The following is a 121262-nucleotide window of genomic DNA, read 5'->3' as shown; positions in this document are numbered from 1 at the left end:
TTTGTTTTTTGGGTTTGTTTTTTTTTTTCAAGACAGAGTTTCTCTGTAGCTTTGGAGCCTGTCCTGGAACTAGCTCTTGTAGACCAGGCTGGTCTTGAACTCACAGAGATCCACCTGCCTCTGCCTCCCGAGTGCTGGGATTAATGGCGTGAGCCACCACCTCCCAGCTCTCAGTCTTTAATATATTAATAAAGCACTCACAAAGAGGCTTTATGCTCCAGAATCCCTCACTGGAAACACTCCCAGTGAGCCAGGACAAAGTGCCACTCCTTACAACCTAGCCTTCGAATTCCACAGCAACATTTTTTCTCATCTGCTGGCAGAGCCCCACGCCCACCTAGATTCAAAGATAGAGACACCCATCGGGAGGAGCATCACCAGAAGAGGAATATGAAAGAATATGGAGAAACCAAGGATGCCATATTTGAAGTTACAAGTTGCCACAGGCTGAGCTCTGCAGAAGCAAAGGCTGAAATTGGGAGTCATTTGTGAAGGGACAGGGAAGAGGGAGACTGTGTGACATGAAGAGACATCTTCCCAGCTCAGGTCGCCACTGGGAGCCCACTGAAGGAACTCTGGCCAGCTCAAGCATGACAAGCATAACTCTGGCAGGCCTTGCCCTCTGCCTTGCTATAAACTGTTAGGTTACATTCCCAAAGATGGCCACCAAGGTCTATTCCCTCATTTGGCCACTCTTTCCTCCTGAGGCTGACCACCAAGGCCCAGCTATCAAAAGTCCTCTTTGGCTCACCTAATGAACACGCCTGTTTAAAGTTAAACACCTCTTTGTAAGACAGAGCTTCCCATTTTACCTTGGTAAACTTTTGTCTATGGGCCTCTTCTGTCCCCCATCTATTCTGAGGTAGTCTTTCATCCCCTCAGGACAAAACTCCTGCCACTCTCCATTTCCCCTTCCCCCCTTTCCCTTGTCACTTACCTCCTTTACCACAGCATCACAGCCCATTCTAACACAGCCCCCCCCCTTTTCCTACTCTTGGTTATACCTGCAAGATCATTCGCCACTGCACAGGCAGACATCAGCCACTTTTTTCTTCCCTACTTACTAAAGAAGCTGTGAAGCAGGTGTTTGGGTGTAGTTTGTACCCAATTGGGGATCTGGGGGGGAGCTCCTGTTGTGTGAGACTCCCCTTTGACCTCACTATCTGGCCCTCCAGGAGCCAAAACATTGGCTTCCCTGGCCCATGTCAGTCAACTTCTAGCTAGGGAGCTGAAGGTACCTCACAGAGAGTTAAGTCCAGTTCCTTGAGAGCATTCATTACTCATGCAAGGTTTGTTGTGCAGGCCTTCGGCAGCAGTAGGGGAAAAAGACCCAGGGAAGAAGGCTAAGTGTGACCCAAGAGCCTCTACTACAGTAGGAAACAGGCCATATTCACGCGCTCTCGAGCAATGAGGAAAGACAAGGTCCATTACGAGCAAGGGAGGTCAGTCCTTAGGCTGTAAGATGTTGGAGACAGGAGCTGAACTCACATGACCGATGTGGTTAATTCATATAGATGTAGAAACTTTGTTAGTTTTTCACCACTGTGACAATATAAAGGGACAAAGTACTCATTCTGGCTCAGGGTTTCAAAGGTTGGGCAATGAATATTTTCATATAAAATCATGAGAGCAGAAGGACCTATCAGAGAAATTCTTCAGGCAGACAGGAAGCAGAGAGGAGGCGTCCCAGCTCCTTGTCTTGGAGTCCATCTAGCTTCTCAGCCCTTGGAATGGTGCCATCCATATTCAGGGTGGCTCTTCCTTGACTTCCTTCATAGACATACCAGTAGAGTTTCTCACGTGTTTCCTGGGTCATTCTGAGTGCAGGCAAGGTGACAAGGAGTAACTCTCATGAAATCCACGTAGAGGACACTGAGAGCCAGTTCTTCAGGCTTATGCCTGTGATCCTAGCCCTTGGGGGAATGTGGAGGATTGCTGCAACCCTGAGGGCTACACAGGGAATTCGAGGCCAGCTGAACTACATAGTAAGACTCTGTCAAGAACAAGAGGAGAAGAGAAAGAAATGAGCAAAAGAAAGAGGAGGGAGAGCAGAGGTGAGAGAGGAAGAGGAAGGAAAAGAGAAAGGACAGACACTGCAGGCGGGCAAGAGAATCCACAAAGTGAACATAAGCAAACACTAAATGCATTGGTCCATAAATGAGTTAAGAGAAGCTGCTGGGCTAAGCATTAGGCCGAGCTCCTGGAGTTTAGTTGAAGAGAGAGAGGAGGGGTTATGTGAGCAAAGGGTCAAGATCATGATGGGGAAACTCACAGAGACAGCTGACCGGAGCTAGTGGGGACTCATTGACACTGGACTGGCAGATAGTAAATCTGCATAGGACCAAACTAGGCCTTGTGAAAATGGGTGACAATTCTGTGAATTGGGCACTCAGTGGGGCCACCGACAGTAGGACCAAGATTTATCCCTATTGCAAGAACTGGGTTTTTCGAGCTCATTCCTTATGGAGGAATACCTTTCTCAGCCTTGATACAGGGGAGGGCCTTTGTCCAGCCTCAACTTGGTATGCCAAGCTTTTTTGACTTGCCCTGAAAGGTCTTTTTCTTTTTGAGAAGTGGATGGGGGTTGGTTGAAGAGAAGGCGGGGAGGGAGCCGAAGGAAAGGAGAGAGGAGGAACTCCGGTTGTTATGTAAAATGAAAAAAAACTTTTCAACAAAAAATTATTTAAATGAAAGTGAGATTGGAAAACAACTACAGCAAAATACTGTGGTTTTGTTCAGCCATGATAGGCCCAGTGCAAGTGACATCACCGGGACTCATTGTGAGGTCAGCTAGGGACCAGTCTATATGAGGCGCTACCTGAGGCTGGGTTTTGTCCTTGTACCCCAGAGGAGGAGTTGGTTGGTGGAGGAGGATTTGGACTCAGTTATTTCTAATATTGTGGACATTCCAGAGTAGGTGGATCCTGAAAAGGTGAGTTTCCCTGTTTTCTGTTTGTCTTTCGGTGTTTGACAGTTATTGATTGATTCTTTTTGACTATATAAAATTTTGTTTTAAAATGTAGCTGTTATTTCTATTCTTCTTTCACTGATGGAGATTTTCCTTTTAGAATGTTTTTTGATGAATTGGATTGTCTGTAATATAACTTTCACTGGTTCCATGATTTTCCTGGCAGTGGCATTTCATTCCTTTTCATGGGTGACTATGTTCACTTGATGTTGGCCCATGCTATGCTCTTTTGTCAAGTTTTATAGGTGAATTGATTCCCGTGTTTGCCCAAAGGCATCTTGATCATGAAGAATGATTATTTTAATGTGTCACCTACTAAGAAGTAAACAATCCAGTACTCTTCTTAAGAACAATCCCATGTTCCTAGTCAATGACCCTTTCACATTCTCGTCCCTTTTCAAGGTGTCTTTACTTGGCTAGACTAAGGCTTTATGAGAAGAGTTTGTTTTATAAGAATTTTTGAAAGTCTCCCTTCCCTCACTTTTATGGACTACTGGAATATTTGTGGATCTTTACAGTTATTTCTTTAGATTGCTGGATTCACCAGTGAGTTTTCCCGGTAACAATACAAGAGAGGGTCATCCCATCGGTTCTTTCCAACTGTGTTGCCAAGTTTTATATTTCAACTTTTAAGTTTGATCTTCTATCTTTCCTTGTTATACAAGTCTGTATCTTTAGTGGGGAGTGAGGAGAGATGAGAGCTACAGAGAGACAGTGATGCTAGGAGAGACCCTCCATCCGGGCACCAGGACTCCAGCAATGAAGGCCACACAGTGGGAGTCTGAAGCAGTTTCATTCCTGTCAGACAAAGCATGTCTCCATGGAATTGCAGGTTTCTGAGGGAAGGGGCGGTCCTGTACCAACAGGAAGCAGGTTTATTTAGTATGATGCCTGTGCTACAACTATAGAGGACGGGACCTGGAATTCAGGCAACTTGAAGGAGTCTTTGTTTGTCTGGTGGAGGTGGATGGAACAGATCAATGTGTGACTGTGTGACAGCAATGAGTCTGCTTGACTTCTGGACAGCACGGTAGGGTGGCGATGGGGATCGACCAGCTCTGCTAAGATCATGTTTATTAGCTACCATTCTGTCGTGGTTAAAGTTTACACACATGGCATCTTAAGGAAGAGTGAGCATACCTGTCTGTCTTAGTTTCGAGGGAAAAAAGCCTTTTGGGGTGGTTCAGAATCATGGAAGCTGTCTGGATTCCCGAAGCCAAATGCAGGAGATTGAGATGTGAACAACTGAAACTCCAGCAAGAAGTAGAAGAAGACATGAAGACTATGCTGATTCAACCAACATAGTCCCACTGATGGAGTTCTGCCACCAAGGTTCCATCATATAAAGGTCCCAAACTGGACCATCAACTGACTTTGTGTGTCCATGTGTTCAAATGTTGCACATGTATGAGACATTTCTAATTCAAAGTACCACAGTGGGATTGTTCAATGCATGTCAGACATGTTGAGAACTTGGCTTCTAGTTGGGAATTTGGAACACATAGACATGTGGCTAGCTGGAGGAACTGTGCCACTTGGGAATAGACAACTTCTAATTCAGGGTCACCAGCTACCTAACTATCAGTTCTATTGGGAACAAGATGCTCCACCACCATGGCGCAGTGTGTCTTGAAAGCACACACACACACACACACACACACACACACATACACAAATTCCTCCCTGGATTTGATTCTGGTCTGGGATTTTGTGCCAGCCACGAGAAAAATACTCAGTGCACTGGTTTTGGTACAGAACCTGGACTAACCACTGTCAGTTAGACAAACCATGATTGGGCAGTTCCTTGGGGTGACATCACAAGGAGACATTATGAAGTATGCTAACAACTCCTCTGTTTTAGGCACTGCCTGCATTGGGCTCCTGTCCTTGTATCTCGGAGAAGCTGTCGGTAGTCATCAGAACACGTGTTCTGAATATTGGCTGTGACAGACTACAAATCTCCAATCTACTGGACTTTTTTACAGTGAGTTCCTTTCCAGTTCATTGGTTTTGGTTCCAGGGTTAAGTTTTGCTATTTCGTGTTTCCATTTATGCTATTAGTTTGCATCCTAGGTTTGATTTGTGAATGTCTTATTTTTTTCTTCATTATTACCCAATTTCCTATTTGAAAAATCCATTTAGTCTTTACTTTTTCTACTGCGGTTTCTTGTACTTCTTGAGCCTTAAAGGCATCTTTAGGTTGTTTGGGATGTCTCAGATTTCAAGACAAAGAATTCATACCTGTAAACTTCCATCCTAAAACTATATCATTCTTTCCCCCTAGCATCATGTGTCCCTCAAATTTCCAACGAACTACAACGTAGTGAACATCATGGCCAGACCCCAGAAAGAGGCTATCCTCGAGAAGGATTTTAAAATCCTAACATCCCTAGGTTGTGGTTCGTTTGGGGAGGTGATGCTTGCCCACCACCTTCCCACAAATACAAAGGTGGCTATCAAGGCACTCCATAAAGCCCACAATAAAGTGGCATACATCAGATCTGAGATAGCCATCCATAAGTCCTTGCAACACTGTAACATCATCCAGTTCTTCCACGCTATCAACACGCAGTGGACCACGTATGTCATTATGGAATACAGTGAAGGAAAAGACTTGGCGATATTCATCAGCAAGATGGGCTGTTTAAAGGAAGAGGAGGCTCGGCCAATATTCAACCAATTGGCATCTGCTGTGCACTTCCTGCACCAAAGAAGGATCACGCACCGCGACATCAAATTAGAGAACATCCTGCTGGGTGAAGGCGGCAAGGTTAAGCTTTGCGATTTCGGGTTAGCCACTCAGCTTGTAGAGGGCCAGATGCTGCACGAACTCTGGGGCTCCTTGCCATATTGGGCCCCAGAGATCTTAGCCAGAAAACTATATGACTGTATGGCAGGGGATATGTGGAGCTTGGGCGTTGTTCTCTATGTCCTGGTCACCGGACACTTCCCCTATGAAGAATCCACCTTGGAAGAAATGTACCACCATATCATCGCCACCGTGTGCCCCATTCCCCGCCATCTTTCTACACGCTGTTACATCATCTTGGCGAGACTGCTCACAGTTCATATATGGTTTAGACTAACATCATCTCGGCTTGTCCAACAACCATGGCTGGGCCATATTGAGGAACACGTAACACCTCCTGCCAAGGAAATCCTCCCCAAGGTCGTGGAGACGATGTGTAACATTGGCTACACTCGCCAATAGGTTGTAGGAGCCCTAAAACACCCGAAGTTGGATAATATCACAGCCACCATCAACATCATCAGATTCAAACTGACCTCTGGAGATAGCATTCTACAAAATAACATCCCTGCAGTTGCTACTAGCCTCCCTGACCCCATGAAGAGGAGACATAGCAAACCAGCTCTGCTGATGAAATACAGAAGCAATGTTAGGCTGCACACATACAGCTGCCCAGAGGTGATGCTCTACTCAGATAACAGGATCCCAGGAGAGTCACTGCCTGACAGCACCATCAACCCTGCTACAGGGGACACTGCAGTCAACCTGAATTCAGCAGACGGGCTGTCGGACAAGAAAGACCCAGAAGATTCACTGCCTGCCAACACCATCAACCCCACTCTAGGGGACACTGCAGTCAACACAAATTCCGCTGATGGCCTGTCTGCAAATTTCTCTTCCCCTGAGCCACCTCTGAAGCGGAAATGCATAGGGGTTGTGAACATAGCCTTCACCGAAGAGGAACCATCCACAGAGCCAGACATGCCCAGTGACCAGCCCCAGGATGTACCCACAGCCTCTGGAACCAGGCCACTCCGGGGCTGGAAGCTGATCAAAAAGCGAATGTCCCAGGCACTCAGAGCACTGTGCTGCTGCTGCCTGCCCACCCCTGAAACTGAAGTGGCCTAGGAGAATTCCAGCCCTGATAAGGAGTGCCTGCTGCAGGAGGCAGCCAGGCCAGAAGCTCAGATTGCTGTGGCCCTGCAACCCAGGGCAACAGGCCCCTGCATCCATACTCCAGCTACAGGTTCTGAGCTACCGGTTCACTTCCCCTTTAGCTTACTGCTGCCCAGGCACTGCTTGCCAGATCCTGAACTGGACAGAAGGTACATCTGCCCACTGAGCCTCTACCTTCTCATCTTTCGTTGTGCTTTTAGGACCAGTACCCAGAGTGTTTAAAACACCTCCCTCTACAACCAGCAATGGCTTGGATGCCTACCTCATGCTGACCATCTTGGTCACATCTTCCTCTCCAACTTAACGTGGAACTGTCGCTCAGACCGAACTGCAAGAATGCTCTTAATTCATCCAGGGCTCCTGTGTTTCCCGACAATTTCAATCCAATCTCCTTGCATCATTTTGCAAATGGATTCCCGAATGACATTTGCCTGCATTTCACATTGTTCTGCTCCAGTGTTGCAAGGGCACCTTCCATATAGGGTGCAGCTCTCTTAGTCATCGATGTCTCCCTGCACACAAGGAAATCCAGGTGCTCCATCTGTGTTCACTCTGGACCTGCTAAGATCCTACTCACAATGTGTGGGGAGCACGCATCCCTTTGGACACTGCTGGAAGACACTAAGAACAGCGCTTCCTGTGCCACGCATCCTCATGGCAGAATGCAGAAATTCCTCCCGAGCCTTGGAAAGGAGATCCGGGTCCTTGAATCTGATTGAGAGGGAACAAAGGGCACAGAATCGGAGTTTAGGCTTTACTCTGAACCCCCAATGTTCCACTAGTTTTGATTTGAGTGTTTTGTGGGTTTTTTTTAAGTAACTTGGTTACTTGGTTTTGTTAGTTTTTATATATCTCTAAGAAAAATGTTTTCATTAGTATACCTTAGAAATACTCACGTAATCTCAATTTAAATAGAGAAAATAGTACATATATGATTTTTCCCTCTGTTGTTAATGTTTTATTTAAATATCTGGATACTCATTTGTAACTATGAAAGCCTTATGTAGACAATAAAATTTAATGAAGAGCCAAAAACAAGAGAAGCTGCTGGTCCAGACTTGTAGGAGAAACTTTGGTCAGCCTACTCAAGCCTCAGCCACCCTGCCAAAACCTGCCCACACGAGCATACGTGGCAGGAACTTCCTCCCTGAGCAACCTAAGGGCTGTTGCTTTACCCAGAGACTGCGGACAGAGAAACCGGACCAGAGATGCCAATGAAAGGACAACACAGCAGAGTTGGCCACCTGAGCCCGTGGGACCTTGGGATGGGATCTGAGAGGCCTGCCCATACCCTCAATAAAGGAGTTGGCTTTTGGGTGTCCCCTGACTTCCAGAGTCTGTGTGGTTGACTCCTCCATGCCTTTTCGCCCCTCCCACAAATGGTATCCCTGCAGGGTCACCCCCAACACAGGTTGATCTTGGCTCAATTTTCCTTCAAATTTCCTCCCTCCTCCTCCTCCCCTTCCTCTCTATATTTTCTTTTTGTGCTCTCTGTTCACAGGAGGCTCTCAGAAGCTCACCATCTCAGACTTGTCCTGGTTCCGTAGTAGGAGCATAGGCCGCAACAGCCCACTCTGTCCTCCCAGGCCACCTGAGAGAAGAGGATACTTAGTTCCAGTCAACCTTATCCTGTCACTCAGTGTCTTCAGCTTCAATTGCCCGGACTAGTCACATGGCTATTGTTGAGCCAATCACTGTGTCCGAGGTAGTGTGATGTTCTGATTGGCCAGGCCTGAGTCATATGACTACCCAGGCTGAAGATTAAATTAATTTCTTTTAGAACCACAGACATTGAGAGTTAAGGCAAAAGGAAGCAAGGGACAGGAAAAGAAGGGCAATTATCAGATGTAGGTGCAGGCCAGCTTCCTGCTAAAGAAGGGAGCAGTCGGCCGGGCGGTGGTGGTACACACCTTTAATCCCAGCACTCGGGAGGCAGAGGCAGGCGAATCTCTGTGAGTTTGAGGCCAGCCTGGTCTAGAAGAGCTAGTTCCAGGACAGGAACCAAAAAAGCTATGGAGAAACCCTGTCTCGAAAATCAGAAAAAAAAAAAAGGGAGCAGTCACAGGACACCAGTCACAGGGTCAGAAGGGCAGGTTAAATCGTCAGGCAGTTCACACCTACTCCATTGAGAGACTGACCCAAATTTCTCTGCTCAGAGAAAACTTAAAATTTCTTTCTTTTTTAAAATTTTAATTTCACATGTATGTTGGTCACAGAATAGCTAATAGTCAGTTCTCTCCTGCCATGTGTGTCCCAGGAATCAAACTCAGGCCTTCACTCTTGACAGCAATCGTATTTCCCCGGGGAGAACAGGGGCTCTGCCATGTGCTTGTAGCTCTGCCTCCAGCAGGGGGCTTTGAATTCAGGCCACAGCTATCACAGTTTTCCTCCCTAGCTAACCCAGAGGGGTCCCCAGTGACTACACAGGGTTTAAGACCTACCCTTACTTTTCATTTGGTAAAATCTCTGGTAAAGATTGAAAGTTTGTGAAATCAGATCTGTGAAGAAAATAAAAGGAATAGATGTTAATGGGCCAGGAAGAGTACACTAAAGCACACAACCTAAATGAAGATACACTTAATGAACTCATCTCCCAAGAAAAGGAAAAAAAATAGTAGCATTCATTCCTGATGTCAGTTGAGGATGAAATAAAAAGCAATCCAGATTAATCAAACCCTTAGGAAATCAAACATGATAAGAAATCTTTGTTCAACAATGGCCTAAATTTTAGTCTCTAATTGTGAGGTCCTCTGGGCAGCAGAATAATGTAGTCTTCATCTTTGGGTGGCAGAATGGATGGAGACCACAAAACTGCTGGGTCCAGGACTCTTAAGAAACAGGATCTACTGCCTTTAAGACTTTACCAACATTGGGTCAATTCCTCAAAGAAGGGGCTTGTACACCCAAGTCTTCCTGTTTCCTAATCTCCTCCCTGGGCTCCCAGCCCTTTAGAGGGTACCATTCACAATCAGGGTGGGTCTACAACAGTCACTGTCCCACATGCCAAGGCTCCCTGGAAACTCCCCTACAAATGCACAGGTGTGTGCTATCCAGCCCAGGTTGAGAACCAAGACTTCACAGTTCTGCCTGTTAGCTTGGAAAATGCTTACCCACAAAATCATGGTGGCACTGATTACCCCAGGGAAGATACAGCCACAGGACTGGACACATGACATAAAGTCCTAGTAATCTGAAGACCTGATCCTGGTGGGGATCCTCCAGAAAGACAGGTGGTCTGGGCAAGCCAATCAGCACCCCTCCACAAGGCTTTGACATAGAGAAAGAGACAGATCTCCCCTGCTTTTGGCAGTAGATGAAGAAGCAGGATCTGCTGGTAGGGAAACTGAATTCTTAGAAGGGAAAATTGAGGGTCAGATGTTAAAGAAATGCCTGCCGTAGACAGCAGCCCAAGACAGACCCAAGAAAGGCTCCCCCAGGCCAGATTGGTGAAGCAGGGAGTTTCCTGGGGTTTTTTATGGGAGTGAGGAGGATGCACAGGCAGCTACAGGAGGTTTCTGGGTGTCATGCAGGTTACACCACTGAAGATGCCCCACTCTGAAGCCCAGCAGCTGTTCGCCGTTTACAGGACCTCAGAGAAGCAGAGCTTCGTGGGTGTCTCCTCCCTCCTCAAGAGAAAGTGAAAAGGGCATGGTCTCGTGAGAATTTTCTTTTTCGGACAGAATAACTTCTGTGTCTCCAGATGGCAGCATTCATGATCAATCCAGAGGAAATAACCACACTACCACAGCTCTCAACATACAGACTCGAGAATCTAAGAGAACCATGGCAAAAGCACAAAGGACAACCTTGAATCTGATTGTGAATGGACCCTTACAGGCCCAAAGATCCCACTTTTGACCAGCTGGTATTAAACGTCTGCTCACGATTGTGTCAGAATTTGTGCAAACACTCTGTAAGGGCTACTGATGTGGGAATGAGGGGACAGGCTGTCTCAGGACAGCAGTGGGATGCAGTGATGTGGGAGTGTCAGATATCAATCTGTTGATTTCATTGGCTAAGCAATAAAGAAACTGCTAGGCCCATTTGATAGGCCCACCCTTAGGTGGGTGTTGTAAACAGAACAGAATGCCGGGAGGAAAAGGAAGTGAGGAAAAGGAAGTGAGCTCAGACTCGACAGCTCTCCTCTCAGGAGTAGACGCAGGAGAGACACCATGCTACCTGCTCCAGGGAAGACACACGCTATGAAGCTCCGACCCAGGATGGACTTAGGCTAGAATCTTCCCGGTAAGACCGGTGCTATACAGATGATAAGAAATGGGCTAGTCCAGGTGGGAGAGAGAAGAAGAGGCTAGATAGGAACGGGCCAAAGCAGTGTTTAAATGAATACAGTGTCTGTGTAATTATTTTGGGTAAAGCTAGCCGGGCAGGCGGCTTGGGGTGTTGGGGACGCAGCCCCGCCGCCCTTATTACTACAATGCAGGATGCATTTATGGTTCTCAGTGCAGTTGGTGCAGGGTCAATGGTGCTGCAGTATGCAGCTGCAGCCTTGGTTATGCTTTGGGAATTGTCCTGCCTTTCCCCAAGGTTGTTAAGGATCTCTGGGACAGCCTGCACCTGCCGGATGCCCCGCTGTAGTAATTGTGTACAGAGTGGACTACATTACAGTAAGGACTTCATACAACATCCTGGTCCAGTGCCTAGAAGCGAGCCAGGAAGTAGCTCCCACATGTGTGGTGTTCTGTGAGGGCTGTGTGGATGTGTTTGAGTTGCTGCCCCTCTGGGCTACAGCTCTTCATCTCCTCTTTTGGAGGCAGGGTTCCTAAGAGCACAAGGACCCTCACTCCTGTATGATTGACCACTTGGGCCTAACCATGACTTTTCCATGAGGCCAGGGGTCTTCTGAGGTAGGACAGTCTGGACACAGTCACCAGGAAACACCTCCTGACTGCTTTCTAGGTGCCTTTGTCTGCACCAGAAAGGGGTTGCTCTGCTAGATTTTGGGGACTTTCCAAGTGTGGTTGCTGAATCTGTTTCCCATCCCAAGAAGAATAAATCCAATCGCTACCCCAGTCCCTACACAGACCACTCTCCTGTACAATCACTACCCCAGTCCCTACACAGACCACTCTTCTGTACACAGAGCCAGTCAGGACACCCGGGGGCCAATTGCCGTCCCCCTGACCCAGAGGCACGAGAAGTGTGTATATATTCTGGGGATTCACTGGGAGGTAATGCTGAAAAAAATGTGATGTTCATGTCCAAGGTGCAGCAGGAAGAGACACATAAAATGCCCAAGCGAGAGGACGATCAGATAAGAGGTGACAGAGTCCTCTACCCCTCGCCAAACCATCAGTGTGGTGAGGAAGCCATGGAGCAGAGGTGAGTCTGGCTACTTCTTCCCCTCAGCCATGGCCACGGAGAAGCATTGTGCCCCAGTGGCCAACAGTAGCAGGCAGAGTTCTCAATGTTCCCACAAATTAAGGAATTTGGGGTGTCTCTAAAGATGGAACCTATAGACGTCCCTCACAAGGTTGTGCAGGTTTCTGAGAGCACGGGACTCTGGTTCAGTGTCAGGCTGCAGTTAAGTGAGACATTACCTGAAAAGAGACCGAGGTGTGAGCTAGAGCTGTGTAGTCCAGGATTCCATGGCTTCTGATCTTTTATCACTGTCGACCATGACCCCCAGAAAGAACTGTTTTCACTATACCGATTCAAACGCAGTCATATGGACAAGAGGAAAGCAGACATCGAGGACACAGATTTGACCCCGCTGTGCAGGAGGTAGTGAGATGCTAGCAGCCTGTGATATTCATCTCACCGGCTTTGTCTTGGAAGTCATAACCCAAGACATGAACCTTCTTGTGGTGAAAATGGGGAGGATGGATGCTTGTATTTTTGCCAAGTGAAAGTGACTAAGCCGAAAGTCTAGAAGGAAGACGAGGCTAAATCAGACTCCGTAGGCAGATGCCCTTAACCAATGCAGAATCTGGTGCTGTATCTCCAAGCTTGGTGTAAAACACCCTGTGGTTTCAGGGTGCTGTGGCCATTTCTTCCCCAGACTCTTGAACTCCTTTGGAACTCTGAAAGCCTGGAATGATGTTCAAATGCCTACAAGGCTAGAAAAGGATGTCAGATCCCGTGTCACTGTGGTTACAAACTGCTGTGATCTGTCACGTGGGAGCTGGGAACAGAAGCTGCATCCTCCTGAAGAGGAGCCAGTGTTCTTCCCTGCTAAGCCCTCTCTTCAGCGAAGCATGTATACTTTGCAGCACAATGTCTGCTTTCTGCTGAGACCCACAGGACAGCAGGGCTCCCAGCAGCAGCTCCGAGGCTGCTCATCCTTGTGCTAGGAAGCTCTGCAACCCCTTAGAACCTAGTCATGGGCTGTCACACAGGCTTGAGCGTGTTTGATTTATGGTGTATTGTCTAAGGGTATACAATCATTACAGATTCTGAGGCAGCCTGTGGCTTCTTGCTGGTGAGAAGTTCCATGCATGTGCAGGCATGTATGCACATGTGTGTATACATGTCAACGCCAGAGGACAACCTTGAGTGTTCTTCCTTAGGGATCATCATCTTGTTTTTTATTTCTTGATACAGTCACATTTTGCTCTATGGTTCACCTCTTGAGCTATTCCGGCTGGCTACTGAGCCCAAGGAATCCTCCTGCCCCTGCCTCTCCACTGCTGGAATTCCAAATGTTTGCTACCACACATGGCGTTTTCGTGTGGCTTCTGTGGATAGAACTGAGGTCCTTGTGCTTTCAGGGCAGGAAGTTTGTCAACACAGTCATCTCTAGCCCCATGAGAACCTTCTATACAAAACACCTACAGGATCCCTGGTACCATTCACATGGAGAAGTATCCCTGTCAGCTCTGCATCTACAGCGTTATAGAAGGTTCCTAGGATGATCTTGGCTCAACGTTTCCAACATTCTATGTGGCTCTTTTTCTGGATCAAATCACAGAACAGTCTGGTGCCAGCAAAGTGAAGAGCACATCTCCTCTGATATGACGCTGGTCCCCAGGACAACATCCCTGGTGTTGGTTAATAAAGTAGGACTTTTTCTTATTATGACAGTATTTTCCCTCCAGGAGATTTTCCCTCCAAGCAAGCTTGGTCACTCAGATATTTAACTTCTTCTATCCCCAGTAATAATTCATCAACACCCAAACCATTGGAGATAGTCTCCCTGGACTTCAAGGCTTGCTCTGAAGGTGCCCTTTCCAGATATAGCTTAGTAATCTAAGCAAGACCTGGCATGTGCCTTAAATTCTTCCTGAAGCAGGCTCCAGGTACAGGTAATCACATGATGACTTGACTTGACCAAGAACTACATACTTGCTAGAAGGATTCTTTAGTCAAGGAAGGGCTTAGACACCCTAGACTCTAGGACCTAGAGCATTCTGTAAGGGGTGGGGCTGGTAGGGTGTCGCAGAGTAATCCAGGATGGCTAGTCTAGTCTTTGTTGATAAGGATAATGAAGACTGAGGCAGCCCTTTGGCATCCAAAGATGGGTTGAAGCTGGGTTCTGGTGTCGAGGCCTTAGATAGGAAATTGCAGGTCTCAGTACCACAAGTTGGCAAAGTATTCAATGCTCCAGCCTTGCCTAAAGCCAGCAGAAAGGCTCTGGGAACTGTCAACAGGGTTATAGGAAAGCCGGTGGAGACTAATAGTCCCCTCAAACAAAAACTGCCAACTTTGACTGTCAAGAAGGTGAGTGCGGGACATGAAGAAGACACACGTGCACATGCTTCAGCACTACAGATCACCGAGAAGCCTGCTAAGACCAAATGCTCTGTTCTTGCTACTGATGACACCTACCCAGAAATAGAAAAGTTTTCCCCTTCAGTCCTCCAGATTTTTTTTAAAGATTTATTTACTATGCATACAACATTCTGCCTTCATGTATGCCCGCACGCCAGAAGAGGGAGCCAAATCTCATTACAGATGGTTGTGAACCACCATATGGTTGCTGGGAATTGAACTCAGGACCTTTGGAAGAGCAGCCAGTGCTCTTAACCGCTGAGCCATCTCTCCAGCCCCAGTCCTCCAGATTTTGAGAGTTCTGACCCGCCTGAGCACCAGATTGCACATCTCCCCTTGAATGGAGTGCCTCTCATGAGCCTGAGCGAGGAAGCCGTGTTTGAGAAGCTGCTGCACCCGGACCCCCTTTGCCTCTGAAGACACCCTTTCTACCATGGGAATCCGATCCACTGCCTTCTCTCCACCCTGGACGTTCAACTGCCACCTGCTTGTTACAATGCAGATCTTTTACCTTTTATTCCTTTATGGTTTGTGTATATTGCAGTAATAAATTATTTGTGTGTAGAAAAAAATATTTATTAGGATGCTCTAACAATAGATAAAGCTCTAAGCCAATGGCCAGGGCATCCGTTCAAAAGTGAGCGCTATGTGTAAGTAATTTCACAGCTTCTTCAGTTTCTCACCGCCAACAGCTACTCCCAGACCGGAGGACCATTTCTTTCTACAACCCACCCAACAAGCAGGCTTATCACAGAGGAGTTCCCAAATGCATCTCTCTTCTGACCGGAGGAACATCTCTTCCAAAAGTTCCCATAAGGAGTCTCACAGGGCCAGCAGCTTCACGCATCCACACACCAGATAGGGACAAACCAATCCCACTTCCGCTGAGAGCAATTCCTAGCCAGGCCCTGCACTCAAGACAAATCCCCACACCACGCTGGAGGAGGATGACTAGTCCAGAATGTAGGAGCATCTAAAAGAAATTGAACCGAAACTCTTCATCAGCAGAGTCCACAGTGGCCTTGGTTCTTCCCGCTGGACGAGGCCTGCAGACCCTTCCGCTCTTCTTTCTGGCCTCCTCGCCTACAAGCTGGACCCGGGCTGACTGGGTAGCTGCAGGAAGGGGAAGCAGAGAGTCAGAACCGAGTAACAGCCAACATTATCCATGCAGTTATGACTGCCCACATAACAGTCCTATAACATCAACATTGTCATTCCCTCATGAGATTCAACAATGCAATAACTTGCCAAAAATGTTAAGATCCAGGATTTGAATCCAGGTCACTTAGTTACAAAAACTACACTCAACTAGTATCTGTTTGTGGTTAGCGGAATGAACCAAGACCTAGACAGATGAACCAAAAGCAGAAGGAGGTGAGGACCTGGGTCCTCCTCCTTCCAGGGCCGCTGCCCCGGAGAGGTATGCTTAGGATTTTTCCCTGAGCGAGCTTCTCCCTACCCCCTGGAAGTAGATATATTTAATCAATCACTTCCCAGTTCCTCACCAGTCCTGAGGGCCTTCAGGGCTTCCCGCCATTCGGCATCCATTTGAGCCCTGTAGTCCCCAAACAAGGAGCGCATCAGCTGTCTCTTTCGGGGCAAGGGGGTTTTCTCACTGCGCAAGGTTCGGATTGCCCCAACAGCCTGCTCTTCTGCAGACAGAAATAAGGAGCTGGTAACTTCATACACACTCCCTACCGTCCAAGTACAAAAGCAACAGTTCCATCCCCTGGCAACGCCATCAGCCACAGCACTGTCACCGGTTACACTTCCCTAACTAGAAAGAAGGGGCTCTCACTCTGCTTTGGGGTGGGTCTCTGCGTCTTGAGACCCAGCTCCAGCTGTTCCACACACCAGGCCAGCTCCCTCGCCAGCTGCTCCGCCTGTGATAGAAAGAGGGGCGTGGCTGTGACAGGCATCAGGATCCCACAGACTCCCGTCCCATCCCTTCAGGGCCTTAATTTCGCCTACCTAGACCACACTCGCAGGCGGGCCAGCACCCAGAAAACTCACAGGGAATCCCAACCTTACCTGGGCCTCAGCACTGGGGGGAGCTTCCTCTGGAACAGGTTTCTCGGAGGTCTTTTCGTCTCCATTTGTCCCAGAGACCCTAGTCGGGATTTTCTTCTTCTTCTGCTTCATCGACACAGTGTTGCCTACGGGACGTGCTCTGGTGCCGGAGTCACAAGCAGGTTGCACTGAACTGAGAAGTGGAGGGTCTGAGGCACCGGAAGTCGGGCGGGGGAGCCGGGGTCTGCGCGGAGAGCGTTGAGTTCTCCGGCCTGAGGCTGCTGGTGTCTCCAGTGCAGGACGCCCTAACTCCTAAAAATGTGGGACAGGACGAAATTCACAAAGACCCCACACCCAGGGCCTCGCCACAACACGCCTTCTCCCGTAGCTCACCGCCAGGCGCCGTAGCGTTTACCGGAAGCTACGTAAGTCCTAACAACGCGGTGAACTCAATCCTCTGGAAACGCGTCTACCGCACAGAGTTCCGCAGCGGGCCAGCGAGCAGAAAGTACTGGGTGAACCGAACGCTCCAGGCTGGGAGTGCAACAACTCTGGGAGGATGTAGAGAGCGCAGGGACGAACGTGGAGGCCTCGGAGAACCCAGCAGAGTGCACCCACGAGAAACCATTCGGACACGCGGTGAGATAGGAATGGAACATCTCTCCCTTCCCTGTCCCCCCTCGGGGCGGGGCAAAACGCCCAGAGGCGGGGTGGGGCGGGGCTAATTCCAGTTCCAGGGGGTCCAAGGTGTGATTGACTTATACTGAAAGACCCCAGCTTAGCTGCTGTAATGCCATTTTGCAAGGCTTTCACACAAACAAATGCAAGTTCAAGGTAAAGTCGGTACTCCTAGGCGGCCAAAACAGGATATCTGTGGTCAGACACCAGGCCTAGGAGGGGAACGAACAGTTCTGGGAAAAACTACATGTACCCTAGATAGGGCCAAGTTTGCTATTATTATCAGACCTTCATGTCTCCGGGAAACTTGTCCCCTAAATTAACCCATTGCCTCATTCGAACTGACCAATGAGATCCCTGTAACCATGCATTGCTTCTATATGCCTGCTTTTGCCACCCTTTTCCTATAAAAAGACCTTCTCCCAGCCTGCAGGCGCACAAGTCCTCTGAAAGGACTTTGCCGCCCACAGGCACCTGTGCCCACCCAATAAACCTCTTGCTAATTGCAGCCAGTGGTCTCAACTGTTCCTTGGGCTAGGGGTCTCCTCCTGAGGGAAGGACCACTATGAGGGTCTTTCAATACAACTACAATAATATGGAGATATTGGAATGTTGAAGATCTAGTGGCTAATTACTTTATCTTGGACTAGTTCTAGAACAGCCATTTCTTGCCCATCTCTGTGTCAGAACTAACATCTTGCTGTGATTAATAGATTAAAAACCTTTTAGAGGGACTGGAGAGATGGTTCAGCGGTTAAGAGCACTACCTGTTCTTCCTAAAGGTCCTGAGTTCAATTCCCAGCAACCACATGCTGGCTCACAACCATCTGTAGTGAGATCTGGTGCCCTCTTCTGGTCTGCCGACATACATGCAAGCAGAACACTGGATATATAATAAATAAATTTTTTTTAAGAAAAAATAATTTTTAGAATCTGTTAAGTTAGCAGACCACTAATTTCCACCAATCCCAAAGTTCTGTTAACATTTTGGGCCTATAGAAATGCTTCCCCATCGCACTGTAACTGCCTCTCTGGTGTACCCACCAATGTATTCTAATTACCTTGATTTATGACCTTCTTTGTTCTGTAAAACTAAGATTTCATGAAACTCTTTCCACATTGGAACATGGATTTTAGGATTACCTAAATCTGTGTTCTTGGATCCTCAAAATGTCTCCAGAACAAATCATCTCTCATTCCCTTTTACTGCTTCGAGCTTTGCTTCTTCAAGGCCCTTGACAGTTGGTTCACTTCTCAAACCTTGAGGAACAGCCCGTGACTACTGTTGTGTGGTATTTCCCTCAGAATCCCAGACAGGATGGGGGAAAGGAGGCTTGTGAGGTTCTGGATGAAAACTAAAGGTCTGGGAAAACAGAAAGATTCTTGCCAGCTGTCTAAAAAGGGGTAACAACTGCTTGGGGAGGGAGTCTGACTGTCTGGACGTGGAGGGGGTTCTCAGACTCTCAAACTGCCTGTGGGCTGGGCCGAGAGCTCCAGGGCCGCACTTTCTCAAGCCATCACCCAAGCTGGGGGTGGGATTTAACATGGTGCAATGGTTTTTGGGTCATCCCTGCTCCTTGTAAGTAACCTTTCACTCATATTCCTGGTAGTAACCCCAATAAAAATGTACTGGCTTACCAAGTTGGACTTTCGTGAAGTGGTTACTTTGGTCCGTAATGGATTCCCTTTCTGGAGTGCGTGTGTGTGTGTGTGTGTGTGTGTGTGTGTGTGTGTGTGTGTGTGTAGGCCAGAGGTCATTCTCAGCTGTTCCTCAGAAGGAATTCACTTTGTTTTTGTTTTAATATGTAACTATGTCTTAAGAGTTCTTTTATTGCTGTGAAGAGACACCACAACCATGGCAACTCATAAATGAAAATATTGAGGTGTCTTCACCTACAGTTTCAGATGTTCGGTCCATTATGATCGTGATGAGGAGCATAGCTGCGTGCAGGCAGATGTGGTACTGGAGCTGAGAGTGTTACATCTTGCCGGCAACAGGAAGTCAACTTGACTATCACACTAAGTGAAGCTTGAGCAAAGAGACCTCAAAGCCTGCCCCCACAGTGACATACTACCCCCAACAAGGCTACACCTCCTAATAGTGCCACTCCCTTTGGGGACCATTTTCTTTCAAACCACCACAAACTACATTTTTACTCTTTTTAAAATGAATCTGTGAGTGTGTGTGTGGAATGTGTGTGTACACTCATATATACCGTGGCGCACAGGTAGAGGTCACAGGAAGATTTTAGGGAGTCAGTCCTTTCCACCGTGTGGATCCCAGGCCTCGAACTTGAGTCCTCTGACATGGCAGCAGGTGCCGTCACCCACTGAGCCATCTCACACCACCCACCTTGATTTTTGAGACAGGGTTTCTTACTGGGATGTAGGCTAACCAATTAGGCTAGGTCGGCTTGCCAGCAAGCCTCGGGTACACTAGTCTCTACCTCTTCTAACACTGAGATTACAAGCATGCACTAAACCCCATAGGTTCTGGGAGCCACTGCAGGGCCTCCTGTCTGCACCTTACCCATATAGAGTTAGTTCCCCAGCCTCTGACTGATTGATTTGAGACAGGGTCTCAGGTCCTGAGGGTAACCTTGAACTTCTGATGCTTTTTTGATCCTCCTGCCTCCACCTCTTTGATGCTAGGATTACATGCAGGTGAGTTTATGAATTCTGGAGATCTAACCAAGAGAAAGCTTTGTGCATCCTGGGCAAGCATTCTACCAACTGAGCTCCATCCAAACACAATATACATACATACGTGAACACATGTGCTGAGAGAGAATGCCTCTGTGTGTGTGTGTGTGTGTGTGTGTGTGTGTGTGTGTGGTGTTTGTTGTTGCTAGTCAAAAAATACTAGCTTAGGATAAATACGCTTGTCTTTATAAACAAAAATAATTATAGAGTACACTTTTGAGAATGAAGTATTTCCTCTTTTGTTGGTTTACTGAGACAGGGTTTCCCTGTGTCCTGGCTGTCCTGGAACTCACTCTGTAGACCGGGCTGGCCTCAAACTCACCGAGATCCTCCTGCCTCTGCCTCCTGAGTGCTAGTGCTGGGATTAAAGGTGTGCACCACTTGCCCGCCAGGCCTAAGTATGCATGTGTGTCTACTCAGGACTTGTGTGCCTGGTGCCCAGGGAGGCCAGCACTGTAGATCTGCTGGGACTGGATTTACAGACAATTGTGAACAGCCAAGTGGATGTTAGGAATCGAACCTCCAGTACCCTATAAGAGCAGCCAGTGCCCTTAAGTGCTCAGCAGCGTCTCCAGCCCCTTTTCTTCACTTTATAGTCTGTAATTTTCCAGGTAATTTTTATAAGATTATCTAGTCAATATTTCTGAAATCCCAACAGACCTTTTTGTATGATTTTTTTTTTTTTTTTTTTTTTGTATTTTGAGACAGGGTTTCTCTCTAGCTTTGGTTCCTGTCCTAGAACTAGCTCTTGTAGACCATGCTGGCCTCGAACTCACAAAGATCCACTTGCCTCTGCCTCCCGAGTGCTGGGATTAAAGGCGTGCGCCACCACCGCCCGGCTGTATGAACGTTTTATATAGTAACAATTTTTGTAAATGGTCTATGAACACTCCTACGAAACAATAAACTACTACCTGCTTACGGAATTTGGCATGTTTTTTCACTCACCTGTCAAATTGTTGGTTCCTTCTTATGTGTTTATGTTTCCTTTACCAGTGTGAGACATTGAAGCTGTGGCCTGGCACACACTAGGCAGTCTCTCTGCCACTGAGCTACACCCCAACCATGTGACTTTTTAAATCAAGCTACAATCCGTTCTAATTCTTGGAGCCTTTGAATTAAAATCTCCCGTTATTCCGTTATCTTTAGTTCTTGCCATGCTTCTGATAGTATCCTCTTACTAAGTTGAACTTCGTTGTGTGCTCGGGTCCTTTAGAACCGCTTATAGCAGTAAGGGACGCTGGACTTGTTCAAAGGGTATAGCTTTGAACCATCGAGTCGCCAGAGTCGCCAGACTTTCCTGGATCTAGAGCGGCCATACGGAGGGGCACGGGGCGGGGCCGCGGCCGGAAGTCGGGCGGGATTTGAAGGGTCGGTTGCGGTTGATTTGGGCAAGCACGGTGCCCAGCGCGACTCCCATGGTGAGTTAGTTCCCTAGGCGAAGCCTCAGCTTGGGAACTGTCACCTGCTGTCCCCAACGTGGCGGCAGCGGATGGCGGGGCTGGTTCGAGCTGGGGCAGAGGCGGCGTGGGTGGGTTTGTGAGGAGGTGTGTGAGGGATCGTGATGGGGTAGGGGCGGGGAGGGACTTGACAGGTGTGCGATGAAGATGGCCCGGACTTGGGAACTCAGTTAACGTTAGAGAACACAGCCCGGGGGTGCGTTGATTTAGCTCCAAGCCAGATTTTCTGTCCTTGGTGCCCAACGGTGGTGGATCGGTGGAGCCGGTTCCGAGAAGAAAGGATTTTGTAGCTGTTATGGGGCGGGGGGGGGGGGGGAAGGTAAGGAGGGAGGCCTGCTGAGATAGTGTGCTAGTGGGTCTTTCTTTCACTTAGCTCAGCTTTTCGCCAGGAAAATTTGCTTCCAAGTTTATTCAAGCCATTGGCAAGATCGATTGCTTTGTGGGTGCCACACAGAGGTTTATATTTCTTTGCTGCGTTGTGGCATGAGCAGCCCTGTAATTCCTGGAGGTTCCTAACGTGGCTGCACGTCTGGGAACTAACATTGATTTATCAGGCTTTTACATGTTGGTGTGATTAGATTGAATCCACAAGGGTCATCCTGTCCATAATCCTAACTCCTCCCGCCAAGTCTCATACCCTACTGTCTGGCCTCACTCCAGCAATGTCCAGCCCTTCTTCCTTCTCAGAGCATCCCACCGCTGCTCCTTCCACCATCCTCCCCCGACTCTTCTTCAGAGAAGCCCTTGCTTAGCTCCTCTCTAAACCGTCTTCACGACACGTCACTCCACAGGTGACGCTGTTGTTGCCTCCTGATAGCCATCAGCTTTCTTTTGTCCTGAAACCGAGCAGAGTATCCCCCCCTTTCCCGGGGAAGCAGAAAGAAGAGCCCATTGGCCAAAGACACTGCATTTGGACAGCTTGTTGTCCTGTACAGGGTGTGTGCAGGGTGTGTTGCCCTCTAAGCACCGTTAGCCCTGTAGATCTGTGCTGCAGAGCCTACTTTCAGGATGCAGGCCTGTGGGACCTAGTGGAGTGCCTCCAGGGTGTGCTCTACATCCTGGCTTTTCTGTCCACCCCGGTGTCTCAGCATTTCTAGGACCTGGCCTGCGTGCCTTTACACTCCCCACTTCCTTCGTTTCTACCACTGATTTCCTTCTTCATCTTTAGGTCGCCTGTTCAGTAAGACCTGCTTTACTAACTAGTTCTAATGCCCTTCTCCGACTCCTAGTTCAAATGCCCCTCTCCTACTCCTCGTTCTAATGCCCCTTTCCTACTCCTCGTTCTAATTCCCCTCTCCTACTCCTCGTTCTAATGCCCCTCTCCTACTCCTCGTTCTAATGCCCCTTTCCTACTCCTCGTTCTAATGCCCCTCTCCTACACCTCGTTCTAATGCCCCTCTCCTACTCCTCGTTCTAATGCCCCTCTCCTACTCCTCGTTCTAATGCCCCTTTCCTACTCCTCGTTCTAATGCCCCTCTCCTACTCCTCGTTCTAATGCCCCTTTCCTACTCCTCGTTCTAATGCCCCTCTCCTACTCCTCGTTCTAATGCCCCTCTCCACTCCCCAGCTGGCCAGTCTCACTGACGCATTTACTATGACCTTTTTTTTTTGTATTTATTTATTTATTATGTATACAATGTTCTGTCTGTGTATATGCCTGCAGGCCAGAAGAGGGCACCAGACCTCATTACAAATGGTTGTGAGCCACCATGTGGTTGCTGGGAATTGAACTCAGGACTTTTGGAAGTGCTCTTAACCACTGAGCCATCTCTCCAGCCCCTTACTATGATCTTTTATCCCAGTGAAAGGACAGTGTTCCCTTCTCTGTCACTCCGAGAAACAAGCAATATAGTTGATGTACAGAAAACAGTCTTTTATTTTATTTTATTTTATTTTCTTCTTTTCTTTCCAAGACAGGATTTCTCTGTGTATCTCTGGCTATCTTGCAACTTGCTCTGTAGAGCAGGCTGGCCTCAAACTTAGGAATTCACCTGTCTCTGCCTCCCAAGTGCTGGGATTAAAGACTTACACCACCATGCCCAGCTCAGGAAAGACTCTTTTTTAAAAAGGGTGGGGGTGTGGTTTCCCTACAGGAAAAGTTCATAGGCTGGTGGGTAGTATCTACCAGAGCAGTGGTTCTCAACCTGTAGGTTGGCCCCTTTGGGGTTGTGTATCAGGTAGTTCCATTGTGATTCATAACAAAAATCATAGCAAAATTGCAGTTATGAAGTAGCAATGCAATAATTTTATGGTTGGGGGTCACTACAACATGAGGAACTTTATTAAAGGGTCACAGCATTAGGAAGGTTTCCTGCCTTTTTTCTACCCTGGAGATGGAAATTTGGAATGCAGTGTTGGAAGGATCGAAAGAATATCAGTCCCCTCGTGCCCCCTGGGGCAAAGCCTGAGTTGAGAGTTAGGAGCAATTAGCAACTCATCTAGGTGGAGAGCTCAGGAGCCTCTATGTGGGAGTGTCCTGTCTGCCCAGAGAGGCAGATGACTCTCTCTGAGTTTAAGACCAGCCTCACTCTACACAGTGAGTTCTAGGACAGCCAAGGCTACACAGAGAAACCCTGTCTCAAAAAAAAAAAACAAAAAAAAAAAAAGGAGGATGGCCTGGAGAGATGGCTCAGCAGTTAAAGGCTAGGCTCACAACCAAAAATATAAGAGTTCGGTTCCCAGCACCCACAGCTGTCCCTCCAGGTAGAAAGAAAAAGAAGAAGAAGAAGAAGAAGAAGAAGAAGAGGAGGAGGAGGAGGAGGAGGAGGAGGAGGAGGAGGAGGAGGAGGAAGAGGAAGAGAAGAAGAAGAAGAAGAAGAAGAAGAAGAAGAAGAAGAAGAAGAAGAAGAAGAAGAAGAAGAAGAAGAAGAAGAAGAAGAAGAAGAAGAAGAAGAAAACAGGAGGGAAAAAAAAGAAAAGAAGGAAGAAAGACAACACCTCTCTGGAGTGGGGCTGGGGGCCTTTGCTGATAGGCACCCATATTTTGGTTTTGTTTCCGTTTTGCTTTGACTCATATTCACGTTGCAGCCAATGTTGCAGCCTGGGGAGGTGGCTCGACACTTAAGAACACTTGTTGTTCTTTTTTTTTTTTTTTTTTTTTTTTTTTTTGTTTTGTTTTTTTGTTTTTCGAGACAGGGTTTCTCTGTGGTTTTGGAGCCTGTCCTGGAACTAGCTCTTGTAGACCAGGCTGGCCTCGAACTCACAGAGATCCGCCTGCCTCTGCCTCCCGAGTGCTGGGATTAAAGGCGTGCGCCACCACCGCCCGGCTCGTGCGCCACCACCGCCCGGCCACTTGTTGTTCTTGCAGAGGACCCGACTTCGGTTCCCAGCACCCACACTGTGACTCACACCAACCATACCTCCAGTTCCAGGGCATCCAGAGCCCTCTTCTGACCTCTACAGACACTGCCGTACATGATGTACATACATACGTGCAGGCAAAACACCCACAAACATAAATAAAAGTCTAAGAAAAAGATTTTAAGCCACTGTGGAACAAATCATTAAGGTAGGCATCTCCAAGGACCTGGCCCACTACATAAACGTTGAAATAAATTAGAAACTGTCAAAGCCAACTTCATCAGAAATCTAGAAAACAGTCATGGGTCTGCAGCAACCAATGAAATATTAAATGGGGAGCGAGGCAACTACAGAATGGAAGGAGTGCTTTGTTATGTCCTTGCCTGCCTGTGTCCCGACCCTTTCTCTGCTCGTTATCCTAGAGCAGAAGACTGCATTCCCAGTGTTGGTCCTGGGTCCCTAGTTCCAGAGGGAACAGCAGATCTTTCTCAGAAGTTCCTGGCCCTAACCCTGTCTGGGCTTCCCGAAAGGACTAGTACAAGACACATAGCGCTGTTCTGCCTAAGTCGACTTCGGACGTGAAAATAGTCAGATCAGAAACACTGCATTGTGATTCTTTTTCTTTTTTTCTTTCTTTTGGTTTTTCTAGACAAGATTTCTCTGTGTAGCCCCAGTTGTCCTGGAACTCACTCTGTAGACCAGGCTGGCTTCCAATCAGAGATCCATTTGGCTCTGCCTCCCTAGTGTTGGGATTAAATGCTTATACCACTACCGCTCCCTAAAATATTGTAATTCTAAAGGAAACTACCTGGTTTATTGTTTATGGCTAATGTATAGTCAGCTGCCAACAACCATGGAAGATAGGCTGGAATATATTTTCTTGGGAGAAGTGAGAGAATAGAGAGACACAGTTGGGGAATTTAGAAAGCCACAGCCATGCCCAGCATGGGGCAGGAGCCCAGAAAAGACCTATGAAGACCATAAGTTTCAGCACCAGCACATCTGAGTTTACACAGAGACTGTGAAGTCATTGTTATGACATCACAGAGCTAGGTGGTGGTGAGGTGACAGTGCACGCCTTTAATCCCAGCACTCAGGAGGCAGAGGCAGGCGGATCTCTGTGAGTTCAAGGCCAGCCTGGTCTACAGAGCAAGTTCCAGGACTGCCAGGGCTACATAGAGAAACCCTGTATCTCTAAAAACAAAATAAAACCTACCAACCAAACAAGCAAACAAAAAATAATGTCCAAGAAGTGCTTCTGGGCAGAGCCGGTTTACAGACCAGGGAAGTTTTGTATTACTTTGGTTCTTGATATTTAAGGAAATCTTGGTTGAAACACTAGCTGAGAGCCGGTGATGAAGTTCAGTGGTAATGTTTGCCTAGTACTGAAGTTCAGTGGTAATGTTTGTTTGCCTAGTACTGAAGTTCTCAGTGGTAATGTTTGCCTAGTACTGAAGTTCTCAGTGGTAATGTTTGCCTAGTACTGAAGTTCAGTGGTAATGTTTGTTTGCCTAGTACTGAAGTTCTCAGTGGTAATGTTTGCCTAGTACTGAAGTTCTCAGTGCTAATGTTTGCCTAGTACTGAAGTTCTCAGTGCTAATGTTTGCCTAGTACTGAAGTTCTCAGTGGTAATGTTTGCCTAGTACTGAAGTTCAGTGCTAATGTTTGCCTAGTACATGTAAGGCTCTAGGTTCAGTGCCTAGCAAAGGCAAAAGAAAAGAGAAAAAAAATCTGCCCAGAGTCTGAGGATGACACTTGTGGTCACAATATACCTGATGAGGAATAGCCCTTGTGAAAATAGTTTGGGTAAATAGACTATGGTAATCTTCCACAATTGAGAACAGTAAAGTAAACCTTGCCAGGATTAATGTTGAACACCTTCAGTCCAAGTACTCAGGAGACAGAGGCAGGAAGGTCTCTATGAGTTCTAGTCTAAGCAGACAGCCTTTGGTAGAAGTAAGAAATCTCTAGTGGCTTTTGCTTTGCTTTTCTGGTTTTCGGGCTTCACCTCAATTTCTGTCTCTGGGTTTGTATTAATCGTGCTACACCATGCAAGCCTACCAAGCTGAGTTCTATTCTCCAAGCCGTGTGAGGGAGAAAAGGAACCAACCCCACTAACTTGTCCCCTGGCCTCCACCGGGAACTGTGCGTGCCCATGCACCACGCACGTCCACACACGGAACAACACATGATGGGGGGTTTGTTTGTTTGTTTGAAGCAGGGTTTCTCTGTGTGGCCCTAGCTGTCCTGGAACTAGCTCTGTAGACCAGGCTGGCCTCAAACTCACAAAGATCCGCCTGCCTCTGCCTCCCAGTGTTGGGATTAAAGGCGTGCGCCACCACCACCCATCAACAAAGGATGTTTTAAAAAAGAAGAAAGATATAGAGAAACTGCAAAACATGCAAGCAGAGATGGTAGCATACTAAGAATTAAAATCAACAAAAAGTTAATTATTAGAAAACTTAACTTTTATAGCAATAGAGAAATAAGAGACACAACTAAAATCAGAAATTAAAGTGAAAATATTTTCACCAAACTTATTTGTTTGTTTGTTTTGTCTTTTGAGACAGGGTCTCCCTACTTAGTTCTCAGTGTCTTGGAACTCACTGTCCTGAAACTAGCTCTGTAGACCAGACTGGCCTTGAACTCACAGAAATCTACCCAAGTTCTGGGATTAAAGGCATGAACCACCACGCCTGGCCAGCAGCCAAACATTTTTTTTTAAAGGCTATGGCTCAGTGGTAAATCTCATAACTAGTTTGCACAGGGCCTTTGATTCAATCCCCTGCACCATTCTTTAAAGGAAATAAAAATTTAGAAGCTAATGTTCCTAACAGTTAAAAATACAAAACTCAACAAAATAACGACAAGGCAAACTGAGTAGTGTATTCAAAGTATACTCCACGACCGTATAGATTTAGATCAGGAATGGAGGGATAGCTTAACAGGAAACCCACCAGTGTAACTTACAGATCAATACAAAGCGGGAAAGCTATGATCACCTCAGTCTATACAGACAAACCGTGTGACAAAACCTAGCTGCCCTGCAGATAACACTCGGAAAAAATACTCAGAAAGTGTAATTGATGCAGACCTCTTCAGTGTGGTGGACCCACCACAATGTACCTGACCTTTGGAGACACTGCTCACATGTCTAACTTAGTTAAGAAGCAATCTGAGTATTTATCTTCAGGCTTTTTTTTTTTTCTTTTCTTTTTCGAGACAGGGTTTCTCTGTGGTTTTTGGAGCCTGTCCTGGAACTAGCTCTTGTAGACCAGGCTGGTCTCGAACTCACAGATCACAGAGATCCGCCTGCCTCTAATCTGAGTATTTATCATGTGCCACAGTCTTAACAGCTTTGTCCTGTAGGGCTTGGGATGTATGCGAAGTTCACCTGGTAGACAAAATGCAATTATGGGGAAAGATGCCTTGACATGTCAGTAACGTAACCTCCTCATAGTCAGAGAATCTGTGTGTCCATCGTCACAGCATAGTGTCCGTAACCAAAGCTGCAAGCAGACCAGCTGATAGCAGTAGATGGAAGGATGGATGGAATACAGTTCAGCCATAAATAGGAGTGTAGTTCTCATATACACAATAAAGTGTATATATTTCTAAATCAGTATGCCACATGAAAGAACTCAAGATGTATATTGTATGATGACATTTTTAGAAAAAGTACAGAATAGGTAAATCCATAGAGACATAGATTGATAGTTGTCAGGGAGAGAGACATTGGTTGATCATTGTCAGGCCCTGGAGGCAGAAAGAAATGGGAATAAACTCCTTACTGGACCTAGTTTTGTGGGGAAGGAAAGAGGGGTTAACTCAGGGTTTTGCTACATGCCTGTCAATGATAACCTCAACTAACACCTAAACTCAAGTGTCTGCGTCAACTCCCCAAGTGACTGGGAATAGAGAAACATGCACCCTATTACCAGGGAAGGTTTTACTTTGGAGTGATGGGAATGTTCTAGAAATAACGTTGGCTGCGTGTAGTGATACACCTTTAATCCCAGCACTGGGGCAGAGGTGGAGGGCACAGGCAGAGAGATCTCTGAGTTTGAGGCCAGTGAGGTCTACATAGTGAGTTTCAGGCCAGCTAGGGCTACAAAGTGAGACCCTGTCTAAAAAGAGAGGGAGGGAGAAAGAGAGGAAGAGAAGAGATTTAGCCAGTTGTTGGTTGCACAACACCAAATGTTCAGTGCCACTGGAGTGTCTTCTGGTGGTGGTGCACACTGCACTCAGGAGGCAGAGGCAGGCAGATCTCTGAGTTCTAGGATAACCTGGTCTACAGCGCAAGTTCCAGAATATCCAGGGCTACACAGGAAAACCCCGTCTGGAAAAGAAAAAAAAAAGAAGGAAGGAAAAGAAAAGAAAAGAAAAGAGAGAAACATGTCATTATAGAAGGTGGAAAACCAATGAAGCCACCACTTGAATGTGAGATATTTCTTGGCTCTATACAGCAGGCTATCAAGGCACTGAGGTTTCTGCTAAGCAACATTCCAAGCTGGCACTAACCTTTGCTTGCTGTGTTGGCAGTGTTCTTGGCACATGGCACCCTTCCTGTCTGCCTGAGACATCACACTATGGGACTCATCACCCAGAGAGATTCCTCTAAGACATTTGCACACACCCACAAGGCTTTAATCATGTAGGTGTTTCCTCCCAAAGAAGCATGTTTGTCTTACAAGATATGAAAACAAAGAGTTTACAGGGTTAGGGAGATGGCTCAGTGGTTAAGAGCACTGACTACTCGTATGCCTGGCTTCAGTTCCCAGCACCCACATGACAGCTAAAATCCATCTGTAACTCCAGTTCGAAGGGATCCAGTATCCTCTTCTGACCTCTCAGGCATGTCACACATGTGATGCACAGATAGATACGCAGGCAAAATGCACACACACACACACACATTTTAAAAAATCATAAATACAGTTTGGATGGGTCAGGCAACTATTTCCTTTTAGATCTTTGAGCCCAAACTTTACTTTTAAAAAAAATGTTAGTTGGACATGGCGACACATACTTTAAAATCCCAGCATGCAGGAGGCAGAGGCAGGTGGATGTCCGAGTTTAAGGTCAGCTGGTCTTAGTGAGTTTGAAGCCAGTCAAAACCGCATAGTGAGACCCTGTCTAAATAAATGAATAAAATATACCATACTCTTGGTTGTTTTGCCTGTTTGTCTGTTTCCCTGGCTGACTTGGAATTCCCTATGTAGAAATCCCCCTGCCTCCACCTCCTGAATGCTGAGTTTAAAGGTGTGTGCCACCATGGCTAGTATTGTGGATTTACTTTTTGTTTGCTTGTTTTACTGTGTTTTGTTTTGAGACAGGGTCTCACTCTGTACCTCTGGCTGTCCTGAAATACTCTGTGGAAACCAGTTGTCCTTGCCTGTCTCTGCCTCCCAGTGCTAGTGTTGAAGGCATATCCTGCCTCTGCCTCCTGGATGCTGGGGTTAAAGAAGTGTGCCAGCCATATCTCTCTCTCTCTTTTTTTTTTTTTTTTTGGTTTTTCGAGACAGGGTTTCTCTGTGGTTTTGGAGCCTGTCCTGAAACTTGTTTGTTTGTTTGTTTGTTTGTTTGTTTTTTGTTTTTTTTTTCCGAGACAGGGTTTCTCTCTAGCTTTGAAGCCTGTCCTGGAACTAGCTCTTGTAGACCAGGCTGGTCTCGAACTCACAGAGATCCTCCTGCCTCTGCCTCCCGAATGCTGGGATTAAAGGCGTGCGCCACCACCGCCCGGCAGCCATATCTCTTGATCCCCTCCAGTGATACTTCATCTCACTCTAACAGAATTTTTAGGGCCTATAAACTGAGATTGGACTTGGATTTTTTTAAGGGTTGTGGGGAATTTGTGGGTTTATTTTTGGTTCTTTAAGACAGGGTCTCACTCTGTCACCCAGGCTTGCCTTTACTCACTGTATAGACCACTTGACCCTTGAATGTGCGACAGTTCCTGCCTCAGCCTCTCAAGTAGTAGGATTGGGCATGACACACACCATGCAGTTTTTTATTGCAATGCTTGAGATGGAAAGGGGCCCTGTGCTTGCTAAACAAGTGTCTCCCACTGAGCTGCATCCCTGGTGCTTAAAGGTTTTAAAAATAACATATATAGCCACGCGGTGGTGGTGCACGCCTTTAATCCCAGCACTCGGGAGGCAGGGGCAGACGGATCTCTTTAAGTTCGAGGCCAGCCTGGTCTACAAGAGCTAGTGCTAGGACAGGAACCAAAGCTACAGAGAAACCCTGTCTCAAAAAACTAAAAATAAATAAATAAATAAATAAATAAAATAACATATATAGAGACTGGAGAAATAGCTCAGTGGCAAGAACACCAGGGTCTGGTTTCCAGTACCCACAACAGGCAACTCCAGTTCCAGGGCATCCAATGCTCTCGTCTGGCCCCTGTGGGCAGCTGCACACACATGGTGCACACACATAAACTCAGGCACACACATACACATGAAGTAAATAAATATTTTTGAAAAAACATAAATTACCTGCACTGATATGCCAGACACAAACCTGTGATTAGCACTTAGGAAGCCGAAATAGGAAGATCGGGAGTTGAAGGTTCATCTCCAATACATGCTAAGTTTAAGGCCAGGCTGAGCTACATAAGTCTCTGTCTTTAAAAAAAAAAAACTAAGACCAGACATGGTGGCACGTGACTCCTATAGTTCAAGGGTGGCCTGGTCTACATAGCAAGTTCTAGGACAACTGGAGCAACATAGTGAGACCCTGTCCCAAAAATAAGAGGAGGAGGCAGAGCTTGTTAAAGTGGCATGTCCTTGTGATTCCAGCATCTGAGAGGTTGCAGTACAAGGATCACTGCCAGACATGGCTACATAGTAAGTTTCAAACTAGCCTAGGGCTATAAAATGAGCTGCTGTCTTCAAAACAAAACAAACACAGCAAAGACCAATTATGACAGATCATGCAGCCTGAACGTCTCAGATGGATACTATCTGACTTGCATTTTACAGGCTGCTATTGTCATTGTCTTGGCCTTCTTCCTTCCCTGGCTGGTATTTTCTCCACACAGCTCAAGGAAGGCAAGAGACTCTGAGTAGGCAAAGGCACAGCAAGCTGCAGGCCATCCCTGACGCCCTCACCCTTTCCTCGGTCCTTATTGAGGATTCAGGAGTGTGGGCAACCGTGTTTCCTAGACACCCCATGAGGCTGATGCTACAGCATCCATGTAAATTATATGTCATAGCATTCCCCAGGGCAAGAGGAAGGAGAGGAAAGGCTCTGCCATCTGTGCTAGCCCAGTGGCAGTGCCACAGGAGGGGAGTGCGTTGTAGCTAGAAGTGCCACCACAGTGAGACTGAGCCACAGGTGTCAGTGAACAGCACGACATGTTGCCAGAAAATAGGCCGGTGCTGCAAGCAGAGGCTGAACTCTGGAAGGCTGGGCTGAGGACAGGTACAAGGCAGAGGCTGAGGAGTGGCACATAGGAACCGACATACACAGACCAGACACAGATCCCGCTTGTCACAGAGAAGTGCTTGTGGAAGTGGCAAAGGGTGACGGAGGGGCGTCTTTCACCACTGAATGTCTCTGGGTGGAGCTCACCAGGGGTCCTTCCACCGTCATAGGAGACAATAGGAAAGTCCAGAGCTAATGTGTGTGTGCCTCAGTTAGGAAAGGACTCTCCAGCAAGACCAGTGGGGGAGCCAGATGGAGTGTTCCAGGTGGGCCAGTCCCACAGCTCAGAGCCAGTTACTGCGTTAAGATTAATGAGCGTCTCCACACCTGCAGCAAGTCTGAGACTAAGTCTACATTCTATTAGCCGACACGGACCACACAGAAGACTGCATTCTGGGCTGGAGAGATGGATCAGTGGTTAAGAGCACTTGACCGCTCTTCCAGAGATTCTAAGATCAATTCCCAGCTACCATATGGTGGCTCACAACCATCTGTAATGAGATCAGATTCCTTCTGGGGTACATGAAGAAGCAGCACTCATATACATAAAATACATGAATAAATGAATCTTCTTAAAAAGACCGTGTTCTGGGGAAGAAAACAGGAATAAGTCTGTGACAGTATAATACAAACTAGATGACTTGGTGGGTAAGGGTTTTTGCCAGCAAGCACAATGACCTGAATTTGATCCCTGAAGTCAACAAGGGGGAAGGAGGGGCTGGAGAGATGGCTCAGAGGTTAAGGGCATTGCCTGCTCTTCCAAAGGTCCTGAGTTCAATTCCCAGCAACCATATGGTGGCTCACAACCATCTGTAATGAGAGCTGGTGCCCTCTTCTGGCCTGCAGGCATACACGCAGACAGAATATTGTATACATAATAAATAAATAAATGTTAAAAAAAAAAAAACAAGGGGGAAGGAAAGAACCGACCTCAGTAAATTGTCCTCTACCCACCACACGTGCATCATGACGCGCGCGCACATGGCAAATGTTTTTTGTTTGTTTTTTGTTTGTTTGTTTGTTTGTGTTTTGCTTTTTTCGAGACAGGGTTTCTCTGTGGCTTTGGAGCCTGTCCTGGAACTAGCTCTGTAGACCAGGCTGGTCTCGAACTCATAGAGATCCACCTGCCTCTGCCTCCCGAGTGCTGGGATTAAAGGCGTGTGTGTGTGTGTAGGGGCTGGAAAGATGGCTCAGCGGTTAAGAGCATTGCCTGCTCTTCCAGAGGTCCTGAGTTCAATTCCCAGCAACCACATGGTGGCTCACAACCATCTGTAATGAGGTCTGGTGCCCTCTCCTGGCCTGCAGGGATACACACAGACAGACCATTGTATACATAATAAATAAATAAATAATTTTTTTTAAAAAATGTGTGTGTACCTGTGGTTTTTCCTTTTACGTGGGGGAAACATGAGGAGCACTTGGGTTTGGGTGCTTTTTAAAAATTTTTGTGTATTTGTTTTATTTATATAAATTCTATAATTTTTTCTATATTGTATATTAATATACTTATATTATTTGTGCGAATATTATATATTCATCTTAATATGGTGTTTTGAATATTATATACAATACATAATGTTATGTATAAATATATAGTAAATAATACTACATTTTACTTTATTTTTAGATAGAGCCAACAGTATTTGCTGGGTGTGAACAGACGGGGGAGCTGAGGGATGCTCAGAATCTTGTCCTGAGCCAATGGGCAAACTCTAAGTGCATCCTGATGTCTGGTGTCCTAGAGAGGACAGGTAGTTCTTGCTATACTTCAGTGCCTATGTAGCCATCACCTAGGAGCTCTCCTAGTCCATCCACAAGGTCTGGGTTCCCTGCTCCCGTTACTTCCTCCATAGAAGTGAGGCTAGTAGATCTGTCGCTCTGTTTGCTTGTTCAGTCAGTCTGCTCTGACTTGGTATTTCTTGTTTCAGATATTCCAGTACTGAGGAGACACTGTATTCCCAGGAGCATGTTTCTGACAAATCAGACAGCAGTGCCAGTGGCTGTGCAGGTGATGTTTCTCGGTCTCCAAAGCTCGAGGGTGCTGTGATGAAGTGTTAGGAAGAAACTGGAATGTCTCTGAAGGTGAGAGCCTAGTACAGCCCCTCTACTGGGAGGGAGACGGCACACCAGTGACCGTGTTCCTTAAGGGCCTCTTAGGAGAGAAAGGTCTGATTTGTAATGGTTTTGACAAAAATTTCAGTTTGAGCCCAAGTCCATTAGTATGTCAGGGAATCTCTGCAGAAGAGAGGCCACATCCACACTACACTCCAGAGAACTTACAGCACAATAGAGACCTGACTGGCCAGGAGGGGCTTCCTACGCTTGAGAGCCCTTTCATATGTACTGGATGTGGGAAAATGTTCAGAGGAAACCTTGGCCTTGTTCAGCATCAGAGAGCCAGCGTTGGAGAGAAATCTTTCATCTGTTCAGAATGTGGGAAATCTATTAGCCAGAACTCTGTTCTTTAAAACCACTGGCAACCTTACCTAAATATGAAAACCTTCAGCCAGAACTCAAGCCTTAAACGCCAAAAGTCTCCTGTGGTTGAGAAGCCTTATGAATGCAGCGAATGTGGGAAGGCTTTTAGGTGGCGCTCAAACCTCATCCAACATCAAAGAATCCATTCTGAAGAAAAGCCTTACACATGCAACCGGTGTGGGAAGGCCTTCAGGCGGAGCTCACACCTCACTAAACACCACAGGATTCACACTGCTGAGAAGCCTTGGGAGTGCGATAAGTGTGGTAAAGTCTTTAGCCAGAGTGCACACCTCCGGAAGCATCAGAGGGTTCACACCGGGGAGAAGTCCTATGAATGTAATGACTGTGGCAAGTCATTCAGCCGCCTCTCGAATCTCATCAAGCATCAGAGGGTCCACACCGGAGAGAAGCCTTACCCGTGCAGAGACTGTGGGAAGGCCTTCAGCCAGAGCTCCAGCCTCACCCAGCACCGGAGAATCCACACTGGAGAGAAGCCTCACGTGTGCAGTGAGTGCGGGAGAACCTTTAGTTACAGCTCGGTGCTCAGGAAGCACCAGCTCATTCACACCGGCGAGAAGCCGTACAGGTGCAGCGTCTGTGGGAAGGCCTTCCGGCACGGCTCAGCCCTCACCCAGCATCAAGGTGTACACACTGGAGACAAGCCCTACGAGTGCCACGAGTGTGGAAAGACCTTCAGCCGGAGTTCCAACCTCATCCTTCACCATCGAGTCCACACTGGAGAGAAACCTTATGAATGTACTGAGTGTGGGAAAACCTTCAGCCAGAGCTCCACCCTCCTTCAGCACCAGAGGACCCACAACGGGTTAAAACCGCACGAATGTAACCAGTGTGGCAAAGCCTTCAACCGGAGCTCCAATCTTATCCACCATCAGAAAGTCCACACTGGGGAGAAGCCCTACACGTGTGTTGAATGTGGGAAGGGCTTCAGCCAGAGCTCACATCTCATTCAGCACCGCATAATCCACACTGGAGATAGGCCCTATCAGTGCTGCAAGTGTGGAAAAGCCTTCAGCCAGCGGTCGGTCCTCACCCAGCACCTCAGCCTTCACACTGGCCTGAAGCCCTATGACTGCTCTGCTTGCGGGAAGACTTTCAGCCAGCGGTCCAAGCTGGTTAAACACCAGTTAATTCATACAAAGGAGTAGCCTGGAGGCTGGGAGGAGGAAAGCTGAGCCTCGGTTCCTCTCTGATTCTTCTGGCCCTTGTCATATTCAGCCTTCCCCTTCTTAGACTTGAAGCCAGGCTCACTGTTTTTTATGCCCAGCTGCCACAAAACCTGGAGCCCTCCTTTGAAACATCCTACAGGGGTCCGTTTTGCTGTTGCTGCCAACTTGGGGCCTCTCTCTGCATTCTGTTGTCTTTCTGGCTAGAAGGAAGACATGACAAGACATCCATGTTCACAGCTTATTCCTGTAATCTAAAGGTACAGAAATAGGTCATGTGACCTTTGGCTGGAAAGAACCTCAGTAATTCTTTCATCTAGCATTTAGTCGTAGGGGATGAGTTCTGATTTAGTATTTACTACTGATACTTTGTTTACAACTGAACATGAGGGTCCAGTTGCCATCTTCTCTGGTGGTGTTGCTCCGCGTCCTCTCCCTCCCATCCTGTACCTTAACCAGACCTACAGTCAGCTTAGCCGCCTCCTCCTCCTCCTCGTCCTTCTCTTCCTCCTCCTCCTCCCTGCTCTGCTGTGCCTTAGGCCTGGGCTCCGGCTTCAGGTCTCATGGAGCAGGACCCAGAAGCAGCTCCCTTCATAGCGCGTCTCCTCCCCCACAGGTTTCCAGGCCATCTTTCCACACATGTATCCACCATCGTTTTCGGAGTCCATTCTTTCTGTTCTGTCTCAGGAGCCCAGGTATCCAGAAATGAGCTCACTGGACTATAGGAGGACTTCTGGTGCTGAGAGAAAAGCTAGCTTCCTTGGGAACTTGTGAAACCCTTTCCCATCTGCCAAAAGGAGCACTTCCCTTACCTCTGGCAGAAGGGACATAGCCCTGAAAGACAAGTACCTGTGGCTGCAGATCAAAGGCCCGGCTCCCTCCGTCCCTACTCAGTCAGTGGTTGTTCTACACTTCAGAGACCAGCTCTCTTACACTCCCCCACTCCTGATGTTCTCACTATTCTCTCCTCCTATGCTCTGTCCTCTCTCTCTCTCTCTCTCTCTCTCTCTCTCTCTCTCTCTCTCCCTCGCTCTCCCTCGCTCCCTCACTCTCTCTCCATCTCCATTGTTCTCTCCCTCTGCCCTAACTCTGGTCGTGTCTCGGCTGCCGCATTCTCTTTCTTTCCACTCTGGACTCCTCCAGATGCTTATGGATATTTTCTCTCTCTCACGCACAATAAAATCCTTACCCTAATAATGGAGCTGTCACGTTGGCAGTTTCTTTTTTGTTTTTGTTTGTTTTTTGTTTTGTTTTGTTTGTTTTTTGTTTTTTGTTTTGTTTTGTTTGTTTTTTGTTTTGTTTTGTTTTTTTGTTTTTCTGTGGCTTTGGAGCCTGTCCTGGAACTAGCTCTGTAGACTGATGTGGGAGTGTCATATATCAATCTGTTCATTTCATTGGCTAAGCAATAAAGAAACTGCTAGGCCCATTGGATAGGCCCACCCTTAGGTGGGTGGAGTAAACAGAACAGAACGCTGGGAGGAAGAGGAAGTGAGGTCAGACTCCACAGCTCTCCTCTCGGGAGCAGAAGAGACGCCATGCTACCTGCTCCAGGGAAGACGCACGCTATGAAGCTCCGACCCAGGATGGACTTAGGCTAGAATCTTCCCGGTAAGCGCACCTAGGGGCGCTACACAGATGATAAGAAATGGGCTAGTCCAGGTGCGAGAGTTAGCCTAGAAGAGGCTAGATAGAGATGGGTCAAGCAGTGTTTAAAAGAATACAGTTTGTGTGTAATTATTTCGGGGCATAAGCTAGCCGAGCCGGGCAGGCGGCTGGGGTGTTTGGGGACGCAGCCCCGCCGCTGTCCTTATTACTACAGTAGACCAGGCTGGTCTCGAACTCACAGAGATCCGCCTGCCTCTGCCTCCCGAGTGCTGGGATTAAAGGCGTGCGCCACCATCGCCCGGCCTGGCAGTTTCTTTATTGTGCCCCCTTGCATACATCTGCTGCTGGAAACCCCACACCAACTAGTTGCTAGGATGATCCTGGATATTTGGTCTGCCCAAGACCCAGCACTTTCTGGGTACACACACACACAGGGTACGCGTCACTAACATCTTCATCCTCCCAGAGCTGTGCTTCTGTGCACTCACATCTGGCAGCTGTAATTGCAGCTGCAGGGGATCTGATGCCCTCATCCAGTGACAGTGAACTCAAATATGCAAACACACACACTTTAAAATAAAGCAAAAAGCACACACACACTTTAAATCAAAGTAACAATGGTTGCTCCATCACACAAATTCCAACCTGGTCCACAAGGTCTGGAGTTGAGAAGGCTGTTCTTGTTACTAATCTCCATTTCCAGACGTTAGCCCCAAACTGTTATCACTTGTTTATTTGGTTTTGTTTTTGTTACCCACACCCCCGAGACAGGGTTTCTCTGTTTAACAATTCTGGCTGTTCTGGAACTCACTTTGTAGACCAGGCTGGTCATGAACTCAGAGATCCTGCCTCTGCTGGGATTAGTGTGCAACACACTGGGCCAAACCACATTCTTTAAAGAATAAAAAACACATCTAGCAAGGTGTGGTGGCAGATCCCAGTGAGCTCAAATGAGTTCCAAGACAGCCAGGGCTGTTACACAGAGAAACCCTGTCTCGAAAAACCATAAAACAAAACAAAAACCCACATCTAATAACCAGTTAAAAATAATAAACCCTCCCTTTTGTTGGGTATTCTGTCACAACAGGAAGACAAGTAACTAATACAATTAGAGAGATAAAAATGAAACCATAATAGAGGGGTGGGATCCAGTGCAACTCAATGGGAGACCCTGTGTTTAAAGTACAAGGGTCCCTGAGTTGAATTTCCAGCAGAGAGTATGTGTGCATGTGAGGCTAGAGAGCCATCCGAGGAGCTATCCGCCTTGATGGTTTGTTTTTTTTGAAAAGGCTCAAGGCAGCCTGACCTAGTCTGGCTGGCCAGAGAAGCCTGGACATCTGCCTTGTGTCTGCGATCTGTCTTGGGATCTGGGATTACAACTTTTTTTTTCCACATGGGTAATAGTGATCAAACTCGGATCCTCGGGCGTGCGCAGCACGTTGACTGCTGTATCTCTCCAGCCCTAGAATAACTCATTTTTAAAGACCGCTTATACCAAGTGGGGCAAACACAAGCAGCAACTGGAATAGTCATACATTGCCGAGGCTAGAGGATGTGCTGCTGCTGAAGATGAAAGACTGACGGTTCCTTACGCAGCTAAACACATACTATACCATAAACCCGAGCAGCCCAAGCCGACCTGATGGGTTCCAGGACGAGTCCTCCTGGCTGCCTGACTACCAGGGCAATCGCTAGAAGACAAGCACGAGCTTGGCGGAAGTGACCGAAGCCCCCTCTAGCAGAGGGGCCGCAGGGAGGGGGTGAGGGGGGGAGGTACTCGGGTTTCTAGGGACAGTGGGAGCCGGCTTCCGCCGCCGCCGCCGCCGCCGCCGCCTCAAAGAGCTGGCGCGGTCTCTCTAGGCGCTGCGGAGGCCTCGGCTCTCAGTGGTCCGGGGGCGCCGGCCAGGAGTCCTTTGGCAAGAAAAGCCAGAGGCAAGGCGGACGATCCGACCCTCAGGCGCTGTGGTCCAGGACTGGGGGGTGGGGACGGGGGCGGGGTCCCCTGGGATTGACGACTGCGCAGACCGGGCGGGACGGCCCCTTTGTCTTAGGGAGCTGAGACAGCAGCCACAGGGCGAAAAGGTTGCAGCAGATGGTGAGTGGCGTTCTGTTGGATGCGCGGGACTCTCTCCTTCATCCGCACCCAAGCTCCGCGTCCTCACGTGCGCCAGCCCTTCCCCCGATGGATGCCTGCGGCCCGGCTGCTGCCCCCAGGCCGCACCCTCTGCCCCAGTCCCTCGGACCCTCCAGGCCCCTCTCCCCTGGACCCCACACAGTGGCTCCCACCAGCCTGGGTCGGGATGGATGGTTCTGATATGCATAAGCTTTCTTAGTGGCTAGTTAATTTGGTTTAGCTTGGGATTCGGATGAGGTTTTGTGAAATAACCGCGTCCCAGACTGCCCTGGAACTCCTGGGTTCGCACGATCCTCTCTGCCGTCAGGTCCACTCACTGTACAGGGTTTTAAAGTCACTTACACGGTCTTATCGACCGCGCAAACACCCTTGTGGCATCCTCAGCAGCTGAGGCTGTTTCCTGTCAAAGTGAAGGTGTCCTGCCCTCTTCCACATAGCACAGCTTCTTCTTGAATTTGTTCTTCTGCGGATGCTTTCTTGTTACTCTGAAATAGCCCCTTTTAATGGGTGGCAACAGCTTCTCTAAAATGGCATTTTTCTGTTTAATTTTTATTTTATGTGTATTTGTGTTTTGTCTGCCTGTGTATCTGTATAGTATGTGCATGGCTGTTGCCAACGGAAGCCAGAAGAGGGCATCGGGTCACCTGGAACGGACTGTGAGCCATTTCATAGGTGCTGGGAATCGAATATAGGCCCTCTGGAAGAACAAGCTGTGCTCTTAACCCTTGAGCCCTCTCTTCGGTCCCTGCATTTAAATATTAACAGAAGATGATATTGCCGGGAAAAGAGGATGGCTCAGTTGAACACCTGAGTCCAGATCACCAGAACCCACGTTTTAAAAACTGGATATGCTTGTTATGCCCAGATCCTCGAAGTATCCAAAAAAAAGTCCCGTATGTAAAAGCAAAGAGCCTTTTTCTACACAGTTTGCAAACTTGGACTCCTGGTGTCCAATGTGTTGGTGAGAGCCCCTAGCACAGGTAGGGCTGGGTTTTTATAGCAGCAAAGGTGGGGGGGGGCGGTGAGGGATTTCCAAGGTTCGGGACCCCAGATTGGCTGACATTTGTCTAGGGTGTCCTGGTGAAAAGCCAATGGGTGTGTGCTGACAGGTGATTCTATCTACAATTTTTGGAATGTTAAGAATTTCCTTTGGATGGTCTATTCCTGGGTGGTTCCTGGGTGGTCTCAGTTTGTGGTCTTTCTTGGAACCTGGCATTTCCTTAGGGAAAACTACTGAGACTCAGGCCTCTATTGAGCTTGTCATGGCTGAGGTTGTCCTCTGGTCTCCACATGCTTGCTGAGTTGTGGGTACAATAATTGCCTTGTATGAGGGAGGTGTAGTATTCCCTAAGGTCAGAGGACGTTAGTCAGAATGACCACTGAACCTTCTCCCCAGCCCACAAGGATTCTTTTACATGCCTGCCCAGTGTCCTGTCAGTGAGAACACAGTGACACTGGGAGGGATTTCTGATGTATCTTTCTAGAATAATTGGAAGCAAGTACTACTGCCGGTGCGTGTGCACACTCCTGTTATTAATATGGCAAGAAACCTCCTGTGGGCTCTACCACCTACTAGATAGATGCTTCTGTTTAAAGCTGTGTGAGCATCAGTTCTGCCACATTGCACACTGGGAATTTCCATGTGGGGGACACAGAGAAATGGCATGAGGTTAATAGGCTAGGGCTAGTAAGCCACCTGTGCCATCCTATGCAGAGGCCAGTCCCTGGGGCATTCTTGCCATCAAGATGTTTCCATTCTCGATTGTTATTGGTGAACGTGAAAACTCTGCATTTGTCTTTTAGCTGTTTGTATTCCCATTCAGATTAACCAGCGTGTGTTCTTTTTGTGTATATTAAAATACACACTTGCCTATATGTCTCCTTTGGGCTGTGGTGGTGCATGCCTTTAGTCCTAGCCCTCAGGAGGCAGAGGCAGGGGAATCTTTTCTTTGTGAGTTCAAGGCCAGAAGAGCTAGTGCCAGGACAGGCTCCAAAGCTACAGAGAAACCCTGTCTCAGAGATAGATAGATAGATAGATAGATAGATAGATAGATAGATAGATAGATAATGTCTTCTTTGGTTTTATTTGTTTGTTTGTTTTATATAATTTTTGTTTTCCAAGGGAAAGTTTGTAATGATCTGTTTTGTTTCTTTAAGAGGCAAGCCACGCCCACTCCCTTCCCCGTCTGCTGAGGCAGGCAGATCTTCCTTCCTGGTTGCAGCTGAGTCTCTTCCTTTTCAGGCTCTCTCCCAAAGAAACAGCCTCTGCCTCACCCCACTTCTTCCCTTCCCCCCCCCTCTCTCTCTCTCTCCCTCTCCCTCTCCCTTTCCCTCTCTCTCTCTGCCTCTCTGCTCTTCTCCCCTTCTCCCTTCCCCCTCCATAACCCACTAAATAAATATCCAATCTCACTCTGCATGGCATGCCTATCCATGTCTCTGTCTCTCACCCATCGCCTTTGGAGACCTGCGGCATGGTTTCATGGCATGCTCATCTGTGTGTCTCTCCTGCTGCACCCACTTGGGGAACTGCTCCATCTCTGCCTGGGACTGGCTGTCTTGGGACCCACTGCCCACTGCCACCGCTTGGGGACCTGCAGCAGTTCTGCCACTGCAGCTACTTGAGGATCCGCAGCATTTTTATTTAATCCATTTCAAGTGTGATAATTTCAAGTGTGTAATAGCCCTAGCTATCCTGGAACTCACTTTGTAGACTAGGCTGGCCTTGAACTCACAGTGATCCACCTGACTCTGCCTCCCCAGTGCTGGGTTTAAAGGTGTGCACCACCACTGCCCAGCTGGGCGTTTGTTTGTTTGTTTTATGGGCAAATCACTTCTATTAAAGTATTTTGGCTTTTTGCTATGCTTTAAAGGGCTTTCTTATTTCAAGATTATTTTCTAAATAGGCTGGTTTTGTCTGGCACTTTTTAAAGTAATCTATTTATTTTTACGTGCATTGATGTTTTGCCTGCATGTACGTGCATGTGAGGGTGTAGAGTTCCCTGGAATTGGAGATACAGACAGTTGTGAGCTACCATGTGGCTGCTAGGAATTGAACCCAGATCCTTCTACAAGGTGGGTAGTAGGATTGAACTCAGGTTGTCGGGCTTTGTGGGAAGCCAACCTTGCAGGTCATGATGCTCACCCTTCTTTTTTTTTTTGGCAAGATCTCACTATGTAACTCAACCTGGTCTTTTCTGAGGATCCTCTGCCTCCACCTTTCTGAATAGCTGGACCTACAGGGGAAAGGAGCCATGATCAGCTTCCATTTCACTATCAGAGAACCAGAGGCCTGAAAGGACAGATTATAACCCGAAAGGACAGATTATAGCCTGAAAGGATAGATTATAACCCCAAAGAACAGATTATAACCCCAAAGGACAGATTATAACCTGAAAGGACAGATTATAACCCGGAAGGACAGATTATAACCCGAAAGGACAGATTATAACCTGAAAGGATAGATTATAATCTTGCTCCCCATTTTTTCCAGTACCATCTGCCATTGGCTGCAACCTTGGCTCTGTCTCACTGTTGTAGATGCCCCCGCCCAACACTTGAGAAGACTGAACCCATCTGCTACAGGCTCGCTCTCAGACCCTCTCTGTCCCCAACCTCTTATCTGTATTAAACATCTGTCTATCAAGGTGTGTCCGCAGGAACCCCCACCGCCAAGTGGTGAGACAAGACATCCTTCAGGTCCCGGACCCTCTGGTACTCCAGACTCAGCTCACGCATAACCATGCTCAGACCTGTGTTGCCCGTCCATAGGCTGAGCCCTTCCCACATCAGAGCACAGAGGCTATCTAAGACTAAGCAAGGGCCCGAGCCTGTGGTTTTCCACAGAAGTAGATGACCCGCTTCCCACTTTGGAGGGAGTACTTCTTGGGAGATCGCATGGCTTAATGCCCCTAGGTTCATATGAGCCATATGAATGCCTTGAGTATAGAGCATGTAGGGCCCTGAGGAGCTACTGTCCTTGTGAGCAGGCAGGACCATAGGCCAGGCCAAGGTGAGCCAGCCAGCAACCAGTCTTCACTGGCTCTCCACATAGATATGATCAGTCACTCATGGGGACCCCAGTGGTCTAGGCTGTGAAAGACTGGAACTTTTAAGTCCTTAGAAAACAATAGGTAGATGCTTAGAGATCCTTATCATTCTAAAAATTATTTTATTTTCATATGTATATGTAACAGACCATAGATGCCAGAAATAAGTATTAGATCTCCTAGAACTGAAGTTGGGCACAAACCTGGGTCCTCTGCAAAAGTAACAAGTACTTTTTTTATTTTTTCGATTTATTTGTTTGTTTGTTAGTATGTATATTGTGTTCTGCCAGAAGCAGGTACCAGATCTCATTTCAGATGGTTGTGAACCACCATGTGCTTGCTGGGAATTGAACTTAGGACCTCTGGAAGAGCGGCCAGTATTCTTCATCTCTGAGTCATCTCTCTAACCCCCAATAGTAGCAAGCACTCTTAACGCTAAGCCCCTGAGCTATCTCTAGCCCTACTTATATTGAAAAAAGGGGAGGAGCAGGATGTGAAGCGTTGCCTGACATAGAACTTACCATGTAGGCCAGTCTGGCCTTGAACCCACAAAGATATCACAACCTCTGGCTCCCCTGTCATTTTTCAAGTGGGACTTTCCCTGACTAAGCCTACTAGATGGGAACAGCCCAGGAACCAAATGTTTGCTCAGGACTCTGCACTAGAGAATACCAATGTGAGCGTGGGCCTGGGGAGACAGAACAGAACTACAAGGGCTTGAGCTCCTGGAGTCTAACTTCAGCCTGCCCTTCTTTGCTTTGTTTTGTTTTGTTTTTCGAGAAAGGGTTTCTCCGTAGGTTTGGAGCCTGTCCTGGAACTTGATCTGTAGACCAGGCTGGCCTCAAACTCAAAGAAATCCACCTGTCTCTGCCTCCCAAAGTGCTGGGATTAAAGGCATGCGCCACCACCGCCCGGCTGTCAGCCTGCCTTTCACTGACTTTACCTGACAAGGGACACCCCCACACACAGATGTCAGGCTCTCTGGAACTGGACTCTCATGTGTTCTTGCTTTCTCAGCCCCACGGGATCCTGATTCCTCTTGTCCTTACACACCTAAGACGCCAAGATGGCAGCAGCTGGACTTCTGCCACTGCCAGCAGGACCTCAGGTGAGTGGTCCCAAAAGCTTATTCAGTGGCTTGACCAAAGCTCCTTCTGTGCCCAAGCAGTCCGTGTATCACTGCCTCTCCTGAGCTCAATCACTACTTCCTACTGAGCTCATGTGACTCTATGGGGGCCGCCACCAGTCCCCCACGGCAGGTGTACTACCTGTCAGGCACGAAGTTACTAAAAAACTGGCCATTCCAGGTCAAGGTGACCTTCGAGGACGTGGCTGTTCTGCTGTCCCAAGAGGAGTGGGCCCGCCTGGGCCCTGCTCAGCGGGGCCTCTATCGGAATGTGATGATGGAGACTTACGGCAATGTGGTCTCCCTAGGTAAGGCTCCTCCATGGGCTCCATTTGTCTTTGTGTGCTGGACTCAGGTCGGGGGTTTCCCAGAGATGGGGCAGCTGCTGGGAAGAGAGGGACTTGGAGCAGACTGGTCCTGAGGCTTGCTCACCTCAGGGATTCAGCTCCAACAGAAAGGAAGCTTTGTCCTTTTCCTGTGCCCACATGGAGCATGGATTAAGGGAGTATTTTAGCAAATATTGTATAATCCAGGGGCTTCCCTCCTCATGAGCAGGACTCCCAGGATCCAAGCCTGTTGTGATCTCCCAGCTGGAGCGAGGAGAAGATCCATGGGTCCTGGATGGGCAGGACACTGAGCCGAGCCAGGGCCTGGGAAGTGGCCACTCCGGTGAGTGAGGAGAATTAATCCTGCTTCCACTGCAGGTATAATCTAGTTCAGACGGAGCCGCTGATGGAAGAAGCTTCCATTGGTCAGGGGAGGGCTCTGTCACTCTTCCTCTGACAGAATGTCCCCAGACTGGGAGGACCTGGGCCAAGCAGTAGTCCATGAAGGAAGCGCAGGTGGGGTAGGAAACTACATGGGGAGGTGAGCCTAGGTACAGAGGAGGGAGGACAGGATCCTGAGCCCTGTAGAGGCTACGGAATATTTTATTTTTATGGTTTTTTGAGACAGTGTTTCTCTGTACCTTTGGAGCCTGTCCTGGAACTCTGTAGATCAGGCTGGCCTCGAACTCACAGAGATCTGCCTGTCTCTGCGTCCTGAGTGCTGGTTTAAAGGCATGCGCCACCACCGCCGGCCTGGGTTACTTGATTTAGAACAAGGCTCTTAGTATAAAAGGGGAATTTTTCAACCTGATACTCATGGTGAAGAGCTGGAAGTGTGATCTCGGGTATGAAAGAATCTACTATCCCTTGACCCGCGAAATATTGTACTAAGGTGCCATGTATTATATAAATCAAAATTAAAAAAAAAACAAAACTATAAGGATTGAAAAAGAAAAGTATTGTTTGAAGTTCATATGATTTTTAACTTGGAAAAAGAGATTTTCTAGAAATATTGTTAGATAATAAAAATCATTTATATTATCAGCAATAGACAAAGGTATAAATAAATATTAATATTATGACATATATAGTAGCATCAGATAGTTACTTGGGATGATGATGATGCTCTTAGCAGTTAAGAGCATTGCTGCTCTTTCAGAGGACCCGAGTTCAGTTCCCAGCACCCACATGGCAGCCCACAAGCCTTTGTAACTCCAGTTTCAGCGGATCTTACACTCTCTACTGGCTTCCACACATACCAGGCACACAAGTGGTACACAGACATACATGCAAGCAGAGAACACTCATACACATAGAGTAAATAAAAAGTATTTTTAGTTTTTTTTTTGTTTTGTTTTGTTTTTTTGTTTTTTTTTTTTTTTGGTTTTTCGAGACAGGGTTTCTCTGTGGTTTTGGAGCCTGTCCTGGAACTAGCTCTTGTAGACCAGGCTGGTCTCGAACTCACAGAGATCCGCCTGCCTCTGCCTCCCGAGTGCTGGGATTAAAGGCGTGCGCCACCACCGCCCGGCTAAAAAGTATTTTTAAATGAAAGCTCCCAGTTCAAAATGTCAGCATCCTCTTGGATCTGCAGTTGGGCTCAACACACTCAAGTCACAGTGTGGTCTTCTTTGTAGTTTTTTTTAATAGTTTATTTTTATTTTATGTGCATTGACATTTTACCTGCATGCATGTCTGTGTGAGGGTGTCAAATCTTGGAGTTACAGAGAGTCGTGAACTGCCGTGTGGGTACTGAGAATTGAACTCTGGTCCTCTGGAAGAGGAGTCAGTGCCCTTAACTGCTGAGCCATCTCTCCATCCCCCCTTCTTTATAGTTTTAGTCTTTTCGTGGAAAATAGGCTTAGTCTGCCCAGCATAGCCACTCTATTTCCTGCCCGCTTTCCCTGGGTGTATCAAGAACTTTTGTCCTTATACTCTGTTACCTTGTGGGCTTGGTGCTTACCACATTTCTTGCAGAATGTCCGGTGGGTCTTAGGAACATTCACCATGTTGGCATGGTGTTATTGGCACAGAAAGAGAAAGGAAAGACCAGTAACCATAAAAAAAAAAAATTTAAGTTACTTGGGAAAAATTGTAACAGGGACAATGATATGACGTGATCTTCTAGGTCCAACCTGGAAGTCTGTGTTTACAGTTGCATTAGATGAAGAGTCCCTGACTGCAGGTAACATCAGGGTCTCAGGAAAGCCACAGCCAACCTGTTCTTCCTGGATGCGCCCCTCAAAGTGGGAAGAGATAACGTAGCGACAACTATACTGGTTGACTGACTTCAGTGTTTCACTGTGGCCATTTTCCCCTTAAGAATTATCCTTCCGAGCCGGGCGATGGTGGCGCACGCCTTTAATCCCAGCACTCGGGAGGCAGAGGCAGGCGGATCTCTGTGAGTTCGAGACCAGCCTGGTCTACAGAGCTAGTTCCAGGACAGGCTCCAAAACCACAGAGAAACCCTGTCTCGAAAAACCAAAAAAAAAAAAAAAAAAAGATAATAAATAAATAAATCTTTAAAAAAAAAAAAAGAAAAAGAATTATCCTTCCGGCCGGGCGGTGGTGGCACACGCCTTTAATCCCAGCACTCGGGAGGCAGAGGCAGGCGGATCTCTGTGAGTTCGAGGCCAGCCTGGTCTACAAGAGCTAGTTCTAGGACAGGAACCAAAAGCTATGGAGAAATTCTGTCTCGAAAAATCCAAAAAAAAAAAAAAAATTATCCTTCCGGGGCTGGAGAGATGGCTCAGAGGGTAAGAGCACTGGCTGCTCTTCCAGAGGTCCCGAGTTCAATTCCCAGCAACCACATTTGGCTCACAACCATCTGTAATGAGACCTAGTGCTTTCCTTTCCAGCAGTACATTGTATGTTTAATAAATAAATAAATCTTTAAAAAAAGTACAAAAAAAAAGAAAAAAAGAATTATCCTCTCTTGCCGGGCAGTGGTGGCACACACCTTTAATCCCAGCAGAGGCAGGTGGATTTCTGTGAGTTCAAGGCCAGCCTGGTCTAAGAAGGCTAGTTCCAGGGCAGGATCCAAAGCTACAGAGAAACCCTGTCTCAAAATCAAAAAAACAAAACAAAACAAAAAATCTCATTATCCTGAAATCCACTCTCCTCTGAGAAATAGTCACGTGACAGCCGCAAGGACACAGCATTACGTCACAGAAATCTTGCAAAGAACTTTTTTTCCTTTTTCTTTCCCTCTCCAAGCTGAAGTGATCCTCCTGCCTAACCTTTCTGAGTAACCAGGACAAATATGACTGGCTTTGCAGAGCAAGCCACTGACTGTGACCATAGCAGACTGGGGGTGGAGGTGAGGAGAATTTTCAGATACTGCCGAAGCTGCCTATGGAGGTCGGCCATAGGGGATTGATAGATCCTCTTGAAGAGCCTTCAGGCTTCCTGGGGAGGGAAGAAACAAAACAGATTCTCTAGGAGAACAGAAGCATCTAGTGACTCCATAGCTCAGGCCACAACCGAGGGTGACATGCATGTGCTGGACTGGAGAGATGGCTGAGCAGTTAGAGGTCACACATGTCGTTAACTTTGGAGGCAGAGGCAGGCAGATCTCTGAGTTCCAGCCCAGCCTGGTCTACAGAGTGAGTTCTAGGACAGCCAGGGCTACACAGAGAAACTTTGTCTCAGAAAAACAAATAAAAAAGAGAACTGGCTGCTCTTGCAAAGGACCTGGGTTCAATTCCCAGAACCCACATGCCAGCTTATAGTTATCTAACTCCAGTTCTGGGGAGTCAACACCTTTATGCAGACATACATGCAAGCAAAACATCAGTGCATATAAGATAAAGTAAACCAAAAAGGACTGCCATGGCCTCCCTCATGTCGGGGGTCCAATACATGCATGGCCCACCAGTTCACTCCAAGGAGTAAGAACACCTAGTTCTTTGCTATCTTGACATAGAAGGGAATGGAAGAGGAAGAGCTGACACTGTACTTGCCTGTGGTCCTGGCCTCTGCAGCAAAGCTTACTAAATCTGTACTTTGCCCCAAAGTTGTTGATCCCACTGGTCCTTGCCAGAGACCCTTGTATGTCCTTCAAAAATGTGAGACTTTCGGAGTTGTAAGGTATCTCTGCAGATAAAGGTAAGCAATGCAAGCCTGGAAGCCTGAGTTCAATCCCCAGACCACACATAAGGGTTGGAGGGAGAGAACTAAGTCCGAAAAGTTGTCCTCTGATCTCCCTGTGCACACAGTCCATGTACTGCCCCCCCCCGCCCTCCGTGCATGCGCACACATTTTAAATTTACATCTTTCTGTGGGGCTTCCTATCCTAGGCTGTCCATCAAGTATGACAACCCACTCAGGGAAGTCTGCAGATGAGACAGTGGAGAAATGGTTAAGTGGTGTGGGACAATGGTCTGTATTCTGTCAATTATATTTTAAATAAATGCTGATTGGCCAGTAGCCAGGCAGGAAGTAGAGGTAGGGCAACAAGAACAGGAGAATTCTGGGAAGAGGAAAGCTTGGTTGGTAGTTCTGACCCAGCCACAGAAGAAGCAAGATATGACTGCCTCGCTGAATAAGGTACCCAGCCACATAGCTAACATATACTAGAATAATGGGCTAATATAAGTTGTAAGAGTTAATAAGAAGCCTGAGCTAATGGGCCAATCAGTTTATAGTTAATGTAGACCTCTGTATGATTTCTTTGGGACTTAATACTACAGGAACCGGGCAGGACAGAAAACTCAGTCAACAGAATGTTGCCCAATGTGTGGACAACTGCATCCACATAAAGCCTGAGAGAGCTTGGGAAGTAATTCTAGACATAAAATAATAGAGTTAAGCATGGTTTATTGATAGCAGCACTTTCTTGGGCTGTGGTGGGCTCTGCTTGCTAGAGGCAAGTGCTCTCACTTAAATACTGAATTCACAGTCCTCCTCCTGCCTCAGCCTCTCAAGTGCTGGGATTACAGGCATGTACCACCCATCCACTACCCCGGCGAGTGTTAACCTTTTCATTTTGTATTTGTTGTTTCAGAATGGAAAACCAAGGAAGAAAACCAAAACACAAACTTGAACTTACAGCCATTGATCTCAGACGAAAAAGCAGTGATTCTGGGGGAAACATCGTTGAAGGAGGCTAATGAAGAACATTGCAAAACAGAGCAGAACATCTGCCCAAATCCAGCCCCTGTTGGCCCCCATACTGCCCAGGTATCAAATCCTAATGTCCCACTTGCTAGACACCAGGTGGCTCCTAGCGGAGAGAGACCCTATATATGCATCGAGTGTGGAAAATGCTTTGGTCGGAGCTCTCACCTCCTCCAGCACCAGCGAATACACACTGGTGAGAAGCCTTATGTCTGCCATGTGTGTGGGAAGGCCTTCAGCCAGAGTTCTGTCCTCAGCAAGCACAGGCGGATCCACACCGGTGAAAAGCCCTACGAATGCAACGAATGTGGGAAAGCCTTTAGAGTGAGCTCGGACCTTGCCCAGCACCACAAGATCCACACGGGAGAGAAGCCTCACGAATGTCTAGAGTGTGGGAAGGCGTTCACTCAGCTCTCCCACCTCATCCAGCACCAGCGGATCCACACGGGGGAGAGGCCCTATGTGTGCCCCTTGTGCGGGAAAGCCTTCAACCACAGTACTGTCCTGCGGAGCCACCAGAGGGTGCACACTGGAGAGAAGCCTCATGGGTGCAGCGAGTGTGGGAAGACATTCAGCGTGAAGAGAACCCTGCTGCAGCACCAGCGGGTCCACACCGGCGAGAAACCCTACACGTGTAGTGAGTGTGGCAAGGCCTTCAGTGACCGCTCGGTGCTCATCCAGCATCACAACGTGCACACCGGGGAAAAGCCGTATGAGTGCAGTGAGTGCGGCAAGACCTTTAGCCACCGCTCCACCCTAATGAACCACGAGAGGATTCACACAGAGGAGAAGCCCTATGCGTGCTACGAGTGTGGGAAGGCCTTCGTTCAGCACTCGCACCTCATCCAGCACCTCCGGGTCCACACCGGGGAGAAACCCTATGTGTGCGGCGAATGCGGGCATGCTTTCAGTGCGCGCAGGTCTCTGATCCAGCACGAGAGAATCCACACCGGCGAGAAGCCCTTTCAGTGCACAGAGTGTGGCAAAGCCTTCAGCCTGAAAGCAACTCTCATCGTGCACCTGAGGACCCACACCGGTGAGAAGCCCTACGAGTGCAATCGCTGCGGCAAGGCATTCAGCCAGTACTCGGTGCTCATCCAACACCAGCGGATCCACACGGGAGAGAAACCCTATGAGTGTGGGGAGTGTGGGCGTGCCTTCAACCAGCACGGGCACCTGATCCAGCACCAGAAAGTACACAAGAAGCTGTGACCCATGGCGGTCAGAAGCCCAACTTAGAACCTGCACAATACATGAACAGCTTTCCTCCCAGTTCTGGTAAATCTGCAGGACCTTTCCTTGGTGGCTCAATGTCACAATTCCTTTTCCTTCTAGAGAAAAACATTCTACTGGTGTTACCTTTTTTCCCTAATCATCTTGAGGTTATAGTGGAGAATCCTATAATTGTGGATAATGGTAAAGTTAGCCATAATTCTGCCTTTGATTATTTGACATGAATCAGTTTATTGAAGCAACTGAAAAGACTATATTGACATTTCAAATGGAGTTGTCTTACAAGCTTCACGCCTTTCCTAAATACATCTGGTCATTCAAATGTTGTATTTAAATTTAGAATGTTGGACTATTTTCAGTTATCTTTTTTAGGGGGGGGGCTACTTTGAAAGGTCTTTGTGTAGCCATGGCAATCCTGGAACTCTGTAGACCAGACTGACCTCAAACTCAGATATCCACATGCCTCTGCCTCCCTACTGCTGGGGTTAAAGACGTGTGCCAGCACCACCCAGCTTATTTTTGGTATTTATTAAACACTTAAGTACTATGTGTATAAAGTATCATTTTAAAAAAATTCTTGAGCCAGAGGGATGATGGGTTCAATGGATAAAACTTGATAACCTGAGTTTGCTTTCCAGAACCCACAAGGTGGGAGGAGAGAACCATCTCCCACAGGCTTCCATGTGAGATCCAAGCAAGAGTGTGTGATATGCACACACATAGATAAAACTAATATTTTAAAATATTCTTATGAAATATTCTGAAATGGCAGCTCTAAGTGTTTGGAAAAGGAAAAATATACATTAGTGAGAATTTACGTAAACTGTTTGGTGTCTGTCTGTCTTATCTGTCCTGATAAAACACCATAACCAAAGCAACTTAGCAAAGAAAGGGTTATTTCACTTCCACATCACAGGAAGTCAAAGCAGAAACTCCTATACAGGCCATGGAGTAACACTGCTTACTAGCTTGCTCCTCATGGCTGCTTTCATAAAGTTCAGGTAGGATCCATTCACACACACCTGTTGGTCCTGTGGTAGTAGCATCTATTCAAGAGCTCTAACCCTGCCATATGGTGCCAGGCCTGGGTTTCTCTCCAGGAGCCCTTCAGCCCTAGGGCTTCTACAACTGAGGCAGCATCTTCATTGGCCTCTCAGTGCCAAGCCTCAGCTTGAACCCACACATGCCTTCAAAACCTGTACCACACATCATCAGTTCAGTTACCTGCCTCAGGACCACAGCTTCTCTCTGGATGCTAACCCTAAGTAGGCAAACACCTCCCAGGTTTCACCCTCATAGTGATTACCACGCCCTCCTCACACCCCCGCCACACACACAGGGTTTCTGTGTAACCAACCCTGGCTGTTCTGAACTCACATTGTTGACCAGGCCTGCCTCTGTTGGAATTAAAGGCATACACCAATCTCTTAATCACAACTGATTAAAGCCCAGCTGAGCCACAGATTATTCCAGCAACGATTGCCTTTAATGGTTTTAGTATCTTGGCTAAATTCCTCTCAGCTGAGCAGAACAGATTCTTAACCGAGTAATACCAGCATGGTGGTATATGCCTCTAGTCCTAGAAAAGGCAGCCACAGCTACATAGTGGAATTCTGTCTCAAAACAGAAGGCATGGTGATGCATGTCTTTTAGTCCCAGCACTCAAGAGGCAGCTGGTCTCTAGAGTTCATAGCCAGGGCCAGATAAACCCTTGTCGAAAAACCAAATATCTGCCTCTAGTCTTTTGTGTTTCTCAAAACTTCCTTCTGAAAACACCATCTGTACTACCATTTTCTGAGTTCCTGAAAACTCAGCCATCTTCTAGCCCACAATCCTCCCACCAAAATGGTCGATATTGGCACAAATTTGTTGCTATGGCTGTCGATAGAATACTGTGACCAGAAGCTGCTTGAGAAGGGTTAACTGGGTTCACATCCACATCACAGTCCACATGTAAGTGGTGCTAAGGGAGATGCTGCATGACTTGCTCAATGTTTTTCTTTTATAACCCACAGCCACCTGCCCAAGCGTGGCCCTCCCACATCAATCATTAATCAAGAAAAGGCCCAGTAGACTTCCTATAGGCCAAGCATGTAGAGGGGTTCTTTCAATTCAGAGTCCCTCTTCCCAAATGGCTCTAGCTTGTGTTGAGAAAATAGCGCCAGCCGGGCGGTGGTGGCGCACGCCTTTAATCCGAGCACTCGGGAGGCAGAGGCAGGCGGATCTCTGTGAGTTCGAGACCAGCCTGGCCTACAAGAGAAAATAGCGCCATAAATTTATTCATCAGATAGGATGTCCTAATACCCTTAGTGAAAATTCAACTCATTGAGCTAGCAAGATGGCTCAATGGGTAAAATGCTTTGCCACCAAGCTTGACAACCTGAGTTCAATCTCCAGAGAACACCTAGTCCTCTGACATCCAGTCAGGCTCTGCAATGTACCTGTACACTAATATACACAATAAAAATGAGGACCCACCCAAATTCCAGGCCCAGCACACCATGTTCACATGCCCTCTAGCATGTCATCTTCTGACCCACACTCAGGTCACTTCCTTGTACCAAGGGGCTACATGGCAGGGATTCCCCCCACCAAAAAAAAAAAAAAAAAAAAAAACTGAGGCTCACACACAGCCTATTAGCCAAAGGACATACTTTATTAGCTCCTGAGTTCTAGTTCTCCTTCTCCTGTACAGTTTTGGTTCCACGTAGTCGCCCAGTCCGGCGGGCAGCAATGAGACCCACTTTGCGTCCAGCAGGGGCATCTCTTCGGATAGTGGACGGTTTGCCAATGTGTTGATGGTTACCACCTCCGAAGGGATGCTCTACAGGCTATAGAGATAGAGAATGAGGTTAGAGTAAAGGTAATAATCTCACCTATCTGGAGAAGGCTGGCAGAACCCACTGCCTAGGACCTCCCTGCTGCAGATCCTCCCAGCACAGGAATACTATCCCACACCCACTTCTTGGTTACTTACATTCATGGCCACACCACGTACGCGTGGCCAGCAGTTCCTCTTGGCCTTGTACTTGTGGTAGGCACGGCCAGCCTTCAAGATAGGCTTGTCAATTCTGCCCCCACCAGCCACAACACCTGCAGAAATAAAGGACGCCTCTGAGATGTGCACCACAAAGCCCTCGGGTCTCAAATACCACCCCCATTAGTGCTGTGCCAGGAATCTACAACCCCAAGACCACTGTCAGTCTCAAGGAAATGCACCATCCAGGTGCCTGAGCATTTCAGCAAACCTCAGCTAGGGAACCCCTTACTCTGCAATCTGTCATTCAGGACTGGTCCTTCAGCCTCTGAAGACACCTCCCATACAAACTCCACTGAACAAAAACGCTCTCTGTGAACCTACCCTCGGAACCTACCCTGAGCAGCCATGAGTTTGGCCAGTTGTGAAACATTCCCAAGTAACCAAACATGAGAATCTGACTCATGTCCCACTTCATGGACATCTTTTAGAAGTCACCCAATACTGACTGGCCTCATCTTCTCTAAAAAGAACCACACACAAGCACAGGATTCAGGTCCTAGGTTAGGTCACAGTGCACCTAAATTGTTTGTATATGGATGCATGCATCGACCTGTGCACATTTGTGCAGACACCAGGAGAGCACCGGATTCCCTGGGACTCGAGTTACAGCTCTGAGCTAGAAAAGGAACCCGGTTGCTCTCTAGAGAACCATTGCTTCCATCCACTGAGCCATCTCTACAGCCCATGCTGGAAGAAACCCATAAAGTAGACATCGTACTATTCTACAATTCAACCCACACGAGTATCCTGTGTTCAAAGTTGGTGCCCCCAAGAACAAGGAAATAAGAAATCTGGTTCTAGGTCCCAGGTCTAGCAGCTGGCTGTTCACATGCTGACCACCCAGTCTGAAGGGTTCCACTCCTCTCTGGCACTCACCAACGACAGCTCTGTTGGCTGAGGAAATGACCTTCTTGGACCCTGAAGGCAGCTTCACTCGCGTTTTCTTGGTCTCCGGATTGTGGGAGATGACTGTGGCATAGTTCCCGGAGGCTCGTGCCAGCTTGCCCCTGTCCCCAGGCTTCTCCTCCAGACAACAGACGATAGTACCTTCAGGCATGGTGCCCACGGGCAGAACATTGCCGATATTCAGCTGGGCTGTGGAGAGAAGTGACCAAGCGGCCGGTAAAGCCAAAAGCAATGCGAAGCCACACGGCTCCCACACTATGAGGCACAGCATTCTAAGTCCTAGGCCCAGCCCGTCCTTCCCCGCCTTAAAGCTCACCCTTCTTGCCGCAGTACACAAACTGCCCGGTGTGGATTCCCTCTGCAGCGATGAACAGCTCCGTCCGCTTCTTAAACCGGTAGGGATCACGAAAAACCACTTTGGCGAGGGGAGCGCCGCGACCGGGGTCATGAATGATATCCTATGGGGCAGGTTGAGAAGGTGAGACGGTCTCCTCGAGGCACCCTGTTGCCCTGCTTGCCCCCGCCGGTGCCCTCATACCTTTACAATGCCCTTAATGTAACCGTGCCGCTCCGCGAAGTCCACAGCTCGCAGGCGCGCGGCGCCCTTACGGTGTTTCACGTGCGCGCGGAACACAGAACCGGCGCCTTTCCTCTGCCCTCGGATCACACGGCCCATGGCGGCGAGTCTGGAAAGGGTTCACATTCAGCGTGCAGAAAAGCAGGTCCCCGCCAGCTCCCAAGGCCGCAGACGCCGCCATCCCTCCCTCCCTGTCCTGGATGAGTGGGCCAGGCCGCACGACAGACCACCGGATAGGTGACGGTGGCAGATGGCGGTGGATCGTTTCAAGCCGGGAGCGACCCGAACACAACCTACCTGCCGGCAAGCACGGCCGAAAGAGGAAATACGCGGCGGCAAGCAGCCTTATCTTCCGGGGCGGGGCGCCGGAAGGGGCACTGCCTCTTCCGCGGCGCGATGCCTGTCGGAGCTTGTAGTCACGCGCGGATAGTCCTGGTCTCTACCTGCTAGTGGCTCTGAGGCTGACATGTAACCTACATAGGTGCCCTTGGGAGAAGCGGCCTCTGGGGAAACTGACTCAGGAGTTTTGTGGAGGGCAGGTGGGCGGCGGTGGAGGCTTCCAGAGGTGGAGGCTTCCAGAGGTGGAGGCTTCCAGAGGTGGAAGGATTTGTCCAGGGCCACACAGAACTGAGCTGCAGAACCCGAGATTCCGAGCTTGGCTCAAACAAGGGTTTCTATATAAATCGAGAGTCTCCCGATGTTGTAACTCCGAGGTAGACGTAGGAGATTGGACGTATAGACTCGGGAAGCCTAGTGCTTTGCACAACTAGAAGATTGGGATATGGAAGCCGAGCGGTGGTGGTGCACGCCTTTAATCCCAGCACTCCCAGAGGTAGAGGCACCTGGGCAGCCTTCCTGGTCTAGAGAGTCTGTTCAAGGACAGTCAGGGCTACACACACACACACACACACACACACACACACACACAAAAAAAAAAAAAAAAAAAAAAACCTGTCTTGGGGGAATAAGAAGGAAGAAGGGAAGGGGGAGGAGGGAGATTGGAATTTAGGAATCAGAAGGCCACCTGCCAAGTCCTCAACAGGTCTGGCAGAGAATCCAAAAGTCCATGACCTCAGCTTAGCGACTGGGACAAAGATGGGGACAAAGACCCTAGAGAGCAAAGGGGAGGAAGGAACGAGACAAAGGAGGGGCTGCTTGCCAAGAAAATGCCCTGGAGATGTCTCTGGTGGCACAGAGCCCCCAAAGAGAGGGTCTTCATTTGTGTGAACCCTATTAGTAGGCGATGCCATGGAGACAAAGGGGGAGATAAATGAGGGTTCAGGGTTCCAGTTGGTAATAGAGACTGGTACTCAAACTGGGAGACTGCACAGCAGAGGCTAAAAGTACCATTCTGAGGAGGAAGGGACACCCAGTTGTATGGCATATTGAGAAGAGGAAGGGGCACCCCATCATTAACTGCTCAAGTTCCACAGGATGCTGGTGCATGGGAGGCATTCCAGAAGGGCAGCGAAGCTGGGGGTGGCAGGGATCAAGAACCTGCAGAACTGGAGATCAAGTCACCCAAGGCAGGATAAGGCGTTCTGAGTCAGCCCAGAAGAGAACCAGAGTGAAGGGTGCTATAGAGGAAGAGTCCAACAGGGACCAAACACTTACACATACTTGTTAGACTCCTCCAAAACTGTCCTGTGGGCCAGTGGGGTAGGTGTGTGCTAGTGGTAGCAAGGCCTTGAATACAGCCAGAAAGCTATCTATGACCCTACAGGGTTCCCAACACAAAGCTCTAGCAGGTATCCTCCCACAGTCGTGAGGACTGTGGCCCACCCCTGGCCAGATATCAGCCTTCACCTACTTGTAAGGCCACCCAGCCTGGCTTGAAGCAGGGGTTCCATAGACATGCATCACCCATGGCTAATGTGGGTGAAGACGGCAAACACTGGGCATGGCCTTTTGAGGAGCTCAGGGTAGGGCTCACCTTTCTGCGGTTAGGCTCTGTCTCTGCTTGGGCTAAGCACGACCCCTCGTTTCAGCCATAGTCAGCTAATCCCTGCTTTTCAAATGTAATGTCAGAAACAAATGACTTGTGTATTTCCTTTTAGTATTACTTTTAAAAGAAGATTTATTTAACTAATGTGCACTGGTGTTTTATCTGTATATACTCTGTGTGAGGGTATTAGATCACCTGGAATTGGAGTTACAAACAGTTGCAAGCTGCCACGTGGGTGCTGGGAATTGAGACCAGGTCCTCTGAAGAGCACTCAGTGCTCTTAACCACTGAGCCATCATCTCTCCATCCCCTTAGTATTATTTTTAAGTATTTCTTGTCTCATGTAATTTGTCATAAATGCAAGTCCTCTCACTTTGGAGAGGAGGAAAACCTGGGATAACCTAAAATGCATAGGGTAATGTGAATTAAAATAATTGTTTAACTATGTAAAGTTATGTTGCCTTTGTTTGTATTGCAGAATAATTGTTTAACTATGCAAAGATGTGTTGCTGTTTCACTTTGCCTGCCTAAGGCACCTGATTGATCTAATAAAAAGCTGAATGACCAACAGCTTGGCACAGGAGGAATAGGTGGGACTGTGGAGGATAGGCAGGGCTGGCAGGTGGAAAGAAAGAGGGAACTGGGTGCCTGCCAGACACGGAGGAAGCAGGAAAACAGATGGACAGGACTTAGACGAGATAAACGAGCCTCAGGGCAACACATAGATAAATAGAAATGGGCTAATTTAAGTTTAAAAAAAAAAGCTAGTGCTTTTAATCCCAAAACTCAAGAGGCAGAGGCAGGTGCGTCTCTGAGTTTAAGGGCAGCCTGGTGTATAAGAACTAGTTCCAGGGCCGGGCGGTGGTGGCGCACGCCTTTAATCCCAGCACTCGGGAGGCAGAGGCAGGCGGATCTCTGTGAGTTCGAGACCAGCCTGGTCTACAGAGCTAGTTCCAGGACAGGCTCCAAAGCCACAGAGAAACCCTGTCTCAAAAAACCAAAAAAAAAAAAAAAAAAAAAAAAGAACTAGTTCCAGGACAGGCTCCAAAGCCACAGAGAAACCCTGTCTTGAAAAACAAATAAAACAAACAAACAAACAAAGGCTACCTAGAAACAAGCCTAATCTAAGGCTGAGCATTCATAATTAATAATAAGTGTGTGTCATGATTTGGGGACTGGCAGTCCCAGAAAGCCTGCTATAGGATAGGAGCTCACATTTACAAGACCTAAGGACCAGAGCCCTGGATTAGTTGGTGTTCCTGCTGCAGGCTTTCAAGGAGCAGAACTCTGCCTTAGGACAGACTAGACAGACGCCTCTAGTCAGCAGCAGTGGCCTCACTGTTGATCTACAGAGTGGCCACCACTATAAGTACAAGCATGCTTGTGGTCATTTGGGGCCCACATGAGGTGACAACCATGCTGGTGTCATGCACTCAACTCCTCTGTCCCTGTGACACTTTACTGTCTGGCCTGTCTGTATACTCAGGGCCTGTCCCAGATTTGGTGAGCCCGAGAGTCTCATGTTGAGATTTCATCTACTCTGTTTTTTAAAAAAACAACCAAACTCTTTTGAGATGGTCTCTTTTTGCTATGCTGTCCATGTTTGCTCTGTGCTGGGTAAATGCATCACAGATAACCCCAAAGTGGTGACACACGCCTTTTATCCCAGCACTCAGGAGGCAGAGGGAGGCAGGGAGATCTCTGAGTTCGAGGTCAGCCTGGTCCACAGAGCCAGTTCGAGGACAGCCAAGGCTACAACAGAGAAACCCCGTCTTGAGAGAAAACAAACTGAGCAGTAGGATTTGCTGAAGGAGGCGGAGGCAGGAGAATCACGAGTTCAAGGCCAGCCTGGGCTACACATTTAAAAAAAAAAAACAGACTGAGTACAGGACAGGATGTCCCGCTGTTTTAAGCGGCCTCCAAGTGTATTATTAACATGACTACGAGGTCCAGCTAAAGTTCCAACTCTTTAAACGTAAAAGATATTTTCACAAACTGGTATTGCTACAGATGCGAGTGACTGAGCTTCCGAGCAGCTCAGATCCTAAGAATGCACTCCTTGCCCTACGATGTTTGCTCCTGTCTTTCATGTCAGAGAAGTCCATGATTTGCTTTCACCTGTGTGAAGAGTGGGCTCCGAGGTGAAAACCATGGAGCTAGATGCAGAGCGGAGACTTGAGACAGTTCTAGGAAGAGTGTTAACTGACCACAGGTTCAGGCTTCAGGGACCCTGAGAAGATCTAGACCACACACTTCACGTACCCCAAAGTTTGCAACTAGTCAGAAGAATCAGAACAACAGCTCTCCCATGCCTGACCCTTCCTGCCTCAGCATACATTGATTTCCATAACCTGGCCATAGACTGTCCCTGCAGGAGGATGTGTTGGGTTTACGACTCTATAATGAATATTGAGATATTTTTTAAAAATTTTAAATTGCATGTCTTTAATTTGTTGGGGAAGGAGCATGCCACAGTGCTCATAAGGGGACCAGAGCCCAACTTCTGTGAGTTGGCATTTTCCTTCCATCATGTGGGTTGCTGGGATCTAACTCAGGTCCTCGGGCTTGGCAGCCAGCGTCTTTACTCAGGGAGCCACCATGCTGACCCCCTTTGCCCCCCTTTTTTATCCGAGGTAGGTTTACAAAGTAAAAAGGTTTATATTGCTCCAGTTTCAGTCCACAATTCCTCGAGCCTACATAGCAGCACATCATGGTGGAAGGCTGTGCCAGAGCAAAACTGCTCATCTCAGCACAAGAAAAAAGTCACCGCGGTGACTACCACCTCCCAGTGGTAGCACCCTATTGATCAAGATGTCAACACATGGGCTTTGGGGGGGGTGTTGTTGAATATCCGAACTGTAGCAGATTGCAACAGGAAAGGAGACCGTTGTCAGTCTCCTGTGGGTCCAGGATGAGGTTGTCAAACGAGGTTTCCTACTCAGGGCTAAGGGGAGAAGCCAGCTGGAACGGGTAGAGTAGTTGAAGGGGAATGAAGATTTCAGATGTTTAGGAGGGTCGCCTTAGAGATGTATTAAACTTTCTCTGAGGGGTCTGACTATAAATCCTAAATCACTGGTTCTCCACCTTCCTAATGCCATAGCCCCTTAATATAGTTCCTCATTTTGTGGAGACTCTCAATTATAAAATTATTTTTGTTGCTACTCCATAACTATAGTTTTGCTAGTTATGAATTGTTATATAAATATTTGTGTTTTCTGATGGTCTTAGTGATTCCTGTGAAAGAGTCGTTCAAACTAAGAGATTAGATTAGCTCTGTCTCTGCCAAGTGTGCATCACAGCAGAAATCTGGAATTGAGGGGCTGTCGAAATAGTTCAGGGGTTAGCAGCGCAGACTGCTCCAGCAGAGGACTCCCTTCAGTTCCAGCACCTACTTATGTCAGGTGGATAACAACTGTCTGTAACTGCAGCTCCAAGAAATTTGACACTTCTCACTTCTGCAGGCACCAGCACTCAGGACGGCTCGTGCAAAATCCTAGATTCTACACCAGTAGAGGGAAAATGTGACCTTGAAAGATAAGGAGCTCTGTTACTTGACTTTATGGGACCTTGAGAAAGACAAAAACATCAGTTTCTTCATTTTAATGTAGGGACAAAAGGATCTTTTTCATTGGTTACTGAAGAGGTCAAATGAGTACACAGAAATAACACAGAAGTGTACCAAACTAAAACCCCAGGGCTGTTAGACGTTAGAGTGAACATTCTCCAGAGGTGATCTGAAGGTAGTAACAGGGACACCAGTTCCCAAGAATGCTGCCTATTGAGCACCCCGGGTATGATAGTTCATCTTGCTATGCTATACGTAAAGCTCCTTGCAATTCTGTACTTTTTTTTTTGTTTTTTGTTTTTTGTTTTTCAAGACAGGGTTTCTTTGTGGTTTTGGAGCCTGTCCTGGAACTAGCTCTTGTAGACCAGGCTGGTCTCAAACTCACAGAGATCCGCCTGCCTCTGCCTCCCGAGTGCTGGGATTAAAGGCGTGCGCCACCACCGCCCGGCAATTCTGTACTTTTTGTTTTGTCTTTATGTACTCTGACTGTCCTAGACCTTGCTCTGTAGACCAGGCTAGCCTCAAACTCAAGAGATTCCCGTCTCTGGAGTGTTGGGATAACAGGTGTGCCACCTCCGCCTGACTGCTATTCTGTTATGTTACACTCCTACAAAAGGTATTTTCAGAATGTGTACTGATAAAAATTCCTGGGAGCCCTTCAAAAACTTTGGATTCTGAGTATTAATGGCACATGCCAATTAATTCCTACATGCAAGAGACTCAGTTGGGATTGAGTTCTTTGGGGGCAACCTGACCCACATAGTGAAACCCTGTCTCCAAAACAAAACCTTTCAATAAAATGGGGTGCAGAAAAGGGCCAACTTATTGGCTTATAAGTCTGTACTTGTCAGGTTTTTTTTTTTGAGAAAAATCAATGTTTGTCCATATTACAATCTCCTTACTCCACAGTAATATACGAAGCTATCCTTTTATCTTTTTCCGAGATGGTTTCTCTGTGTAGGGGTGGTGGTTGCCTGGAAATTACTCTATAGACCAGGATGGCTTTGAACTCAGAGATCCACCTGCTTCTGCCTCTCAAGTCGTGGGATTAAAGGCGTGCCATGCTTCTAAACTACCCATGGAGAGATGAGGGCAAAAGTACTAGGCTAGTCCAGTGGACACATTCAAAAGTCATAATACACTAAATGCACCGCTAACACCGAGTGGCTTTACCTCACCGTCAGCCGGTGCACCAGCTGATGGCCCTGCAGAGAACACATCTATATTTGCATAAACACCTACCTGTTCAAAGACCACCCTGTGACCAAGCTTGTCATATGGCCCACCTTCCAGCACTTCTGTCATCCTCTGACGGGACTCTTCATTGTCACAAGCTGCACTCATGGGCTTTTTGTTTTAGATTTATTATTTTATGAGTATGAACGAACGCTTTGCCCGCAAGTGTATGTGTGTACCACCTATGTGCCTGACGTCTTGGTGCTGGATCCCCTGCAACTGGAATTACAGAAGATTGTGAACCACCATGTGGGTTCTGAGATGAACTCACATGTAAGTGCTCTTAACCACTGAGCCAATCCTCCAGGCCCATACTAATGTTTTAATATTTAAAATCTGCATTTAATGTCATACATACTAAGCATTATGTACTACATATTTAGTATTTGTAATGTCTCCCCCTCTTGGCTCCCCACCAGGATGTCATCTTCAGGAAGGCAGGAATTTAAGGCAAAAAACTAAGACATGTACACACCAAAGCAAAAGAAGCAGGAGGGCTCAGGTCAGGCTGAGCAACCTTGTTGTATATTGTAATAGGTCCTTATCTGAACCCTACATCTCCACATGGCCTCGTCCAGTTGCACATAGCAATGGCTAGGGAAGGGGCAAGTATAAGGTTTAACACCCAAGTAGAAGAACATGTTTTATTATTTTTTTAAAGATATATTTATTATGTATAGTGTTCTGCCTGAATGTCTACCTGCAGGCCAATAGAGGGCACCAAATCTCACTAAAGATGGTTGTGAGCCACCATACGGTTGCCAGGAATTGAACTCAGGACCTCTGGAGGAGCAGCCAGTGCCCTTAACCGCTGTGCTATCTCTCCAGCCCATGTACATGTTTGTAATAGTTGCTTTACCTCTTTAGTCTAAACAGAATCTTGCTGTGTAACCCAGACTGCCCTTAAACTCAACCATTCTCCGGCCTCACCCTTCCAAGTGCTGAGATTATAAATTGTGACACTATGCCCATAGTTCACTCATAAAAACAAACCCCAAAAGTCCGAAAGTCACAGCTGTCTTGTCCCTTCAACAAAATACATCCTTACACGCAGTCCCTCAGATGAGGTGGGCCTCATGACCTGGGGGCTGTGAGCTCTGGTACCAGTTTCAGCACCCACTACAAGGGTTCAGTCTTGCAGTTTGCGCTCACACTTTTTCTCCAGTTCGGCCATCTCCTTAAGGACCAAGGCTACACTGTACCGCAGCTCCTGAAATTTGGCCACGGGTACCTCAAAGCGGTGTGCGGATCCATCCGTGAGCTTCAGCTGCATGAGAACACTCGGTTGCAGGGAGCGGGACTGAGCACTGGTGGAGATGGCCACATCCACCCGCCACCGGAAGTCAGACAGGTGGGGCAGCCAGGACCCCTGCTGTTGGACCACGGCGTCGAGAAGTGGGCGCTGACTCCCTAATGCCAAACTGGTCAAATCTTCAATCATATCTTGAGGAATGCCAAGCTCCTGGAGCTGGTCCTGGAAGGCTTCTGGCTTCAGACTGGCAGGGGGCCGCCGGAGAGCCTGCTGGAGCAGTGTGTGTGTGCCTGCCAACAGGACGGCCAGCCGCTCCTCCGACAGGTTAGCACTGGCACCAAGCTGTTGAACGGCTTCTCTGCAGTCTTTGCCATGCAGGGCCCCGACGACAAGCTTCAACAACTTTCTGAAGGTGCTCCTGTCCAAGTCCCTCATGAGCGGAGCCACTGCCGCCACTTCTGGAGAAGGCTGGGATCCCAGGAAACTGACTCGGCCACCATGGCTGTCAGCTGGATGGTGCAAGTATGGAGCTGCAGCCCCCAAAGCAGACATCCTTGCTTCCCCTTTCCTGATCAGTCCGGAGAGAAGGTGCTAACCACAACTGCCTGGAGAAGTGAAGAAGAGACAAGTGACTCACTGGCCAGGGGCTTCATGTATCAAAAAATGAGATTCGATGTGGTGCCCCCATCCGCCTGTCACTGGTCACATGAGCCACCAACGATAGACAGTAAACGGGACACGTGCTTGGAAGGTGGCACTGAGACCGGATGGCAAAGGAGTCCACCTGAGTCTAGGAGAAGAGAGGCCGTCAGAGATCAGCAGTTGGCAGGAAAAAGAACCAAGAAACAGAAGTGCACGCGTAAGTCCTACGTAAGCAGTATAAGTGAATTTGGACAATGCAGCTGAGACCTCTCCCCTACTCAAGCCCGAATCCTTATCATAGCTCTGGAAGACCTAATGGTCTCACATTACAAATATAAACCATTCCTTTAAAGCCCTCGGCACCTGGAGGAAGCTGTCCACTGGTAGCTTACCGCGGCTGGAGAAGCAGGAAGTTGACCGGACCTCGGGAAGGGTCCAGAGACACTTCCGGGCTACTCTAGGATAGCGTTGATAGGGCACCTCTATGGTTTCCGGAGCCGCGCACGCGCAGAGGGGCAGCAGGACTCTGGAGCTGTCTTCTGACCTGATTTTTGGGAGAGGAAGCCGAAGTCATTCAGTTTCCGGGATCCTACTCAAAGCTGTACCTGTCCTGCGCATAGGCGGTCCGGTATGAGGGCACACGCTAGAATTGTTGTAGTTGGTGCTACCGAATTACATATTTTAAAATAGTTAGATGGGCCAGGCGACAACTCACGTCTTTATAGCCAGCGCTCAGGCCAGGCATGGTGGCACCTAGGTTGGTGGGCGTCTGTGAGTTCAAGGCCAGCCTGGTCTACAAAGTTAGTTCCAGGACAGCCAGGACTGTTGCACGGAGGAATCCTGTTTTGAAAAACCAAAAGAAAAGAAAAAAATCCAAAAAACAAAAATAACAAAAACAGCACTCGTGAGGTACAGGTAGGCAGATCTGTATGAAGTGTAGGCCAGCCTGGCTTAGCTATTCAGTTTCTGGGCAGCCATCGGGACCATGCTGATGCCTGTGGCCTGCACTAAGTGAGACCCTGTTTTAAAAACAGAACCCCTAGAAATTCTAGCAAATTTTGACAAAATCTGACAGATTTTGCCTTATTTTCTTTTGAGTGACCTAAACAGACCCCTTTGCCTGTTTTACCTCTTTGCTATTTCCTAAGATTGATTTTTTATTTTATGTGTGTGGATGTTTTGCCTGTATGTACGTGTGTCTGTGTAACACTGTGCCTGGTGCCTATGAAGATCGAAAGAGGGCATTAGATGCCCTGGAACTAAGGTTGCAGACAGTTGTGAGCTGCCTTAGAGGTGCTGGGAATCAAACCCCTGGGTCTTCTGGAAGAGCAGCTAGTGCTCTGAGCCATCTCTCCAAGCCCTCATCCATCCATTCATTCATTTTAAATTTTATGTGTATGTAGTTTTCCCTGAATATTGTATGTGCTTGACATACACACCTGATCAGAGGCCAGAAAAGGGTATTGGACTGGAACCAGGGACAACTGTAAGCTGCCTCATTCCCTCTTGATTGCTTCAACACTTTACAAACCCGATTTACAAATCAAAGTGACTTCAATTTTCCAGAGGTTCTACCTCAAAGATTCTATCCATCATGGGGCTCGGCAAAGCCATTGAAGCCCACCTCATCCCAAGCCCCATATCAACCCTCTTTTTTTTTTCTTTTTTGAGATAGGGTCTCACTATGTAGTCCTAGCTAACCTAGGATATAAACCAGGTCTGCCTCAAACTCATAGAAAACCACCTCCCAAAGGCGTACACAAGCAACCCCCTCTTTTTTTTTTGTTTTTTTCGAGACAGGGTTTCTTTGTGGCTTTGGAGCTTGTCCTGGAACTAGCTCTGTAGACCAGGCTGGTCTCGAACTCACAGAGATCTGCCTGCCTCTGCCTCCCAAGTGCTGGGATTAAAGGCGTGCGCCACCACCACCTGGCAAGCAACCCCTTTTTAAACTCTACTGAGAGGCTGGAGAGATGGCTCAAAGGTTAAGAGCACTGACTGCTCTTCCAGAGGTCCTGAGTTCAATTCCCAGGAACCACATGGTGGCTCACAACCATCTGTAATGAGATCTAGTGCCCTTTTCTGGCATGCAAGCATACATGGAAGGAATGTTATATACATAATAAATAGATAAATCTTTAAAAAAATAAAAATAAACTCTACTGTGACATGTGATGTGAACGAGATGTCCCTGTATTCTCAGGCATTTAAATACTTGGTGATGCTGCTTAGGAGAGCTTAGGAGGTACGGCTTGCTGGAGAAAGTACATCAGTAGAGGTCAGCTCTGAGAGTCTAAAGACTCTTGCCAGCTGCGTGTGGCGGCCCATATTTCTAATCTTAGCTCTCGGGAGATAAAGAAGAAGTATCACTGAGTTTGTGGTCAACCTAGTCTACATAGTGAGTTCTATATATAAGGCAAGGCTATATAGAGAGACTGTCTCAAAACAAAAAAAAAATAATTGAATTAAAAATAAAGAGGCGGGACTGGAGAGATGGCTTAGTGGTTAAGAGCACTGACTGCTCTTCTAGAGGATCCAGGTTCAATTCCCAGCACCCACGTGGCAGCTCACGTGGTAATTCCAAGATCTGGAATACATTCAGACAAAACACTAATGCATATAAAATAAGAATAAAAGTTATAAAAAATATTTTGAAAAATATAAGGATGCTTGCCGTTTAGAGTTCACTCTCTCTGCTTCCTTTTGGGGTTTGAGACATAAGCCCTCAGACCTCAGCTTCCAGCTCCAGGTGCCACGCATGCCTGCTGCCCTGCTTCCCCACCTGATAATGACTTATCCCTTTGGAGCCATAAACCCTGCCTTTTATAAGCTGCCTTGGACGTGATGCTTTTTCACAGTAACAGGACGGTAACTGAGGCAGAAGATGGGACAAGGGAGTCGTCTATTACTGTGAAGGGCTGATCATGTATTTTTTAAACGAATTTGGAAGGCTTTGGGACTTTGAGCTAGAAAACTGGTTAAATTGTTGTGTAGAAAAATGAATATTTAAAAAAGATTTATTTATGTGTATGAGTGCGCCATCTGCATGTGTGTCTACGCATCAGAGGAGGGCATCAGATCCCATTAGAGATGGTTGTGAGCCGCTATGTGGTTGCTGGGATTTGAACTCAGGTCCTCTGGAAGAGCAGGCAGTGCTCTTGACTGTTCAGCCATCTCTCCAGCCCAAATGTTTTAATTGTCGTGCTGTCCAAATCCACTGAGAGAAACCAAGACTTAGTTTCAATTTAAATTTAAATTAAATGAATTCATCCTTTGTTTTTCACGGTTTTTCAGTGTAGTCCTGGTTGTCTTAGAACTCTCTCTGTAGATCAGGCTGGCATCGAACTTAACAGAGATTTATTTACCTCTGTCTCCCAAGTGCTGGGGTTAAAGGCATGTGCCACCACGGCCTGCTTCATCTTCTGTTTTTTATAGTTAGCCCTCCTTCAAACCCAATTTGAGCAGCCAAGGTACTTTACAAAACACAACCCCCGGGTAGAAGTGTGGCTCAATGGCAGGAATAAGGCAAGGCCCACGGTTCCAATCCAAGCTCAAGCTTTAGGAAGAAAACCTAAACGGCCCTGTAAGGTTCTTCTAGTGGCATCCCATATTCTAGAATAAAATGCCAAATCCTAACTGGGCTTACAAGCTGTGGCCCATGCGCCACTCTCCCATCTCATTCCATGTACCCCAATTCCAGCATCCTGGGTCATGGCACAGTGTTCCACAGCCTGAACCACCCCCCTCTTGACAGTGGCCTCAAAAGGTCTGTTAGGTAGACATTCAGGAGCAGAACTGAGGGACACACATCGGGAGAGCACAGATGGTTTGTGGTCCTTCCCTTGGTCCAGACTGTCCGTCCATTCTCTGGCCTCCCCTGGCTGGTGAAGAACTGGGTAGGTGCTAGTGTGGTGTGGCGCCTGCACCACAGGATGGTTTGTGAGTTGGGCAAGGGCTGGAAATTGAAACACACACACACACACACACACACACACACACGGGGGGGGTATCCTTGAAACAAGAATGCCCTTTTATTGGGTTCCAGGGCAGCTTATATAGGGCTCTCCTTGACTAATGGCCATGCCCTAACTGTTGGGATTTTTGAGCTGCAAGCCCACCAGAAACCACTCCCCTGCCATCAGGCACTCATGAGGGTCTTGTGCTCAGAGCAGCTGCAAACATAGAAAAACAAGTTGTTTACTCCGGCAGGTAAGGGGTCACAGGAAATTCAGGGTCTGCAGACCCCAACAGTGTAGGTCTGCTGTTTGTAATTGAGGGAGAGGATGTGCAGGGTGCTTTCTTATCAATCCTCTACCTGGGGTGTTGATGTACACATCTGCACATTAGTTCTTTTTTTTTTAATATTTATTTATTTATTATGTATACAATATTCTATTTGTGTGTATGCCTGCAGGCCTGAAGAGGGCACCAGACCCCATTACAGATGGTTGTGAGCCACCATATGGTTGCTGGGAATTGAACTCAGGACCCTTGGAAGAGCAGGCAATGCTCTTAACCTCTGAGCCATCTCTCCAGCCCTGCACATTAGTTCTTATGACTACCCTACGACAGAACATTTTCAGATAACTAGCTCGGATTTTAGAATGGGAGATATTCTGGGTCACATAAGCAAGCTCCTGAACCCCAACATGACTTCAAGCCCTCGTCAGGTGGTCATGGTACTTCTACATTGGTATCTACATTTCTGCATTGGTATTTTGCCTGCATGTCTGTGTGAGCGTGTCAGATCCCCTGGAGGTGGAGTTACCAGCAATTGTGAGCTTCCATGTGGGTGCTGAGAATTGAACCCAGGTTCTCTGTGAAAACAGCCTGTGCTCTTAACCACGGAGTCATCTCTCCAGCTCCTGGCCATGGTATTTCTTTTCTTTTTTTTTTTGTTTTTTCGAGACAGGGTTTCTCTGTGGTTTTGGAGCCTGTCCTGGAACTAGCTCTTGTAGATCAGGCTGGTCTCGAACTCATAGAGATCCGCCTGCCTCTGCCTCCCGAGTGCTGGGATTAAAGGCTTGTGCCACCACCGCCCGGCTGGCCATGGTATTTCTAAACCGAGCATTGGTGTATTCCTAATGCTGGTGTTCCATCCCCACATAAAAAGCATTCAGGAACCATACCTGCCTCTCAGAATAAGGGGGATGAGGTCCTGAGTGGCTGTGGTGGAGACAGATTTTCAGAGGCATCAACTGGGGGTAAGGCTATAAGTCAGGGGTAGAGCACTTGAATAGCACACTTCAGCCCTCGGTTAGTACCTCAGACAGGACACCGAGAAGGGATAAGGTGAAATGAATTCCAGCATCTTTGCTTTTGGCTCCCTTTTCAATGAGTTACAGGGTTATTCCCTTATGTTAAGGAACTGGTCCAGAGGGAAAACATTTGGAGTTACTACTTATGTAAACGCAGGGTCTCCGTGACTGCATCTTCCTGGGTGCTGGGATGGCAAGTATGTACCAGCAGACCCGGATTTGGTGGCTTCACTCAAGCTGCTTCTTACAAGAAATCCTGATATTGATTTCTCATCTGTAGGACAGAGATCTCCTCTGAGTTCAAAACACAGCTACACTTGGAGTGTGACACACACTTTATTTAATGGATGAATGCCAAACATCCCAGAAACAAAACATTATTTTCATAAGTAGAATATTTTTTTAGAACAAATCTGAATCTCCGCCAGCAGTCTCAAGTTTCTGTTAGCATAAATTACTCAAATAAAATAAGGCTTCAGGTTTATTCAGTTACATATTTATAGTGTGGCGGTCTGAATGAGAACGACCCCATAGGCTCATATGTGTGAACACTGGGCCCTCAGTTGGTGGAGCTGTTTGAGAATTATTAGGAGGTGTGGTCTTGAAGGAGATGTGTCACTGGGGGTGAGCTTTGAGTTTCAAAAGCCTCTCCATCCTTAGTTAGTCCTCTCTGCTTAGTAACTGTCTCAAGATGTGAGCTCTCAGCTACTGCTCCAACACCACGCCTACCTGCCTGTCTGCTGCCCTGCCCCCACCATGATAGCCATGATGCTCCCTGGAACTGTAAGCCCCAAATAAACTTTTTAAATTTACCTTGCCTGTAGTGTCATCACAGCAATAGAGAAGTGACCAACACACTTAGGTGAATGATTTATCCCATGTGAATCTTTTGGTGCTGAGTGAGCCTGGAGCTCCGATTAAAAGCTTTGCCACAAGTGTTACATGTGTAAGGCTTCTCTCCTGTGTGGATCCTCTGGTGTATGATCAGGTGTGAGCGCCACCTGAAAATCTTGTCACAGTCGTCACACTGGTGCAATTTCTTTACAGTGTTCACTTTTTTAGAATTCAAAAAAGTGTTACTTTCAACCGTGTTTCCAAATTCACAGTACCACTGGGCTCGAGTGTGGATCCTCTGGTGTTCAATGAGGTATGAGCTCCGGCTGAAGGCCTTTCCACACTCACTGCACTCATAGGGCTTCACTCCAGCATGGATTATCTGGTGTTGGAAAAGGGTTGAATTTTGACTGAAGGCTTTTCCACACTCATTACACTTGTAGGGCCTCTCCCCGGTGTGAACCCTCTGGTGGATGGTGAGCTGCGTGCTCATACTGAAGGCTTTCCCACACTGCGTGCATTCATACGGCTTCTCTCCCTTATGGATCCTCTGGTGATAAATGAGACTGGAGCTCTGGCTGAAGGCCTTCCCGCAGTCATCGCACACGTAAGGCTTCTCCCCGGTGTGGATTCGCTGGTGCTGAATAAGATGGGAGCCCTGGACAAAGCCCTTCCCGCAGTCGTCACATTTAAACGGTTTTTCTCCTGTGTGAGTTCTCTGGTGGCGAATGAGCCGGGAGCTACAACCGAAGGCTTTGGTGCACCTGTTGCACTTGTAAGGTTTCTCTCCGGTGTGGATCAGCCGGTGCTGGCTCAGGCGAGACACCCACCTGAAAGCTTTGCCACACTCCTCACACTTGAATGGCTTCTCTACAGTGTGATTTCCCTCATGGGCAACGAGGCTTGAGTTCCCTGAAGTTCTTGGCATTTGAGATTTCTCCCCACTATGCATCCTCTGATGCTGGGCTAGAGTTGAGCTCTGGCTGAAGGCCTTGCCACACTCCTGGCAGGGGTAGGGCCTCTCTCCAGTGTGAGTCCTTTGATGTCTGACCAGCTGTGATTGCTGGCTGAAGGCTTTCCCACACTCTTGACAACTATAGGGCCTCTCTCCTGTGTGAATTCTCTGATGATGGATAAGGCTTGAGCTCTGACCAAAGGTTTTCCCACACTCCTCACATCTGTAGGGCCTCTCTCCTGTGTGGATTCTTTGATGCTGAATCAGTTTTGAGCTCAAACGGAAAGCTTTCCCACAATCAACACATTTAAATGGTTTCTCTTCGGTGTGGATTCTTTGATGCTGGTTGAGTTGTGAGCACAGCCTGAAGACTTTCCCACATTCCTTGCATTCATAAGGCTTCTTCCCAAGGCAGTTACTTGTGTGCGTCTCCTCTAAGCAGTCAGCTAGGTTTCTTCGGCACTCTTGACATCTGTATGCTTTTCCCTGTCCACTCACTTCCACATATGGATCCAGGTTCAGAGTTGATTTAAAGACTCTACCACACTCTTCACAGTTTTCTGATGTCCCTTTCACACTATTTCTCTGTTTGTCAGGCTGAGAACCCAGAACAGTGGCCTGTAGCTCCTTGCATTCCTGGACAGTGTCCTGGGGAGCCATAGTCTCATTACTGAGATGATGTTGCTGGGAAAGGGAGCCACTCACTCCTAGGCCAAGGCTATTCGAGCAGTTCTCTGACAAGACTGTGGAATCCAAATGGTCTCCAAAGGCAGGAATCTGCTTTTCGGGAATGTTCATGTACTCACAGGTCTGCTTGTGATTGGTTCTAATAGTAGAATCTGAAATAAGCACAAAGTAGAAACATTCTTGACATCTGAGCTCGGGGAGAAGGCAAAGAGGAGCAGTGCCTTGTGGGAGTGTCGGCTCTACACCACCCCAGTGGAAAGATGAGCAGTGCCTTGTGGGAGTGTCGGCTCTACGCCACCCCAGTGGAAAGTTGAGCAGTGCCTTGTGGGAGTGTCGGCTCTACACCACCCCAGTGGAAAGATGAGCAGTGCCTTGTGGGAGTGTCGGCTCTACACCACCCCAGTGGAAAGGGTGGCAAGGAGATAGAAGGGGAAATGCTCACAATTTAGTTCACTGGACAGTGATGGCATACTCTGTCTACAAGGCAGAGGGCTGAGAGTTTCATGTCCTAAGAGGGTCTACAAGAAGTGTTTCACCCTATAGGGCACTGAGGAGGAAATATCTTAGAGTAAGCAAAAGAGACTGGACAGAACAAGCCTGAGGACAGAATTCATCAGAGCAGGTCAGCGACCTGCAAACATGCTAGCTGGCAAGTGAGGACAACGGGGGTGTCTGACCAAAAAACAGACAGGAATGTTGAGACCCTGGCTGAAGAAGAGGTGGTATCTTAGCAGGAAGATCCCAGAGCAGAACTGGGTGCTCAGCCTATCCATGGCTGGCCTCTAAGGTGGACTTCTCTGAAAAGAACTGAAATTGCAAACCCACATCTGGCAAGCCTTGCTATAGGTGTGATGGTTACTGTCATGTTGGTACAGTCGATTACCTGGAAAGAGGGAACCTCGACTAGAAACTGCCCAGGTCAGGTTGGCCTGTGGCCATCTGTGAGTTTGTCTTGATTGATGATTTATTATGGACAGACCTAGGCAGTTTTATCCAGACTGCACAAGGAAGTGGGCTGAACACAACCGGAGTATAAAATGGAAAGCGGTGTTCATCCACTGTGCTTCAGTTTCTGCCCTGACTTAGGGCCTGGAAATGTAAACCACAATGAACCCTTTCCTTCCGAAGCTGGTTTTAGTTAGAATGTTTGATCATGTGACAAAACAGATACAAACACTAAGCCATTGGCTGAGTGACCATACCCAGTAGTTAACACTGATTTTTCTCCCTGGGGCAAGGGTCAGGGTCTGAGCACCTAGACCAAGAGGCCTTTGTGATATCTACTTTCCTTCTAGACTCTCCAAATCCCACAGGCTGCCTTCCTGTCCTGACCCCACAGGCCAGATTTCTCTATGACCGTTAATTACAAGACACATAGTAGTTAAATGGACAAGTGTTTTGTGCCCCTGCCTTCCCAGAAGTGGCCACACACCTAGCTGTGGTTCTTTCTAGGGTTGGTCCTCTGCAGTGTTCTTTAGCAGCCCAGCCTGGTCACCAGGACTCACCCCAGTTCCTTCTTATTCAGACCTTCTGTAACAGGGCCTAGGCCTTACCTGTCTGGCAAATCCATGGTGCCTCTGTCCCCTCTGCTCCCTGTAGGTCAAGGACCCATGGCTCTTGTCCTTGCTCCAGTCGAGAGATCAGTTCAGGCTTAAAGACCAGGGATCCTGCTGTGTGAGGCAGAGAAGGAGAGGATGGAAACACGGCCAGGAGTCAGTCCTGCTCCTCGCTCCCAGCCATGAAGAACAGGAGCTGTTAGACTATGCAGAACCTATCGGGAGGGTGACGAGGGACGAGGCTGGATACATAGCAGCCCCTTCACTCTAGCTCCTTAGATTAGACAGGAAGGGGCACCCAGACTTCCACAGTCTTCAGGGAACACTGTCACTGAAGAAGAGGCCAGATCTAGTTGGGGTACAAGAGGCATAGGAAGCTTAAGCCCAAGACAGCATCACATTCTGCAAAGCCACGGCCGTTTCTTCCTCTAGTTCAAAAGACAAGGATACTCCAAGAGGTAGGGGTAGCCAAGAAAAAAAAAAGCTTAAAATTAGTAAGCAATTAAATAAATGAAGAAGATTTCAAATCACAAGTAGTGGATCCAGACTCCCTTTATGGCCAGTTCATAGAAGTGAGGAAGGTGTTGATCCAATCAGGGATCCACAAAGCGGGCCTAGACAGATGGCTAAACAGTGAAGAGCATTTGCTCCTCTTCCAGGCCATCTCCTAGCACCTACACAGCAGCTCCCAAACGTCTATAATTCCAGTTCTAGTGGTTCACAGACATACATGTAGGCAAAACACCCATACACGTTGAAAAAAAAAAGATAATAGAGTTTGGCTTCTCACAACATGGAAAAAGAGGCAAAGGCGTCTGCGAGATCCATCAGCCATGTCTAACCTGCAGCCCACTGTCACACACGACAAAGACAGTGATGAATGCGGCCCAAGAAAAAGTCATGAACTTGACTGAAATGTGAAATGTCTGTTTGTTTTGTTTTGGTAACTCAACTGAAAGGTTCGTGAATGTCAACCTTGTGAAGGATATCATGTCACTATATCAAAACGTTAAACAAATGGTACAGTAATAGGTTCAAGTTTAAGTAAAGGCAGGCCCCCACACTCATCAGAAAACTGACAGCATTTCTTAAAAAGAAAAGAAATCTGACCAAAGTTAACATGAGGAGAAAATATGCAAGTATTGTTAGGTATATATATATATTTTTTCTGAGACATGGTTTCTTTGTTTAGCCCCCACCTGCCTCTGCCTCCCGATGCTGGGATTAAAGGTGTGTGTCACCACCATTAGCCTCCTAGCAACCTGGTGGTAGAAAGGACAGGCTGCCAGTGTGCCCGTGTGGGTGTGGCTAGAATCTCAGTTAACCAGTGCTGCACCTGAACATTAGCATCATCACAGAGAGACATGCAAGTCATTTACCCTGCACTCTTCCAAACTCTCCTATGCTGGTGCCATGATACACATACACTTGTCATCTCTCAGCAACCACTCAGGTGGCGGAGGCAGAAGGACTGCTTACAAGCCCGGGAGTTCTAGGTCAGACTGGGTAGCAGAGTGAGGTGGCTATCTCAAAAAGAAAAAAAAAACATTCAGTAACTTGGCGCTGAAACGTGAAGCTACTGTCGAAGCAGAAACTACGGGGAAAGAGCAACGTTTACTTTGAAACTGGGTAGCTTGCCTAACGGAGCGCGGTTCCTCACAGGCACATTGTAGCTGTATGTGCAAAGGGTCTGAGACAAGACAACACGCAGATGAGGCTGCTGCTCACTGAGCAACTCACAAAAGAAAAGGCCAATATATACTAGGCAAGAAAGCTTAGAGACTGACCCCACAGAAGGCTAAACCCTAACAAAGAAAGAAAACCATCGTCATTCCTGGCAGGCCAGGACCCCAGGGAAAGTAGAGAGGGACAATCGAGCAAGCCCTGGCCACTGTACTCCGTGTGTTTTCCTCCTATCACAGCGACGTGTGATACGTCATATGTGAATCTAAGATAGCACTTGCAAAGTACTGAGTGTGTTTAAATTGTGGGTGGTATAAATCAGTAGTACATTTAATAATGCGCTTTTTAACATGTTGCCTTGGTTTTGGTGAAATCTAACACAAGATATACTGAACATCTAAACACCCACAAGTCAGTAAGGCACAACAATCCGTTTTGTTGTTATTTGTTTTTTATTTTTTATTTACTTTTTATTTTTTTTTTTTGGTTTTTCGAGACAGGGTTTCTCTGTGGCTTTGGAGCCTGTCCTGGAACTAGCTCTGTAGACCAGGCTGGTCTCGAACTCACAGAGATCCACCTACCTCTGCCTCCCGAGTGCTGGGATTAAAGGCGTGCGCCACCATCGCCCGGCTTTTTTTTTTTTATTTTTTCAAAAGCGCTACACAAGTACATGATTTCAGAACCTAACAGAGTAGTAAGCAAGGATATGACAGGATGCCTAAACTCTCAAAGACTAGACAAACACAAAACCAACACAATCTTAAGTTGTTTTACTTTCTTTTCCTTTGTCTTGTTTAGTTTAGTTTTGGTATTGTTTTCAAAACAGGGTTTCTGTGTAGCCCCGATTATCCTGAACTTGTTCTGTAGACCAGGTTGACCTCAAACTCAGGGATCACCTGCGTCTGCCTCCCAAGTGCTGGGATTAAAGACGTGCGCCACCACCGCCTGGCTTGATTTGTTTTTCTTTTTGCTCTCTGTGGTACAGGGATTGACCCCAGAACAACTTTGTGTGCGACAGAAGAATGCTCAACCACTGACCTGTATACACTCCAGCCCTTGCTGTATACTACTTAAGACATCAGAAAACTGGGTTTTGTCAGGTTGTATGGGATGAACAGTTATAGACCTGGTCTAACACAGACAGAAGTACCTGGTAAGCCAAATTCCTCCCATCCCCACCTACCCCACTCCTGGCCCACCAGCCCAGGCATCCTCTCAAGAACTCAGGATACTCCCATATTGGAGACGCCAACATGAGGATGGGGCCAGCCCTGAAGCGGGCTCAGCAACAGGTGAAACGCTTAGCAACCAGCAGGTAAGACATACATTTTACCACGAAGCTGAAACAAACTACAGAGTGGTACGTGCTGGAGCAGCCTGCAGAGAAGGTAGCAAGAACGGGAGCGATCTGACGGCAGGACCAAAGGAAAGATTGGACTCAAGGTATCACTGACACTCTGGTTCCAGAAAGTTTTCTCTGGAGACTCCTCGAGCTAACAAAAAGATTGTTTTTCTTTTTCTTTGTTGTTGTTGTGTGTGTGCGTTTTAAAGCTATTTCAAGTATGGGTTCTATTTCTCACATGGTAATTTATTTATTTATTTAATTTATTTTTTATTTTTTGGTTTTTTGAGACAGGGTTTCTCGGTGGGTTTGGAGCCTGTCCTGGAACTAGCTCTGTAGACCAGGCTGGTCTCGAACTCACAGAGATCCGCCTGCCTCTGCCTCCCAAGTGCTGGGATTAAAGGCGTGTGCCACCACCGCCTGGCCCTCACATGGTAATTTAATAAGCTTAGGAAAAACAGAGGTTTTACTAGTTCCCAGAAGTGTCCCTACCTAGTAAGGACTAAGCTGGGTGGGTGACATGTATGAAGCCTGGAACTGGGCTGGCACACTCAGATTCAAGGTTTAGCCCCTAAGGCGAGGCAGTTAGCATCCACATCCCCTGTCTCTGACAGGTGAGGGGTGGATGTATGGACTGGATCCCCAGGTGTAGCCTCACCTAGTCCAGCCACACTGCTGTGGTTCTCCAGCATCACCTCCCTGTAGAGGGCCCTCTGGCCAGAATCCAGACATTGCCACTCCTCCCGAGAGAAGTGCACAGCCACGTCGCCAAATGTCACCGCCTCCTGAAATCAGGACAAACACTAGCACCCCAGAAGTCCATAGGTGCCAGCTCCAATCTGGCACTACAACATATCTCACAGGCAGGTGACCCATAGGATCGGACTAGAGTCACAGGGGTCCTTTCAGCTCTTAAATCAAAGGTGGAGAGAAGGGACTTAGCCCATTTAGTGATCGTAATTCCTCTCCATCATAGTGGAGAGAAGGGACTTAGTCCACGGTAGTGATCGTAATTCCTCTCCATCATAGTGGAGAGAAGGGACTTAGTCCATGTAGTGATCGTAATTCCTCTCCACTGAACAGGCACAGCTAGGCTCTGGTCTGGGTAGACATTTACTCCCTGCCTCAGACACTGAGCCTGGCAAGAGCCACAGGGAGGGCCAAAGCTAGAACTGTGTTCAGGCCCAGTGGAAAGGCAGATCCCCAAAGTAGGAAGTGGAGGCTTGACAGAACCAGTGGGGGATGCAGGGAGCCAGGCTTCCTACCATCAGATTTGGAGGGTGGGGTCCACTTGCCTTGACTCAGACACCTGTGAGAAATTATGAAAAGACGAGAGGTCAGGGAGGAGGAGGCTCCCAATTCCCAGAGTAATTCAGGGGTTTCTGCATCCCCTGCTTCTTCACCACCAACCCCAGGCATACAGGGACACCAGACTTGGGCAAACACAGCCCTGACACTTGAGTATCAGCCACCGAGCCCCTTGCCTGTGTTGGGGAGCGGGGTTGAATCACTTCACAAACACATTAAGAATGGTTGCCACACATTCAACTAAACCACGGGAGAGGCAACCGTGAATTTGCAAGAAGTTTGCCTTCATGAGACACCTAGAAGAGACAAATAACCACACATAAAACCACAACTGTGATAGTGCTGAAGGAAGGGGACTAGGAACGTGGTTAAACGAGAAGTCCTGGTAAATTCCGAAATAGTCTTCCCCCAGGGGCTCGGGCCAAAGTGATGGTAGAACCAAAGAAAGCAACCGAAGCAGTTAACCGGAAGCAGGAGACAGGGCTTAGGAGAAAGGATTTCAGGGGAAAAACTGAACCCCTGTTCACAAGGATCTAAATTCCAGAATAGGCTATAGCTGCCCTAAGTCATAAGGATTCCAGAAGTCCACCTCAGCCAAAGCAAAGCAAAGCCCTTAGGCCCCTCCCTAGCCCCACCTCCCCCCCCCTCCGGGCGGGGTCAGAACGGGATGACGACGCTGGCTTCCTCGGTAGCTTTTGGACAGGTGTCAGGCCATTGGCTGGCCCAAGCAGCAGTGAACACTGGAAAAGCATTCCTCTCTCAGACCCCAGCATTTGGACAGCCAATGGGAAATCGGGGTCCCAGACAGAGGACAAACCCTGAGCTGCCATCTGAGTCCAAAACCCTGACAACACTTTCAGCCTCTGTCACTGACTCTAGGCTTTCAAGGTGCAGAACTGGGGGGGGGGGGGGGGGGGGGAATGGTCCCAGGAAGTGGTTATTCAGGAAACTAGGGAAGCGGCAGGCGGGTCCAGTCCTGGGGGGAAGCCGCCTAACTCAGGCCCAACACTGGAGCTCGGGAGCAGGCTGGAGGGGCTGTGGTGCTCGGCTATTCGACTCGCATCCGCGGGGACCAAGTCCCGGGCCAGGCACTGAAAACAGCCCCGAGCCGCCCACGCCTCTCATCTCTTCTGGGGGCCCCTTGCCCTGACGTCAAGGAATGCAATTGCGCCGACTCACCCAGCCTGGGCGCGTCTGGGACCCGCCAACAGAGCGAGCCGCCGGAAACAGCTTCGCACGCCCATCCCTCCGCGTCCCGCCCTGTATACTTCCGCCCGTTCAGATCCGCTCGCCGACCAGAGCATCTCGCTGGTTCCCCATCCCCGCCCCCGAGGTTACAGGAGTAGGGGCGGGTCCAGATGCGCGCGCTCGCTCCCTCCCTCTCTCCCTCTGCCCGTAAAGAGCTGGGCTAGCGTCTAGGGCAGGTCGATCCTGGTATTTCAGGCTAACCCTGACGAAGCGTAGCCCAGTTAGCTTTTGTTTAGCTTTAGAAAGAACTAATAAGCTCCAGAAACCTTTACCCTCCGGAGGCAGAGCGCACTGGCCCGGCTGTCCAGGGGGTGGCACAGGTAGGGGAATCAGGAGGCTCGATGGGGTCTACCGCAGCTGTGGGGCCAGATGCACGAGGACCTGAGAGGCTGTGGAGGGGGATCCTCAGTGGAGGTCTCTTGCCCACTGCCCTAGTCTGGATGTCGGGTGCGTTTAACACTGTACTTCAAACTCTCCTTAGCTGTTGCAAAAAGGAGTCGCGCAGTGTCTGAGCTCCCAGACCACACATCTGAGACTCAGAAAGAGAGCAGAGGTCACTAACAGGATCTGAAGATACACACAAATGCCAAGACGAAAATGTGAAAAAGTAAGGTAAAGTCTTACTTCAACCATACATCTTCAACCTCGGTGACATAGAGTGAGACCAAGCTGGGCCAGCCCACCAGAGATGTCTACCCCCAAAGCCTTCCTTGGAGCCAGACACCCCGGGTGTCTCATGCTTTTTGTAATATCCTTCCTTAGTCGATTTTTCTTCTCTGTCTCTGTCCCCGCCCCTTGACAGGATTCCAACATATAAACCAGGCTAGCCTAAAATTCACTTTGTAGTCCAAACTGGATTTAACCAGCAATCCTCCTGCCCCTGCCCCCAAGTGCTAGAATCCATGCCAGCGCCTTCTTTGGTTAGGTAGACATGGAGGTTAAAGCATAATATTCAGGCTGAAAAGGGAAAAGGGTACACTTCTGATGAAAGATCCTGCCTGGCCTCACTGCCCCCTCCAAAGCCTTTACCCAAATCCCTTAGAGTCCTTAAGCCCCAAAGTCAGAGTTTTGAGAAGAGAGTACCTCTTAACTTCTCAAGAATGCTGGCTCCTGAGTAAATCTGATTCCTTCTGCCAACTCTCCTTGCCCAAACAGTGTTCTTAAACTATAGGAGAGCCTGGACCTTATCTTCTAGTACCTAGGAGAAACTAGCCAAGGGGATTAGAGGTTGGCAAAACATAAAGGATAGCGTTATTGGTGATGAGGATATGAGTGTTTCAAGGAGGATAGGATAGAGGGGCCTGTTGTGTTAGTACTGCTGAGAGAGTGTGAGACGAAAGGAAGGGGAGGTTTTAACAATATCTGCGGGCTATTAGGAAGGAGAGAGAGGGTGTGTGTGTGTATGTGCTCGCATGCTCATGAGTGTCACCTCCTAACTGAAGGCTTTTGGAACCACCTGATCTTTATACTATGTCCAAAGACATAAGACTTCTGTTTCCTTGACATTTTATTATGTGTCTACTTTCTATTTTTTTATTTATATGTATATGCAGCTGTAAGAGTGAATGCTATAGAAGCCAAAAGAGGGTGTAGGAACCCCTGGATCAGGAGTCACAGACAGTTGTGAGTCACCTGATGTCAGTGTAGGAACCCCTGGACCAGGAGTCACAGACGGTTGTGAGTCACCTGATGTCAGTGTAGAAACCCCTGGACCAGGAGTTACAGACGGTTGTGAGTCACCTGATGTCAGTGCAGGAACCCCTGGATCAGGAGTCACAGACGGTTGTGAGTCACCTGATGTCAGTGTAGGAACCCCTGGATCAGGAGTTACAGACGGTTGTGAGTCACCTGATGTCAGTGTAGGAACCCCTGGACCAGGAGTCACAGATGGTTGTGAGTCACCTGATGTCAGTGTAGAAACCCCTGGATCAGGAGTTACAGACGGTTGTGAGTCACCTGATGTCAGTGTAGAAACCGCTGGATCAGGAGTTACAGATGGTTGTGAGTCACCTGATGTCAGTGCAGGAACCCCTGGATCAGGAGTCACAGACGGTTGTGAGTCACCTGATGTCAGTGTAGAAACCGCTGGATCAGGAGTTACAGATGGTTGTGAGTCACCTGATGTCAGTGTAGAAACCACTGGATCAGGAGTTACAGATGGTTGTGAGTCACCTGATGTCAGTGTAGAAACCGCTGGATCAGGAGTTACAGACGGTTGTGAGTCACCTGATGTCAATGTAGAAACCGCTGGATCAGGAGTCACAGACGGTTGTGAGTCACCTGATGTCAGTGCAGGAACCCCTGGATCAGGAGTCACAGACGGTTGTGAGTCACCTGATGTCAGTGTAGGAACCCCTGGATCAGGAGTCACAGACGGTTGTGAGTCACCTGATGTCAGTGCAGGAACCCCTGGATCAGGAGTCACAGACGGTTGTGAGTCACCTGATGTCAGTGCAGGAACCCCTGGATCAGGAGTCACAGACGGTTGTGAGTCACCTGACGTGAATGCTAGTGCCCTCAACAGATCTGCTCTCTTCTGATATGGGTTGTCCTTCTGTATATGTGTTACTCTTATTGGTTAATGAATAAAGCTGCGTTGACCTATGAAAGGGCAGAATATAGCCAGGGTGGCAGAGATAAATAGAGTAGACAGAGTCAGAGAGAAGCCATGTAGCTGCTGAAGTAGACAGATGCCCCAGAATTTTTATCAGTAGGCCACAGCCTTTGATTATACACAGATTAATAGAAATAGGGTAATCTAAAATATAAGAGTTAGTTAATAAGAAGCCTGAGCTAACAGACCAAGCAGGGCTATAATTAATATAGTTTCTGTGTGATTATTCAGGTCTAGATGGCCAGGAAATGAACTAGCAGTCTCTGCTTACATGTAGGACATGTTGTGTTGCCAGAAAAGGAGGCAGGAGCAGACCCCGGAGAAGATCTCAAGCTGCCAAAGATACTCCAAATATGAGGAGACCAGAACTTAACAACAGCCTGGAATTTCTCCTGAACACTGGTGCTGATACAGAGTGACAAGGAAACTCATTACGGAATTTTTTTTCTGGTCATGTGGTGTTTATTTTTGTTTTTCTTTTTTCTCATTGTGGAATTTGCCTTCAATGTGACAAGGCTAGCCATTTAGGCAAGAAATTGCTCTTGCCTGGACTGCTTGTTAGTATGCTGTATGAACTGGACATGCAGAAACAACAGAAAAAATAACTGCTGAACTCACCTAAAAAAGGTTCCTGCTTCATGAAAGAGTCTGCCAGACATTCTGCAGGACACAGAAGAAAGTGACTGACAAACTGCCAATATAAGCAAAATAGTATAAGCAAAATAGTCCTTCAAATTTTCTGTTTCATGGGAAAGTGTGCTGGATACTATGGGTCTATAGGTTGAAGCTGGATGCCCCAACATTACAAAAGAACTTTGGGTGACTGTCCAGGACAGGAAGTGAGATGTCTCTGTCAATTCTAGAGTTTTGGAAGCTGCTTACAGTGCACTTCCTGTTAACTTAGGTAATATTATATACTTCTGGAGTCTTTGATGGAGTTGAAGAATAGATAGTTATAATTATAGTTTTCCTTAGTTATGATAAAACATAAAATAGACATAAATATTGTAACTGTAATTCTTGCCTGATACCTATTTTGTTATATGTATTTTTACTATGTTAAAGTTAAAACCTTCATTTTTTTTTTTTTTTGGTTTTTCGAGACAGGGTTTCTCTGTGGCTTTGGAGCCTGTCCTGGAACTAGCTCTGTAGACCAGGCTGGTCTCGAACTCACAGAGATCCGCCTGCCTCTGCCTCCCGAGTGCTGGGATTAAAGGCGTGCGCCACCACCGCCCGGCAAAACCTTCATTTTTATTTATACAGAAAAGGGGAGATGATGTGGGATTCCCTTCTTTATGTTGTGAATATGTTTTATTACCATTGGTTAATAAAAAAGCTGCTTCGGCCTATGGCAGGGCAGAGTAAAGTCAGGTGGGAAATCCGAATAGAGATCTATAGAGAAAGTAGGTGGAGTCATACAGATGCCATGTAGCTGCTGAAGGAGACAGACATCTCTGGAACCTCACCAGTCTGGGCATCCGGAAAACGAACGCACAGTCTCTGCTTACATTCTTCCAACTGCAACAAATCTGTTTTCTCGTTCACTGATGGCTTTGCCTTCTACTCAGTACCAACAATTGAGTCTACTTTATCTGATCCTCTCTGAATTCCTGGGACACTAGGAATTGCAGACCTTGTGCCTCACTTCTCTGCCTGACTCATGGGAACTGTGTCATCGTCTATACTCCAAGCTCCCCACCGTATGCCTTTTGGAAAACCTCAGACTTTTGTGCTCAGTGCCCAATTTAAGGACTAGTAAACTCGTCTACCTTTGCAGTCAGAGCTGGCCCAAATACCCCTTAGATAATGCTTTCTGATCTGTTCTCTTCTGCCTGCAACAAATCTACTTTCTCATTCACTGATGGCTTTGCCTTCCATTCAGTACCAACAATTGGGTCTCTGGTGGGGCTACCCACCTCTGACCATTCCCCTGGATGTGCGGCTTCCTTTCTCAGGCACAGTCCTCTCCTTGCCTTCTGGCTTTTCTCAAAGTCCTGGTAGCAGGTCACCGTGTTTCTCTTGGGTTCACAGCCCTTAGCCCCTATTCTTGCATGACCACATGCTGAACAGCTTGTGCCTACTCAGTCTGATCCTCCCTGGATCCCTGGGACACCAGAATATTAAGGCCTGTGGATATTCTTTCTCTACCTCACTCATGTCCACTCAATCTTCCTCTGCTTCATCCTTGGGAATTTGAAGAACCACTGACCACCCGTTTCAGATCAAATCTGGCCTCAGTATTCCTTGGACCAGATAATTGGGGAACCGAGAAAAAAATTCTCCATTTCCTTTTTTAAATTTATTTATTATGTATACAGTATTCTGTCTGTGTATGCAGGCCAGAAGAGGGCACCAGACCCCATTACAGATGGCTGTGAGCCACCATGTGGTTGCTGGGAATTGAACTCAGGACCTTTGGAAGAGCAGGCAATGCTCTTAACCTCTGAGCCATCTCTCCAGCCCAAAAGTTCATAGTCTTAACATTAATCAATGGAATTTTGCTAAACTATTAATCTGGCAGAGTACTGCCCCTATGTGAGTATACTACTTTTTCTGTAATGTGATTTTGGTACAGATTACAAACAATGGGAATACTAATGTGTCTAAAACTTTATTTCATGAACTCCAGGGAGTTGACTTGGATCCACCTCAAACAGCATCTTACCCACAGAGCCTAGATAGCAAAGTGAAATAGCCAGATATTCCTGGAGTTGGCTAGCACCCCAGCTTTCTCGGGTCCCCCAAAGGTTGCAACACCCCCAGGTCACCAGAAAGCAGTCTTGAGAACACAGCATCCTCATCTCTGCCTCACCTACTACCCCTTTCTAACTCCTCACCTTTTTATAATAAGCAAAAGGGAGGAATGTTATTATTCAGGCACTGTACTGGCCTGCCCTTGGGGTCCTGACAAGATCTGTCCTCAGCTGTGCCACTAAGAGCGTACATTTACTATACTCCATTTTAAAAGGTGGGCCTTGCCCACTTTTCACCTCTCTCTCTTTCCTTCCCTTCCTCCCCACTCCCCGTCTCCCTCCATTTACTCTTGTCCTCAGGGTCCAGTCTCTGTCCCTCTCTCTACCCTTTATCTGCCTCCTTTTCTGCCCCTTCTCTCTCCTCTTCCAATAGGTCTCCCATGTGAGTCCTGTTGTATGGCATGACTTCTCTTCCCTCCAATTTTTTAAATAAACACCACTAAGGACCCTAGTTTGATCCCTAGAACCTACATAGTGCAAGGAGAGAACTAACTCCTAAAGTTTTCCTCAGGCCTCCACACATGCACTGTGGCATGTAAGCACACGTGTGCGAATACACACACACACACACACACACACACACACACACGTCAATCAGTCAGTGAACCAGTGATATGACTTGGTCGGTAAGGTATTTGCTGCCAAACTTGAGGATCCGAGTTTCATCCTCAGGCCTTTTCTTAAAATAGGAGAAAATAAACTCCTGCAATTGTCATCTTGTCTCTTCCCACAAACTGTGGCAAGAGAGCTGTGGTGTGCGCCCATCCCTCACCAGTAAATAAAAAATTAATTTCATTTAAAAATTAAAGATAGAGCCGGGCGGTGGTGGCGCACGCCTTTAATCCCAGCACTTGGGAGGCAGAGGCAGGCGGATCTCTGGGAGTTCGAGGCCAGCCTGATCTACAAGAGCTAGTTCTGGGATAGGCACCAAAGCTACAGAGAAACCCTGTCTCGAAAAACCAAAAAAAAAAAATAATAATAAAGATAGAAAAATGCGGGGGGGGGTTAGTGGCACACACCTTTAATCCCAGTACTGGGGAGGCAGAGATAGGTGGATATCTGCGTTTGAAGCCAGGTTGGTCTACAGAGGGAGTTCCAGGACATGCTCGAAAATCAAAATAAAACAAAAAACACAAAAAGAAAAAAAATTAAAGCTAGAGCTGTTATTTGCAGGAGAGGAGACTTCAGGGTGTGTCAACAGCAAGACCTCAGGGTGTGTCAATAGCAATCAAGTTGGAGTTTATTAAGAAAAGATTTCTGCTGCTAGAGAGATGGGTCAGTGGTTAAGAATACCAGCTGCTCTTCCAGAGGTCCTGGGTTCAATTCCAAGCACCCACATGGCAGCCTACAACTGTGTGTAGCTCCAGTTCCAGGGGATCAACACCCTTATACAGCTATACATGTAGGCAAAGCATCAATGTATGTAAAATTTTAAAAAATCATTAAATTTTTTTTTAAAAAAAAGATTTCAAGTTGGGTGGTGAAGACAGTTCCTCCCTTGGTGCCAGGTTTCGGCAGGCTATTCTCAGCCCTAGCATAGAAATTTAATAGGGGAGAGCTCAAATGCAGTCCTCGATTACCACAGTTCTGCATTTGGGGACTCGGCAGGGGGCAGCATCTGGAGGATAATGGATAAGCCATTGAGAAAAGATTCTCCCTTGCCAGGTAAGTATATAAGTTCTTTCTTTAATTTTTTTTTTCATTTTGCTTCCATGTATGTCTGGGCACCATGTGCATGAAGTACCTACAGAGACCAGAAGACGACATCAGAGACCCTGGAACTGGAGTCACAAATGGGCTTTTTTTAAAGTTAAATTTATTTTATTTTATTTTTTTAAATATTTAATTTTATTTATTTTGACTTTTGGATTTTTCGAGACAGGGTTTCTCTGTAGCTTTAGAGCCTGTTCTGGCTCTCACTCTATAAGCCAGGTTGCCTCGAAATCACAGAGATCCACCTGTCTCTGCCTCCCTGAATGCTGTGAATAAAGGCATGTGCCAATCCCCCCACCCCCTGTCCGGCATCACAAATAGCTGTGAGCTGCCAAGTGGGTTCTGGGACTTGAACCCTAGTCTTCTGGAAGAACAGTTAGTACTCTTAACTGCTGAGCCATCTTTTAGTCCCAGTTTCCATCAATTCTACCTGGAAAACGATGAAAAGGAAAGGGCACCTAGAAGGTGCATCAATATTATAGTTTTTCCCTAACGGTGCCTGCCATGCTTAGCAGTGAGCACAGACACAGCTGTAAGGCTGTGGCTCAGCAGTGCGACACTGTCACCAGCCTGGGTCCCAAAATTATAATGGATTTTCCTACCCATCTCGGCTTATGTCCAGATGCCGCTTGCTAGAAGTAGGTAAAGCTCTTTACCAGTACCCACATGCTTCCAGCTACCAACTACTCAGCCATCACAGATTCCCAGATGTGCAGGCACGCTGGGCCAGGAGGTGTCCGCCAGGCTCCATCTAGTCTGAGGCCATTTGGACCTTGGGGTCATTATTGTCTCATTATAATGATGAAAGCCACCCACCGGTTCCCTAGGAGAAATAGGAAACTAGGAAAAAATAAAGGTGGCACCTTGACCCCTGGAACTAGATCTCTTCACAAAGATATGACAGAGCTGGTAAGATGGCTCTGCTTGTGATCACAGAGCCAGGAGGCCGAGGGTGGAGCAGTCCACACCCAGTCTGGGCCACACAGCAAAACTGTCTCAAGACAAAACAAAACTCTCAAAATATCAACGATAGCATTCAGACCACAATTCCCATAACCCAGTCCTAGTTTTTAAAACCCAGGCTCCAAGGTCAGCCTTTCTGGCCCAGGCCTGTAATCTTAGCACTGGGCAAGGGACAGAAATAGATCACCACACATTCAAGACCAGCCTGAGCCAGTGAATTCTAGGAAAACATGGAGTAGAGAGTGAGAGCCTGTCTTTACAGAGCAGTCGCTGTTATGGGAATCCGTCTGGAATAACTGCTCTGCCACCAATGGGAGCAGAAGAGAAATGTCCCCTGTTGACCGGAGCCAGGACAGCTCATGAGAGGCTTTGGTCCTGGGGCCAGTGTGTACACTCATTTTATACTCTAAAACCACAAGGTGGCAGGCAGGTTTTATTTTATTTACTTATTTATTTATTTTAAGCAGCAGTGACCCATTACTTCAACTATTTCTCCAGGCCATCCTGTTTCAGGTAGCAAATGATGTCATGTTTGGCAAACCAGCAGCACAAACAGTGCTTTAAGTCAATCACTAAATAAATCACCAAATCAGTATCTAACAATTGGTCTTTTCTACTTCACCACTAACAGAGATTCAGACCTTAGATCTGCCCTGGGAGAAGAGGATCCACTCCACGTCTCTATTCATGACCATTAAATAAAACAGACTGTCAGCCTCAGGATCTGTTTGGTTACTTGCCAGTGGTACTACTGAATAAAAGAACCTGAAATTCAGAAACAGCATCAAAGGAAGCGTTGTAACCAGGGGGCTATTCAGAAGACCTAGGCAGGAGAATTGTACAAATTCAAGGCCAGCCAGGGCTTCATGACATCCGTTTGAAAAAATGCTTTGTTTCTATGTGGCTTAAATGCCCACAGGTACAATTAAGGACTGATTCTCCAACAATGTCCACATTAAAAAAAAATTATACTGTCACAATAAATTTGAGGGCTGGGGAGATGGCTCAGCAGCTAGAAATACTAGCTGTCTAATTTCCACCGGCTCAGTTTGAGTGTGGTGTGAAAATTACTTTGGGCAAAAGATAGTCTTTAGTTTGAAACAATCTTTCTTCGTCCCAGCGAACTCTGCCTCCTTTGTTTTACCAAGTTCTCTCCCCCTTCCCCTTCCCTCCCCCCTCCCCCATTCTCTGTCTGTGTCTCTCTTTGTATCTCTGTGTTTCATGTTTCTGTCTCTCTGTCCAGGGTCTCTCTCATAGTCCTGGCTGTCCTGGAACTCACTATGTAGACCAGGCTGGCCTCAAACTCACAGAGATCCTCCTGCCTCTGCCTCTCAAGTGCTGGGATTAAGCTCGGCTTGTGTGGCCTTGTGTGCAAGAAACAAGGTCTTGCAATATATTTCATGCTGGCCTGGAATTCGTAATCCTCTTGCCTCAATTTCCCAAGCCCTGGGATTACAGGCCGGCCACAAACACCCAGCCTAGGCGTTAGTTACTTAACCTGCGCTTTATTTGTGATTTAGTTTATGACAATAAGAAAAGCAGCATAGTGCAGATCCTACTAGTGGAGTGTAGAGAGCGTATTTGGCTAGCACTGGCAGGAGAGTGGTGAGCATCCCCACGGCTCCGCCCAGCCCCAGCGTAGGGGCGCCGCGCTCGAGACCCTAAAGAAGCACCGGAAGTGAGCGGCCGCCTTCGCCGCGCGCGCCTGCGCAGCTTGGCTGTTCCGCCCCCAGGCGGCAGCTTGCTTGCCCCTCAGCGCGGGCCGGGCCCGTTGTGGGTGGGTGGCTGGTCCAGAGCGCCCTGGCCGAGGTGAGGCTGCCGCGGTCCTGTCGCTTTGCAGGTGGGCACGGACAGCCAGCAGGCAGGTGTAAGGGCATCGGTCGAGTCGTGGAAAGACCTCGCCGAGCCGAGGGACTCGGCGGGTCTCCAGCTGGCTGCCTTAGCTTCTGGCCAAGGGCGCTGATGATGCTGCGACACCTGGGAGGAGGGATAGTGGAGGAGGCAGCGGTCCCAGCCAGACGGACCACCCAGCAACGGGAAGACCGGTGGGAGGGACAAGCCGCTGGGGGCGACGCGGCTTTGGGAGGCATGGATGTGAAGGACGATGGCCTTTAGGTTTTGCCAAGAGCTGGTCCTCGCCGCCTGTTTCGTGTCCTCTCACACCCGCAACCCTGGGGGGCCTGTCTCGGTGAGGTCCAGAGCCTTTTCTAGGCTGGCCCTCTAAGGCTGAGGCAGTGCTATGCGCCCATCCTTGGTGTCGTGGTGCATGGCTGGAGCTGCCAGCTTGCACCGTGCTTGGGGCAGTTCTCAGTTTGGATAGCAGCACGGGACAGGTCACACGCTGGCTCTCACGGCTTCAGTACACCCCAGAAGGCCGCTTCAGGAGCAAGGTCTGTCGTCTTCCTCTTGACCGTCTGTCCACTGCCCCAGCTGAATGGGGCCGAGTTTGTCTGTTTTCTCTTTCCGAGTGTAAATTGGAGAGGCCTCAGGCCGGGGCTGCCTCCTGCCTGCCACGGATTCCAAGGTGGTTCACGGGCCAGATGGCTGCCAAGTCCTGCTCGGGGGCTCCGGTGAGTTACTCTTTCTCCCTCCTGCCCTGGTCACAAGCGGTCTCCTCTAGAGCTGTGAGGCCAGCCGATAATGAAGCTGAGAAGGACTAGGATGCAGGGATAACCCTCTGTGACCTATCGGCCCTTGCCTGGTCCCCTGGTCGCAGCTCTACTACCCCATGAGAAATCAAGAAGCCACACCCCTGGTGCAGCATATTGTCATTCCAGGGAGAGATGCCTCTGACCTTCCAGGATGTGGCTGTGTACTTCTCCAGGGCAGAAGGGCAGCAGCTGGGCCCCCAGGAGCGGGCACTCTACCGGGATGTGATGTTGGAGAACTATGGGAACGTGGCCTCACTGGGTGAGAAGTGCCCTGGAGCCCTGGCTCACAGTGGGGAGTCTCTAAGGGACTTTGGGGCTGATTTGGCCCTTTGATTCCCAAAGGAAAGAGGATCCTGCTCTTGTCCCCAGGGACCAGTCTGCCTAGTTCTAGGGACGATTTTCCAATAACCTCAGAGTGTCATCCCTTTCCCTGTCTAACAATAGGCATTCTTAGGCATTTGAACTCTTTGTCCCTTGGTCTCCCCTGACCAGTGTGCCCATGCAGGCAGAATGTTCTCTATCTGGTGTGCAGGATCCAGCAGGCAGGGTCCTGCTCCAGCCCCCGAGGCTGCAGCAGCTCATCCAGGGTCCTTATCCTTAACAGGATTTCCAGTCCCTAAGCCAGAGCTGATCTCCCAGCTGGAGCAAGAGGAGGAGCTGTGGGTCCTGGATCTTCTGGGGCCTGAAGAAGCAGAAGTCTTAAGAAGTTGCCAGACAGGTGAGCTAAACTAGAGGCTGGTCTCAGGAATGGCCTCCCAGAGCCCTGGCTTTGGTAGCTGGAGGGAGGGCTAGAAGTGAAGGTAGATATGGTGATGGTATGCAGTCCACCCTCTCTAAGAGAAGACAGTGCTTGCATGCATGTGCTTGACAGGCTTTCCTTTGCCAGGCCATTTGCTTTGCCTAAAAAAAAGGGGCGGGAAGATGATGGTGGCACAAGCCTTTAATCTCAGCTTTTGGGAGGCAGAGGCAGGTGGATCGGATCTCTGTGAGTTTGGGGCCAGCTTGGTCTACAGAGCTAGTTACAGGGCTATTACACAGAGAAACCCTGTCTCAGAAAGAAAAAACCAAAACTAGTATTGTAGTTTTTGGTCCTAACGTGATTTGTTCTTTTACACACCTTCATGAACTTTTTTGTAGGATATACTTTCTCTTCTCGTACTTGCTCCAGGTTCTGTATCATGCTCCTTCCTCCTTCATCTCTTCCTCTTCAGCCCTCAGTGTTGCTCAGCAATACTTCCTTGTTCTTGAGACTAGGCCTTTTTGTGTTTCTCAAGCGTGTCTCAAACACTTGGATCAAGTCATCCCTTCTGGATCCTCGGCCTCCATAGTAGCTGGAACTAAAAGCATATACTGCCACACTTAGATCATTAACAGTTTTGTTTTGTTTTCTGTTTTAGTTTTTCGAGACAGGGTTTCTCTGTGTAGCTTTGGAGCCTGGACCTGGAGCCTGTCCTGGAATTTGTTCTTTAGACCCGGCTTGTGTACCACCACCACTCCTCCTCCCTTTAGCGCTCTTTAAAATGTCCCTTAGAGATCCCTTCCTCCCTTCCCCTTGCCTCAGCCTCCTCAGGTAGGAGGCTTTGAATTTGCTGTGTTCAAGAATGGCCTTGAAATCCTCATCCTCCTGCCTCTGCTTCTCAAATGCTAGGATTATATTATAGGCATGTGCAACCACACCTAGCCCTTTGAATCTTTATTTTATTGACTGTTTTCATTGTCAGCTCTAAGTATTTTGACTCTCAGCTACTGCTGGGGCTCATTCTGTTGTCTGCTCTTCTCCTTGTTCCTCTCTGTCCTGTTTTGTACATGCTCTGTTCCTCACTGTCAGAGTGGATTGTACTTCATCATGCGTGTCCTCACGTTTGCTGTTACTCTATTTCATAAAGTTAATCACATCAATTCTTTGCCCTTTATTAGTTGTTGGTCCTTTTCCCAAACATGAATGCATCATCATTTTTGAGTGATTCACTTAGGCTCTTTTATTTTATTTTTTTAAATATTTATTTATTTATTTATTTATTATGTATACAATATTCTGTCTGTATGCCTGAAGGCCAGAAGAGGGCACCAGACCTCTTTACAGATGGTTGTGAGCCACCATGTGGTTGCTGGGAATTGAACTCAGGACCTTTGGAAGAGCAGGCAATGCTCTTAACCTCTGAGTCATCTCTCCAGCCCCACTTAGGCTCTTTTAAACTATTTTTATTATCTCAAGTTTTTACAGATTTGAAATTGGCTGCATGAAGCCTATCTTTTCTAAAATTGGGAGCTTAGATCATTGATTTTTAATTTTCCTTTTTAAAGATGTCTAAAGCAAGGCTTTATGATAGTACAACCTTAAATATAGTTCATGTTTTACAAATACTACTGTTGTGTATGCATGTACGTCTATGTTGTGGTATGTGTATACTTTAGTTCAGGTGGCTGCAGGGGTCAGAGGCATCAGATCTCTAGGAGACAGAGGCATTGCAAGCTGCCAAATATGAGTACTGGGTACCAAACTCAGGTCCTCTGGAGATCAGTATGTGCTCTTAACTACTGATATATCTCTCTGGTCTGTCCTCGTGTGTGTGTACACGCATGTATGCATGCACACATGTGAGTGCTGGGTAATGAATGCATGCATGATAGGCAAGTGCCCTACCAATGAGCTATATCCTGAGCCCTTTTTTAAAAAATATTTATTTATTTATTATGTATACAATATTCTGTCTGTGTGCATGTCTGCAGGCCAGAAGAGGGAACCAGACCTCTTTATAGAGGGTTGTGAGCCACCATGTGGTTGCGAGCCACCATGTGGTTGCGAGCCACCATGTGGTTGCCGGGAATTGAACTCGGGACCCTTGGAAGAGCAGGCAATGCTCTTAACCACTGAGCCACCTCTCCAGCCCCCCCCCCCCGAGCCCTTTTTGTGTCTTATTTTGAGACAGGGTCTTAGATGCTCATGCTGGCTTTGAGCTCACTTTATAGTCTAGGCTGACTTTAAGTTTTAAGTTTGTGATCTAACCTCATTATAGACCTGCACCATCAGGCTTAGGTACATTTCAAGAATTTTCCATAGGCCATATTAGCTTTTTTTTTTTTTTTTTAACAATTCTGTAGCCCAATCACTATTTGGACAGGTAATTGTTCTTTTTTTTTTAATATTATTTATTTTAAAGATTTATTTATTTATTATGTATACAGTGTTCTGTCTGTCTGTATGCTTGCTGGCCAGAAGAGGGCACCAGATCTCATTACAGATGGCTGTGAGCCACCATGTGGTTGCTGGGAATTGAACTCAGGACCTCTAGAAGAGCAGCCAGTGCTCTTAACCTCTGAGCCATCTCTCCAGCCCTATCTTATTGTTCTTAGTTTATTGTGTAATTCCACTGTGGTCAAGGAGCATAACTCTCTGTATGGTTTCATTCTTATATTTGCTAGATGTCTTAGGACTTCCAGGCCTCTTGGTAAGCATACTCTGTGTAGTAGTAACTCTTCCGTACCTATGATCACCTGGCAAAAAGCTACTTAGAAGAGAAAGGGATTTGTTTAGTTTGGCTTGGAGTTCAGAGGTGCGGGGAGAGTCATGGCAGCAGCAGGAGGTGAGGCCAGCCTGGCAGTCAGGACACAACCTGATCATATTTCATCTGCAAAAGGAGGTGGTAAAAAGAACCATGGATGGGGACGGAAGTCTTTCAGCAAGGCACCATAGCCTCCAAACGCCCAAAGAGTACCACCATCTAGGGACCAAGTATTCAGATACATCAGCCTGTGGGAGACATTTCTCATTGAAACCATGATATCCATGTAAAAGGAGATGGGAATTGTTGGTGTTCTGTAGTTACAGGATTGTGCGATGTCATTTAAGTTGACGAGGCTAATGCTGTGACTCATGTTTTCCCCAGGGTGTCTTGTTTTGTTGTTGTTGTTGTTTACTTGTTTATTTTTTTCAGTTGCTAAGAATATCTAAGGATGTAAAGTTTACTTTCCCTCGGATTTATTCGGTGTCTGTTACTGATGTGTTCTCATTTATGAGATAAGAGATACATTTTAGGTGCTACGAGCATAGTAGCTACCCCTTCTTTCTGTTTCTGTTAGCATGGAGTATCTTTTCCATCTAGTTAATTTCACTTTATATTTAAAGTATCTGTCTTCCAGATAGCACACAGTTGGGTCCCATTTTCTATCCATTTTATCTTTTAATTTTTGTGTTCATCTTTAATTTAACTCTTTTCTTGCTTCCATCCCTTCCTCTCCTCTTATGCTCCAGTGTTGGGGATAGAACCTAGAGACTCTTTCATGCTAGGCAAGCACTCTACCACTGAGCTGCACCCCTCGCCATAGTGCGGTATTTAGTAGATAATAACGTTGTTGTTGTTACTTTCTTGGGGTTTTGTTCTGTTTTTTAGCTTGTTTTCTATTTTGACTTGAGTCAGGGTCTCTCTATGTAGCCCTAGCTGTCCTAGAACTCACCATGTGGACCAAACTGGCCTTGAACTCACAGAGATCCACCTGTGTCTGCTTCCCAAGTGCACCACGACACCTGACTTCTTGTTTTTGTTTTGACACAGGCTCTCATGCAGCCCAGGAGGGCTTCAGACTTACTGTGCATTTGAATCTGGCCTTAACCTCTTGATCCTTCTACCTACAGCTCCCAAGTTCTGGACTTAACCACCATGCCTCTAGGTTTTGCATTTATTTCCTTTTTGAATACTTCTTATTTCTCCATTCCCTTTTCTTTTATCGCATCCTACCATCCTTTATTTTAGCCATAAAGAATATATATGTGGGTGCGTGTGTATACATACACAACTTTAAATTTCATCATACAGTATTATAAAGGACCCAACACTACTACCCTCCAGAGAAACAATTTGCCCACTGCCTAGCTGACCCAAGGAAGGAGAATCCCAGTGCCCTCTAGTCAGTCTGTCTGTGGCGCACAGCTCACAGAAAGTGAGGCCTGCCTGTGCTGTGGTCCTCTCCCCTCCCCTGGTCCTGAGCATATTGCTGGGACCTGCTCACTGCTGCTCTTTCACTCACATCCGATTGCCTTGCAACAGAAACTGGAAGGCAGGAAAATATTCTTCCTTTTGAGACACTCGTATACAGGTCAGCTTGGCCTCTCTCATAGTTCCTGCTTCAGACTCCTGGGATCACAGGTGGGCACCACTCCACGTGACTCAACAATAGATGGTCCAAAGGCAATCTCAGAAATTTTAAAATACTTTGCACTAAGTTAAAATTCCACTTGCCAACATGTGTGGAATGCGATGAGAGCAGTGCTTTCTATAGAAATTGATGTAGTAAACGTGTAGTTCCTTGTATAAAAAAGATGAGAGTTTTATGTGGCTTAACAAGCTGAAGTAGAACTGAGTAGACTTGGGGGAAGAGGTGATAAACAATTTAAGACAAAAACAGGTGTATTCCAGAAAGATCTCGTGGCCATGTCTCTCTGATCCATAGTTTGCTTTTCTATACAGTTTCTCTTTGGAGGGGACCTGGGGGCAGTCAGTGGGCGTTGCATTGGCGAGGCTGAGTCCTTCACTGTTTTGGGGTAGGCAGATGCATACTCCCAGGTGGTTTTACCTCTGTAGGGGCTTTCTTCCATTGTTCTTCCATCCTTTTGTTCCCTGCTCAGTTAACTGATCCCTTTTCTAGAAACCATATTAACTTGAACTCCACTCATTCTTGTGTTGGAGTTTAAAAGGTCCCAAATGGATTTCTGTGAGATTTGATCTTCTCACGTGCTTTATTCAGCCTTTCCCATCTGTGGGAGACCGTGTGATCTCGAGTAATAGCAAAGGCACTACTGACCTTCCTTCAGTTACAGGGTGGGTTCCCCTCAGATTTGAAGCACTTTTCTGTTTTGCATTAAGCTCTTCGTTCACTAATCCGGGATATAGTTAGCAAAGATGATTATGTTACCAAGGCTTTGCCTGGAATGTTGTGTCTTCAGATATGACCAGCCTACTTTAAAAAACTTTATGAAGCAAAGAATAAATGCTCTTTGGTGAACTTTGTATTAGGTAATATTGGTAGTATTGTCTTAGGTAGATATGGTTATATCCAGAGCCAAGACTCTAGCAGCTTCCTCTACCTATAAACAGGGACCAGAGATTTCCCTCATCTGGAAAATATGGGAGGGGGTTGGAAACCTCAAAAGGCATAACCTGGGCAGCCATTACTCTTGGAGCCTGAGGAGAGCGGCCCCTCTGATTGGGCACCTCCCAGTGGGCTATAGTTAATTCTATAGCTGTTAGCGACCCGCCCTCTCGTGAGTACTACAAGCTACAGAAATTCCCTTAGCCTCCCCAGACCCTAGAATAACAAAGGCTTGTAGGGGTGGGACGACAGAAGCTAGTGATCCTTCTTTATTTCCTGGACAGTGTACTGGGTTAGGAAAATCATGGCTGTCCGTCTGGGCTGACATCTCTGACTCCGTGTGTAAAGCCCAGGGTTGTAAAATATTAGGAACAGGCATTAAAAGGGTTTATGTGGAAATCCCAGCTTATTTTGAAATCTGAAATAAGAAATCCCGTAGGTATCAAACTCCCCTCCTAAAAGAAAAATAATTTATCATTAGAATTACCTCCAATCCTCAAGGACCATAAGGCTTGCGGTGGTGGGTTGAATGAATATTTTCAGCCTAAACTTTAGCTATTAAAATGTTAAAAACAAAACAAAAACTCTGTGCTAGCCAGATGGTGGTGGAGACAAAGGAGGCGGATTAAAGGTTCACTGGCTGCTCTTTCAGAGTTCAAATCCCAGTACCCATATGGCAGCTCACAACTGTATAACTGTAACCCCATGGGATCCAATGCCTTTTTTGTTTCATTTTGTTTTTTTTTTTTTCAAGACAGGGTTTCTCTGTAGCTTTGGAGCCTGTCCTGGAACTCACTTGGTAGACCAGGCTGGCCTCGAACTCACAGGGAACCCTCCTGCCTCTGCCTCCCGAGTGCTGAGATTAAAGGCGTGCGTGCGCCACCACTGCTCGGCCCAAAGCCCTTTTCTAGTGTGCAGATACACATACAAAGTACCCATATACGTAAAGATACATAAATACATCTTTAAAAGACTGAAAGAGATCATCATTACAGCTACATCTCACGAACATTTAAAGAATAATAAACAGATGGTATGAACAGTTCTTCACTCAAAGATTTGATAATATGAAATGAACCAATTCCTTGAAAGACAATTTCCCAAAACTCCACAGATGTTTTGAAAAGAACATCTGAGGAGACATGTATTTTAATAATGTGCCTGTTTCAAGAGAGTTCCATTGTGATCTGATAAACAAGAAATGATAGCAATTCTCTACACTCTTTAAGGAGAGAAAAGTAAAAGCAGGTGGTGGCTGCGAGGCCAGTGTCACCTTAGTGGCAAAATTAGAGATGATACAAGAAAAGCAAACTGCACACAGGTATCACTTATGACCACAGATGGAATAATTCTCAAGAAAATAATTTAACTGTGTATAAAAAGAACTGTGTGGGAATAGGCCTCTCTTGATTCTCCCTCCTGTTCTTGGGAGTTATTTACAAAACAACTCCAGGAACTGGTAAGTACAAAGTTTCATGGCACAGAATATGTAAGTCAGCTGATCTCTTTGTGCCTGAAATGAACACCTGCTGGTGAATTTTGATTTTGTTGACTCTTGTTGCTGTTGCTTCCTGTTTGAAAGAGAGCTTGAGACACTCTTCTCTGTAGCCACAGCTGGCCTAGAAGTCCTGTGTAGACCAGGCTGGCCTCAGATTCACAGAGAATCCCCCTGCTTCTACTTCCTGAGTGCTTTAAGTGTTTGTCCTCATGCCTGGCCAAGTGCAGTTTAAGGTAAAATAACATAAAGACAGGCAAGGTGGTTCAGCAGATAAAGAACCTTGCCAAGCCTGAGAACCTGAATATGCTCCCCAGGACCTAGACAGTAGAAGGAGAGAACCAAGGCTTGCAAGCAGCATGCTCCCCACCTTTCTCTTTCTTTCTTTTTCTTAGACAGGGTCTCACTATGTAGCTCTGGCTATCCTGGAATTCACTAGATCAGACTGACTTCAAACTCACAGAGACCTTCCCCTGCCTCCCAAGTTCTAGGATTAAAGGTATGCACCACTATGCCTGGCCCCCATCTTTTAAAAAAGAAAAACTGTTAAATTATATAAGCACTCCAAAGATGAAATTCATAGCACATTCAAAATGTGCTTACCTAATAGATTCAAAATCTGAGTGGAAAAATACCAAAGCCTATTAAAAACATAACCAGAAGAGGAAATAAATGAAGAATAATCTATGTTTATGTATAGAAGAATATTGTCAAGATGTTAACTTTTTCCAACTTGATCTATAGATTCAGTACAATCCAAATAAAACTGTCAGCAGGATATGTTATTTGGTGGCTATCAACAAGTATTTCAATATTCATGTGGCAAAGGAAAAGACTCCAAATAGCTCGTTACTGAAGCAGAAGAGCTGAACCCATCATACTACCTGATTTCAAGACTTAACTACAAAGCTTTAATTACCAAGGCAGTGGGGTATTGGCAAAGATAAATGATCCACAATCATTGGAGCAGCACGGACAATGCAGGTATAGAGGACTACATAAATATCAACTGACCTTTGATAAGGGAACAGAGGATACAATGGAGAAAGGATAGTCATCAACAAATACTAGATGTCTACATACCAGTTTTAAAAAATTACAAAAAACCAACAGTCCTGGCTTGCAGCAGTCCTGGTTTGCTCATACTCTGCTGCTATAACTAACTGCTTAACCAACAAAATTATTTTATCTCTGTTTTGTAGGCTGAGAGAATCAAGTCACGATGATCTCAGTTATGGATGATAATCTCCCTTTGTCCTGACGTGATAGTTGGAGAAACGCTGTCTCTATCTCTCTTTTTTTTAAAAATTTATTTATTTATTATATATACAGTAGTCTGCCTACATATATCCTATAGGCCAGTAGAGGGCACCGGATCTCATTACAGATGGTTGTGAGCCACCATGTGGTTGCTGGGAATTGAACTCAGGACTCTGGTAGAGCAGTCAGTGCTCTTAACCTCTGAGCCACCTCTCCAGCCCTATCTCTCTCTTTTTAAGTAGAATCTTATTTATTATGTATACAGTGTTCTGTCTGTGTATATCTACATACCAGCAACAGACACCAGATCTTATTATTAATGGTTGTGAGCCACCATGTGGTTGCTAGGAATTGAACTCAGGACCTCTGAAAAGTAGCTGGCGCTTTTAGCCTCTGAGCCATCTCTCCAGGATCTTTCTTCGTGGCCTTGATTTTCTTGGAACTCTGTGTAGACCAGGTTGACCTTACAGAGATTCGTCTGTCTCTGCCTTCCATGTGCTGGGATTAAAGGTGTTTACTACCACCTCGCAGCTGAAGATCTTATTTTTATGTTTATGGGTGTTTTAATTGCATGAATGTCTGTTCAGTACATTTATTCAATACCCTTAGAGGCCAGAAGAGGGCACTGGGTCCTCTGGAACTGGAGTTACAAATGGTTATGAGCCATCACTTGGCTGCTGGGAACCTAACCCTTTGATAGAGTAACCAGTGCTTTTGACCACTGAGCCATCTCTCCAGCACCTTCTATGGCATTCTTAAGGCAAAACACTATAGCCACACATGTTGTCCTAACACTAGGAAAGTAGAGGCAGGAGGATCAGGACTTAAGAATCATTCTGGGCCGTGGTGGCGCATGCCTTTAATCCCAGCACTTGGGAGGCAGAGGCAGGCAGATCTCTGTGAGTTCGAGACCAGCCTGGTCTACAAGAGCTAGTTCCAGGGCAGGCTCCAAAACCACAGAGAAACCCTGTCTCGAAAAAACCAAAAAAAAAAAAAAAAACCAAAAAAAAAAAAAAAAAAGAATCATTCTGGGCTACGTAGCAAGCCAAGCTAGCATAAAAAACATGAGATTTGTTTGTTTGTTTGTTTTTGATTTTTGAGACAGGGCCTCTCTGTGGAGCCCTGAATGTCCTTGAACTCACCCTGTAGACCAAGCTGACCTTGAACCCAGAAAACACACAGACACTCTTGCTCTGCCTCCTGAGTGCTGAATTAAAAGCATGTTGCCCAGCAACATGAGATCTTATATCAACCCTTTTTCCTTAAAAAGCAAAACAACTAGGGAGAGTAAAACGGTGATTGCCAGGAAGCAGTGAAAGAGTTGGAAGGGGGGCTGGAGAGATGGCTCAGTAGTTAAGAGCATTGTCTGCTCTTCCAAAGGTCCTGAGTTCAATTCCCAGCAACCACATGGTGGCTCGCAACCATCTGTAATGAGATCTGGTGCCCTCTTCTGGCCTTCAGGCATACACGCAGAAAGAATATTGTATACACAATCAATCAATCAATCAATATTAAAAAAAAGTTTAAGAAAGAGTTGGAAGGAACTAGGTGGAACACCACGTTTTACAGCGTCAAACACTTGGTTGGCACTGCCATGGTGAATCCATGTCATTGCTTTGTCAAAGCCCATCCAGTGTACAACATCAAGACTGAACCCTGGGCCAGCAAGATGGCCCAGTGGAAAAGCACTTGACACACAAACCTGGCAACCTGAGTTTGATATTTAGGACCCATGTAAGGGAGGAAGAGAACCAGCTCCTGGGGGTTGTCCCAATTCTCATCTGTTTACCATGCCACGTGTTCCCTGACATACACATACAATAAATATTTTTAAAAGACTAAGCCCTAAACTGTGGCAGTTGGGTAATAAGGATAGGCCATTGTGTAGGGACCCCCAGTGTGACACATATACTGGAATAATAGCTCATGATTTCTCCAGCATTTGAGATTCAGAGCAAAGTTGTGTTCCTTCAGAGACTAAACACTGAATTTATGGTTCTATGTGTTTTCTATTAGCATATGGGGAGTAATCTCTGTTGTTTCTTCACAATTTTTGTTCTAGTTTTTTGTTTTGGTCTTCCCTTTTGAAGAATACTCCCTCAGGAAAAAAAAAAACAGGAAATGGAGATTTTATTGCTGACAGACCTAAGGGTACACAGAATGCCCCACAGCTAAGTGGGGTTCAGGACTATGGCAGAAACTTGGATGAGAGCTGAGTGAACACAAAAGGAAGACTCCAAAGAACATGGTAAAGTTTTGTGCTGGTGGTTTAATCTAGGTTTTAAAATTACCAGTTTAGCTGAGCGGTAATAGTACACACTTTAATACCAGCCCTCAGGAAGCAGGGACAGGCAGATCTGAGTGTGAAGCCAGCCTGGTCTACAGTTGGCCACCCAGAGATGAAAAAAGGGGTTGTGAAATTGGCTTCCGTGCAGGAACTTTGGGGGAGTAGTTGCAGAATTCAGGCAATGCTGTGGTTTGGTCAAGTGTCCCTCAATGTTTCATGTGTTAAGTCACTGGAGACCAGTGGAACCATAGCTGGTTCTCCCTTACTTGTGGTTCACAGTGTAAGAGTTGACTCTGTTGAATACTTCCTTCCCCATTGCCATCTGGCCACCTTGTCCCGAGGCCCACAGCAATGCATCTTGAGCTAAAACCTTCAGGATCATGAGTTAGGTTTTCCCTTTATACGTTCTTCACTTCAGGTATTTCCTTATAGAAATAAAACAATCACTAATAGAGGCAACCAAAGAAGTCTTCTAACTAGTCTCTAGCTTATGTCAAGTGGCCTAAAGTGGTGGCACACAACTGTAACCCAGCATTCAGGAGGCAGAAACAGGAATACTAGCTAAGCTACATTGTGAGACCCTGTCTCAAAAAAAGGGCGGGGGGGGCAGCTGGAGAGATGGCTCAGAGGTTAACAGCACTGCCTCTTCTTCCAGAGGTCCTGAGTTCAATTCCCAGCAACCACATGGTGGCTCACAACCATCTGTAATGAGATCTGATGCCATCTGGTGTGTAGGTGTACATGCAGGCAGAACACTGTATATATAATAAATAAGAAAAAGAAAGAAAAACCTAGTTAAGGGATGGGGTCTGGGGAAGTAGCTTACATTTCAAGAGTGAGGGCCTGAGTTGGATCTCTAGGCACATTAAAGAAGCAGACATGCATTTGTAATCTTGGTGCTGGGGAGGCAGAGAAAAGCACACTTGGAGCTACTTGGCCAGCCAGTGTAGCCTATTACACAAGTTGCAGGCCACTGAGGCTCCCTGTCTCAACAAACAAGGTGTCAGCTCCTAAAGGAAAATATCCTCTCTCTAGTTTACATACACACATGCATGTACATGAACATGTACACAAAAGAAAACTGGAGACTGTTTCAACAGGTAAGGTTAAGTATCTACCGTTTTAGCTACCAGCATTGCAGATGTTCTGTAATATTGTAGCAATTACTGTGACAAAATACAGGTGAGCAACTTCAGGAGTGGTGTATTACTGCTCACAGCTGGAGGAGGCACAGTCACATCGTGTCCTTAGGAAGCAGAGAGAAGTCCAGTGGTGATGGTGCATACACTTTAATCCCAGCACTGGGGAGGCAGAGGCAGGTGAATCTCTTTGAGTTCAAGGCCAGCCTGGTCTACAGAGCAAGTTCCAGGACAGGCTCCAAAGCTACACAAACCCTGTCTAAAAAAAACACAACAACAACAAAAAACAACTCAGTAATTCCAGCTCCAGGGGACTTAAGGCTTCTGGTCTCCTTAGGCATCTGCACTCTTGCGTATACCCACACAGAGAAACGTGTGTGTTGCATGTGTGTGAGTGTGTGAATGTACTTGCCCATGGGCACACATATGGAAGCCAGAGAAAATCATTAAAGTTTCAACTTTCAGGCTTATAGAAGAGTGAGGTTGTAGATGGTTAGAACCAGCTTGGGGCGAGAATTGCAACGTGGTATTGAGCTCTTGTGTCTAGTTACTCGCTTCCTAAAAGATGACATCATGCAGCTCTTAATTTGGAGAAGCCTAAGTTGTTTTGTTCCTTTTTTTTTCCTTTTTGCATCCTATTCCACAACTGAGAGGTTTTTGGGCATTTGCAGGGCTGTGATTGCTTCTGTGTGAAGCCTAGAGCTGTGACTGCTTTGGTGGAAGGGGATCCTGCATTAATGATGGTTTTTCTCATTGGTGAGACCTCACAGCAGCTAGTAGACATTTGAGCCCCTTGGGTAGATCTTGATATTCTATGTTTGCAGTAATGAGTTTGGTGACCACATTAAGTGTGGTTACCCCAGTGCACTATGAACTATGGATGGTAGCCACACTGAATTCTTGGGCATGAATGAAATTATTAATATCTCGGAAAATAGGGGGAAGATTGTAGTAATAGGAGCGGTGGCGGGGCTGCATCCCCAACACCCCAGCCGCCCACATGGCTAGCTTATGCCCCGAAATAATTACACGGACACTGTATTCATTTAAACACTGCTTGGCCCTTTAGCTTTAGCCCTTACTGGCTAATTCTGATATACCGATCAACCCATCTCTAATAATCTGTGAGCACCGGTCTTACCGGGAAGATTCTAGGTCAGAGCTTCATCGCGTGTGTCTGCCCGGGAGCGGGGCATGGCGTCTCTCTGAGGTATCTGCTCCCGAGAGGAGAGCTGTGGAGTCTGAGCTCACTTCCTCTTCCTCCTGGCATTCTGTTCTGTTTACTCCACCTACCTATGTCCTAACCAATAAAATGGGCCAAGGCAGTTCCTTTATTAGCCAATGACCTTCCTCCATCAGAAGATTAATATTTTTTAAAAGGTTTACTTTATGTGTATTTTCTCTGCATGTATGGATATGCACCATTGCATGCCTGGTGCCTTCAGAGGCCGGAAGAGGGCACCAGATTCCTCGGTACTTGAGTTCCAGATGGTTGTGAGCCACCATGTGTCTGGCTTATTTCACCAAACACAATGATTTCTAGTTCCATCCATTTTCCTTTACAACTAAAGTAAATTCCATTGTGTATATATACCACATTTATCCATTCTTTATCCATTTATCTGTTAGATCTTGGCTGGCTCCATTTCCTAGCTTTTGCGAATACTGTGACAAGAGTATATGATGTAGAGTGGTATAGCTGGGCCTTATGTGCATCTATTTTTAATGGTTTTATTGTTTGTTTTGTTTTTTGTTTTTTTTTTTTCGAGACAGGGTTTCTCTGTGGTTTTGGAGCCTGTGCCTCCCGAGTGCTGGGATTAAAGGCGTGCACCACCACCGCCTGGCTTGTTTTGTTTTTTGAGACAGAGTCTATTTAGTGCTGGCTGTCCCGAAACTTTTACTCTGTTGTAGACCGTGTTGGCCTCAAACTTACAGAGATCCTTAGTATTTTTGAGGAGGTTCTCTCTACTGATTTCCATACTGAATTTACCAATTTGCATTCCCACAGCAGTGTAGGGTTGCTCTTGAATTCTCCCCAGCATTAGTTACTTGTCTTCCTGATGACAGCTGTTGTGGAGTGAGATGGAATTTCAAAGCATGTTCAGTTTAGATTTCACTATTGTCTGAGGATGCTGGACATCTTCTCAAATAGTAGCCATTTCTTCTTACTTTTTTTTTTTTGAGACAGAGTTGTTGCCCAGTTTGGCATGAAAATCATGTAGCTGAGAATAACCTTGATCTCCTGTCTTCATTTCTTAAGTGCTGTGGTAACAGGGCTGACCACCATACCTGATACCATTTCTATTTTTTCTAAGAACTACCTATTCAGGTCATTAACTCATTTAATATGTGGATTGTCTCAGGGCTTTTACGTGTAATTTCTGCAATTTTTATATATTGTAGATACTCAGCTGATGTCTGATGTTTGAAAGATTTTTCTAGGCTTTGTTTTTTTGTTGTTGTTGGTTTTTTTGTTTGTTTGCTCACTTGCTTGCTTGCTTTTGAGGCTTCTTTAGGAGCAATGATTGAAATGTTGTTTATCATTTCTCATATAATGTAAGCAGAGAAATAGAGCCTGGGATACAGTTGGGAGAACAGCTCCAGCTGTCAGTGAAAGTTAGTTCATATAGCTTCCATCTGGCGGATGGCAATGAATGATGGAGGTCACGGGCAGGATTAGGCCCGTAAATTCCTCCCAGCAGCGAGGAAAGGGTCTAGATTACACTCCAACCCCACCATCCCAGGTACACATCTGTACCTGGAGTGTTCAGGTGTCCAACACAGGAACTCACACTCATGCTTGTTCATGATTGGCTTGTGGTGGTTCCCCCAAAGGAGAGAATCTCAATACTTGACTTTCCTTCTAGATGTTTCCCAAGTAACCTAGCCCTGTTTTTGTCCTCCACTACCAGTCATCACTGTCCACTGTGGGACTCTAGTCGCAGTACCAGGATTGGCCACCTGGACCTGCGCTAGACAGAAGGCAGCACTGGCTTTTTAAAGAACCGTTTTCAAAAGAGTTTTTTCAGGCCTAAGGGATTTGGTTCACCAGATAAAAGCACATGCTGGCAAGCCCAAGGACCTGAGTTTGGCCCATAGGGCCCAAATGATTGGAGGAGGAAATAGACTTTCGTAAGTTGTCTTTTCGACCTATACACACAGTAAATAAATGTTAAAGATTATTATGGGGGCCTAGAGAGATGGTTTATCAGTTAACGACACCTCCTGCTCTTGCAGAGGATCCAAGTCCAGCTCCCAGCACCCACTTCAGGTGGCTCATAACCACCAGTAACTCCAGTTCCAGGGACTCTGGCACCCTCTCCTGAGCTCTCAGGTCAGCAGGCACAAAGGTGACGCACGCGCACATGCAGGAAAAGACAACATATAAACAAATAAGTGAAAAATCATTAGGCTAACTTTTGTTCTGAGCATAGTGATGTGTGCATACAGTCTTGTCCTCAGGAGGCTGAGGCAGGAAGAGTGCCTTGACCTTGAGTAACCTGGGTTGTGTAAGCAAGACCTAATCTCAAAAACACCAAAACATTTCTTTCTTCTCCAGCCTTCTTTTTGCTTTTTAACAAAAAAATTTGTTTAAGGTTTTATATTCGTATGATGTTTGTAAGTTACAGAGATGGGGTAGATTATACCACAGTATGCGTGTAGAGGTCAGAGACAGCTTGGCTGAAGTCGGTTCTTTCCTTCTGATACGTAGGCTTCAGAGACCAAACTCAAACTTTCAGATGTGGCAGCAGGCCCTTTACCGACTAAACCATCTGGCAGGCCCTCCTCTTTGACTTTGAAGAGCAGTGTCTCGTGGGCCCAAACATGCTGTATAGCCAAGAATAACCAACCTTGAACTATTGGTCCTCCTGCCTGCATCTCTCTAGTGCTGAGTGCACTGCACCCGATTTTCAGTCTTGACTCAGTAATTAAAACTTTCCTCAGAGAAAGTGCCAAGCCCAGATGGCTTCACCAGTTTGCACTAAACATTTAAGGAAGAAATAGCACATACATGTGTTTTTCTCTCAGTAAAAGTTGGCTGATTCTGTATGTCAAATTTTGGAACTTACTCATTTTTATAATATATCATAGACTCTCCTTTAATTATGTGTTCTTCCATTACTGTGTGGAAAGGTATTCTGCTATACGAGTGGAGGTTGGTTTAGACAGGCATCTGAGTTTTGAACATGTGCCCTTTCTCCCCACAGTTATGAAATGCATGTCAGTTACTGCCTTGCTCATTCATTTCACACACATGAACATTCACATGAGGTAAATTCCTTTAAAACTTTTTTTATTTTACTGTGTGTGTGTGTATATACAAATGCACTCATGGGATACTTGCAGAAGTCAAAGGAAGGCTTTTGATTCTTGGATAACTTCTTAGAGAGTAATTTGGGGACTAAAGGTATATAATCTATCTTTTTTTAAGCTAATTAAATTCAGGTTTAACTTAATTTTATTTATTTTGAGACAGGGTTTCTCTGTGTTGCTTTGGAGCCAGTCCTGGAACTAGCTCTTGTAGACCAGGCTGGCGTCGAACTCACAGAGATCCACTTGCCTCTGCCTCCTGAGTGCTGGGATTAAAGGCGTGCGCCACCACCCCCCGGCCATCTACCTGTTCTTAAGTCCAGTCTTCTCAGCCTCTGTGTAATACCTTCTGTGCCTGTCTCTGTCACCCACTTTTTGCTCTTGGTATGGTGAGAATTTTTTTTTAATTTGTTTTATTTATTATGTATACAGTGTTCTGTCTGCATGTATGCCTGCAGGCCAGAAGAGGGCACCAGATCTCATTACAGATGGTTGTGAGCCACCATGTGGTTGCAGGGAATTGAACTCAGGTCCTCTGGAAGAGCAGACAGTGCTCTTAACCACTGAGCCATCTCTCCAACCCACCCCGCCCCCCAGCGCCCCCACCCCCCTGTGAGAGCTCTTTCTTTCATTCTTGGACTCAGCACTTTCTCTCTCAACCCCAGCGTTGTGACAGCGCCTGCGCTGCTGGCTGGCACCTTTAGTTGTTCTGGTACACTCTTCCTCCTGGGACTTCCTACCATGTAGACTGAGGATGAGCCCATGATGTTTTTCCATGTTACATGATTTATCCATTCCTTTTTAAAAATGTACTTGCTGACGCTAGCATGGTGGCAGGTGACTTAATACCAGCATTCAGTGACAGAATCATGAATGTCAAGCCGTTATAATCTATTCAGCAAAACTCTGTTTCAAAAAACCCAAAACTTCAATATCTGTCTTTATAAATAGAAAATAAGTTTCCTGAGAACAGAGACTGTGTTAGTCTTCCTTGTTAAATTCCTTATTTAGAACACGCTTGGCCTTGTATTTGTTGAATAAATTAATTCACTAATTTAACACTGGCAATTTGTTTAGTGACTAATGAATATTACTGTCTTCATTTTGTTTGTCAGCCATCTTTATTTCTGGATTCTATCACATTTTTCTACTAAATTGCCTGACTTCTGCATAATAGCTTTATTTTTATTTATTTTTTTTTTTTTATTTATTTGAGACAGGATCCTATGTAGCCCTGGCTGTCCTGGAACTCACTATGTAGATAAGACCAGCCTTGAACTCACAGAGGTCCACCTGCCTCTTCTTCCCAAGTGCCAGAATTAAAGGCATGTGTTTTCACACTTGGGGCATAATAGCTTATGGAAACATCAAACAAATTGTGATTTCTGCTGACAAAGGTTACCTCTAGTAATTTATTCATGGTTTTTGTTTAACAGATTCTGAGATTGAGACTGAGAAGGAGCTATCCATTTTAAACCAGAAATGTTCTGAAGAAGTAAAAACACCAGAATTAGTATCACAGAAATTCCCAAGGGCTAATTCACACACACCTGAATCCCAGGAAGCTTGCAACCATAAAGGTCATGAAGAAGAGAACCAAGGAAGTTCTCGGAGTCTGAAGAGAGCTGCTAGAGAAGACTCTCCAGTGTGTAGGAAAGAACTTCCAGAAAATGCCCAGACACCTGCTTTTGATAGACACTTGAGTCCAGGCCCAAGTGTTGTTACAATTCAAAGAAGTAAAACAGGACAGAGAGTCTTTACATGTGACATATGCAATAAAACATTTAAATATAACTCAGACCTGAGTCGGCATCGCAGAAGTCACACCGGGGAGAAGCCTTACGAATGTGGCCCGTGTGGGCGGTCCTTTACCCACAGCTCCAATCTCATTCTGCACCAGCGAATTCACACTGGGAACAAACCATTCAAGTGTGACGACTGTGGGAAAACTTTTGGGCTCAATTCCTATCTCCGCCTGCACCAGAGAATTCACACTGGAGAAAAGCCTTTCGGGTGTAACGAATGTGGGAAGGCCTTCAGCAGAAGCTCCAGTCTTATTCAGCATCGCATAATCCACACCGGAGAGAAACCTTACAAGTGCAGTGACTGTGGGAAGGCCTTCAGCCAGAGTCCCCAGCTGACTCAGCACCAGAGGATTCACACGGGAGAGAAGCCCCACGGCTGCAGCTGGTGTGGAAAAGCGTTCAGTCGAAATGCAAGCCTCATTCAGCACCAGAGGATTCACACGGGAGAGAAGCCCCACAAGTGCGCTCAGTGTGGGAAAGCCTTCAGCCAGAGCTCCAGCCTCTTCCTTCACCACAGGGTTCACACCGGGGAGAAGCCCTACGTGTGCGGTGAGTGCGGGAGAGCCTTTGGCTTCAATTCTCATCTCACTGAGCACGTGCGGATTCACACTGGGGAGAAGCCCTATGTCTGCAGCGAGTGCGGCAAAGCCTTCAGCCGCAGTTCCACTCTGATGCAGCACCGCAGAGTGCATACCGGGGAGAAGCCCTATCGGTGCACCGAGTGCGGGAAGGCCTTCATCCAGAGCTCCCAGCTCACCCTCCACCAGCGTGTTCACACTGGAGAGAAGCCTTATGAATGTGGACTCTGCGGGAAGGCTTTCAGCCGGAGATCAGCCCTCACTCAACATCAGCGGACTCACATGGGAGAGAGCCCACCGGAGTTTGAGTGTGACCCAGATTTTGTTTATGACTCCAGCCATCTGTCCACGGGAGAGAGACACGGCAGGGCCTTCAGCCACAGTGCAAAACTTGTTCTCCAGTGGACAATTCGGAGTGATGAAAAACCCCGGGGATGCACTGAATGCGGGAAAGCTCTCAGCGCTTCCTCAGTGGAATATCAGAAAATTCAAGCTGCCGAGAAACCCTATAAATGCCAGGAATGTGGTAAAGCTGGCAGCGGCGTGTCCCATACCCAACATCATGTAACTGGGGTTGGAGAGAAACCACAATTGAATGACGGATCTGAAAGATACTTAATTCATATCAAAAAGATTTTTCAAGAAAGACATTTTTAATGTGATGAATGTGGGAAACAGTTTAGAAAGTTTGTTTTATATTAGGTAGGACGGCATAATGAAAATTAAACTCTCATTAGCAGACTTGCCTCTTAGGCTGGGGCCCTATGTGCCTACTGTCTCCACCCAGTCCACTCCCCACACCCAGGGTGCTGACTGACTCAGCTCAGCGGGCCACCTTAGCATCAGGTCAAGTTCAGGTTTTTAGCACAGGGCCGAGTTTCAACACTAAAAAGCACTGACGGAAGGTTTCAAGATACGACATATCTCTTCATTGGTGATCGAAAACGAGAAACCCAGACATCTGGGGAATTGGGTTTGTCACCTTTGAGAATACTGCTGATGCTAAGGACAAGATATGGCAGTATGTGGACTGTTTGGGGACTGAGGTGGCTTCGCCAGTCTCTAGGTGTAGAGGAGACTGAAGCTTTGGGGGACAGCCACTGTAAGGCAAGGAGAGGGGGCCACAGAGTGACAGCTGGTAACCGGAGCCTAGGGCCAGTATGACAGTGAGCATGGCTGGATACCAGTTAGCAGCAGGTTTGCCTGAGTCCAGCCTGCACACCTCCATGCTGTGCGCCCAGTGTCAGTGCAGACAGCGGGAGATTCTAGGTGATGTTTATTTATATTGTACTTTTTTATTGGAAGGTGTATGACCAAGCCGTGATGATGTATTTGCAATGGCTGAGGAGTTCTGATACCCAGTTTCCTTTGGATTTATGAAGCCAATTAAAAAACGGAAAATCACTATCAATCTGTAGGGATGCGGTGTGACTCAGTACAGAGTGTGCCTAGTTTATACAAAACCCTTGGTTTGATCCCAGCACTGTAAAAACTGGGCATTTTGGCATACACCTTTAATTTTAGCATTCCAGATATGGAGACAGAGGATAAGTTCAAGGTTATCCTTAGCTACATAGCAAACTTGAGACCAACCAAGGCTACGTGATACCCTATCCAAAACAAAACAGAAAACCAACTAAGTAAATAATACCAGCAAGCAAGATAAATTGAAGGATTGCTAGTCATATTGAAGTTAAAAGTAAACACAGGGAATTCATCCTGGAAAATAAAGTTGTCTGTGTGGGCGTGACTGTTGCATGCAGGTGAGCTGGCTGGCACCACTCTGCCGAGTGAGGGAGAGCACTGCAAGTGGTCCCCACTAGTTCTTTCAGGCCCCGACCCTTGGCTTTGACTGACTAGATGCCCCAATTATGTCGCCTAGTTTTCTACAAGTTACACATTTTTTGATGCCCATAACCCTTGATTGCCAAGTGGTGTTGTGGTCCCTCAGATAGGTGAAGATCATCCACATATTGAAGTAGGCACATCTGAGTAGGGAGAAGGAATTTCTCCAAAATTTGTCCTAGTATGTGACCAAAAAGACTAAGAGAATCACTGAATCTCATTAATATTGTTGCTTTCTCTAAGAATGGGGATCTTCCCATTCAAAGGCAAAGAGGTCCCTGCCTTCAACTCCAAAGGTGCAAGCCCAAAAGTCATTTTTGTTTTCTAAGAAAGGGTTTCCTGGCTCTCCTGGAATTGCTCTGTAGACCAGGCTGGCCTTGAACTCACAGAAATCCTCCTTGCCTCCTGAGCCCTGGGATTAAAGACATGTGCCACCACTGCCTAGCCTAAAAGGCATGTTTTAAATCTATGACACTTTTCAACTTATAATGGTGTTTCTTCCTGAGGAGGGTGTATGTGTTAGAGACCACAGTGTGTTACTTGTAACAATCTGATAAATTGCTCTAAGGTCTTTGGCTATTTAATATGAACCATTGTGCTTGACTGGTAGGATTGGGGTGCTGAAGTAGAACACACAGGCTTTAAGAAGTCTGTCTTTTATGAGCTCCTCAATGGTAGGGTTAAGTCCTAGCCTCCTCTCTAAGGGTACAGGGTGGTGTCTTCTTTAACCACTTGTATATTGACCTAGCTGGTCAATCGGAGGACCTTGCAGGTCATACTGATTTCCTTCCTGGGCCCAAACATTAGGTTTGATTTGTTTTTCAACCCAGGAAATCATCAAATTGAAGGAGCTCTTGGCTTCATCCTGAATTATGTTAAGCCCAGCTCTTAAATTGGGCGTCAAGTCTCTCACCTGTAGGTTGGTTCCTGCTTCTGGAACACAAAGAAACTGTGTTACAGTTTCCCTTTCCAGAAATTTGGTTTTTTGTTTTTTTGTTTTTTTTGTTTTGGTTTTTCGAGACAGGGTTTCTCTGTGGCTTTGGAGCCTGTCCTGGAACTAGCTCTGTAGACCAGGCTGGTCTCGAACTCACAGAGATCCGCCTACCTCTGCCTCCCGAGAGCTGGGATTAAAGGCGTGCGCCACCATCGCCCGGCCCTTTCCAGAAATTTGATTGGGATTTTTTTCTCAAAAAGTAGAGGAGAGAATTCTCCCTTCGCCTTGATTACTACCAGTTTTTCTGGAGGACAGGCACATCCTTGGGAGATGTTTAAATAGGGAGGAATGGATGCTCCTGAATCAAGAAGAGATGCGATCTCTTCCTCCCAGGGAACTACCTTTAAAGGCTCTCAGTAGAAAAAATAGAGCCTTTGATCCTGCCCCCAAGTCATCATTAGAACTGAGGAGGGTCATCACCCTGTCTCCAGTCTGGGCATTCCTTCCTGGAGTGGCCCACCTTTCCACATTCGAACCGTTTGTTTTTTCCTGTCCTTGCCATTTCTCCATTCCCAGTCTGCTGTAAGCCCCCCAGGGACCTCACTTCCTGAAAGGCATAATGATGACCTTATTGGGATCCTAAGCTTTGCTCCTGTTTCTGGGGCATTTGATCCACAGACGAGAGCACCATCTTCCTTTCTGTTTCTGTTTTTCCTCATGTCCTCAAGTATGCTCTTGCTGGGCCTCCATGAGCAATTCTTCAAGTTCACTGCTCTTCCAGCTTTCTACCTTTAGCAAGGTTTTAGAAATGCCTGGTCAACTGTTGGTCACAAATGTAATTTAAACATCCGGTGACCAAAGGAATCCTCCAGATTTAATCCAGAATATTTTTTCATTTGCTCCTTTGAGAATTCAGCTGGGCCTTGAATCTCAGCACTTGTGAGGCAGAGGCAGACAGATCTCTGAGTTTGAGGCCAGCTGGTCTACAGAGTGCTGAGACACAGAGAAGCACTGTCTCAAAAAAAAAAAAATCAGTTGGAATTTCATCTCTCCCTTGTTAATATTCTCAGATCAGCACATCAGGAACTGATTTTTCCTCTTTCCTAATAATAAGATCCCTCAGATTCCTAGTATGTTCCCCGTGCACTCTGTGGTTACCACCCCACTGGGATCCTGACTAGAGTATGTCGCATTGACTGCCAGGACTCCAGGTCCAACTAGATTCTCCCTGTCCCAGATGTTGATCAGAACCATTCTAATCATCCCTTCTTCCCAGAGAAGAGAATACAGGATTGACAGTAATTCACCCCAAGTATAAACCTGGAGTCCCAATAATTGATCCAATTGGTTTGATACTCCAGAAAAGATCTAGATCTAGATCTAGAAGATCCAGATCTAGAAAAGTTTTAAGCTCTTTTAAAGACTTCTTACTTGAAAACTAATAAGGAGAGCATTCACAAATCCTATTTCACTACCCCCTAAGGGAACCCACTTACAAATGTGTGCTTTGGCTGGGGAAGGACCTTGTATAGGTTGAGCTTTGGGGATATGCAAATATGAAAATTTCTATATCGGTTTTACATTGTTCTAGCTCCAGTTTTAAGTTGGAGTAAGAGGGATTTCTGGGGGGGAGCTGGGAGTGGGATAGACAGAAGTGAGAGATGAGTTGGAAGAAGAGTAGGGTCCATATTGCTCCTACAAACAGCATGTTCAAGCCTGTAACATAAATGTCCCACTTCTGGTACTAACTTCTGTCTTAGTTGCTATTCAGTTGCCACAATAAAATACATCGACCAAGGCAACTTATAGGTGAAGGCACTTAATTGAGGGCTTGCTCACAGTTTTAGAGGGTTAGTCCATAGTTATGGTAGGCTGGCCTGGTGCTGGAGCAGTAGCTGAGAGCTCTAATCCAGTCCACAAGTTGCAGGCAGAGAGAGAGAAACTGGACCTGGCATGGACTTAAAATCTCAAAGTCCCCCCTACACACACACACACACACACACACACACACACACACACACACACAGTACCATACCTACTCCAACAAGACCACACCTCTAACCCCCAAACAGTTTCACCAACTGGGGACCAAGCATTCAAATACATGAGCCCAAGGCATCTTTCTCATTCAAACCACCATACACCCTGACTTGAACAGTTTAGGGAAAAAGAGTTTGTTCATCTTAAAATTGTAGGCTTCCATGTGTCACTGTGGGGACGCCAGAGCACCACAACAGCTGGTTCTAGACTGTGTGGACAAAACAGAGCTCTTACCTGTAGGGCCATCCCCAGCCCCTGGAGGTTTGTTCTCTTTGTTTGCTTTTGTTTTTATGACACAGGTTCTCCTGTAGCCCAGGCTGGCCTGGGACTTGTTAGTCAAAGGTGGCCTTGAACTTAAGGTCCTCTTATAGCTACCTCTCTAATGCTCTATTATAGGAAGCAACAGGTCTGGTTTGTGTGGTGCTGACAATCAAACTCAGAGTCTTGTGCATGCTATACTAGGCACCCTACAGACAGTTTTGTCTTATGCACAGTTTTTCTCAAGTACATGACGTAGAAAAGCTTTATTTGGGAAGGAAGAATTGCAGCAACACATTAGAATAACTATAAAACATTTTGTTTGGCATTGTGTTCCTGCGGGTCTTCTGTCCTGGAAATAAACTGAGTAAATTAAAAACATTCCTAGCTTCAGTTCCTTGGGGCCCCCAGATCTCATGGGAAGTGCTGATGCAAAACACAGCTCTGGCCTTAAAAGGAGTAATGGAGGTTATTTTGAGTCAAATTTGAGTGGCCATGGCCTGGGAACATAGATTTCGGCAGTCCCAATGTTAAAGTGGTGACATGAAGCTTTATTTGTTTTTCTGAGACAGAGTATCTCTGTGTAGCTTTGGAGCCTGTCCTGGAACTAGATCTTGTAGACCAGGCTGGCCTCAAACTCACAGAGATCCACCTGCCTCTTCCTCCCGAATAGTGTGATGCGTGCAACACCACCTCCCAGCTTTACATGAACTTTTATAGTCACAGAACAAAAGAAAATCATAGATCAAGGTATTGCCTTAATACATTGGTCTGAACATTAAATATGTGGAATTCTAGGCTATAATAGTTCTCAAGTGATATAGTGACTTTCTTAGCTTTTGTATTGGTAGAGGCTAGGGGTCCCTTAAACCGATACATTCCAAAGGTTTTATGTGTTAGTTAAAAGGATGCTAGCTCACAAAGGTGGACAATAAAGAGCTATTAGGGAGACTCAAGATAGCCCAAGGTAATTTGGTTCTGGAACTGCAACATTCTGACTATACAATCGCCGGGTTCTCATCAGCCAACCAGTCATCCTCATAAATATCTTTAGCATCGGTGTGGCTTTTTAGTTTTTTTATAAGGGAACTTTAGTTCACAGAAACATCGGGAGAGGCTTGGCTCGATAACACTTGATCTTTTACTTATTGTGGCTCCTTGAACTGGAGGCGTTAGGAAGATTTATGACAAAACACCAAGAGAAAGCAAACACTCGAAGTGAAAGCAAGTGGAGCTCAATGTTGCAAGCTTGGAACGTGATTCTGGGATCATTCTAAGGCCAGTTACCACCTCTATATGAGCAAATGCTGCCAGGGTGACTTCACAGCTGCAGTGGACCTTTGTGTAAAGTCTGTCTCCCTGTGTAGGAGGGTCAGGGAGAAACAACAAAACTCCACCCGCCTGAAACAGGCACTGGGCATTCTCAGTGACTCCAGGAGATGGAGCTAGGAGGCCAGCGTGACCATGTGGAGAATAAAACATGTAGGATACGTGGTACACGGCCGAGTCTGCCCTGCAGAAGTGGCACAGCTGCAGGATCTGCACACGTGCCCTTGGGCGGCTCTCAACACTAGGTGCTGGCCTCAGTAGGTGCGTTTCAGTTCTGTATTCTAGCCTTAATTCAGGCGTGTGCCAAGCCCTGGGATAGAGAAGTGGCAGACAGGGCTGGAGAGATAGTTCAGTGGTTAAGAGGCTTGCCTGCTCTTCCAAAGGTCCTGAGTTCAATTCCCAGCAACCACATGGTGGCTCACAACCATCTGTAATGAGGTCTGGTGTCCTCTTATGGCCTGCAGGCATACACGCAGACAGAATATTGTATACTTAATAAATAAATATTTTTTTTAAAAAAAGAAAGAAGTGGCAGACAGGACAAAGCAGCCCCTGCTGGCTTTTTCATGTGTTGTGTTGACATGTAAAGGTCTTTCATCTGGTTGTAAATTTAATTTGCATTTCTGTCCTAAGGAACAAGCTCAACCAGTTATGGCTGTGAGAGACCACACTTAGCCAGGTGTGGTGGTGCACACCTGTAATCCCAGCACGTGGGAGGTGGGACAGGATCATCTTTCACCACATAATGCTTTTGAGATTGGTCTCTAGTCCTGATATCCTACTGTGGCCTATGAGGACACCAGGTGCACAAGTGGTAAACAGAAAAACACCCGCACATGTCAAAATAAATGAATAAACAAAAAAAAACTAAAGTTGATTCGAAAGTACAGACTTTAACTTAAAGAATCATAGGTGGAGCCCCCCCCCAAAAAAACAAAACAAAACAAAAATCACTGTTGCTACAAAGAGACACTATGAGCAAGGCAACTATAATAAAAGAAAGCATTTAATCCAGTGGGGGCGGGGGAAAGAGCTTGCTTACAATCAGAGGGTAAGTCCATTATCATCATGAAGGAACTATAACTTGCAAGTCACACCTAATCCTTCTCAAATAGGACCACTCTCTGAAGACTAAGTATTCAAACAGATGAGCCTATGGGGGCATTCTTATTTAAACCACCACAATTTCTGTCAGGAGCCCGCGGACGTGAATCTCTTCCACCTTGACCAAAGGTCAGAGAATTCAGGACTATTCTTGCTCCTTCAAGGTTATGACAGGAGATTTGACCCAGAGTGCAGCTGCCTACAGGATGCTTGGCCTAAGATGTGGTCGCTGCATGTCCTGCCTAAAAAAAAAGAAAACTTACTATATAGTTACTTGATGTCTCAGATGTCTCAGGCATTGAAGAGGTAATTGCTCTGTTTGTTCTTTGTATCATGGTAAAGCAGTCTTTTGCCTCCCCATCTTTTGGATGGTGGTATATAAGCATATGGAACATAGACGTGGGCAGATTCAGTATTCACTGGGTTGCCCCCCCCCGACTCCATCCTATGTCTCTGTATTTCTTTTGTCTCTCTATTTATTCTGCCTAACATTTCTAGTCCAAACGCTACTACCCTAGAAGGTAGGAACCTGTTGAGGCTGGTCCCCGAAAAATTTCCAAGTAATCAATAAAAGTAAATGTAAATTTTCTTTGGAAGAAGTTGAATTTAACCTTTTCTGACAGGTCTCTGATTATGATATGTAATAATTTCAGATAATGGAAAGCTATGTGCATATTCTGTTCACAAAACTAGTTGGGCTAGGCCACAGTAACGAATATTACTATTACTGTCTTATTACAGTTCCTTTTCTTGTTGCTGAGACCAAATACCTTACAAAAAAAATTAACAAAGGGTTTATTCTAGCTTACATTTGGAGGGGACGGTAGCACAAATAATAAAAAACCCAGAGATGGATATTAGGGTTCAGCCTGAAGATCAGAAAAGCAAAGCAGCCAAGCCATTAGAGAGCTCTTAACTCTCTGAAAGAAAGCGAGTTCCTCTCTCCTGCTGTCTTATGTTCTTCTCTAGTGCTGGGATTAAAGGCATGCACCACCACTGCCTGACCCAGATTTCATTTTTGTTTTTTTAAATCCAACATCATTTGAAATTCTCTCATCTGAAACTCAAGGCAATCTCTTAAAATTAGAAACAAGTTACACAGTTCCAGAATGCAATGACATAGACTAAATGCTTCCATTCCAAAATGGAAGAATGAGGGATTGCAAAGAGAGACTAAACCAAAGCAGGACCAAACCCAGCGGGGAACATGCCAAACCCTGCAGCTCTTTGTCTGGCATCCTGGAGTTTATGATGGGACCATCTAGGCTCCAAAGGGCTTGGGTGGCTCCTCCCCTTTCCCTTCACCATTGCCCGCTGCAGTACACACAGCATCTATCTCTCTGGCTGACTCCACTTTATGCCTCTATTTTCTCTTGGTGAACACCCCAGGTCTTGGCATCTCGAGCATCTCAGGATCCCCACTGCAATTTAGGCTGCACCTTCACACTCAGTGACCTCTCGGAGCCTCCTTGCAGGGACTTCAACCATGCCTCACGTTGCCTGGCCCCAGCATCTCTCTGGAACTGCAAAACCCACGACGCCCCCCACTTAATCTTGCATCTTTTATGCCTTTAAAGTAAGTACCACTGCATGGCCAGTGCTACTAAGTTCTGCTGCCAGCTCAGAATGGAGCCTGGTCTCTTGGACCACAATGGTAGTAACCTCTGTAGACCTTTCATGCTGACTCCAGTGAAACACTTTTTGAGGAGGGAACCCTTTTAGATAGATGCATTTTTTTCTCTGCCTGTTGTCTACTGGCTTTCAAATAAATTTGCATTTTCACACATTGGAGCCTTGGTGGGTGAGATGTTGCATTCAGGAAACTTTTCTTATTGTCCCAGTACAACAGATTTTTCTTTAGCAGTTATAACTTCTTTTTAAGTACATACCTTCACCTCAACTTCCTTGCCAAACTGCACATTTATTTTGTATCTTATGCTGAATTCTTTATTCTTTCAATATAGACCCGGATAGATGCAGTAAATAATAGTTCTATAAGACTTTACACAAGGGGGGCTGGAGAGATGGCTCAGCAATTAAGAGCATTGCCTGCTCTTCCAGAGGTCCTGAGTTCAATTGCCAGCAACCACACGGTGGCTCACAACCATCTGTAATGAGGTCTGGTGCCCTCTTCTGGCCTGTAGGCATACACACAGACAGAACATTGTATACATAATAAATAAATAAATATTTAAAAAAAGACTTTACACAATACAAGTTTTGTTTTCCTGCAAAATCTAATGGAGCCTGGGCAGTGATCCTGGGTGTCTCTCTATCAACAGTGACTCAGCCCAGGAGCCATCGTCTTACAGCTGTGAGTCCATGGACATTAGTCTCCTCAGGGTGCTCCAACAGGGAATGGGTAAGGATGGCAGCAGACTTATTTAAGGAAGTGTTGTGGGACACTGTTCCTAGGAGAACTAAACAAACACCTACTCACCCCAGATTGGGAACCAACCAAAGTAAGAAGGCTGCCACTAAGTCTAGCTTAGTGAACCAATAAGTTTTATTAATGTTACTTATAAGAATATAGGTGAGGAGCTTCTTACAGAAACAGTTACTCAAAGGCAGTGGCATCACCAAAGAGCCACCTAAGAAAGCTGAGAATGTGGAGCTCACAAGATAGCCTGCAGGCAGTTCAGCAGATTCAACAGTGTGGTTCAGTCAGCTGGTCTGAGCCTCTTCAGGCAGATCAGCTGATCTCTGCTACTTGCGGGTGTCCCCGCCTGTCTGAGAGTCTTCTTGGTAGCTTGTTGCATCTGAGTGTCTCTCAGCAGTGGGAAAGGAAGAGTCAAGTGAATCTGCTCAGTTTCAGGAACTTCCTGAAGATGCTTTGAATTGTTGACCTCCTGAGCCTAATGAAGTTCCCTGAAGATTAGAACTTTTTAATGCTGCGATCCTCAGATTGTGGTTACTCCCAACCATAAAATTATTTTTGCTGCTACCTCATAGCTTTAATTTTGCTGTTATGAATCGTAAATATCTGTTTTCCACCTGTGGTGGTGGTGCATGCCTTTAATTCTAGCACTCAGGAGGCAGATCTCTGAATTCAAGGCCAGCCTGGTCTATGGAGTGAATTCCAGTACAGCCAAGGCTACACAGAGAAACCCTGTCTCAAAAAAGCAAAAGCAAAAACAAACAAAAAACCCAAATACCCATGTTTTTGAATGGTCTTAGGAGACCCCAAGGGCCATTTGACCATCCAGGGGTCACAACCCACAGGTTGAGAACCACTGCTTTAGCATCCTGATTCACCTCTCTATACATCTTAAAAGGTTTAGCTGGACATAGTGGTGCACGTCTTTAATCCCAGCACTTAGGAGGCAGAGGTAGGTGGACCTCTGAGTTCAAGACCAGCCTGGTCTACAGAACAGGCTCCAGGACATCCAGGGCTACACAAAGAAACCCTGTTTAGACTCTCCCCCGAATATATCTCCTGTTTCACCTTCCTTTTCACAGTCTGTGTGTTAATGAGCTTCCCTTCAAGATGCAAACTGCTTGGCATCTTGCTACACAACAGGAAATGAACATATCACCTCACATTTGTTCAATCAGAAAGTTCTGTCATCTCAATCTATGTGCAAGGCAGGCTGAAGAGTTTTTTTCCTTTGAGACAAGGTTTCTCTGTGTAGCCCTGGCTGTCCTGGAACTCCTCTGTAGACCAGACCAGTCTCAAACTCAGAGATCCACCATAGGCTGGGAAATGTAAGAAAGATTAGACCGGGGGCAGTGGTGCGCAATCTTTAATCTCCACTCTCCAGAAGCAGAGGCAGGTGAATCTCTGACTTCAAGTACAGTCTGGTCCAGGCCAGCAAAGGTTATGTATTGAAACCCTACCAAAAAAAGTAAAGAGAAGGGGGGCAGGGAGAATGCCCAATGAACATGGGGGTCTCCACCTCACCATCAATCTTTACTGATGTTGCAGAAGAAGTAAGTTGAATCACAAATGGGTCAGTTATTTTCCTTGAATCAACTGCCCTGTTGATCTCCTGATCCCAGCCTGTTGCCCTCTGGCAGAGAAGACCAGAATTCCGTGACCGTGCATATCTCCTGCCCCCTGTGCCAAGGAAGAAGCAGTGGCCAAGACAAAACCTTGTGGGTGGGTGGTTAGAAGTTAGCTAGAATGTTGTAGGCGGAATGAAATGCAAACTCTTTGAAGGAAGTAATTTAGATTCCCGTTCTAGGGCTGAGCGCTCATTTTCATTTTTGAGACAGTCATACTATGTAGCCTTGTCTAGCCTGGAACTTTTTTTTTTTTTTTTTTTGGTTTTTCGAGACAGGGTTTCTCTGTAGCTTTGGAGCCTGTCCTGGAACTAGCTCTTGTAGACCAGGCTGGCCTCGAACTCACAGAGATCCGCCTGCCTCTGCCTCGCGAGTGCTGGGATTAAAGGCCTGCGCCACTGCCACCCGGCTGGAACTTTTTATGTAGACCAGGCTGACCGCCGACTCACAGAGGTCTGCCAGTCTGTGCCTCCTTACTGCTGGGAATGTGCCACTGAGCCTGGCTCTACAGGTATTTATTCTCAATATTTTAACCAGCTATGAATCTCTGTATTAACTATCACTCATTGCAAAAAGAAGCCTCTTTTGGCCAAGGAAGATAATAGTGCTAGTC

General features: G+C 46.8%; 7 protein-coding genes, 1 long non-coding RNA gene and 1 pseudogene across 13 annotated transcripts; 5 read left to right on the top strand and 4 right to left on the bottom strand.

Annotated features, from left to right (window-relative positions):
- Positions 1-14303: 14303 nt before the first annotated feature.
- Positions 14304-15203, top strand: LOC142843013 (securin-like; annotated as a pseudogene).
- On the bottom strand, positions 15173-17296 carry C2H8orf33 (chromosome 2 C8orf33 homolog). Of its 2 annotated transcripts, none has more exons than XM_075959732.1 (5): positions 17025-17296; positions 16653-16943; positions 16420-16504; positions 16127-16273; positions 15173-15734 (listed from the first exon to the last, which is right to left on the bottom strand). In XM_075959732.1, exons 2-5 carry the CDS (start codon positions 16761-16763, stop codon positions 15595-15597), a joined length of 483 nt encoding a protein of 160 aa, XP_075815847.1. In that variant the 5' UTR covers positions 16764-16943; positions 17025-17296; the 3' UTR covers positions 15173-15594. The 2 variants fall into 2 exon arrangements, with proteins under 2 accessions (XP_075815847.1, XP_075815848.1); XM_075959733.1 differs by having other exon boundaries at positions 17047-17296.
- A 4066-nt stretch (positions 17297-21362) lies between these two features.
- On the top strand, positions 21363-51999 carry LOC142843000 (uncharacterized). 3 transcript variants are annotated; one of them, XM_075959690.1, is made up of 6 exons: positions 21363-21433; positions 34132-36125; positions 44668-44758; positions 44958-45084; positions 45332-45445; positions 50105-51999. In XM_075959690.1, the coding sequence occupies exons 3-6, from the start codon at positions 44717-44719 to the stop codon at positions 51427-51429; spliced, it is 1608 nt and encodes a 535-aa protein (XP_075815805.1). In that variant the 5' UTR covers positions 21363-21433; positions 34132-36125; positions 44668-44716; the 3' UTR covers positions 51430-51999. The 3 variants fall into 3 exon arrangements, with proteins under 3 accessions (XP_075815805.1, XP_075815804.1, XP_075815806.1); XM_075959691.1 differs by lacking the exons at positions 21363-21433; positions 34132-36125 and adding exons at positions 39402-39565; positions 40200-40584; XM_075959689.1 differs by lacking the exons at positions 21363-21433; positions 34132-36125 and adding an exon at positions 39307-39565.
- Positions 34696-37066, top strand: Znf16 (zinc finger protein 16). The gene has a single exon (XM_075959726.1). It carries the CDS (start codon positions 34696-34698, stop codon positions 35845-35847), a length of 1152 nt encoding a protein of 383 aa, XP_075815841.1. The 3' UTR covers positions 35848-37066.
- A 2086-nt stretch (positions 52000-54085) lies between the features above and the next one.
- Rpl8 (ribosomal protein L8) lies at positions 54086-56290 on the bottom strand. The gene is made up of 6 exons (XM_075959729.1): positions 56271-56290; positions 55935-56082; positions 55713-55854; positions 55367-55585; positions 54428-54543; positions 54086-54281 (listed from the first exon to the last, which is right to left on the bottom strand). Exons 2-6 carry the CDS (start codon positions 56070-56072, stop codon positions 54123-54125), a joined length of 774 nt encoding a protein of 257 aa, XP_075815844.1. The 5' UTR covers positions 56073-56082; positions 56271-56290; the 3' UTR covers positions 54086-54122.
- A 7059-nt stretch (positions 56291-63349) lies between these two features.
- On the bottom strand, positions 63350-64524 carry Commd5 (COMM domain containing 5). The gene has a single exon (XM_075959730.1). It carries the CDS (start codon positions 64521-64523, stop codon positions 63849-63851), a length of 675 nt encoding a protein of 224 aa, XP_075815845.1. The 5' UTR covers position 64524; the 3' UTR covers positions 63350-63848.
- A 566-nt stretch (positions 64525-65090) lies between these two features.
- On the bottom strand, positions 65091-79554 carry Znf7 (zinc finger protein 7). 3 transcript variants are annotated; one of them, XR_012909548.1, is made up of 6 exons: positions 79413-79486; positions 78191-78234; positions 77584-77710; positions 73898-74014; positions 70682-72496; positions 65091-65157 (listed from the first exon to the last, which is right to left on the bottom strand). XR_012909548.1 is itself a non-coding variant. In XM_075959686.1 (5 exons), exons 2-5 carry the CDS (start codon positions 78191-78193, stop codon positions 70740-70742), a joined length of 2004 nt encoding a protein of 667 aa, XP_075815801.1. In that variant the 5' UTR covers positions 78194-78234; positions 79413-79554; the 3' UTR covers positions 70164-70739. The 3 variants fall into 3 exon arrangements, 2 of the variants coding, with proteins under 2 accessions (XP_075815802.1, XP_075815801.1); XM_075959686.1 differs by lacking the exon at positions 65091-65157 and having other exon boundaries at positions 70164-72496; positions 79413-79554; XM_075959687.1 differs by lacking the exons at positions 65091-65157; positions 77584-77710; positions 78191-78234 and having other exon boundaries at positions 69175-72496; positions 79413-79507.
- Positions 78926-83155, top strand: LOC142843012 (uncharacterized). Its single transcript, XR_012909549.1, has 3 exons — positions 78926-79121; positions 79963-80093; positions 82373-83155. It is a non-coding gene; the product is annotated as an uncharacterized LOC142843012 (long non-coding RNA).
- A 6085-nt stretch (positions 83156-89240) lies between these two features.
- On the top strand, positions 89241-114595 carry Znf251 (zinc finger protein 251). Its single transcript, XM_075959688.1, has 4 exons — positions 89241-90094; positions 90302-90434; positions 90780-90893; positions 108191-114595. Exons 1-4 carry the CDS (start codon positions 90065-90067, stop codon positions 109792-109794), a joined length of 1881 nt encoding a protein of 626 aa, XP_075815803.1. The 5' UTR covers positions 89241-90064; the 3' UTR covers positions 109795-114595.
- Positions 114596-121262: the final 6667 nt, after the last annotated feature.

The sequence above is a fragment of the Microtus pennsylvanicus genome, chromosome 2 (genome assembly GCF_037038515.1).
Source record: "Microtus pennsylvanicus isolate mMicPen1 chromosome 2, mMicPen1.hap1, whole genome shotgun sequence".
In the NCBI taxonomy this organism is placed as follows: Eukaryota; Metazoa; Chordata; class Mammalia; order Rodentia; family Cricetidae; genus Microtus; species Microtus pennsylvanicus.
This window is presented reverse-complemented; position numbering and strand designations above follow the sequence as displayed.

Excerpts from the sequence above, each read along its gene's own strand:
- C2H8orf33 (XM_075959732.1), bottom strand. The coding sequence starts at position 16,763 with ATGAAGCAGAAGAAGAAGAAAATCCCGACTAGGGTCTCTGGGACAAAT. Across the intron at positions 16,505-16,652 it reads CCCCCAGTGCTGAGGCCCAG|GCGGAGCAGCTGGCGAGGGA; the intron begins GTAAGGTTGGGA and ends TTTCTATCACAG. Across the intron at positions 16,274-16,419 it reads GAGACCCACCCCAAAGCAGA|AAGAGCAGGCTGTTGGGGCA; the intron begins GTGAGAGCCCCT and ends TTCTGTCTGCAG.
- Znf16 (XM_075959726.1), top strand. The coding sequence starts at position 34,696 with ATGAAAACCTTCAGCCAGAACTCAAGCCTTAAACGCCAAAAGTCTCCT.
- LOC142843000 (XM_075959690.1), top strand. The coding sequence starts at position 44,717 with ATGGCAGCAGCTGGACTTCTGCCACTGCCAGCAGGACCTCAG. Across the intron at positions 45,085-45,331 it reads CGGCAATGTGGTCTCCCTAG|GACTCCCAGGATCCAAGCCT; the intron begins GTAAGGCTCCTC and ends CCTCATGAGCAG. Across the intron at positions 45,446-50,104 it reads CCTGGGAAGTGGCCACTCCG|AATGGAAAACCAAGGAAGAA; the intron begins GTGAGTGAGGAG and ends TTGTTGTTTCAG.
- Rpl8 (XM_075959729.1), bottom strand. The coding sequence starts at position 56,072 with ATGGGCCGTGTGATCCGAGGGCAGAGGAAAGGCGCCGGTTCTGTGTTC. Across the intron at positions 55,586-55,712 it reads TGTGTACTGCGGCAAGAAGG|CCCAGCTGAATATCGGCAAT; the intron begins GTGAGCTTTAAG and ends TTCTCTCCACAG. Across the intron at positions 54,282-54,427 it reads TACGTGGTGTGGCCATGAAT|CCTGTAGAGCATCCCTTCGG; the intron begins GTAAGTAACCAA and ends CTATCTCTATAG.
- Commd5 (XM_075959730.1), bottom strand. The coding sequence starts at position 64,523 with ATGTCTGCTTTGGGGGCTGCAGCTCCATACTTGCACCATCCAGCTGAC.
- Znf7 (XM_075959686.1), bottom strand. Across the intron at positions 74,015-77,583 it reads CAGCAGTGTGGCTGGACTAG|CAGGATCCCTGGTCTTTAAG; the intron begins GTGAGGCTACAC and ends TGCCTCACACAG. Across the intron at positions 72,497-73,897 it reads ACCATGGATTTGCCAGACAG|ATTCTACTATTAGAACCAAT; the intron begins GTAAGGCCTAGG and ends TGCTTATTTCAG.
- Znf251 (XM_075959688.1), top strand. The coding sequence starts at position 90,065 with ATGGCTGCCAAGTCCTGCTCGGGGGCTCCG. Across the intron at positions 90,095-90,301 it reads AGTCCTGCTCGGGGGCTCCG|GGAGAGATGCCTCTGACCTT; the intron begins GTGAGTTACTCT and ends TTGTCATTCCAG. Across the intron at positions 90,894-108,190 it reads CTTAAGAAGTTGCCAGACAG|ATTCTGAGATTGAGACTGAG; the intron begins GTGAGCTAAACT and ends TTTGTTTAACAG.